This window comes from Dendropsophus ebraccatus, chromosome 14 (genome assembly GCF_027789765.1).
Source record: "Dendropsophus ebraccatus isolate aDenEbr1 chromosome 14, aDenEbr1.pat, whole genome shotgun sequence".
In the NCBI taxonomy this organism is placed as follows: Eukaryota; Metazoa; Chordata; class Amphibia; order Anura; family Hylidae; genus Dendropsophus; species Dendropsophus ebraccatus.
In genome coordinates this window covers 68,463,090-68,605,132 of record NC_091467.1, presented here as the reverse complement: position 1 = coordinate 68,605,132, position 142,043 = coordinate 68,463,090, and the positions used below count along the sequence as shown (strand labels likewise).

Here is a 142,043-nt window from a genome sequence, read left to right as displayed (position 1 = left end):
CTTTCCTTACAGATTTCTATCCTTATTTCTTCTATTATTACTTGGACCTTACTGTTCACTGTATATGATGCTCAGTGCTGCAGGGCTGATAGGGCAGTGAAATAAATGATACCGGTCACTTAGCCGATAGCTGTTTGCAAACATATGAAATCATGTATTTCTTTTAAGTTCAAGTGCCATAGAGGTTGTGCTGAGCTGCAGCATGCATGCCTCCTCCCTCCCCCACTTCTACCTGTCCTGCATTGTCTAAGTACTGGAAGCCTTGTACATGGGTCATACAGGACAGGTAGGGGTGGGGAAAGGAGGAGGCGTGCATGCTGCTGCTCAGCCCAGCCTCTATGACACTGGAGCTTGGAAGGAAAACATGACTATATAACTTTGCAAACATATATATTATCTCCCTCAGCTATCCCATACCTGCAAAAAACAAGCCTCTATATGAGTCTATATTACTATAGACTCTTAGAGGGGGGGGGAATATATGAAAAATGTTTCCAGTTATGAAAGGGTTAACCTGTATTGCACACAGAGGGTGAGTGTCTGATGGTTTGCCCTCAGACCTCTGCTCTACTTCCTTGTATTATATTCCAGTGCTGGCGGTAACACAAAGGAGACTGGTACTTCCTGTTGGCAGAGCTGAGGGTTCGTCACAGCAGTCACTGACAGCACTGCTCACCTGTGGGAACCGATAATTATAGTGAAGCAATAGAGGGGGGGGAGGGGGAGGCCTGACTGAAGCCAAAGCCGGATGACTAACACAGTCCGAGGGAGGGAGGAAGCCGATAGACAACCCCAGTAATAGTGGCTGCCGCACCGTTCTCATACACAGAACCGATACTTCTCAGAGCTGATGGTTTGTTACAACTGTTTCCAGCCAATCATATCCAGAACAAGTTTCTTTCCCATCTTTATATCTTGCTACATTGTATCACTGCAGGTAACACTGGATCCTACAGCTTTCCAGCCAGACCAGCATGTGTCCATTCACTGACAGCAAGCAGGGATTACTCAAATGAAACTTTCAATCAAATCAACTGGTGTCAGAAAGTTATATAGATTTGTAATTAACTTCTATTTAAAAATCCCCAGTCTTCCAGTACTTATCAGCTGCTGTATGCCCTGCAGGAAGTGGTGTATTCTTTCCAGTCTGAGGCTATGTTCACACAGCGTAAGTTCCGCGGTAATCACGACCATTGATACAACAGCCATGATTTCTGCTGTACTTTCGTTGTGCTGCAGGCTGAGGGAATCCCAGACAGAGTGTAAACACATGGTATACTCTCCGGCCGGGATACCTAGCGGCGCAGCGAAAAACAGAAATATGGCCGGGGGAGAGGGGGGGCTTTGGCTGAACCCCGAGCACCAGGGCCCATGCTCCATAGTCTCAACTATTCTCAACTTTTTCTCCTCCATTACTTTCCTCAGTGACGTGTAGTGAAGAAGGTAAATCTGGTTCTCTATCACGTCACATGGTGATCGCCCCAGGTCAGGCTCTCTCTGTACTGGATTTCCTGGTTCTAAATCCAATAAGGAAGTTTTACCTACGATAGTAAGAGGAAATTTTTGTCTTGGCTAATCCATAGAAGCTGATGAAATAGATGGCGTAATTCTATGGCAGTCCTCTGCAGATACACAAACAATGTCTCCATGCAAGGTACACTGAATTACACAACCTATTACAGCCTTTTATCATGGGAGACCAACAAAATTATATATACACACAGGGTGGTCCAAAAATAGGGGGACAGTATGTTTAATAGGGTTATAAAGGGAGATCTATCAAACATGGTGTAAAGTGAGACTGGCTCAGATACCCCTAGCAACCAATCAGATTCTACCTTTCATTTTCCAAAGAGTCTGTGAGGAATGAGAGGTGGAATCTGATTGGTTGCTAGGGGTATCTGAGCCAGTCTCACTTTATACCATGTTTGATAAATCTTCCTTTATAACCCTATTAAACATACTGTCCACCTACTTTTGGACCACCGTGTGTGTGTGTGTGTGTGTGTGTGTGTGTGTGTGTATGTATATATATATATATATATATATATATATATACTAGAAAATGTACCCGGCGCTGCCCGGGTATAAAGTGTCAGTATGTTAATTAGATTTGTTCTAAGGTGCCCAGGAGGCCAAGCTAAAGGTATTTTTTCATCTGAGTTAATCAGTGGAATTAGTGTATACCTGTAGTGCATAGTTGGAGGGGTTCTGTATACCCACAATGTATAGTTTTTAGGGGTCTCGCATATCTGTAGTGCATAGTTGGGGGGGCTGTATACCTATAGTGTATAGTTGAGGGAGGTCCTGTATACCTGCAGTGTATAGTTGGTGAAGGTCCTGTATACCTGTAGTGTATAGTTTGGGGGTCCTGTATACCTGTAGTATATAGTTGATGCTGTACTGTATACCTGTAATATATAGTTGGTGGAGGTCTTGTATACCTGTAGTTTATAGTTTGAGGGTCCTGGATACCTGTAGTGTATAATTGGTGGAGGTCTTGTATACCTGTAGTATATAGTTCGGGGGTCCTATATACCTGTAGTAAATAGTTTGAGGGTCCTGTATAACTATAGTATAGAGTTGGTGGAGGTCCTGTATACCTGTAGTGTATAGTTTGGGGTCCTATATACCTGTAGTATATAGCTGGTGGAGTTCCTGTATACCTGTAATATATTTGGGGTCCTATATACTTGTAGTATAGAGTTGGTGAAGGTGCTGTATACCTGTATTATAGAGTTGGTGTAGGTCCTGTATACCTGTAGTGTATGGTTTTGAGGTCCTGTATACCTGTAGTGTATAGTTTGGGGTCCTATATACCTGTAGTATATAGTTGGTGGAGTTCCTGTATACCTGTAGTGTATAGTTTTGGGGTCCTGTATACCTGTAGTGTATAGTTTGAAGTCCTGTATACCTGTAGTATACAGTTGGTGGAGGTCATGTATACCTGAAGTATATAGTTGGTGGAGGTCCTGTATACCTGTAGTATATAGTTTTGGGGTCCTGTATACCTGTAGTGTAAAGTTTGGGGTCCTGTATACCTGTAGTATATAGTTTTGTGGAGGTCCCGTGCACTTGTAGTGTACAGTTTTGGGGTCCTGTATACCTGTAGTGTCCTGTATACCTGCAGGGTTGTATTTACCCGTATGGCAGTGTTACTCAGTCACAGTGTGTCGGTATTGGTCATGTCTGGTATGGGGGTGTTATCCAGTCACAGTATGGCGGTATTGGTCAGGTCTGGTGTGGCGGTGTTACCCAGTCACAGTATGGCGGTATTGGTCAGGTCTGGTATGGAGGTGTTATCCAGTCACAGTATGGCGGTATTGGTCAGGTCTGGTATGGAGTTGTTATCCAGTCACAGTATGGCAGTATTGGTCTGGTATGGCAGTGTTATCCAGTCACAGTATGGCGGTATTGGTCAGGTCTGGTATGACAGTGTTATCCAGCACAGTATGGCGGTATTGGTCAGGTCTGGTGTAGCAGTGTTACCCAGTCACAGTTTGGTATACCTGTTGTGCCCTGTATATACATGTACTGTATGGATGGAGTAGGGGGTCCTGTATATACATGTACTGTATAGATGGAGTAGGGGGTCCTGTATCTATATGTACTGTATAGATGGAGTAGGGGGTCCTGTATATACATGTACTGTATAGATGGAGTAGGGGGCCCTGTATATACATGTACTCTATAGATGGAGTAGGGGGTCCTGTATATACATGTACTGTATAGATGGAGTAAGGGGTCCTGTATATACATGTACTGTATAGATGGAGTAGGGAGTCCTGTATATACATGTCCTGTATAGATGGAGTAGGGGGTCCTGTATATACATGTACTGTATAGATAGAGTAGGGGCCCTGTATATACATGTACTGTATAGATGGAGTAGGGGGTCCTGTATATACATGTACTGTATGGATGGAGTAGGGGGCCCTGTATACATGTACTGTATAGATGGAGTAGGGGGTCCTGTATATACATGTACTGTACAGTTGGAGTAGGGGGTCCTGTATACATGTACTGTATAGATGAGTAGGGGGTCCTGTATATACATGTACTGTATAGATGGAGTAGGGGGTCCTGTATATACATGTACTGTATAGATGGAGTAGGGGGTCCTGTATACATGTACTGTATAGATGGAGTAGGGGGTCTACCAGTTATTACTGTGGATGTTGTGAGGCAGCTTCCCTAGCAACCATTGCTGCCTGTGAAAATGAAAGCAGTAATCCTATTGGTTGCTAAGGCTCCAACTGCCGTGTCTGCTGCAGCTAATTATATCACCTGTGTTTGCAGTGAGGAGATTTTCCCATTCATCTCTATGGGGCGCCTCTCTTTCCCCTCCCCCTCCCCTCCTGTACATCTGGCGGGGACGGGACCTTCGCAATAACCTTTCCAGGCACCCAATGTATCTGTGGGCCAAATTTGGGGTCAAACGGTTCAGGCGTTTGGAAGTCTATAGAGGACAGACAGACAGACAGACAGACAGAAGGACAGACAGACAGACAGACTTTGATTTTTATGATATACTAGAAAATGTACCCGGCGCTGCCCGGGTATAAAGTGTCAGTGTGTTAATTAGATTTGTTCTAAGGTGCCCAGGAGGCCAAGCTAAAGGTATTGTTTCATCTGAGTTAATCAGTGGAATTAGTGTATACCTGTAGTGCATAGTTGAAGGGGTTCTGTATACTCACAATGTATAGTTTTTAGGGGTCTCGCGTATCTGTAGTGCATAGTTGGGGGGGCTGTATACCTATAGTGTATAGTTGAGGGAGGTCCTGTATACCTGCAGTGTATAGTTGGTGAAGGTCCTGTATACCTGTAGTGTATAGTTTGGGGGTCCTGTATACCTGTAGTATATAGTTGATGCTGTACTGTATACCTGTAATGTATAGTTGGTGGAGGTCTTGTATACCTGTAGTTTATAGTTTGAGGGTCCTGGATACCTGTAGTGTATAATTGGTGGAGGTCTTGTATACCTGTAGTATATAGTTCGGGGGTCCTATATACCTGTAGTAAATAGTTTGAGGGTCCTGTATAACTATAGTATAGAGTTGGTGGAGGTCCTGTATACCTGTAGTGTATAGTTTGGGGTCCTATATACCTGTAGTATATAGCTGGTGGAGTTCCTGTATACCTGTAATATATTTGGGGTCCTATATACTTGTAGTATAGAGTTGGTGAAGGTGCTGTATACCTGTATTATAGAGTTGGTGTAGGTCCTGTATACCTGTAGTGTATGGTTTTGAGGTCCTGTATACCTGTAGTGTATAGTTTGGGGTCCTATATACCTGCAGTATATAGTTGGTGGAGTTCCTGTATACCTGTAGTGTATAGTTTTGGGGTCCTGTATACCTGTAGTGTATAGTTTGAAGTCCTGTATACCTGTAGTATACAGTTGGTGGAGGTCATGTATACCTGAAGTATATAGTTGGTGGAGGTCCTGTATACCTGTAGTATATAGTTTTGGGGTCCTGTATACCTGTAGTGTAAAGTTTGGGGTCCTGTATACCTGTAGTATATAGTTTTGTGGAGGTCCCGTGCACTTGTAGTGTACAGTTTTGGGGTCCTGTATACCTGTAGTGTCCTGTATACCTGCAGGGTTGTATTTACCCGTATGGCAGTGTTACTCAGTCACAGTGTGTCGGTATTGGTCATGTCTGGTATGGGGGTGTTATCCAGTCACAGTATGGCGGTATTGGTCAGGTCTGGTGTGGCGGTGTTACCCAGTCACAGTATGGCGGTATTGGTCAGGTCTGGTATGGAGTTGTTATCCAGTCACAGTATGGCAGTATTGGTCTGGTATGGCAGTGTTATCCAGTCACAGTATGGCGGTATTGGTCAGGTCTGGTATGACAGTGTTATCCAGCACAGTATGGCGGTATTGGTCAGGTCTGGTGTAGCAGTGTTACCCAGTCACAGTTTGGTATACCTGTTGTGCCCTGTATATACATGTACTGTATGGATGGAGTAGGGGGTCCTGTATATACATGTACTGTATAGATGGAGTAGGGGGTCCTGTATCTATATGTACTGTATAGATGGAGTAGGGGGTCCTGTATATACATGTACTGTATAGATGGAGTAGGGGGCCCTGTATATACATGTACTCTATAGATGGAGTAGGGGGTCCTGTATATACATGTACTGTATAGATGGAGTAAGGGGTCCTGTATATACATGTACTGTATAGATGGAGTAGGGAGTCCTGTATATACATGTCCTGTATAGATGGAGTAGGGGGTCCTGTATATACATGTACTGTATAGATAGAGTAGGGGCCCTGTATATACATGTACTGTATAGATGGAGTAGGGGGTCCTGTATATACATGTACTGTATGGATGGAGTAGGGGGCCCTGTATACATGTACTGTATAGATGGAGTAGGGGGTCCTGTATATACATGTACTGTACAGTTGGAGTAGGGGGTCCTGTATACATGTACTGTATAGATGAGTAGGGGGTCCTGTATATACATGTACTGTATAGATGGAGTAGGGGGTCCTGTATATACATGTACTGTATAGATGGAGTAGGGGGTCCTGTATACATGTACTGTATAGATGGAGTAGGGGGTCTACCAGTTATTACTGTGGATGTTGTGAGGCAGCTTCCCTAGCAACCATTGCTGCCTGTGAAAATGAAAGCAGTAATCCTATTGGTTGCTAAGGCTCCAACTGCCGTGTCTGCTGCAGCTAATTATATCACCTGTGTTTGCAGTGAGGAGATTTTCCCATTCATCTCTATGGGGCGCCTCTCTTTCCCCTCCCCCTCCCCTCCTGTACATCTGGCGGGGACGGGACCTTCGCAATAACCTTTCCAGGCACCCAATGTATCTGTGGGCCAAATTTGGGGTCAAACGGTTCAGGCGTTTGGAAGTCTATAGAGGACAGACAGACAGACAGACAGACAGACAGAAGGACAGACAGACAGACAGACTTTGATTTTTATGATATACTAGAAAATGTACCCGGCGCTGCCCGGGTATAAAGTGTCAGTGTGTTAATTAGATTTGTTCTAAGGTGCCCAGGAGGCCAAGCTAAAGGTATTGTTTCATCTGAGTTAATCAGTGGAATTAGTGTATACCTGTAGTGCATAGTTGAAGGGGTTCTGTATACTCACAATGTATAGTTTTTAGGGGTCTCGCGTATCTGTAGTGCATAGTCTGGGGGGCTGTATACCTATAGTGTATAGTTGGGGGGGTCCTGTATACCTGCAGTGTGTAGTTGGGGGGGCTGTATACCTATAGTGAATAGTTAGGGGGGTCCTGTATACCTGCAGTATGTAGTTGGGGGGGCTGTATACCTGTAGTGTATAGTTGAGGGAGGTCCTGTATACCTGCAGTGTACAGTTGGTGAAGGTCCTGTATACCTGTACTGTATAGTTCGGGGGTCCTGTATACCTGTAGTATATAGTTGGTGCTGTATACCTGTAATGTATAGTTGGTGGAGGTCTTGTATACCTGTAGTTTATAGTTTGAGGGTCCTGGATACCTGTAGTGTATAATTGGTGGAGGTCTTGTATACCTGTAGTATATAGTTCGGGGGTCCTATATACCTGTAGTGAATAGTTTCAGGGTCCTGTATAACTATAGTATAGAGTTGGTGAAGGTCCTGTATACCTGTAGTGTATAGTTTGGGGTCCTATATACCTGTAGTATATAGCTGGTGGAGTTCCTGTATACCTGTAGTATATTCGGGGTCCTGTATACTTGTAGTATAGAGTTGGTGAAGGTGCTGTATACCTGTATTATAGAGTTGGTGTAGGTCCTGTATACCTGTAGTGTATAGTTTTGGGGTCCTGTATACCTGTAGTGTATAGTTTGGGGTCCTGTATACCTGTAGTATATAGTTGGTGGAGGTCCTGTATACCTGAAGTATATAGTTGGTGGAGGTCCTGTATACCTGCAGTGTATAATTTTGGGGTAATTATACCTGTAGTTTAAAGTTTGGGGTCCTGTATACCTGTAGTATATAGTTTTGTGGAGGTCCCGTGCACCTGTAGTGTATAGTTTTGGTGTCCTGTATACCTGTAGTGTCCTGTATACCTGCAGGGTTGTATTTACCCGTATGGCAGTGTTATTTAGTCACAGTGTGTCGGTATTGGTCATGTCTGGTATGGCGGTGTTATCCAGTCACAGTATGGCGGTATTGGTCAGGTCTGGTGTAGCGGTGTTATCCAATCACGGTATGGTGGTATTGGTCAGGTCTGGTATAGCGGTGTTATCCAGTCACAGTATGGTGGTATTGGTCAGGTCTGGTATGACAGTGTTATCCAGCACAGTATGGCGGTATTGGTCAGGTCTGGTGTGACAGTATTATCCAGCACAGTATAGCAGTATTGGTCAGGTCTGGTGTGGCGGTGTTATCCATTCACAGTATGGCAGTATTGGTCAGGTCTGGTATGGCGGTGTTATCCAGTCACAGTTTGGCGGTATTGTTCAGGTCTGATATGACAGTGTTATCCAGTCACAGTATGGCGGTATTGGTCAGGTCTGGTATGACAGTGTTATCCAGCACAGTATGGCGGTATTGGTCAGGTCTGGTGTGGCAGTGTTATCCAGCCCAGTATGGCGGTATTGGTCAGTTCTGGTGTGGCAGTGTTACCCAGTCACAGTTTGGTATACCTGTAGTGCCCTGTATATACATGTACTGTATGGATGGAGTAGGGGGCCCTGTATATACATGTACTGTACAGTTGGAGTAAGGGGTCCTGTATATACATGTACTGTATAGATGGAGTAGGGGGTCCTGTATATACATGTACTGTATAGATGGAGTAGTGGGTCCTGTATATATATGTTCTGTATAGATGGAGTAGGGGGTCCGGTATATACATGTACTCTATAGTTGGAGTAGGGGGCCCTGTATATATATGTCCTGTATAGATGGAGTAGGGGGTCCTGTATATACATATACTGTATAGATGGAGTAGGGGGTCCTGTATATACATGTACTGTATAGATGGAGTAGGGGGCCCTGTATATACATGTACTGTATAGATGGAGTAGGGGGTCCTGTATATACATGTACTGTATGGATGGAGTAGGGGGTCCTGTACATACATGTACTGTATAGATGGAGTAGGGGGCCCTGTATATACATGTACTGTATAGATGGAGTACGGGGCCCTGTATATATATGTACTGTATAGATGGAGTAGGGGGTCCTGTATTCATGTACTGTATAGATGGAGTAGGGGGTCCTGTATATACATGTACTGTATAGATGGAGTAGGGGGTCCTGTATATACATGTACTGTATAGATGGAGTAGGGGGTCCTGTATATACATGTACTGTATAGATGGAGTAGGGGATCTACCAGTTATTACTGTGGATGTTGTGAGGCAGCTTCCCTAGCAACCATTGCTCCCTGTGAAAATGAAAGCAGTAATCCTATTGGTTGCTAAGGCTCCAACTGCCGTGTCTGCTGCAGCTAATTATATCACCTGTGTTTGCAGTGTGGAGATTTTCCCATTCATCTCTATGGGGCGCTCTTTCCCCTCCCCCTTCCCTCCTGTACATCTGGCGGGGACGGGACCTTCGCAATAACCTTCCCGGGCACCCAATGTATCTGTGGGCCAAATTTGGGGTCAAACGGTTCAGGCGTTTGGGAGTCTATAGAGGACAGACAGACAGACAGACAGACAGACTTTGATTTTTATGATATAGACTAGAAAATGTACCCGGCGCTGCCCGGGTATAAAGTTTCAGTGTGTTAATTAGATTTGTTCTAAGGTGCCCAGGAGGCCAAGCTAAAGGTATTGTTTCATCTGAGTTAATCAGTGGAATTAGTGTATACCTGTAGTGCATAGTTGGAGGGGTTCTGTATACCCACAATGTATAGTTTTTAGGGGTCTCGCATATCTGTAGTGCATAGTTGGGGGGCTGTATACCTATAGTGTATAGTTGAGGGAGGTCCTGTATACCTGCAGTGTACAGTTGGTGAAGGTCCTGTATACCTATACTGTATAGTTCGGGGGTCCTGTATACCTGTAGTATATAGTTGGTGCTGTATACCTGTAATGTATAGTTGGTGGAGGTCTTGTATACCTGTAGTTTATAGTTTGAGGGTCATGGATACCTGTAGTGTATAATTGGTGGAGGTCTTGTATACCTGTAGTATATAGTTCGGGGGTCCTGTATACCTGTAGTAAATAGTTTGAGAGTCCTGTATAACGATAGTATAGAGTTGGTGGAGGTCCTGTATACCTGTAGTGTATAGTTTGGGGTCCGATATACCTGTAGTATATAGCTGGTGGAGTTCCTGTATACCTATAGTATATTTGGGGTCTTGTATACTTGTGGTATAGAGTTGGTGAAGGTGCTGTATACCTGTATTATAGAGTTAGTGTAGGTCCTGTATACCTGTAGTGTATGGTTTTGAGGTCCTGTATACCTGTAGTGTATAGTTTGGGGTCCTATATACCTGTAGTTTATAGTTGGTGGAGTTCCTGTATACCTGTAGTGTATAGTTTTGGGGTCCTGTATACCTGTAGTGTATAGTTTGGGGTCCTGTACACCTGTAGTATATAGTTGGTGGAGGTCCTGTATACCTGAAGTATATAGTTGGTGGAGGTCCTGTATACCTGTAGTATATAGTCCAACAAGAAAGAAAAAAGTGATGGCACTGCCTGGCTCTCCACTAGATGGCACTATCTCAGGCTGGGTCCGGTATGTGGTGGTGCTCAATCCGAAATAAACATGCTGTATGAACAATGAATAAAGGATAAAAGGAGGCACTCACCAGCAGTGTATTCAGACCATCCGGCTTTTATTGCTGTGCGCAGGGGGAGCGGGGGAGACAAGGTGGGTGACCGCAGTTTCGCGGCTTAGTGCCGCTTTGACGAACCCTCATGTGACTGGTAAGTCACTTCCTTTTATGTGTGCAACTTTATCAAACAATGTGAGTAACAAACAAACAAATATCCATTAAAATAAAGTACAAATTACACTGGCTAGCATATTCGGATATAGGGATTCATGCAATATTCACATCACTACGAGTATTAAGACCCAGGGCGCCAAGCGCATCATATTTAATAATAAGTTCAGTTTCTTTTTGAAGGAGCAACCGCTTTCTATCACCCCCACCTTTTGGGGGAGGGACAATACATAACCCAGCAAAATGTAACTGTGAGGAATCCCCATCATGTTCCTGCTGAATATGTCTGATCATGCGGGGGCTACCTTTCCCTGTCTGCACTGATCTGACATGCTCTGAGAATCTCCTCCACATGGGGCGGATGGTCTTCCCTATATAATATTTGCCACAGTTACAAATCAAAGCATATACCACATACTGGCTTTTGCATGTCATAAAGTCATTAACCACATGTTCATGGCCACCTAATTTAATGTATCTACCATTATTTAATGATCTACAGTAGTGGCAATGGCCACACTTAAAAGGCAGATAAAAAAAGAGTGGTATTCACATTTGATTATTCACCCCTGGAGAGAACCATTAAGAACGCTATTTACAAAAACTGGCACATTGTAGAACAGGACGAACACCTAAGAGGACACATTGCTGAGCGCCCCACAGTGACATTTAGACGCACTCAGAACATTAAAGATCTACTAGTCCATGGGAGACTTGACAAACAGAATCCACAAAAAGAAGGGTCATGGCTTACATCCAGGTCAGCCAAGGGTAATTTTAAGTGTGGCCATTGCCACTACTGTAGATCATTAAATAATGGTAGATACATTAAATTAGGTGGCCATGAACATGTGGTTAATGACTTTATGACATGCAAAAGCCAGTATGTGGTATATGCTTTGATTTGTAACTGTGGCAAATATTATATAGGGAAGACCATCCGCCCCATGTGGAGGAGATTCTCAGAGCATGTCAGATCAGTGCAGACAGGGAAAGGTAGCCCCCGCATGATCAGACATATTCAGCAGGAACATGATGGGGATTCCTCACAGTTACATTTTGCTGGGTTATGTATTGTCCCTCCCCCAAAAGGTGGGGGTGATAGAAAGCGGTTGCTCCTTCAAAAAGAAACTGAACTTATTATTAAATATGATGCGCTTGGCGCCCTGGGTCTTAATACTCGTAGTGATGTGAATATTGCATGAATCCCTATATCCGAATATGCTAGCCAGTGTAATTTGTACTTTATTTCAATGGATATTTGTTTGTTTGTTACTCACATTGTTTGATAAAGTTGCACACATAAAAGGAAGTGACGTACCAGTCACATGAGGGTTCGTCAAAGCGGCACTAAGCCGCGAAACTGCGGTCACCCACCTTGTCTCCCCCGCTCCCCCTGCGCACAGCAATAAAAGCCGGATGGTCTGAATACACTGCTGGTGAGTGCCTCCTTTTATCCTTTATTCATTGTTCCTGTAGTATATAGTTTTGGGGTCCTGTATACCTGTAGTGTAAAGTTTGGGGTCCTGTAGACCTGTAGTATATAGTTTTGTAGAGGTCCCGTGCACTTGTAGTGTATAGTTTTGGGGTCCTGTATACCTGTAGTGTCCTGTATACCTGCAGGGTTGTATTTACCCGTATGGCAGTGTTATTCAGTCAGAGTGTCGGTATTGGTCATGTCTGGTATGGGGGTGTTATCCAGTCACAGTATGGCGGTATTGGTCAGGTCTGGTATGGGGGTGTTATCCAGTCACAGTATGGCGGTATTGGTCAGGTCTGGTGTGGCGGTGTTATCCAGTCACGGTATGGTGGTATTGGTCAGGTCTGGTATAGCGGTGTTATCCAGTCACAGTATGGCAGTATCGGTCAGGTCTGATATGATGGTGTTATCCAGTCACAGTATGGTGGTATTGGTCAGGACTGGTGTGGCGGTGTTACCCAGTCACAGTTTGCCTGTATTGGTCAGGTCTGGTATGGCAGTGTTATCCAGTCACAGTATGGCGGTATTGTTCAGGTCTGGTATGACAGTGTTATCCAGTCACAGTATGGCGTTATTGGTCAGGTCTGGTGTGGCAGTGTTATCCAGTCACAGTATGGCGGTATTGGTCAGGTCTGGTATGACAGTGTTATCCAGCACAGTATGGCGGTATTGGTCAGGTCTGGTATGGCAGTGTTATCCAGTCACAGTATGGTGGTATTGGTCAGGTCTTATATGACAGTGTTATCCAGTCACAGTATGGCGGTATTGGTCAGGTCTGGTATGACAGTGTTATCCAGTCACAGTATGGCGGTATTGGTCAGGTCTGGTGTGGCAGTGTTATCCAGTCACAGTATGGCGGTATTGGTCAGGTCTGGTGTGGCAGTGTTATCCAGTCACAGTATGGCGGTATTGGTCAGGTCTGGTGTGGCGATATTATTCAGTCACAGTATAGCGGTATTGGTCAGGTCTGGCAGTGTTATCCAGTCACAGTGTGGCGGTATTGGTCAGGTCTGGTATGACAGTGTTATCCAGCACAGTATGGCGGTATTGGTCAGGTCTGGTGTAGCAGTGTTACCCAGTCACAGTTTGGTATATATGTTGTGCCCTGTATATACATGTAATGTATGGATGGAGTAGGGGGCCCTGTATATACATGTACTGTATAGATGGAGTAGGGGGCCCTGTATATACATGTCCTGTATAGATGGAGTAGGGGGCCCTGTATATACATGTACTGTATAGATGGAGTAGGGGGCCCTGTATATACATGTCCTGTATAGATGGAGTAGGGGGTCCTGTATATACATGTACTGTATAGATGGAGTAGGGGGTCCTGTATATACATGTCCTGTATAGATGGAGTAGGGGGTCCTGTATATACATGTACTGTATAGATGGAGTAGGGGGCCCTGTATACATGTACTGTATAGATGGAGTAGGGGGTCCTGTATATACATGTACTGTATAGATGGAGTAGGGGGCCCTGTATATACATGTACTGTATAGATGGAGTAGGGGGCCCTGTATATACATGTACTGTATAGATGGAGTAGGGGGCCCTGTATATACATGTACTGTATAGATGGAGTAGGGGGCCCTGTATACATGTACTGTATAGATGGAGTAGGGGGTCCTGTATATACATGTACTGTATAGATGGAGTAGGGGGTCCTGTATATACATGTACTGTATAGATGGAGTAGGGGGTCCTGTATATACATGTACTGTATAGATGGAGTAGGGAGTCCTGTATATACATGTACTGTATAGTTGGAGTAGGGGGTCCTGTATACATGTACTGTATAGATGGAGTAGGGGGTCCTGTATATACATGTCCTGTATAGATGGAGTAGGGGTCCTGTATACATGTACTGTATAGATGGAGTAGGGGGTCCTGTATATACATGTCCTGTATAGATGGAGTAGGGGGTCTACCAGTTATTACTGTGGATGTTGTGAGGCAGCTTCCCTAGCAACCATTGCTCCCTGTGAAAATGAAAGCAGTAATCCTATTGGTTGCTAAGGCTCCAACTGCCATGTCTGCTGCAGCTAATTATATCACCTGTGTTTGCAGTGTGGAGATTTTCCCATTCATCTCTATGGGGCGCCTCTCTTTCCCCTCCCCCTTCCCTCCTGTACATCTCGCGGGGACGGGACCTTCGCAATAACCTTCCCGGGCACCCAATGTATCTGTGGGCCAAATTTGGGGTCAAACGGTTCAGGCGTTTGGAAGTCTATACGGGACAGACAGACAGACAGACAGAAGGACAGACAGACAGACAGACTTTGATTTTTATGATATAGATATATATATATATATATAGAAAATATTGCTGTGCAGTAAATTTTTAACCCCTTAAGGACCCATGATGTACCTGTACACCAGGGGGTCCAGCAGCGCTATGAAGTGAGCTCAGGATCCAGGTCCTCACTGTTAATGAAGGGCCTGCAGTGGCGCAATCAGCTGCAGCTCCCGCGGGGGTTCCGATCGCTCTATCTGACTGCCGGAGGTCCCTTACCTTCCTCCCTGCAGTCAGATTGGTGATTGATGTCTACAGTCTGCCACAGGCAGGCTCTATGCATGTATTGCAGATTACACCGATCAATGCTATGCTATGATCAGTTTTAGAAATCAATTGTAAAAATGTTAAAGTCCTCCAAGGGGACATAAAAAGTGTAAAGTAAAAAAAAATTAAGTTTTTAAAAACACACCATGGCCCCTCACCCAATAAAAAATTAAATCACCCCCCTTTCCCATAAAAAAAAAAAATACACATAATATATACCGCATATACTTGCATAATCGTCCGATGTATTAAAATAAAACAATATTGTTCTCGCACGGTGAACGCCATAAACAAAAAGCTGTAAAAAAATTCCAAGATTGATGATTTTTATAACATTTTATTTTAAAAAACTTTTATAAAAATTGATCAGTACATCCAGTCTACAGAAATATGGTATTAATAAAAACTAGAGATCATGGCGCAAAAAATTACACCCCATACGCGCTCCCTCCCCCTCCCCTACAGACCTCACTGATCTCCTCCAAGCTGCCGGCGCCTCCTCCCCTACAGACCTCACTGATCTCCTCCAAGCTGCCGGCGCCTCCTCCCCTACAGACCTCACTGATCTCCTCCAAGCTGCCGGCGCCTCCTCCCCTACAGACCTCAATGATCTCCTCCAAGCTGCCGGCGCCTCCTCCCCTACAGACCTCACTGATCTCCTCCAAGCTGCCGGCGCCTCCTCCCCTACAGACCTCACTGATGATCTCCTGTAAGCTGCCGGCCCCAGCCCCCTCTCCCTCTGCACGGATCTCAATGGCATCTCTCTCAGACAGATCCTCCAGCAGGCCAGTGATGACGTCATCGGGCCTGCTGGAGGATCCGTGCGTCAGCTGACATGCTGGAGAGGAGAGGAGAGAAGAGAGGAAGACCAGGGCCAGGATTAGGTGAGTATATTGGTTTGTTTTGTTTTCTTGTGTTGAGGCAGTGCAGGTCTCTTACTATGGGGGTAATGCAGGGTGTCCCCCATACTGTGCTCCTGTCCCCATTTTCTATACTATACCCAGAGAGATATGTGTGTTAAATGTGGTGTTAAATAGGACTGCAGGCCACATCTATTACATTACCTGTACTCAGAGATATCACTGTGTTATCTGTGCTGTTACATAGGACTTCAGGTGACTACTACATTATCTGTACTGAGAGATACCACTGTGGTTTTACATAGGACTGCAGGCCACATCTATTACATTATCTGTACTCAGAGATATCACTTTGTTATCTGTGGTGTTACATAGGACTGCAGATATATCACTGTTATCTGTGGTGTTACATAGGACTGCAGGGACATCTACTAGATTATCTTTATTTAGAGATATCACTGTGTTATCTGTGCTGTTACATGGGACTGCAGGTCTCAGGGAGTTGAGCTCTGCTACATCTGCCACCCTGTAGTATATATCTATCTCCTGATACTGTGGAGCGGCTTGTGCACAGATGTGACCCAGGGCCGTTTCTAGGGCCGGGCTGTTGGGGTAGTGTGTCTGTTGGGATGGTGGCCAAGTGGGGTAGTGTGAGGAGGGGAGGGGTCAGGTGGGATAGTGTGTATAGGGGGGGAGGTCAGGTGGGATAGTATGTGTAGGGGGGGGAGGTCAGGTGGGATAGTATGTGTAGGGGGGGAGGTCAGGTGGGATAGTGTGTGTAGGAGGGGAGGTTAGGTGGGATAGTGTGTGTGTACGGGGGAGGTCAGGTGGGATAGTGTGTGTAGGGGGGGAGGTCAGGTGGGATAGTATGTGTAGGGGGGGGAGGTCAGGTGGGATAGTGTGTGTAGGGGGGGAGGTCAGGTGGGACAGTGTGTGTAGAGGGGGAGGTCAGGTGGGATAGTGTGTGTGTAGGGGGAGGTCAGGTGGGATAGTGTGTGTGTAGGGGGGGAGGTCAGGTGGGATAGTGTGTGTAGGGGGGGAGGTCAGGTGGGATAGTGTGTGTAGGGGGGAGGTCAGGTGGGATAGTGTGTGTAGGGGGGGAGGTCAGGTGGGATAGTATGTGTAGGGGGGGGAGGTCAGGTGGGATAGTGTGTGTAGGGGGGGGAGGTCAGGTGGGATAGTATGTGTAGGGGGGAGGTCAGGTGGGATAGTATGTGTAGGGGGGAGGTCAGGTGGGATAGTGTATGTGTAGGGGGGGAGGTCAGGTGGGATAGTGTGTGTGTAGGGGGGAGGTCAGGTGGGATAGTGTGTGTGTAGGGGGGGAGGTCAGGTGGGATAGTGTGTGTAGGGGGGAGGTCAGGTGGGATAGTGTGTGTAGGGGGGAGGTCAGGTGGGATAGTGTGTGTAGGGAGGACAGGTGGGATAGTGTGTGTAGGGGGGAGGTCAGGTGGGATAGTGTGTGTAGGGGGAGGTCAGGTGGGATAGTGTGTGTAGGGGGGGAGGTTAGGTGGTATAGTGTGTGTAGGGGGGGAGGTCAGGTGGGATAGTATGTGTAGGGGGGGGAGGTCAGGTGGGATAGTGTGTGTAGGGGGGGAGGTCAGGTGGGATAGTATGTGTAGGGGGGGAGGTCAGGTGGGATAGTATGTGTAGGGGGGGAGGTCAGGTGGGATAGTATGTGTAGGGGGGAGGTCAGGTGGGATAGTATGTGTAGGGGGGAGGTCAGGTGGGATAGTGTGTGTGTAGGGGGGGAGGTCAGGTGGGATAGTGTGTGTAGGGGGGAGGTCAGGTGGGATAGTGTGTGTAGGGGGGGAGGTCAGGTGGGATAGTGTGTGTAGGGGGGAGGTCAGGTGGGATAGTGTGTGTAGGGGGGGAGGTCAGGTGGGATAGTGTGTATAGGGGGGGAGGTCAGGTGGGATAGTATGTGTAGGGGGGGAGGTCAGGTGGGATAGTATGTGTAGGGGGGAGATCAGGTGGGATAGTGTGTGTGTAGGGGGGGAGGTCAGGTGGGATAGTATGTGTAGGGGGGAGGTCAGGTGGGATAGTGTGTGTAGGGGGGAGGTCAGGTGGGATAGTGTGTGTAGGGGGGAGGTCAGGTGGGATAGTGTGTGTAGGGGGGGAGGTCAGGTGGGATAGTGTGTGTAGGGGGGAGGTCAGGTGGGATAGTATGTGTAGGGGGGGAGGTCAGGTGGGATAGTGTGTGTAGGGGGGAGGTCAGGTGGGATAGTGTGTGTAGGGGGGAGGTCAGGTGGGATAGTGTGTGTGTAGGGGGGAGGTCAGGTGGGATAGTGTGTGTGTAGGGGGGGAGGTCAGGTGGGATAGTGTGTGTAGGGGGGGAGGTCAGGTGGGATAGTGTGTGTAGGGGGGAGGTCAGGTGGGATAGTATGTGTAGGGGGGGAGGTCAGGTGGGATAGTGTGTGTAGGGGGGAGGTCAGGTGGGATAGTGTGTGTAGGGGGGAGGTCAGGTGGGATAGTATGTGTAGGGAGGAGGTCAGGTGGGATAGTGTGTGTAGGGGGGGAGGTCAGGTGGGATAGTGTGTGTAGGGGGGGAGGTCAGGTGGGGTAGTGTGTGTAGGGGGGAGGTCAGGTAGGATAGTGTGTGTAGGGGGGAGGTCAGGTGGGATATGTGTGTAGGGGTGGAGGTCAGGTGGGATAGTGTGTGTAGGGGGGGAGGTCAGGTGGGATAGTGTGTGTAGGGGGGGAGGTCAGGTGGGATATGTGTGTAGGGGGGGAGGTCAGGTGAGAACCCGCGCTTTTATCAATATTTGCCCTGTTGTCAAAATGACCTAGAAACTGCCCTGACTGTAATCACACCTAGTTGCAAAGAAAAAGTTTTGCTGTTAATAAAAACAGTAAAACATTAGAAAAGCTGTAACCTGCATATCGCTGTATTCAGATTGACCTATAGAACAAAGATATCCTGTCAGTTTTACCAGAAAGTTATGTAAACACGGACCCCCCAAAAAAGTTTGCAGAATTGTGTTTTGTTACCTAATTTCACTCCATAAATGATATTTTGGGGGTTCTGTCATAAATGTTATGGTAGATTGAAAGACGCAATTACAAAGTACACCTATTCCTTAAAAAAACCAAGCCCTTAGATGGCCCTGTAGCTGGAAAAATAAAAGAGTTATACCTCTTAAAGGCGAGGAGGAAAAAAACAAAACACAAACTGTAAATTGGCCCAGTCCTTAAAGGAGTTCTGTCAGCCGGGTCAGCTCTGCCAAACCCACTCCACCCCTGGACAGGGTACGGCATACATACCGGCTCCTGCGCCTCCTGCTCCCGATCCCGCCGCGGAAATATGGCCGTCGGCTCATCAGCGCGCTCAATATGCAGATGTGCTGAGATGAGTCTGATGTCCATAGGAAACCACTGCTCCGCTGATTTCCTATGGCCATCAGACTCCTCTCAGCTCATCTGCATATTGAGCGCGCTGATGAGCCGACCTATTTCCGCGGCAGGAAAGGGAGCGGGAAGTGCAGGAGCCGATGCCGTGCCCTGTCCGGGGGTGGGGTGGGTTCGGGGGGACTGACCCAGCTGACAGGTCTCCTTTAAGGCTACTTTGGGCTCTTTCCTTAAAGGGTTAAAATGTGGGCTATTACCAGATAGAATTACCTGCTACAACCTGCCCCCATAGCACCAATAACCTAAAGCAATAATTATTTGGTTATGATCACTTAGACTACGTTTTTGGAATCCATTTTTGCAAAAAAAAAAACTGATGGAAAAACGTAGTGTGAACCCAGCCTTAGCGTATAAAAATGTGCGTCCCTGTGGTATCTATCTGGCCCAATGTGGTTTGGTGTGCCAGGCCTTGTCAGCTGGATGATGGTATGGTAACATGTGGATCGGTGCCAATGATATCATCCCAAAGCCGATCATCAATAAAAAAAATGACAGTCTGAGAGGGTGGTAACAGGCTGGTATTATTAAACTGCAAATAGGGAGGAGCGAATTTTCAGTAGGAACAAAGCAAAGCTCTTCATTAGGATCGGCCGGCAGCTTGTCACGCTAAGGGCTTTTGAAATCTGTGCCGCTCGGGTGCCAGGAAAAGCTGGATCCAGTCCTAGGAAATTTCTCCCAGAACTGGATCCAGCTTTTCCTGGCAGCCAGAGCGAAACGGCACAGACTTCAAAGTCAGCGGCATGACAAGCTGCCAGTTGATTCTAACAAAGAGCTTTGATTTGTTCCTACTGTAAATTCATTCATCCCTAACTGTAAATGTCGTCCAAAGTTAATGGCCCTTGCCATTCTGGGAATGCCAGGCTGCTACTGCTTGGTTTTGTATCTGGCTGCCTATAGAAGACAGGGGAGACTCAACATATTTTTTCCATAAATAAATAAAAATATTTTAAAAAATTTAGCCCCCTCCCCCTATTTGCCATAACCAGTCAGATATAAAACCAAGCCTTAGTAGCTTGGCATTACCAAGGTGGCGAGGGCCATTTATTTGGGCTGTTACCAGCATAATAACACCAGCCTGCTGCATTCCCAGTCATGTCATACAGACATGGCAAGAGTTTGGATCGGTTGGCGTCTGGGTGTTTAAATGCTGAACAGTCATTAAAGTGGTTGTCCCATTAAGATAACTAGAGCTACAGTGATGCAATATGTAAAATTAAACACACAAGTATTTCTGAAAATGTCCTTTATGAGAGATATAGACTTACTAGTCCGCCATGTGCCTGCATTGTTTTGATAACCTGTTGCCCTCAGTTACGACCAGCTAAAGAAATGGTCAGGCATGCTCAGTTTAACTGCAGTCTCCAGAAAATACTGGCATGTGGTCTCTACTGAGCCTATAAGCTAGGGGGATTGTGGGAAAGTGTCTGCAGTGTTGCAAGGTCACAGTTCAGGGAGGAAACCAGGAAGAGATTAGAGCCATGAAGGGGGAACCAGTGCATGGATATAAGTTATTCTACTAAAAACAGCACATTTGCACTCATTCACATGTAAGGTATGTATCTGCCTCAAAAGTTATCAGCGCAGAAAGTTTCTTTGTGTTCAGCACCACGGACAGCACATTGAACATGCCAAATAGCTGTTTTTAAATGTTTTTAAATTGACTGGTGTCAAAAAAAATCTACAGATTTGTAATTTACTTCTATTAAAAAAAAAAAAAAAAAAACTCAAACCTTCCAGTACTTATCAGCTGGTGTATGTCCTGCAGGAAGTGGTGTATTCTTTCCAGCCTGATACAGTGCTCTCTGCTGCCCCCCTCTGTCCATGTCAGGAACTGTCCAGAGTCCACCTTACATAAGGAATCCAAGGTCAAAACTTTTTTTTTTTTAACTTTGGAATCCCTTTTCAAATTGTGCCGGCTAGTATCCCACAGAAACTACAGAATACATTCCAACTAGAGATGAGCGAACCTGCCGGATTTCTGGTTCGTACGAACCAGAAATCTCGGCATCTGACTCCTGCTGTCTGCCGGCTCCGTGCAGCGGGTGGATACAGCCTAAGGAACGCCTGGAAAAATGGGATACAGCCTATGCCATAGGCTGTATCCCAATTTTCTAGGCGTTCCTTACGCTGCACGGAGTCGGCAGACAGCAGGAGTCAGATGCCGAGATTTCTGGTTCATATAAACCAGAAATCCGGCAGGTTCGCTCATCTCTCGTTCCAACACACCACTTGGTACTTGGAACCGTCGATTTCTTCTAATCCCCCTACTTAATTTGAGTTGATTGATGTTTAACTACTCCTACTTGCTGTCCTCTTCTCTTGTTGTCACCCTCTTGGAGGTCGGAGGTTACTAGTTTACACTGGTTCATGTTTGCTTTTCCAGGTGGGGCAGAGAAACTGTCACAGCGGACTACTCCCAAAAAATTACTGTGTTACTATAGTTCCATATACTTCTTATAATGTCTGAGGACTGGATTGCGTCTCTCACATTGTACCACTGATAATTAATAATAACTAAGCACTGCAAAACCATGTTGTTGGTTGATGTACCTAATTTTAGGCGATCTTTGCCTCACTCCCCCGTCTAGACCTCCACATCTACCCATTCCCCCTCACCCTTCTTCCTCCCCTACCCCATTGATTATTATGGGTTGTTTTTTGTTTGTTAAAACTTAATAAAAACATAGGAGAGGTTTTCTATGGGGATTTGCTGCTGCTTTGGACAGTTCCTGGCATGGACAGAGGTGGCAGCAGAGAGCATTGTGTCAGACTGGAGAGAATTCACCACTTCCTGCAGGACATGCAGCAGCTAATAAGTACTGGAAGACATAATATTTTTTTTAATTGAAATAACTTAAAGGAGAAGTCCGGCGAATATTTTTATTAAAGTATTGTATTGCCCCCCAAAAGTTATACAAATCCCCAATATACACTTATTATGGGAAATGCTTATAAAGTGTTTTTTTTTTTCCCTGCACTTACTACTGCATCAAGGCTTCACTTCCTGGATAACATGGTGATGTCACTTCCTGGATAACATGGTGATGTCACTTCCTGGATAACATGGTGATGTCACTTCCTGGATAACATGGTGATGTCACTTCCTGAATAACATGGTGATATCACTTCCTGGATAACATGTTGATGTCACTTCCTGGATAACATGGTGATGTCACTTCCTGGATAACATGGTGATGTCTTTTCCTGGATAACATGGTGATGTCATGACCCAACTCCCAGAGCTGTGCGGGCTGTGGCTGCTGGAGAGGATGATGGCAGGGGGATGCTCAGTGTCCTTCCAGTGCCCTGTGTCCCTCAGTGTTCCCCTGCCATCATCCTCTCCAGCAGCCACAGCCTGCACAGCTCTGGGAGTTGGGTCGTGACATCACCATGTTATCCAGGAAGTGACATCACCATTTTTATCCAGGAAGTGACATCACCATGTTATCCAGGAAGTGACATCCTTTCCTTACCTTGAACTCTACTTCATCAACCTGCTTCACCAGGCACACTACTGACATCCTGTGGCCAAACACAATATTGCAAAGGCCATACACATACATTGACAACCCTCTGGAGTTAGCTGGAGCCATCTAGTGTTATCATCTGGTAGAGCAGAGCAGATGTTCTTTTGTCATCTGTCAAGAGATACATTTGCTATATTTGCACGCTTATCCAGTGTTCTATTATAAACTCTAGTGATATCAAATTGTTTTTCCTGTTATGGTTTTGAGGCCAGACATACATGATTTATACACATGCACATTATTATGCTGCAAGTCCTGTTGAGATCAGTTCATATGTACATGTATCTCTGTATTTGGTACTCAGTTGGTTGTGTCATTTATTGAATTTTACTTTGTTCTTGTTCTCTTTTTACCCCGGCAAGTCATCTGGGTCCTTAGGTGTCCTGCCCTGGTCTTAACTTTGACCTCTCAGTTGATTTACATGTGTATATGGCAGCGTTTCCTAACCGGGGTGCCGCGGACACTGGGGAGTCGGGAGAACCTGCCAGGCGTGCCGCGGGATCCCGGTGGGAAATGTGGACTGTCTCTTTAAGCATCCCTAAAAGCTGCATAGTGTAGGGACCCATGTGTATCAGATACCTGCATGTGGTACATGGGGCAGTGTGGCTTGATCAATTCACATACAGAATTCTGATGTTTTTTATGCAGCCGAGAGGTACTAGTATCAGCCATAGGTGTGAGGTGCAGCACTCCTTTTCTTCCCTGAACCGTATTTTGTTTCTCTCTTTTCTCCGTGTTTTGCACTCCTCCTGGTGAGACCCACATGACCACAATTAGCAGGAGACACCTGAGTGCTCATGGTTTTAATCCCTCCTGTCTGTCCCATTCTATCTTTGATAGCTATGGTGAGTGCAATACCTTATCCAGACTTGTGCTGTTTGGGGGCAGCTTCCTCCGCCGGTGGTGCTGGCTGGGTTTTGGTGTGGCAATTTTGGGTCTGGTCCTGTGGCATGGGGGTTGCAGGGCCTCCCTTCCCTGACTGTGAATGCCTGCGGGGGTGGTGGTCGCTGACTGGCACAGTGTGGACTTAGTATAGGGACCCATGTGTATCAGATACCTGCACGAGGTACATGGGGCAGTGTGGCTTGATCAATTCACATACAGAATTCTGATGTTTTTTATGCAGCCTAGGGGCACTAGTATTAGCCATAGGTGTGAGGTGCAGCACTCTTTTTCTTCCCTGAACAACCAAGACTGCGCTTTTGGCCATAACTTTACCCAGTCTGAACTCTGTCTTATGCCTTTTGTTCTGCTAATTGTTTTCCCTGCCCCACCCATGTCTGTTCTGCTAAGTTTCTTCTGGTCAGGTAATGGTTAACCTGGTTTTGCCTCAGTGATTGACAACTGGTCCCTGGCCTTACATTTAAGTTCTCTGTGTCTGCATTACCTGGCCGGTTATTGAGCTTGCCTCTGCCTGCTTCTGACTCTGCTATTCTGTGTTTATTCTGACCCTTCTGCTTTGTATTTCTGACCATCCCTCCCTGCTGCCTGCCCCTGACCATATTGCCTGTTTTTTGACTACGCCTATTGGATCCTGATTTTGTACTTTTGCTGTTTGACCATTGTGACCTGGATTGCTGATTATTCTTATTGTGTTTGTTCGTCTTGTCTTGTCTTTTTGTTTCACGTATCCAGACTAGAGACTTCCGCCCAGTTGCCCACTGCCACTTTAGGACAGATATCGGCAAGTAGGCAGGGACAGTGGACAGGACTGAGCTTAGGGTACACTGCCCGTGTCTCTCCTGCATCCCTCTGTGACAAATTCCTTGAGCTGGTTACTTGAGTTAATCTCTGCTTAGTGCAGGTATACTGTAGTATAAACTTAAGGAAATAAAAATAGATAAAGAGTACCTACACCAATGGGTATGAACTTCTGCTTAATGCTGTTAATGGGCACAGAGTGACATAGAACCAGGAACGTAGGCGTCACTTTGTAGAGCAAGAGTAGTGGAGTTTTTGGCTATCTGCGCTTACTTAGCCACGGACTAAAGATCCTGTATTAGTTATTAGGATAAGGAGAGAGAGTAGCTGCCCAGCATAGGTAGAGTTATCCCTTTTTTGGCCCCTTTTCACCTCAGCTTTACTCTCTGTTGGCTCCTAGCCAGACATAGCCAAGATGGGGCTTCTTGAGAAGATATAAAAAAGAAGTCTTTTGATGCAAAGTACCGCAAAGGGGACCAAGCTTCAGTCAGGCCCTGGAAAAAAAATCAAAGAAGGAGCTCCGTCTGGTGCACATCTTCCTCAGAGAAATCCTGACTGAAACTCACTAGACTAGTTTTCCCTCAGAGTATATAATACCCTGTGATTGGACAAAATACAAACTGGAAGGTCCTCACTCTGGTCTGTGATTGGTTGAATAGTGTGAGATATCCAGCTAAAGGATGCAACCTCAGTCTCAGTGCATTTGACATACAGTACATACAGTATATATTTACTGAGCAGCAGTGACACACCACTGCATTACTCTAGAGTTCTTGTATGGGAGTCGGTCAAGTCACAGAAAGAGGCCTCTGAATCCAATCCACTGAAGTCTTCAGTACCTGTAAGACAGTAAAGCCCAAAGTGAAGAGAAGATTTTACCTACTGGAGCCCCTGAACTTGAGATTTTTAAACAGAAGTCATTTACAAATCTGTATAACTTTTGGTACCAGTTGGTTTTTATTTTTTGCTGGAGTACCCCTTTAATACTTGGTTTTCACGTCACATCTATCTTTTTGCATATAAATTTCAGGTGGTATTGTGCCCCAACTTTAAAGGTAAGTAAAGTCTTCTTCAGTAGACTACACCACAGTTCACAAATTCTGTGGAAATTGTCTCCAGGAGAGTCCGAGTGCAATGGACTGTGCCACTGGTCTAGGAGTGAACATCACCAACACTAAGCTACACACTCTCACAAACATGAGAACCTGGATAGCCTAACCTGACCTGGATCACCAATAGCACGTCAAACTCCCTGACTCCCATGTAGTGATGCTCTTTGAGTCCTGTATAAATGTAGCAGTCTCTGGAATAAAATAATCCAGGAGGGAAATTACTTGCGACACTCACCAAAATTAAATTTTGCCAACATTTATTGCATTTAAAAGGTCATACGACATGGACGCAGATGATGGATGTTTCGCTGCACTCTGCACTTCCTCTAGGCTTTACCTGTGGGGTAACAGGAGGAATCATGTGCAATGAAATAGCTGTCGCCAGTGTCCGTGCCTTATGACCTCTTAAATGCAATAAACGTTGACAAAAGTGGAATTTTGGTGAGTGCCGCAAGTCATTTCGCTTCTGGATTATTTTACTAAGCTGTATACTACACCAGCAACACTAACAGCTCCCAGTATCTCAGCATCATTGACCTCACTGAATATGACATTACAATAAACTGCAATCACCCCTGAAGTCCTAGAGTTTTAGGTGTAGTTATACTGTGGGAATATGGAAAAATCATAAAATTAGTAAAAGACTCATTACTCACCTAATAAATTCTTCACTGTTCCAGAACCATCCTGTTAGGATCTAAAACGACCCTCGTATTGGGAGATAGACTGGAGAACAGATACAGGGCTGCCTGGGAAATTATCCTCAAATCACAGTGACATTACGCCCTGTGATTTCTGAGTAAAGCGGTAAAGGACTGGCAGATGATGGGACTGACGGATGATGGGACTGGCGGATGATGGGATTGGCACAGCGTCTATTTACTGTACCATCACCGGCTCCTACTGGTGTAACTGACTGTTTCATCATCCTACAGAACAAAATTCCCCGAACTTCCTTATTGGATAGAAAACCAGGAAATTCATCACAGAGAGAAGCTGGCATAGGGTGATCGCCTACAGGAGACATCATGTAACAAGATGAAGGATCACCTTTACCTGTAATGAACCTTCACTACACTTTATGAATGTGTACCTGCCGCCATGATGGAGCGAATACAAACAGAACATGGCAACTGGGAGGAAATCTAATTTCCATCAGTACGAAGGTAATGTATGAAAACATAAAAAGTAGTGGAGAAGCCCATAATGACCATTGTAACACTTCACTATCTACAATATTGCTGGCTCTGTTGGAGACACAGTCTTAGAGTCTGACAGAATTACCTATGGACCAACATAGTCAGTAGTAGAAAATGTTTGACCCGCCGAAACAAATGGGCAAGACTTAGGCCAGTAGGCCAACATGTATAGCAAGGGTTTGGCCTGTTCTACAGGAAAGAAGAAGCAAGAGGCATAGGATACAAGATAGCAGAGGATCGGTAAGGCGGCAATGGCATGGAGGAGACAAAGCACTGCAGGAACTCACTGAGGGGAAGAGACAGGGAAGAGACACATGGTGGAGATGACACTGTGGAGACCAGAATGGGTACGGGAAGGAGACACAGCATATCCTGGGCTAAACTCATGCAGATTGTGAGGGGAGCAACACTGTCCACATGTCAAGGAATGCAAGCATCGGGAGCAAGAGGTGTTGACGCTCATCAGGCTGGAAAAAGTTACAGAAACATTTGGAGTTTGGACTCCACCAATTTACAGTCAGACAGATTGTTTATAAATTCAAGTTCAAGACCAGATGTGGTCACATTGTATCTGCCCCTTCAGAAACCCGTGTTGTCCTCTTTCGTGTACAGCGACTGACATAGTAGCATACGCACAGTAAGACTATAGTAACCCTATAGTCTTATTGTGCATGTGCAGAGTGTGGTCTTCTAAAGAGTAGTAAGGGGCTATCGCCAAAGGCCCAATTTCTTATAGAAGACGACCATTGTCAAAGTCCTGACCTTAATCCAATAGAAATGTTTTAGAAGGACCATAAATAAGTAGTACATGGGAGGAAAACACCAAAGTAACAGAAGTTAAGAAGTTTGGTCCAGAGATATGGGATAAAATCCTTCCAAACCGATCTGCAGGATTGATCAGCAATCATTCACCATACACTTTTCATAGCGGGTTCTGATATTAAACGGCCTGATATTTTGGATAAGTTAGCGCTGATCTAGCAAATTTTGTTTACAGAACTTATTAGGCAGCTTGATAATCGTGCAGCAAGGGCTGCACAGACATTATTAGTGATGTCTGTGTAGCCCTTGCTGTAAATAGTAAATTATAAAGCTATTAGTTACCTGATCATATTCCCCGGTGTCCTCAGGCCTTGTCCATGTTATACCCTGATCAGCGCAGCTGCAGTGCTAACTTCTGGTCCCATCTCTAAAGTGACCGGCCAAACAGTGGCTTAGACAGGACAGCACCGCGGCCAGTTATGGGCTGAGTGGCCTGTTACTTCAGAGACGGGACCAGAAGTGAGAACTTCAGCTGCGCTGACTGGGGTATCGCATGGAGAAGGCCTGAGGACACCGGGGAACGTTATCAGGTAAGTAAAAGCTTTATTATTTGTACACAAAATCATCAGCCATTGGCCGCTTTACCTATTACATATAGCAATGCGTAGCCGGCAGCAGATGATTTTTAAACTTGTCAAAAGACAACGATCATCCGATGAATGGCTCTTCAGCTGATCGTTGTCTTTATTACACGGAGCGGTACTGGCCTGATTCGGACAATTATCAGTCCGTGTATTGGGGCCCTTAGTCACAGTCAGTCAGCTCAGAAGGTTACATGCTAGGATTGCTGCTAGTGTTGTAAAAGACTCACACACAAAAATGTGTTATTTGCTTTGTTTTAGAAAAAAAAATATTGTTATATCAGGGCCAGATATTACCTCCATACTGTTACTGAAGAAAACACGCACATGTTAAGACCAATAATATCATCACTGCATGACCACCACATAATGACCCTATATACACTATATACAGACCAATTTTACCGCCATAGAGTGACAACCACATAATCACTCTATATACACACTATATACAGACCAATATTACCGCCATAGACTGACCACTGCATAATGACTCTATATACACTATATACAGACCAATATTACCGCCATACTGTTATTGAAGAAAACACGCACATGTAAAGACCAATAATAAGACTACTGCATGACCACCACATAATGACTCTATACACACTATATACAGACCAATATTACCGCCAGAGACTGCCACATAATGACTCTATACACACACTATATACAGACCAATATTACCGCCATACTGTTACTGAAGAAAACGCACACATGTAAAGACTAATAATATTTCTGCATGACCACCGCATAATGACCCAAAAACACACTCTATACAGACCAATATTACCGCCATAGAGTGACTGCCATATAATGACTCTATATAAGCACCATATACAGACCAATATTACCGCCATAGAGTGACTGCCATATAATGACTCTATATAAGCACCATATACAGACCAATATTACCGCCATAGAGTGACTGCCATATGACTCTATATAAGCACCATATACAGACCAATATTACCGCCATAGAGTGACTGCCATATAATGACTCTATATAAGCACCATATACAGACCAATATTACCGCCATAGAGTGACTGCCATATAATGACTCTATATAAGCACCATATACAGACCAATATTACCGCCATAGCATGACCACCGCATAATGTCTTTATATACAGACCAATATTACTGCCATAGAGTGACCACCACATAATAGCTGAATATACAGACCAATATTTCTGCCATAGACTGACCGCCACATAATGACTCAACACACTCAGTCTATACAGACTAACATTACCGCCGAAGAGTGACCACCACATAAGGACAGAATACCACCCTATTTTTCCTGAATAAAATACACTGTACTGCCTTAGTGACATCATCATACACTATACATAGGAGCTGCAGCCAATCACCGGCCTCAGTCACATGCAGCAATGTCATTGGACGGATGAATGGCTGCAGCTCCTATACACAGTACATGGTGACTTTACCCCAACACTTCTGCTGGGGTCAGTGGAATATATATATAAACACACATTATACACACACACATTATACACACACACACACAAACACATTATACACACACACATTATACACACACACATTATACACACACACACACACACACACACACACATTATACACACACACACACACACAAACACATTATACACACACACACAAACACATTATACACACACACATTATACACACACACATTATACACACACACACACACACACACACATTATACACACACACATTATACACACACACACACACACAAACACATTATACACACACACACAAACACATTATACACACACACACACAAACACATTATACAGACAGATCCAAACCATCCAGGCCATACAGTACACATGACATGTAACACAGACTATATTCATCCATCATACACCTACATTCATACACATTACACACTACACACTACATACACAGTATACTTACTCCATCTGGCAGCATGCTGTGTGTAGTGGTGAATCCCCCTCATGTACATGGCAGCAGGAGCATGCTGGGTGTAATGGTGCATCCTCACATGTTCCTTGCAGCAGCAGGCTGTCATTCTCATACGGCAGCCCTCTCCTCCATCGTCCCGACTGAACATCACACGAGTCATAGCAGAAGGAGGGAGGGGGAGGGGAGCTACACTTCGGAGCCCAGCGTCCTGCAGCCTCTGTGTGACCCCTGATAGCAGCCATCAGCTGCAGCCAGGGATCACTGCCAGAGGCTGCAGGACACTGTCTGTGAGCTCCTGCCTGTGACACACACTGCCACTGCAGTAGGGGGCCCCAGGAGACGGGGGCCCTAGGCAATTGCCCTTTTTGCCCCCCCCTAACGCCGGCCCTGCCTACAGGTTGGAGTCAACATGGGGGATACTATCTACTGGGGTGGGAATACCTACAAGACTACCTAAGGGGGTGTAGGTACATGTGGGATATCAGCTACTGTGGGTGTACCTGCACAGAGAAGCCTAACTACTATATTGAAGCAGAACCTACTATATAGGGGCACAGAGTAGCCAAACATTAATATTGATACACTGAGGGGGTCCTAACTACTATATGGGGACACAGGGGGTCCTAACTACTATATGGGGACACAGAGGGTCCTAATACCGTAATAGGAACACAGAGAGAGCTTAACAATATGGGGACACAGAGGGTCCTAATCATGGCCGTTTCTAGAGGCGGGCGGGCGTTAGCCCGCCCGCCCCATCACCTGCTCCGACCCCTGTACCGCCCGCTGGACTGCAGCTCCGCCCCCCCGAACAGCGTTTGGCCGAGCCGAACGCTCATCACCCAGCTGGCTGCTGCCGCCCCCTCCTCTGGGTCCTGGCCTGACCTCCCCATCACCTGCTCAGACCCCTGTACCGCCCGCCGGACCGCAGCTCCGCCCCCCGGACAGCACTTGACCGAGCCGAGCGCTCATTACCCGGCTGGCTGCTGCCGCCCCCTCACACATCGTCTCCCTCCAGCATATGACGTCATCTGACTGTGCTGGAGGGAGAAGATGTGTGCAGGGGCGGCGGCGGCGGCCTGCTTGCTCCTCGCAGGCCGGAGGAGAAGAACAGGCAGGGACCCGCTCTATCTATTGAGGTGAGTATAATGTTGTTTTTTGTGTGTGTGTGTGTGTTTTGGGGGGTGGGGTGCAGAGCACAGGGGGAGATTATTTATATGAGGACAGCATGGGGGGATTTTTTACTATGGGGGGCAGAGCACAGGGGGGGGATTCATAATATGAGGACAGCATTGAGGGGATTATTAATATGAGGACAGCACAGGGGGATTATTAATATGCGGACAGCATTGGGGGGGATTATTAATATGAGGACAGCACAGGGGGATTATTAATATCAGGACAGCATTGGGGGGATTATTAATATGAGGACAGCATTGGGGTGGATTATTAATATGAAGACAGCATTGGGGGGGATTATTAATATGAGGACAGCATGGGGGGGATTATTAATATGAGGACAGCATTGGGGGGGATTATTAATATGAGGACAGCATTGGGGGGGATTATTAATATCAGGACAGCATGGGGGGGATTATTAATATCAGGACAGCATTGGGGGGGATTATTAATATGAGGATAGCATTGGGGGGGATTATTAATATGAGGACAGCATGGGGGGGATTATTAATATGAGGACAGCATGGGGGGATTATTAATATCAGGACAGCATTGGGGGGGATTATTAATATGAGGACAGCATTGGGGGATTATTAATATCAGGACAGCATGGGGGGATTATTAATATCAGGACAGCATTGGGGGGATTATTAATATCAGGACAGCATTGGGGGGATTATTAATATGGGGACAGCATTGGGGGGATTATTAATATCAGGACAGCATGGGGGGGATTATTAATATGGGGACAGCATTGGGGGGATTATTAATATGAGGACAGCACAGGGGGATTATTAATATGAAGACAGCATGGGGGGGATTATTAATATGAGGACAGCATTGGGGGGATTATTAATATCAGGACAGCATGGGGGGGATTATTAATATGAGGACAGCATGGGGGGGATTATTAATATCAGGACAGCATTGGGGGGGATTATTAATATGAGGACAGCATTGGGGGATTATTAATATCAGGACAGCATGGGGGGGATTATTAATATGAGGACAGCATGGGGGGGATTATTAATATCAGGACAGCATTGGGGGGGATTATTAATATGAGGACAGCATTGGGGGATTATTAATATCAGGACAGCATTGGGGCAGATTATTAATATGAAGACAGCATTGGGGGGATTATTAATATCAGGACAGCATGGGGGGGATTATTAATATGAGGACAGCATGGGGGGGATTATTAATATCAGGACAGCATTGGGGGGGATTATTAATATCAGGACAGCATGGGGGGATTATTAATATCAGGACAGCATTGGGGGGATTATTAATATCAGGACAGCATGGGGGGGATTATTAATATGGGGACAGCATTGGGGGGATTATTAATATCAGGACAGCATTGGGGGGGATTATTAATATCAGGACAGCATTGGGGGGGATTATTAATATGAGGACAGCATTGGGGCAGATTATTAATATCAGGACAGCATTGGGGGGATTATTAATATCAGGACAGCATTGGGGGATTATTAATATCAGGACAGCATTGGGGGATTATTAATATCAGGACAGCATTGGGGGGATTATTAATATCAGGACAGCATTGGGGGATTATTAATATCAGGACAGCATTGGGGGATTATTAATATCAGGACAGCATTGGGGGATTATTAATATGAGGACAGCATTGGGGGGGATTATTAATATCAGGACAGCATTGGGGGATTATTAATATGGGGACAGCATTGGGGGGGATTATTAATATGAGGACAGCACAGGGGGATTATTACTATGGGGACAGCACGGGGGGGGGATTATTACTAATTTGGATGCAGCACGGCGATTTATTACTATGGGGACAGCACAGGTGGCATTATTACTATATGGGGGCACAGCAGGGGATGCTACATACAGGGGGCAACCCACATACCTACTCACTTTACTGCACATGACACAAAAAAGTGGAAATTATAAAAGTGCGGAGCCTAAAAATGTTTGTCCGGCAGGTTCACAAAAGATCATCATGGTGGTCCGGGCCAGAAGGGGAGGAAAAGGGAACAAAGAAGACGTCACCTGTGAGTCACTGAATGATTTTTTTTTGCTTTGCCCCACGTAGAAAAGGGTTGAATAACACTGCTGTATGCCATGATACACACACTGCTTCCCCCTAGTAACACCCGCACCCCCCTCCACATATCACTTTCGGGGGGGGGGGGGGGGGCACTTTCAGCAAGATTCGCCCTGTAGTTCAAATTACCTAGAAACTGCCCTGGTCCTAATACCGTAATAGGGACACAGAGAGGGCTTAACTGGGGACACAGAGGGTCCTAACTACAATATGTGACCTAAACACTATGTGGGGGCACAGAGGGCCTAACAACTGATACATAGTCCATGTCAGCAGATTAGAGTCTTGTAGTTTATCTTTAAGACACTGTCAGTATTTTCTGAAGTGAACCCCCAACCCCACTCCCTATATTTCTGCTTCTAAGGCCAGCAGGATATTGATACGATCGAATTCGAACGATAATCGTACGTGTAAACGCTGCGAACGATCAAACGACGAACGAGAAATCGTTCATTTTGATCTTACAACATGTTCCAAAATCGTTGTTCGTCGTTCGCAAAAAATTCGCAGATCGTTCCAAGTAAACAGTCGTTCGCCGATTTAACCAATGTGTGAGATAGGCTTAAGTGATCGCAAAACGATCGCAGAACGAATTTCCGTACAATATATCGTAACGTCTAAACGTTGACCGTTATGGAAAAAAATTGTTACTCCGACATCGTTAATCGTACGATTGGGCGAATTATCGTTCCGTGTAAACGCATCACTATTGTGCTAAATTTTGTGCCTAAAGCACAGGAAAGTTTCTTACCATGTAATGTCTACATACAGTATACTGCACCTCCTGCTGGACACTATAGACCAGGTCGTGACATCACACTTTTTTTTTAGAGAAATTAAAGCCTGCCTGAACTACTAAATTGAGGGAAATAGCACTATATTCCCATAATAAGTGTACATAAAGAAATTTGTCTAACTTTGCTTAGGAAATAACATTTTAAAAAATAGATTTTGGCCGGAGTTGTCCTTTAACATAACACCATTCTTTTCCAATAAAGTGACAAATAGTCTAATTTTTAAAAGCCCCATCTCCGAGATTCCTAGATTCTAAAAATTCTAAAAAGTCCCCAACTTAATTTTAGGCATTGTGAAGTGCCATGCAACAAAATATAATCTTAAAGTGTCCCTGTCGTTATAACTTTTAAGATATAAATCAACAATAGATGTGATATGAAGCAAGTTTGCAATATACATTCATGGTTTTTTTTTTTTATTGATATCATGCTGCAAAACAAAGCTGAACTTGCTGCGCTATCACAGCTGCCTGTCATTATCTCCAGCCCCGGCTACACTGATGTGTGGGGGGCGGCTCACACTGCAGCGGTCCCACACACATCAAAAGTCACTCACTGTCAGGAACGTATGTATACGTATTGGGGACGTGAAGGGGAGAACATTACCTCAAAATCTTGCCTGCATATAAAAGAAATTTATTTCTACTTCTCTCAAAGCCCAAAATCTTGTATTCCATTTGTTGTCTAGCCCATGTGTGGTGAACCAGGGGTACTAGATGTAACTTGCAAGGACAGGTGTAGTGGTACCGCTGCGGCATTTGTCACAGGTATGTGCCCTCCCTGGATCCCAACAATTTCACTTCAATTATTCCATTTGTCCAGGAGGACCCCAACAGATATTTATTATTAAAACATAACATTTATTGGTATGCAGTAATTGTGCGCAAGAAAATTATTTAAAAATGTGGCATTTATATATACTTCCAATTTATATGTATTTATCATGAAAAAGACCTTGCAGGAAAAAAAAAACTGTCTGTTGTATATAGATGGTTTACAAGCTGTACTTCCCCAGTTCTGCTGGTAGGTGTCAGTATAATTCTGCACTTTCTCACAATAAGCGATGAAAACTTAGATCAGTGCGATAGACTGCTGAGTGTGCCGGCACAGCCCGGGGCGTACAGCAGCTCTACTAGTGCTCGAAGAAGTACTCTATGTATCGCTTTAAGTATCTATGTTCCCCATATTACCATCAACCACCCCATCTCCCCGATGTTTCACTGCCCCACGGTGGCTTTTTCAAGGGAGCTAGACACAGGAGTGGGTGCTACGTGTAGTCGCCGGTTATTTATGAGGTAGGATGATGATGTCATTGTTATGTCAGATTGGGTTTAGCCTTAATAGAAAAGTTTGTAACTCCTATCAATGTCTATCTAGAGTGGCAGCCATCATTAGATGAATGTGATTGGATACACGACTATTACGTCAAAATAGCGTGAGACCTATGAAGTCCCACGATCTTAATGACTTTCTCTAATGAGTTTCTCTCAGCAGAACATTCTCTACTGCGCTTGATTCTTAACTTGCAGGAGTCACAGTGTTGTCCTATCAGTGCGCAAGTGTTAGGATAAGGAACAAGATGACAAAGGACAGGTGAGGTGAAGCCCTGATGCTGGCACCCGCCCCGCTGTTCCTATCTATTTGCTTCAATAGCCCTAGGCGGCATCGGACAACTGGTCGACCGTCCCTAAACCTGTATAGGTGAACACAGAACGAAGACAAAACAGACACAATACAATAGAGATTAATCAGATGTCCAAGTCAGCAACAAACGAGCGGCGCAGTACAAAACGAAATCCAATAGAGAAGTCAAAGTCCAAAAGCCAAACAAGTCAGAACACAAGAATAGAATGCAGGGAGTCGCTGGGTGAAGACACACTAGTAAACTTTCCTCTATCGCAGGAAGAGAACAGGGGTAAGATGAGGATACTTATGAGGCCTGAAGTCCCAGCCCCAGGTGAGATTGGGGCTAAGACACCAGCCCCAGGGCACATACTGACTTCTGACTGACGATGCTGACCGCCAGTCAGATGATTAAACTTAAAACACCTAATGCCGATTGGGCAAAGGTGGTAAAGCCCCGGCCGTGGCTACATCATAAGAAGAGCGCCACCCCGCATAGCAGTGATCAGTGTATGAAATCTAATGTGATTGTGTAATAGTCCCCTGGGGGGACTAAAAAAATGTAAAAAAATAAATAAATGTTTTACAAAATGCCCCATAGCCCCTCCCCCAATAAAAGTCTAAATCACCCCCCTTCTATTTTATAAATAAAACACATACAAATAATGAAATAAACATATGATACGTCATAACGTGCATAATCGTCTGCTCTATTAAAATAAAATAATATAATTCCCGCACGCTCAACGACGTGAACAAAAAGCGGTTAAAAAAACGCCAGGATCACAGATTTTTTTATTACATTTAATATATATAAAAAAATTAATAAAAAGTGATAAATACATCTGATCTACACAAATATGGAACTAATAACAACTAGAGATTGTGGCGCCATTTTAAATATACCTATTTCCAGAAAAAAAAAAACAACAATAGTAAAACATTAGAAAAGCTATATGAACATGCATATCACTGTATTCAGACTGAACTATAGAATAGTTCGAGTTTTCTATGCGGCTGGTAGTTTTCCTTCAAAAATTTTACTTACGCTGTAAGTATAATGTGAATTTATCCCCAGTCATCCCCCAACCCAACCCTTCTCCACATATTGTTTGCTCAGATCACTTTGATGAATGGTTTTCAGATGGGAACAATGCTGGCTTCATTTTATGGAAATTTGTAAGGAAATTGGAATCTTCTTATATCTTTGTCTTACCAGTCAGCGTCCTCTTTGTATCTGGTACAAGGCAGCAATATAGAATCCATATACAGCCACGTCAGACCTGTGTTGTAGTTACCTGCAGGGCCGTATTAACAGCTGCTGCTGCCCTAGGCGCTAAACCTGAAGACGCCCCATCTTGGGGAGCGTAGGGGGCAGTGGTTTCTGAATCGCGTTTTTCATGTTTTTTTTAACGGCTTAAAACATAAACAAATTTCCATATTGAATCAATGATGAGAGCCGTCTGCATATTGTCTGTGGGAATTCTTACCACAGGATTGGTAGATTGGTAGGTAATAGCTCCAGACCTGAACTATTTCACCATATCCCCCCCTCGAAAAGACACCAGATTTAGGGGCAAGTCTGAAAGGGAGGTAGGAGAATAAAACAGTAAAAAAAAATATTTTTAAGTTTCCCCCTGTTCCCTGCTGCTGCCCCCTGCAAGGTGCTGCCCTAGGCACAGGACTACGGCTGCCTAGTCGTAAATACGGCCCTGGATACCTGCACTCATATTCAGGAAATGTAATAGGTTTACATACTTACAGCGGAATTTTCATCCCGTAAAGCGCCACCCCCCTTAACCCACGGCCCTGTGAATATTTTACCGGTCTGCGCTTCTGTGGCTCCCGGCATCGTGACGTCCCACCCAGCCAATCAGTGGGTGTGGCAGGACAGCGCATTAATTGGTTGAGCAGGACCTCAGGATGCCGGGAGCCACAGAAGGAGGCCGGAACGTGGACCGGTAAAGTGCTCACCAGGCCGCCGTGGGTTAAGGGGGATGACCCTTTACATATTTGCAGCGGAATGATAATTCCTTGATCAAAAACTGCTGTATAGTACTAACCCTAAAGGGGTATTCCAGGGATTAAAGGGGTATTCCAGGAAAAATCCACTTTTCCCCTATCCACAAGATAAAGGAGAAGTAGGAGACTGCGGAGCGGGGGGGGGGGGGGGGGCGGCTAACCTCAGTACCCCACGCCAATCTATGTATTGGGCCCTGGGCTTCTGTTTTATAAATAGAGCCTCTGGTACGGGTCTGTGGAGCGATGGAAAGAGCCGAGTATGCCGGAAGTGCAATGTACTATATGCCACTGTCCCTCCACCCCCATGCCTACTTATATTGTATATATAAAAGAAAAACTGCAGACACACCATCATGTGTCTCGACATCAGTGAACTAGCCAGACCTTCTTCTGGGAAAGAACAACCAAGCCAAGGAATGCCAGTTAAGGAAACCATCAGAGCAAGGTATCCATCCACAGACAGCTGTTTGGAGGTATTTGCCACTTATTAGTGATGGTGTCTCTGCAGTGTCTTGGTTGATCTCCCTGAGGTCAACCAGCATCCTTTTGCATGCACTTAACAGGCATTGCTCCCACTAGCCAGAATCCTACTCCACACTGATGAGGGGCAAATACCCCAAAACAGCTGTCTGTGTAGACATTGCTTGGCTTGGCTTGCTCCTTCCCGAAGGAAGGTCTGGCTAGTTCACTGATGTCAAGACACGTGATGATGTCTCTGCAGTGTTTTTTTGCGTAATTGATTTCCTAGGGGGCAATGTCCTAGAATACAATGACGTCGAGACACGTGATGGTGTCTCTGCAGTGTTTTGGTTGATCTCCCTGATGTCAAACAGCGTCCTTTTACTTATATTGTACATACTTAAATAGATTATTTGGAAATAACTGCCAAGCCACAGATGAGTGTGCTGTGCTCGGCAGCTAGTACTGGGGTGGTTTTACAAAAAAACTGCAATGTGACAGGTTCCTTTTAAACTATCAACCGGATATAAGAATCTACCAAAACACAAAAAAAACACCTGGGTGAGACAGGTGGAGTGCACGACCAAGTAAAGGCAGCCACTCCCCCAACTCCCCGAAGAATCTAACCGGCTGATATGGGCTAATAGGGCAGGGGACACTGGTCAGCAACGTACCTTAATATTCTCTCTCTCTCCGCTGATTGTTATTATTATGGTAATGGAGGTTATTGATGCACTGGTGGTGGTACATTACCCCTCAGTACACCGATAACCCCCCAGTGATGTAAGGGCCCTATTACACGGAACGATAATCGGCAAAATCAGCCTGATTCAGCTGATTATCGCTCCGTGTAATAGGGACAATGATCAGCCAATGAAGCGATCATCAGCCGATGGCTGACGATTGCCCAAAAATTTAATACTTCACCTGTCCACGCTCCCGGTCTTCTCCTGCACTCAGTTTGCATCCCGGCTACAGAGCGGCCTGTCTCAGCGAGTGATTGGCTGAGCGGCCTGCCAGCTCAGACAGGCCGCTTGGAAGCTGCAGGGTGCATGGACAGGTAAAGTATTAACTGTTTGGGCAAGGGCTGCACAGACATCGCTAACGATGTTCATGGAGCCTTTGCTAAACGATTATTGGGCCGTGTAATAGGCCCAGTAAACTAGCGCTGATCTACCAAACGGCAATCAATTACAATATTGATCGGGCCTTTATCGGCCCATGTAATAGGACCTTAACTCTAAGCTGCTTGTCAATCCTGACAGACGTGTCCCCTGTCCCATTTGCCCATATCAGCAGGTTAGAGGTTATCGTTTGCATAATCGTTAACGATTAACGATCTCAAACGACCGCTATTGCGAAAGACCTGAAAACGTTCACTCATTTCCATGGAACGATAATTGTTACTTATGATCGTAATTGCGATCGTTTTTCCTTCGCTACTTATTCGTATCTATTGCGAACGACCGAACGATGTCTTATTCAATGCGAACGATTTGCGAACGTTGTGCGAACGAGCAACGATAAAAATGGATCCAGGTCTTATAAAGCGATCAACGATTTCTCGTTCGGTCGTTAATCGTTAACTGCATTTCAACCGAACGATTATCATTTAGATTCGAACGATTTAACGATAATCTGAACGATAATCGTACGGTTGAATAGGGCCCTAAGGAAAGCTGAAAAACGACCACCTTTGAACAAGAAACATTAGATAAAATATCAAGACTGGGCCAAGAAATATCTTAATGGTGCGTTCACACCTACAGGATCTGCAGCTGATTTTCTGCAGCAGATTTCAGTTAAATAACTGAACACAGCATCAAATCTGATGCTGTGTTCAGTTATTTAACTGAAATCTGCTGCAGAAAATCAGCTGCAGATCCTGTAGGTGTGAACGCACCCTAAGACTGATTTTTCTAAGGTTTTATGGACTGATGAAATGAGAGAGACTCTTGATGGGCCAGATGGATGGGCCCAAGGCTGGATCAGTAAAGGCCAGAGTAATCCACTGCCAGCAAGATGGAGGTGGGGTACTGGTATGCGCTGCTATCATCAAAGATGAACTTGTGGGACCTTTTCAAGTTAAGAATGGAGTGAAGATCAACTCCCAGACCTACTGCCAGTTTATGGAGGACACCTTCTTCAAGCAATGGTACAGGAAGAAGTCGGTATTGTTCAAGTAAAACATGATTTTCATGCAGGACAAAGCGTGGCTGGCCAATAAAGGTTCATCTTTTGGCCCTTGTTCACCTGATCTGAACCCCATAGAGAACCTGTGGTCCCTCATAAGATGCGAGATCTACACAGTCCACCTCTCTGAGCAGTGTCCGGGAGGCTGTGATGGCTGCTGCACGCAATTCTGATCCCAAACAGATCAGTAACTGACACAATCTATGGATGTGAGGCCTATGAGTGTCATCGTAAGGAAGAAAGGGGGTAGATTGGTCACTGATTTGTTTTTGTTTTTGAATGTCACAAAGGTTTATTTCTAAATGTTCTGTTCTTATATTGGTTTACCTGCTAAAAATAAACAAATAAACTTCAAAAAATATTAACCCCTTAACGACATCGGGCATAAACTTACGCCCTCGCGCCCTGGTACTTGGCGCATCAGGGCGTAAATTTACGCCCGATGTTTCCCCGATCGCTGCGTGTTCGCACACAGCGATCGGGGAAGATGGCCTGCTATAAATCATAGCAGGCCATCTTAGCTTCTCGGCACGGGGGGTGGTTAACACCCCCCGTGCTTACGATCGCCGCTATAGGCTGATCAATTCAGATCAGCCAATAGCGGCGATCGGAACCTTTCCGGGTCATCGGTGACCCGATGACCCGGAAAAAAATGGCGGTCGGTGCTGTCCGAGGACGGCACCGACCGCCATTACTGTAAAAAGTAATGGTGGTCACCGTGCCACCGGCCCGATCGCCGGTGGCACGGCGATCAGAGTCCCACAAAATAATAAATACCTGCCCTGGACCCCTCAGCTAGGTAGCGGAGGGGTCCAGAGCAGGTATTTGTACATTACTCACCTGTCCCGGGCTCCTGATCGGCGTCTTCCGGGTTCGCGGCGTCCTCCATCTTTCCGTTCGGTCTTCGGATCTTTCCGGCGGTCCCCGTCGTCTTCTCTCGGCTATTTTCGGCTCCAGCCTCGTCATTTTCCGGAATTTGCGCTCTGCTGCCCTCTAGCGGCTGATATGTGTAATACACGTATCAACCACTATAGGGATGTTCAGAATGTAGAAAAAGTTGTTTTTTTTTTTCCAAATTTTTTTTTTTCTATTTTCCGCACCCTATCGCCGCTGAGTGTTGATCAGCATCGCACGAAAGTGCGCTGCTAATCAGCAACTCCTCCTTTTTGGCGTAGGGTGGTTTTTTTCTATATTCTACTGCCACGGTCTGCTGATAAGTGCCGCACATAAGTGCGGCATTTATCAGCAACTCCTTTGTTGGCGTAGGTTTTTTTTTATACTTACTGTAAAAAAAACACGTAAAAAACACTACATTACACCACACTACATTGAATAAAGTTTGACACTACACCACTACATACCCCATATACCAATCCCCGTATAAAGATGGCCCCCAGGGTGTTTTCGGCGTCAGAGGGATATGTTATTATTGCCTCCGACACCGAAACAGCCAGTGAGGATGAATGGGGGGATCCTTCTTTCCTCCATTCATCCTCATCCTCATCATCCAGTGACGTGTCTGGGGGTAGCGTAGCGTACGCTGCCCCCCAGACACGTCTTTTCCGCCAGTACCGCCCCAATAAGAGATGACGGTATGGCGTGAAATTCTCCAAACTCTGTAAGTACCTCAGGGTACACTTACAGATTTAGGGTACGTGCACACTGCGGAATGGCGAAGGATAACCCTTTGTGCATTCCGCAGCTGGCACCCGCCGGCGGACTGATGCGGGCGCATGTCTCCACCCGTGTCATAGACTCCATGTTGTGCACAGGCGGATTCCGTCGTCCATCCAAAGAATGAATACGTTGGACGGAGAGCGGAATCCGCCCGTGCATAGAATGGAGTCTATGACACGGATGGAGACGTGCGCCTGCATCAGTCTGCCGGCGGGTGCCAGCTGCGGAATGCACGAAGGGTTATCTGTCGCGATTCCGCAGTGTGCACGTACCCTTAGAGTGTATGTAGGAAGGGACACCCGAATGCAGCCCCCAGATGCCCCTTCCCCCCCCCCCCCCCCATCCTCGGAACAAGTGGGAAGATCGTCCGGGAACTGATCTTCCCACTGCTGGATAAAGGTCACCACCCGTACGGGGATAACTTTTATACCAGCACCCCCTCTTCTGGTCCCTCGCTGCCCGAGCTACTGTAGCTTGCGGCACGATACGAAAATATCAGAAGTAGTAATAGAGCCCTAATATTTAGCAGCCATGGAGCGGACCCAGCGCTTCTGGATATGAAGGACCCCGTATCGCACCAGGACAACATTTTCCAGGTGACGTCCCCCACACTGGAAAACAGGAGACCCCAGAAGAAGTGCAGAGTGTGGCGTAACAGGGAGATCAGGAAGGACGCCATTTTCCAGTGTGACACCTGTCCTGATCCCCCCGACCTCTGCATACTGGATCGCTCCAAGGCGCACCACACGTCACTGGGGTTCTACATTATCTAAATTCTGTCCCTTATTCCTATTTCAGGGGTCACGTTGATCCAGGGATTATTCTGATCGCCATTATGGAGTCAGGAAGGAATTTTTCCCCTGTGATGAGGCTACTGTCGTCTGCCTCACGAGGGTTTTTTGCCTTCCTCTGGATCAACACAGGTTGAATTTGATGGACACCTGTCATTTTCAACCTTATAAAGTAATAATTGGCCTAATACCCCCAAATAAATTAGAATTGTCCCTTTTCCCCAGCTAAGTAGGTATGGCCGCCATTCCCATTAGAGGATGCCATGATGCAATTACAAAGCCTCTGTGCGGCCAGGACAGTAGAAACCCCCCACAAGTGACCCCATTCTGAAAACTACACCCCATAAGGAATCTAACAAGGGGGGCAGCGGGGATATGGCCCCCTGGTGACGGCCACATTTGGGACGTGAAAATGAAAAAAAATGGTATTTTTTATTTTCTCGGCACATGTTCTACGTAAGTGACTGTCACCAGTGGGGTCTATATCCTCACTGCACCCCTTATTAGATTCCTTATGGGGTGTAGTTTCCAGAATGGGGTCACTTGTCGGGGGTTTCTACTGACCTGGCAGCACAGGAGCTTTGTAATTGCGACATGGCCTCCATCCTCCATTCCAGCCTCTAAATGGCGCTCTGTCCCTTTGGTGGCTTGCCCTGTGCCCATATGGCACATTATGCCCACATATGGGGTATTTTCGTACTTAGGGGAAACTACCCTACACGTTTTGTGTTCATTTTTTTTTTAACCCCTTGTGGAAATGGAAAAAATCAAGGCTAGACCAACATTTAGTGTAATTTTTGTAAAGTTTTTACTCTAAATCATTAATCTTGTCATGATTTTTTCATTTTCACAAGGGGCTAAAAGATAAAAAAAAAACAATAAATGTGTAGAGCAATTTCCCCTGAGTACGGAAATACCCCACATGTGGACATAAAGCACCATGCGGGTGCAGGGTAAGCCTCCAAAGGGAAGAAGCGCCATTTGGTTTTTGAAGGCTGGATTTGAATGGAATGGATTTCGAGGGGCCATGTTGCATTTAAAAGGCCCCTGTGTTGCCAAGACAGTTGAAACCCCCCACAAGTGACCCCATTATAGAAACTGCACCCCTCAGGGAATGTAACAAGGGGTGTAGTGAGCATATGGACCCCACTGGTGACTGGCACAAATATGGAACAATGTGGCGTGAAAATGAAATATTACATTTTTTACACTATAATGTTGGTTTAGCCTTGAATTTATCATTTTCACAAGGGGTTAAAAGAGAAAAAAACACACAATATGTGTAGAGCAATTTCCCCCGAGTCTGTAAATACCCCACATGTGGACATAAAGCGCCATGTGGGTGCAGGGCAAGCCTCCGAAGGGAAGGAGCGCCATTTGGATTTTGGAGGTTGGATTTGGCTAGAATGGATGATGAACGCCATGTCGCATTTACAGAGCCCTCGTGCTGCCAAAACACTGGAAACCCCCCACAAGTGACCCCATTCTGGAAACTGCACCCCTCAGGGAATCTAACAAGGGGTGCAGTGAGGATATGGACCCCTTGATGACGGGCACATTTGTGCCATGAAAGTGAAAAAATAAAATTTTTTACTTTTACGTCACATTGTTCCACATTTGTGCCCGTCACCAGTGGGGTCCATATGCTCACTGCCCCCCTTGTTAGATTCCTTGAGGGGTGTAGTTTCCAGAATGGGGTCACTTGTGGGGGGTTTCCAGTGTCTTGGCAGCACGAGGGCTCTGTAAATGCGACATGGCCCTTGAAATCCTTTCCAGTGAAATTCAGCTTCCAAAAGCCAATTGGCGCTCCTTCCCTTTGGAGGCTCGTCCTGCGCCCCCTTGGCACTTTATCGCCACATGTGGGGTATTTCCGTACTCGGGAGAAACTGCGCTACACATTTTGTGTCTTTTTTTTCCTCTTATCCCTTTAAGAAAATGAAAAATTGAAGGCTAGAACAACATTTTAGTGTAAAAAAATTTTTTTTCTTTTTTCACGCCATATTGTTGGGAAAATCTGTGAAGCACCTGTGGGGTCCAGATGCTCACCGCACCCCTTGTTACATTCCTTGAGGGGTGTAGTTTTCTAAATGGTGTCCCTTTAGGGGTGTTTTTTAGGTTTTGGCACCCCAGAGCCTCTGCCAACCTGAAGTGGTACAGTCAGAAATGACCAAATATAACGGAGGCATTGAAATTCACTAGGCGCTCCTTTGTATCTGAGGCTTGTGGTTGCGTCAAATAGCGCAATAGGGTCACATATGGGGTATTTCTATAAACTGCAGAAACGGGGCAATAATTATTGGGGTGCATTTCTCTGGTAATAGGTTTATAATTATGAAAAATATTGGATTACAATAAAATCTCTGCACAGAAAATTAACATTTTCAAATTTCTTACACACTTAGCTTTTATTTCTGTGACTCCCCTAAAGGGTTAAAACACTTTCTGGATGTGCTTTTGCAGAGTGTGGGGGGTGCAGTTTCTGAAATGGGGTGCTTTGTGGGGCTTTCCAACATACAGGCCCCTCAAATACACTTTACACCTGAACAGGTCCCTAAAAATATCTGATTTTGAAATTTTACTGAAAATTTGGAAATTTGCTGCTAATGTTTTAAGCTTCGTATCGTCTTAAAAAAATGAAAGATCGTTTAATAAATGCCGCCAACATAAAGTAGACATGTTGCTAATGCTATTTAATATATAATTTATGTGGTATAGCCAATTTCTGTATACGCAAAAAAGTTTCAAAGTTGGAAAAATGCAGTTTTTCACATTTTTTCACATTATTTGGGGTTTTTTCATAAAGATTCATTATGAGTATCGACTCCAATTTACCAGAAATGTAAAGTACAATATGTCACGAGAAAACAATCTCAGAATCAGCCGGATAGGTATAAACATCCCGAAGTTATTAATGAATAAAGTGACACAGGTCATATTCATAAAATTTGTCTCTGTCATTAAGGCCATTTCAAGCTCTGTCCTTAAGGGGTTAAGCTTTGATAATTATTGATAGTTGTACAGATGTATTGAGGTCGTGTCAGATTACAAAAAAAACCCTCACTAGCGCTGCACTGTTGTGCTGCCGAACGTCAAAATGAACACCCGTAAGTTCACTAAAGTGTGATAATATAAAGAAAATACAGAGGAGACGTTCAGCGCAAAGATATTTTGCCCGATGTATAATGCTGACAATAGTGACGTGAACATATGGGTATTATAAAAATTGGGTATGATGCTGAATAATACTAAATACATATAAACCGTAAAAGGAGTTGATAGACTCTGTTACCTGTTCATTGGCAGTGATTATTCTTGTTTGTAGCGCGAAGTTGATGAATCCAATCCTTTGAGGTGTATTTGAATACTTGGATATGGATATACGATGAGGCTGAGATGTAGCTCCCGCTGGAGGTGCCCTGGCCGGTGGACCAGCTCCGCAGTGGACTACGCTGACAGTTCAGTTCAAATTTTCCCGGGAGATTCAGTGACGTCACTCTTGGTAGGGGTGCTTGGTGAAGCCAAAATAATCAACGCGTTTCAGCAACAGTTGCGGTTGCCCTCGTCAGGATTATGGCGCGGCCCCGTATTCCTCCCTTATTTGTAGGTTGTTTGAACTGCTGGTTTGTCAGGTGCAAGCTAATTGGATGTTTCCTATGACTCGTATAAGTTGTATGGCATGATCAGAGTTGTTTTCATTCATTTAAATGCCAAATAATGCGATACCCATATGTTCACATCACTATTGTCAGCATTATACATTGGGCAACCTATCTTTGAGCTGAATTATTGATAGTTGTTGATCAATAATAAAAAAGAATCCTCTCAAATACAACTTGCCTAAAAATTCTCCACACACTGTATATTCTGAATTGACCCCCAGTCATCTCCCCACCCAACCCCACTCCCCATATTGTTTGCATAGTTCACTTTGATGAATAGGAACAATGCTGGCAGTGCCTGTGAGTCCCATTGATATAAAGAGCTATCAACTCTGCCAACAGATCCAGGTCACCCACATGACTAATGGCTTCATTTTATGGAAATTTTTTAAGGAAATTGGAATCTTCTTACATTTTTGTCTTACCAGCCAGCGTCCTCATTGTATCTGGTACAAGGAAATGTAGTTACGGTCATCTTAATATGCTACGGAGAGGTTGGGGCACGTGGGATGTCAACCATCATGATGGTAAATAATTCATTGAAGAAGGCTGGGACCCTTTTTGACAATTTTTATATTTGTTTCTTCTCCTAAAAGGACCAGCAATATAGAATCCATGTACAGTCACGGCAGCCCTGTATCTTTGTATCTCTTATACAGTGCAGCCATACACCTCATATGTGATATAACTCCTATACACTGGGCAGTTGCATACACTCAATACAACTGCTTTACCCATACAGAATACTCCACATTTCTGTACAGGAGCTCAGGGGATGGTGGAACGTGTGGGCACAGCAACCCAAAGAGGGGGCCAGGTGTTATGTGGCCGGGCTAGCTGTAGAAGCACCACGGGGGCACTTGTCATGGTGGCCAGGAGTGATAGAACTTAACCCATCCCTGGATACACTGACACAGCACTCTGAGATAGTAGGAGTTGGAGTTGTAAGCAATGTGAGCTGTACGCTATTGAAGACAGAGTCCAGGCACTTAAACAGTTAAAGTCTTTACTGAAAAACTTTATAGTGCGGTACAGAGGTATATACGTATATAAAGTAGATATACTGTATATATAGCTTTGCACACATTCCCATTAGGGCAATAAACAAGTCTTCCCCAGTTTAAGAAATCTCAGTCGTACAATAAACTTTTGTGCTAGTGCTGATATAGAAGGCACAGCTGGGACACTGGTTGGGGAGAGTAGATACGGTTAAGGGTCCTCTTACATGGGCCAATGAAGGCCCGATCAATATTGTAAACGAGTGCTGATCTATTAGATGGGCGCTCGTTTACTGAGCCTATTACACGGTATGATAATCATTTAGCAAGGGCTGCACAGACATCATTAGCGACATCTGTGCAGCCCTTGCCCAGACAGTTAATGTTATCTGTCCACGCTCCTGGTCTTCTCCTGCACTCTGTATGCATCCCAGCACTGGGAGCTGCAGCTTCAGGGCAGCCTGTCTGAGCGGCAGCCCCGGCCAGTAATTGGCTAAGTGACCTGCCGCTCTGAAGCTGCAGCCGCATTACAGGGACGCATACGGAGCACAGGAGAATACTGGGAGCATTGGCAGGTAAAGTATTAACTGTTTTGGGCAATCGTCAGCTGTTGGCCGCTTATCGCTATTAGACGTAGCGATGCAAGGTCGGTGCCCAATGATTTTAGGTCTGGGGCTAAAGGAACGAGCAGCCGATCATTTCATCAGCTGTTGGGTGTCTTTATTAAACTGAGTGGTAATAAGCCGAATCGGTTCGTTTAATAGCGGCCTAACACAACTTGGAAGCTAGGAATACACAGATGAGCTTGAGACAAATAACCTTGAAGCGATTAGTTAGTCTGTGGTTGTGACTGGGGATGAGTGAACTGGCTGGGGTTCGGGTTCGTACAGTATGAACCTGAAATATCGGCTTCTAATTCCCGCTGTCTGCCTGCTCTATGAAGAGGGTGGATACAGCCTGAGGACCGCCTAGAAAACTGGGATACAGCCTATGGCTATGGCTGTGTCCCAGTTTTGCAGGCGGTCCTCAAGGTTGTATCCACCCTCTCCACGGAGCGGGCAGACAGCGGGAATCAGAAGCCGATAGTTCAGTTCATACGAACCCTAACCTCGGCCGGTTCGCTCATCCCTAATTGTGACTTGGGAACCTATCCAAACAATTGTGTTGCTTAGCTCGCGCTGTAAGAGAAAGCCCTGTATTCACAGGAATGAACATCTGCCACAATGAGGGATTACAGGCCCACCTAGTGGGATAGCTAGCCCATAGGGGTACTCCATAGGACCTAGCGTGTTGCAGGAGAATCCTGTTAACAGAGGAATCGACCCCAGTAGGACAAAGCTACCAGTATTGAAAAGGTCTACGTATTCTACTGCGCAGTGCAGGTCGACTGGGAAAACTCTGACACCTTGCTACACCTAAATAACCGATGACTGACGCTTGTGCTATCCACCTGGAACGGGTTCTACGATACCAGGGGCAGAAGGCGGTCAGACATAGGTCAAAATGGGAGTAAGAGTATCACTTCACTACCTATTTATCTACACTACAGTTCTGTCAGAGTACAGAATCTACACTGGGCAAGGGCTGCTCTGGCAAACTCCTCTCCTTTTCTCTCTACAAGAGAAACAGATGGCTGATCTCAGGGAGACCAGTTAAACGACAACACCACCGTCTGCTAGTGAAAGCGCTCAAAGCAGTGAAGTCCTAGATGTATTGCCCCCTGGGAAACATGAATATGCAAAATAAGAGCCCATGGAGCCTCATCAAAGAGTCTCGAAACACAGGACTAGCCAGATATCCCTCCGGGAAGGACCCAGCCAAAGGGGTGGCTCTTGTAAGGAAACCACAAAAACCAACATGTTAAGTGGCCCTATAAGTCAATGCAATGACAAGGGAAAAACCTGGCCTGGTTTTGGTGGTTTCCTTACAGAAGGCACCCCTTGGCCGGGTCCTTCCCGGAGGGATATCTGGCTAGTCCTGTGTTTCGAAACTCTTTGATGAGGCTCCACAGGCTCTTCTTTTGCATCTTCTCTCTACAAAGCACCACTACTACTTCTATCAAAGCCTTTACTCTTTCCAAGCACCTACTTCTAAAGCACTTAAGTCTGTGTCAAGATTTGCTCTACTTCCAAAGCGTGTACTGTTTACCTGCAACATAATCCAGTAAATTGCTATACTTTTATACAGACGCACAGGACTCTGTCTCTGTCCGCACCTGCACTCATAAACACCACCGTACACCTTGCCTTATTTTTCCGCTTTCTGTGGGTGGTGGTACCGACAACCCTGTGTCAACTACCACTCCAGGTTACCACTCCAGGTTGCAGTAACAAGTGCCCAAGTGACAGAGGTTACTGACCATTTGGGTACCTAAACCGGCCATATACAAAACAGGTAGCAACATCACACCTGTGTGCTATCATAGTAATGGTGTCACGACAAGTAACATGGGTGCATGGGTCTAGTCAATATGAATCCATGCCTGGTACTTGGTGTCAGACAGCTACTGTCTAGTCCAGCTCAGTGTCAAATCGGGGTTGGGGGTGGAACAAGTCAGCTTTATTCATAGTGCAAGAAAACCAAGCTACACCTCTGGGCAAAGGAAGGGGTAATGTATATTAAACACCTGTACCGAGTCATCTGCAAGTAAGAATGTGGGTCACCTCAATCACAACTAGATGATGTTACCTCTGACATTGTAAGTAGTAGAAAGAACCCGGCACTCACCAAGTAGTTCTGCTAATTTATTTAGTACAGTAGACATCAGGTGAAGGCCATGCTTGGCCTTGTCATGTCAAAGGCACAGGTCAAAAGTTTTTGATTGAGTCAGGGTCTGATCTCCATCATGGAAGCTCCACATTAAATTTATGGGGCCACGTGGGTGCAGATGATTGATTCTTTTCTAAACTTGTTGCAGTCAGTATCCTTCAGGATGAACAGTGACTATTTGAGATCATAATTTTACCCAAAAACACTGATGCCCTAGATCAGGGATGGGGAACCTTCGACCAGTAGCGGATTAGAATAGGTCTGTTTCGGGCGGCAGCCCGGGGCCCTGAGCTCCCGAGGGGCCTTTGGCCCCCCAAATAGACTTATGTTCAGTCATGATTTGCAAAAAAAATCGCTACTTTTTGCCGCAATTTTGCACAAATCAGGGCAAAACTGCAGCCAGGAGACAATGCAGTAACATTAAAGAATATATTGAAGGACCTTATCATGTGACAATGATGTCACCACAGGTCCTTTACAGGATGCATTATGGAGGAAAAAGACTTAAGCTAGTGTTGCCATAGTTACAGTGGGTTGGGGGGGGCCCAAGCTTGGTAAACAGCCCATGGTAAAGTTAATCCGCCCCTGCCTTCAGCCCTCCAGCTGTTGCAAAACTACAATTCCCATTATGCTTGGACAGCCAAAGCTTCGCTGTCCAGGCTGTCCAGGCATGATGGGAATTGTAGTTTTGCAACAGCTGGAGGGCCAAAGGTTCCCCATCCCTGCCCTAGAAAGATCCTCGAGTAACTAGAGGAGCCCAGCAATGACAGATGGGAAATAAGATTGTTCTATATCTATGGAGACACATCATCAACCATCATCATCCACATCATCAACCATCATCATCCACATCATCAACCATTTCCTCTTATTATAGTCACTAACAATGTCTACCTTCTATTTCCCGTTAAAGGTTTAAATTGCCAAAAATCCGGTATATTTGTAAATGAGATAACACAAGATCATTTACATACCTAGAACTAACACAATCATCAGAAGAGGAAAATTGTCCCAAGACAATATAAAGCAAACAACATGAAGGTGTGAATTTATGAGAAGGACATTATCTTTTTGCCAACTCCCCAACCTCCATTGTATCCTGGCTGTATATATATACAGCGGCATCACCCGGTGCAGGGTATGTGCGGCTGAGCTGAGGTTATATCCACTCATCTCCACCATGAAGGCCATCACCGTTCTCATCCTCGTGGTCTTGGCCACTTTCTTTGGTAAGTGTCTCCATTATTGCTGTGAGCCCCTTCTCCTGCCAGTCATTCAGCTTTCCCAGGCTCCAGAACAGCCTCGTTATCCAATGTCTCTTGCTTCCATATAGCTGTATTTTAGGTTAATACACCATTATGGTTTATAAGAAAGCTACACTAATATATCGAAGTCATATTAGTTTATATGACTATAAAATGTAAAATGAAATTATATATACTATAATGACCTCTGCTTTATTTTCTGCTTACAGTTGCTGCTTACGGAAGCCCCATCGACCCTGTAAGTCCACACTGTACACATACATATGCAGTTAGCTCCCCCTAGTGGTGGTTCCATATAGATAACATTTTATCATGTATCTCCATCATTGAGTAACAGGTAGAGGAAGAATGGAGTCCTGTCCCTATGGGTCCTATTACACGAGCCGACTATCATGTTAGTAAATAAGTGCAACATGCTTATTTACTGGACCTATTAGACAGCCCGATAATCGGGCAGTAAGGGCTGCATGGACATTGTAAGCAATGTCCATGCAGCCCCTGTCCAAACACCTAATACCTTACCTCTCCCCGCTCCTGTTCTTCTGTTTTCCCCCAATCCCTGTAGCAGCGGCGTCTGAGCATCCTGTTAGCTGACAGGCCGCTCAGCCAATTACAGGTCCTGTCATGTGATTGGCTGAGCGGCCAACTGACAGGCTGCTCAGGCGCTGCAGCTGCCGGGACTGGGAAGCTACGGAGCACAGGAGAGTAGACCGGGATCAGGGAGAGGTAAGGTGTTAGGTGCTTGGGCAATCATCAGCACCCAATAATTTTAGGTCCAACTCTAAATCAACGATCAAGCAATGATCGTTGTCATTGGCTGATATTTGTCTCTATTACACAGAGCAATAATTGGCCAAATTCGGCCGATTATCGCTTCGTCTGATAGGGCCCTATGAGTAGTATGGTGCAATAGGAACCTCATTCTACATTCAGAACCAACATGAGATAAATTGGCCCTAGTATATAGCTGTTGTCCTTCTCTCTATTGTATCCTAGAATGTGTGTGATGACAAATTCAGCCTTGGTACCTCAACACAACTACTTTGTATATAGTGCAGTGTAATGCCCGGAGTAGTGGATCCACTGGACCGGCACCAGCGATGGCACAAACCTCACCAGGGAGCGGAGTCTAAGGGGCCGCTGGTTTTCACCAGAGCCCGCCGCAAGGCGGGATGGACTTGCTGCGGCAGGCGACCCCCAGGTCGCTACCCCTGGCTTGGTTGCTGGTGTCGGCAGGCGAGGCGTGGCAGGAGATGGCACAGGCAATAGTCTGCAGATGAGAGAGCACGTGACAGGCTGGACACGGGAACAGGTGGCGTGACAGGGAAACAGGAACCAGGAACGGGGACTTGGGACCAGGTAACGGACAGGACTCAGGAACAGGGACTTGGGACCAGGTAACGGACAGGACACAGGAACAACAGGGAGCTGGGCCAAACGCTATGGGAAGCATGTAGAGGCTCCAACACTAAGGACAGGGCATGCTGGGATTTATAGGGGAGTGATTGGTGACACTAACCAATTAGGAGCGCACTGCCCCTTTAAATCTGAGACAGCCGGCGCGCGCGCCCCCGAGGAGGCGGGGGCGCGCGCGCCGGCCGGCACAGACCGCGACATGCACGGGGGAGAGGTGAGGCGCCCCAGGGGCCGAAGCAGCAGCAGCGCCGGGTCCCTACACAAGGACCCCGGCGGCTGCACGGGACAGGAGGCGGTCGCGGCGGCAACCCGGAACGCGGGAAGCCGCCGCGGCCGTGACAGTACCCCCCCCCCCTTTGGCCTCCCCCTCTTTCTTGCCTGCAAATGGCACAGGAAGCCACAAAGTCTTTGACATCTTGGGATAGGCTGGGCCACCAGTAGTGGCGAGAGATCCGTTGGCCGGTCTTACGGACTCCAGGGTGCCCGGCCTCCAACGAGGAATGTCCCCACTTCAAAATACCTCTTCGAAGCGCAGGGTGAACATGAGTCTTTCCGGGGGGTACTCTCTGAAGAGTGGAGGTGACGACTGGTACTAGGCGATCAGGCGGTATAACGTGGCAAGGGACTGTGGGTCTGTGGACGAGGACCTTCTGTAAGTTCTTCCGGTGGTGAGAGGACACGACCTTAGTCTTGGGTACGGGGAGAGGGTACACCTCGGCAGAGAAGGCATCCGCCGAGTCTTGGTCTTCTGCCGGTAGGCCGGATAGAGGCTTGGCCGGGACAGGAAATGACATAGTACACTTGGTCTGAGGTGACTTGAGACACTGGTGGGAACAGTCCTGACCCCAACTGAGAATCTCCCCGGTTCTCCAGTCCAGCTGAGGGGCATGTCCTTGTAGCCACGGGAGTCCCAGGAGGACCGCGGGGGAAGAATGGGGCAGGACGTAGAAGGATATCTCTTCTTGATGTAAAGGACCCACCTGGAGGACTAAAGATGCGGTCTGGTAGTACACACGGTCGGTAAGAATTTCGCCCGTGACCGAGGAGATAGTCAGGGGCCTGGCTAGTCGGGTCACGGGTAGCCGCCATCTTTGGACCAATGTTGCCGCAATAAAACTGCCTGCTGAGCCAGAATCGAGGAAGGCAGTAGTCTGATGATTTCGTCCTGAGGGAGTCCGGATGGAAACTGGCATAGACAGACTTGGAATGGTGGCATTCGCACCTAGGGACACCTGTCCCACCGGACCTAGGTGCGAGCATCCTCCGGATGTTTGGGGACGTAGGGGACATCCCAGCCGGAAGTGATCGGTACCACCGCAATAGAGACAGAGATTCTGCTCCAGGCGCCGGATTCTTTCATCAGGCGTCAGGTGAGCCCGTTCCACCTGCATAGGAATCTCAGGAGAGGGTTGGGACATCGAAAGGTCAGGATTCTGGAAAACCGGCGCCAGCTGGGGATGGCGACGGGAACGGGTTAGTAAATGTTCATGCCGAACCTCCTCCTCCCTCTCCGAAAAACGAGTATCAACTCGGGTGGCCAGTAGAATGAGTTCGTTCAGGGAGGTAGGCAGGTCTCGGGCAGCGAGCACGTCTCTCACTCGACTAGACAGGCCCTTCTTGAAGGTGGCCAATAGGGCGGCCTCGTTCCAGTCCAATTCAGCTGCCAGGGTGCGGAACTGGATGGCGTAGTCACCAACAGAGGAGCTGCCTTGAGAGAGGTTGAGGAGAGCAGTCTCGGCTGAAGAAGCACGGGCAGGTTCCTCAAAGACGGAGCGAAACTCGAATAGGAAGGCCCGGAGATTGGCAGCAACAGGATCATCACGGTCCCACAGTGGCGTGGCCCAGGCCAGGGCTCTACCTTCTAATAGGCTGATGATGAAAGCCACTTTAGAGCGCTCGGTGGAAAACTGACTACTCAAAAGTTCAATGTGCATGGTGCACTGAGTCAGGAATCCTCTGCACAACTTAGAGTCCCCAGAGTACTTGCTTGGGAGGGCCAGTCGGAGTGAAGAAGCAGCGTCAGGAGGTGGTGTGCGCTGGGCAGTAGTCTGCTGCTGTAAGGCGGCAGTGAGTTGCTGGATCTGCTGAGACTGTTTCTGGATTTGTTGAGCCTGTTGCGCGACCACTCTGGCGACGTCACGGAGATCAGGCACCTCGCCGGGATCCATGGTTGGAGCCTACTGTAATGCCCGGAGTAGTGGATCCACTGGACCGGCACCAGCGATGGCACAAACCTCACCAGGGAGCGGAGTCTAAGGGGCCGCTGGTTTTCACCAGAGCCCGCCGCAAGGCGGGATGGACTTGCTGCGGCAGGCGACCCCCAGGTCGCTACCCCTGGCTTGGTTGCTGGTGTCGGCAGGCGAGGCGTGGCAGGAGATGGCACAGGCAATAGTCTGCAGATGAGAGAGCACGTGACAGGCTGGACACGGGAACAGGTGGCGTGACAGGGAAACAGGAACCAGGAACGGGGACTTGGGACCAGGTAACGGACAGGACTCAGGAACAGGGACTTGGGACCAGGTAACGGACAGGACACAGGAACAACAGGGAGCTGGGCCAAACGCTATGGGAAGCATGTAGAGGCTCCAACACTAAGGACAGGGCATGCTGGGATTTATAGGGGAGTGATTGGTGACACTAACCAATTAGGAGCGCACTGCCCCTTTAAATCTGAGACGGCGGGGACGCGCGCGCCGGCCGGCACAGACCGCGACATGCACGGAGGAGAGGTGAGGCGCCCCAGGGGCCGAAGCAGCAGCAGCGCCGGGTCCCTACACAAGGACCCCGGCGGCTGCACGGGACAGGAGGCGGTCGCGGCGGCAACCCGGAACGCGGGAAGCCGCCGCGGCCGTGACATGCAGCAACAGGAGATATTGTTTGTATATACAGCCATCCACAAAAAGAGCTAGAACATGGCGCTCACTTGTGGATGGCTGGATGCTGTACGCTGAGCATTTCTTTAGCTAATGTCTATACTCTATGGTTGGCCTCTCTGCACCAAGTACCCCTTAGCAGGTAATGCAAGATTTTCTATATTTCTTTGTTTCCAATATTTTGCTTCTATTTAAATATAGGAGAAACACGAAAACGACCTACCCATCCCTGAAATCGATGACGTCAATAAAATACTTGCTAAAAATCTCAGTCCAATCCAGACCCGAAGCGTTTGGTCTGGAATGGTAGAAATTTTTTCATCTATTTTTGGCTAATTTCTCTCCAGGTAGGATCTAAATATATTTTCTTTTCGATTTTTCTTTTTTTTATTTGCCTTTAGGAACATAGATAAAAAAAAAAAATCATTCAGAGATCACTAAACAAAGAGGAAAATCTCCGAACAGAGTAGGGGAAGAAGTGGCAGCAGGACACAGTAGGATGGGATACAATGCAAGGATTTCACCACCTAGACCGGACGTATAGATAACATAGTAGCACTAAGTATTATATTATTAGGTATTATTAAGTATTATATATGATGGGGGGGGGGGGCTGGCGCTGATGTGGTGGAGACCTGCTCCTAAAAGGGTCCAATATTCCTGTATCGTATACAATATACTTATACTAATACTAGTAGAGCCCCTCCAACATGTAGAGGGTTTGGAGTTCTTAAGGCTATTGAGAAGCTTTGGCATTTTGTGCCAATGTGTTGTAGTATGAGGCATGTCTTCCTTTGTGCCACCATGTAGTGGTTAGGTCTTCCTTTGAGCCACAATGTAATAGTTAATTCCCCTTTGTGCCACCATGTAGTAGCTAGGTCCCTCTTTGTGCCACCATGTAGTAGCTAGGTCCCTCTTTGTGCCACCATGTAGTAGTTAGGTAGTTAGTTCTCCCTTTGTGCCACCATGTAGTAGTTAGTTCTCCCTTAGTGCCACCATGTAGTAGTTAGGTCCCTCTTTCTGCCACCATGTAGTAGTTAGTTCTTCCTTTGTGCCACCATATGCAGTGGGTAGGTGTTCCTTTAAAGTAGTTAGACCCAAATTGTGCCAATGTGTCGTAGTTAGGTTTCTTTTTTATGAGGCATGTCTTCCTTTGTGCCACTATATAGTAGTTAGGTTCATTTTGTAGTTGTAAGGTCCTCCTTGTTGTAGGTACGTTCCTCTTGTAAATAAATTGCCCTTTTAAATAAATAGAGCTCCCTTATTGTGGTCTCTTGTAGCAGGTAGATCGCCAAAGGTGAACCCCCCCCCCCCCCATCTTAGATATTTAGGTCCTGCTGGTGCCCCAGAGTGTTACAGTGATACTGAGCTGCCTGAGGCAGGAAGCTGAGGTTCTCTACTGCCCTAAAGAGGAAATAAGACAACACAAATGCCTCTCTGTTCTGTCATACTTAATAACTCTGTATACTTTATAACTCTCCTCCCAATGACACTGTGGAGGCCAGTCCTGTTGCTGAGAAATCAATACCGCTCATCTTTGCATTCATCATGCTAATGAGCAGAGAGGAGTCTGATGTCCTATTGATGGTGGACGGATCAGCATAATGGGCGGGAAGACAAGTGGCAACAATTTCTCGGCAACGGGATCGGCATCTGAAGCGTCACCAGGAGTATCCAAAGCTTTATTAAGAGGTAGGGAGGTTTCTGGGGGTCAATTTTTATTTAGGGTGTGATGAAGGGGCCAGGGCTACCCAAACTAACATTCTATCTATATTTTTGTCCTCCAGCCCAACAATGGATTTGGATAAGGACAGTCCTCAGGATGGATTTCCCCTCTGATGATTTGCTTCCTCTTCTCTCCTGACCCATCATATTCTCTCTCCAGGATTTCCCTTCCCTCCATGTCTCACAACCAATAAAGTAGAAGAGATCAGCACATTGTGTTCTGTGGTCACTTGGTTTATGGCTGTGATGGAAATGTCTGTGTTATATCGGTTTTCTAGAATTAGGTAAATATGGCTGCTTCCTGCCAGTAACAGCGCTGCAATAGTCTACAGGTTGTGTGTGGTATTACAGCACATCTCCATATAAAATATATTATTAACAGTTTCAACTACAGATCCCCCATAACAGTGTCATCTACACATCCCCCATAACAGTGTCATCTACAGATCCCCCATAAGTGTCATCTACACATCCTCCATAACAGTGTCATCTACACATCCTCCATAACAGTGTCATCTACAGATCCCCCATAACAGTGTCATCTACAGATCCCCCATAACAGTGTTATCTACACATCCTCCATAACAGTGTCATCTACACATCCTCCATAACAGTGTCATCTACACATCCTCCATAACAGTGTCATCTACAGATCCCCCATAACAGTGTCATCTACACATCCTCCATAACAGTGTCATCTACACATCCCCCATAACAGTGTCATCTACAGATCCCCCATAACAGTGTCATCTACAGATCCCCCATAACAGTGTCATCTACACATCCCCCATAACAGTGTCATCTACACATCCCCCATAACATTGTCATCTACACATCCCCCATAACATTGTCATCTACACATCCCCCATAACATTGTCATCTACAGATCCCCCATAACAGTGTCATCTACAGATCCCCCCATAACACAGTGTCATCTACACATCCCCCCATAACAGTGTCATCTACACATCCCCCATAACAGTATCATCTACACATCCCCCATAACAGTGTCATCTACACATCCCCCATAACAGTGTCATCTACACATCCCCCATAACAGTGTCATCTACACATCCCCCATAACAGTATCATCTACACATCCCCCATAACAGTGTCATCTACACATCCCCCATAACAGTGTCATCTACACATCCCCCATAACAGTGTCATCTACAGATCCTCCATAACAGTGTGTCTAAATCTAAAGTCTAAATCACCCCTCTTCCTATTTTATAAATAAAACACACATAAATAATAAAAAATAAATAAACATATAATGTACATATATATAATATTACATGCCGTAATGTGCGTAATTGTCTGATCTATTAAAATAAATCAAAATTATTCAAGCACGGTAAATGGCGTGAACAAAAAGCACTAAAAAGCACCAAGTTTGCTGTTTTTTTTTTTTATTACATTATATATATAAAAAAAATTTATAAAAAGTGATCAATACGTCCGATCTACATAAATGTAATGTTGAAAAAAACTAGAGGATGTGGCGCAAAAAACAACACCCCATACAGCCCTGTGGGAGAAAAAATAAAAGCGTTATAAGAGTCACAATAGGACCATTGTAATCATACTTATTTGGAAAATATTTTTTACTGTTAATAAAAAATAGTAAAAGATTAGAAAAGTTAGATATCCTGCATATCACTGTTTTCAGACTGACCTATAGAATAAAGATATCACGTCAGTTTTATCGTAAAGTGCACTATGTAAACACGGAACCACCCCAAATTTGGGGGAATTGCATTTTTTTTTACCCCAAATTGACCCCATAAATGATATTTTGGGGGTTCCATCATACATGGTACGGTAGATTGAAAGAACCCATTACAAAGTACAACTACTCCTGTAAAAATCAAGACCTCACATGGCTCAGTAGCTGGAAAAATAAAAGAGTTATAGCTCTTAGAAGGCGAGGAGGAAAAAAAGAAACCGCAAAAATGAGAATTGGTGCCTGGTCCTTAAGGGGTTAAAGATTTAAATTGCCAACAATCCTGACATTTCTCTTTGCTCTGAAGCTGCGGAGCAGTATATACAGTATACATGTAATCTGGAGATGATAGAACGTGACATCATTTACATAACACAAACATCATACGAGGAAAATTGTACAACAACAATATAATGCCACCTCCCCAACCTGCGCTGTATCCTGGCTGTATATATACGGCGGCATCACCCGGTGCAGGGTATGTGCGGCTGAGCTGAGTTATATCCACTCATCTCCGCCATGAAGGCCATCACCGTTCTCCTCCTTGGGGTCTTCTCCAGCTTCTTTGGTAAGTGTCTCCATTATTGTTGGGAGCCCCTTCTCCTGCCAGTCACCCAGCTTTCCCAGGCTCCAGAACAACCTAGTTATCCTCTTGCCTCCATATAGCTGGATGGTTAGGCTGATAGGCTACTGTGGTTTATAAGTCATATTAGCTGTAACCCAGCTTTCCCAAAGACAGGTAAAACTGTAAACTGATAAAGAGCTGTCAGGATATTATATACATTAGATATTATATATACTATAATGACCACTGCTTTATTTTCTGCTTTACAGTTGCAGCTCAGGAAAAACCCCGCGACCATCTAGGACGTACGCTACCCAACCCCACCACCCCTCTCCCTGTAAGTATACATGTCTGCACTGTATACATACATATGCAGTTAGCTCCCCCTAGTGGTGGCTCCATTTAGATAACATTTCATCATGTATCTCTATTGCTGGGTAACAGGTAAAGAAAGAATGGAGCCCTGTCCCTATGAGTGGGATGGTGCAGTAGGAACCCCATTCTACATTCTGTTTTCCTTGTGTATAACTGTTGTCCTTCTCTCTCTCCAATCCTGGAATGGGCTGGATAACAAACTCAGCCTTGGTACCTGAAGACAACTACTTTGTATATATAGTGCAGCATCTGTCACAGTAGATATTGTTTGTATATAGAGCCATCCACAAGAGAAATCAGAACATAGAGCTCACTCATTGCGGATTTTTGGACTGGGCAGTTTCTGTACACTAAGTTGCTCCTTTGCACCATTGACCCCATAGCAGGTAGTACAAGACTTTCTAAAGTTTCAAAAGCTTTAGGACACCCTTTTATTTAAGAAACAAAAGAGAAAATGCCATATGTGAACACGCCAGCAATTAATGGGGGAAGGGGCCTATCTATAAGGCTATGTCTGGAACAGGGCCGCCACTTTGAAAGCTGCCATACTGGATCAAGAGAAAGTTCTTCTCCCATTGGGAAGGTGGTCATGTAAAAGAAGACACAATCAGACTTGCAATATTTAAATGATATTTAAAAATTATCAATACAGAAACAACCAGGAACGTTCCCTGTGATGCATAGCTATTGGACGTGTTAATGTGTTGTCCGTGGTGCTGAACACAAAGCAGCTTTCTGCATTGAACTTTTCTGCCGTACATCTGATTGTGGCGATTGACACCTTCCCAGTAAAAACTGTGCTTGATCCATTATGGCGGCTTTCATGATGGTGGACATGTTCCAGCCTAAAAGACGGGTCCCTTCGTCCACTACTTGTTGGGTATCTGGATATGTCGTCATTTTACCTTCTGTTTCTGAAATAAGATGGTGTCCCTAGATGTTTAACTCGGACAGACTATTTCTCTTTTGCGGATAACATTTTATTTCCATTTAAATATAGGACGAACACGAACTTAGATTTGATTACTTCAGTGATTTATTCGACACACAACCTGTAAAGAAAATTTTTCGCTGACTTCTCTTACAAAGGTGGGTAGAATTTGGATATATTGGGAAAGATTTATCAAACATGGTGTAAAGTGAAACTGGCTCAGTCGCCCCTAGCAACCAATCAGATTCCACCTTTCATTCCTCACAGACTCTTACTAAAATGAAAGGTGGAATCTGATTGGTTGCTAGGGGCAACTGAGCCAGTTTCACTTTACACCATATTTAATAAATCTCCCCCATTGTCTTTTCATTTTTTCTTTTTATATTAGTTTTTACCAGGGCAGAAGTGGCTGCAGGACACTAGGATTGTGTGAGAGTGCAAGGATTTCACCATCTAGACCGGCTGTAGCAATAAGTAAATGAAACATGATTTGGGGTAGTGTCGGGCTGGGGCACCTTGGACCCATCAGGGAATTTGATTCTAGGGGCCCACCCTACAAACACCAGTTATAACCGGCACCAAATCTTTCACATTACTATAGCGACTTTGCACAAGGCTGTGTATGTGACCGGCAATGCTAGCTTATGGCTAGTAACTTGATAGCAGGTCTACATATAGGAAGGGGAGTGCACATAACTCACAGGCATGTGCAGGGGGATTATATGTCATCCTGGCCCACTAAGGGGTAGGGCCTACCGGAGGATTCCCCTGTTCCCCCGTGGGGCAGTCTAAACCTGTTTGGGGGTCAGTGGGAGGACATCGATGTGGCGGAGACCTAGTCCTAAAAGGGTCCAATATTCCTGTATCATACACAATACTAGCTGAGCCCCTCCAACATGTAGAGGGAATAGAGTTCTCTAGGCTATTGAGAAGCGCTGGCATTTTGTTGGCAGCTTATAGGCTTATATCTCACATTATACAAATAAACGCACTGAATTTATAGATTAATACAATTTCAGGAGTGTCCGATTGTATCAAGTATCATTGTATCATTTTCCCAAAATGAAATATATGGCAGTGGTAACTCACAGTAGGCACCTTCTCTTATTGAAGTCATTCACTTTGTAGTCCCCCATGTAGCAGTTAGGTCTCCATTTGTGCCACAATGTAGTAATTAATTCTTCCTTTCTGCCACCATGTAGTAGTTAGGTCTCCCTTTGTGCCACCATGTAGTAGTTAGGTCTCCCTTTGTGCCACCATGTAGTAGTTAGTTCTCCTTTTGTGACACCATGTAATAGTTAGTTCTCTCTTTGTGTCACCTTGAAACTGCCTGAGATTTGTAATTTACTTCTATTCAAAAACCTCAAGTCTTCCAGTACTTATCAGCTGCTGTATGTCCTGCCGGAAGTGGTGTATTTTTTTCAGTCTGGAGAGCAGGAAAGGTTTTCTACGGGGCTTTGCTGCTGCTCTGGACAGTTCCTGATATGGACAGAGGTGGCAGCAGAAGGCACTGTGTCATCCTGGAAAGAATACACCACTTCCTGAAGGACATACAGCAGCTGATAAGTACTGGAAGATGATTTTTTTTATAAAAGTAAATTACAAATCTCTGGCACTTTCAGACAGTAGTTGATTTAAAAGATTTTTTTTTTTTTTTTTTTTTTGCTGAACCACCCCTTTAAGGGTGCACACTCGGTTAAAACCACAGGCAGCTATAGCTACAGAGACACTATGCAGTGCTAAGCAACTAAAGGAGGACAAGTCAGAGATTACCCCAGCCCACGCCGAGAACCTCTCTTAACAATGCAGGGTGGTATCCTAGGACAGGGGAACTGACCCAGATAGAGCAAAGCAACCATCTAAAGGTCTACGTACTTTATCTCGCAGCGCAGGTGAAACCGGGACACCCTTATACACTTAGCTTTGCCCAGGTAACAAAGTCTGGGGCTTATGTCACCCTCATAGGACGGGTAACCCAACACTGCAGGGCAGAAGGTGGTATAGTGACAGTAAGGCCGTAACACGGGTACATTACTACAGCACATTACTACATTAATTGGGACTCTCCCGACAAACTCCTCTTAACTAATCAAAACTCCTCTACTCTTCTCAGCACTAAACCAGTACTGCTACTCTACCTCAGCACTTTAACATCTCACAGCACAGATTAAGTGAGTTCAAGTCTGTATCTCAGAAGTCACTGTTTGAAAAGCTATCCTGTATTGTAAGAGACTTTCAGTAAAACCACTTTATTTGTTCTACTGGGACTCAGTGATCATTGTATCAGCACTTACACATACTGACTACACCATCCTTGGGTAATTTTGCCCTTTCTGTGGGTGGCGATACCGACAGTCCAGGTGGGTCCTCTCCCCACTCTAGACCACCGTGATAAGAGCCTATGGGACCCATCACAACCCAGCAGGTCACCGACCATTGGGGATCAATATAGCCAGCCACTAAACAAAGCAGGTGTACCATCACACCTGTGTGCTAAGTTAGCACTGGTGTCACAACTGTACCATCACTGGCTGAGCTATATTCCAACCACTGACCTAACATCACCCCGGCGGTTGGGCACGGAATACGACCACCACACACTGGGAGTGTATAACCACACACTGGGGGGGGTGTATAACTTTAGGCTACAAACCCACTTGGCGGGTCTGCAGCGAGTCCCCTCACTGCGTATTCGCAGCGAGACTCGCTGCAGATCCCGGCCCTATACTTTTAATGGCAGACAAACATGCAGCAGGGATGTACATCCCTGCTGCGAGTTTGTCTGCAGCCCATCCCATTAACCCCCTCGGCCGCCGGAGCTGATACTTCTCCTGATCCTGGCTCCGGCGGTTCCCGATGTCTTCAGCAAGCCGGAGCGGGGACCAGGTGAAGTATATGCTCCAGCCAGCCGCCCGCAGCCCCGGCCGCCCAATCGCCCCCCCCCGCAGCACCGATTGCACGCCCCCCCAATCGCCCCCCCGCAGCACCGGGGGGTGCGATTGGGGTGGGCGTGCAAGCGATCGGTGCTGCGGTGGGGGGGGGTTGCGATCGGTGCTGCGGGGGGGGCGTGCGATCGGTGCTGCGGGGGGGCGATCGGGCGGCCGGGGCTGTGGGCGGCTGGCTGGAGCATATACTTCAACTGGTCCCCGCTCCGGCTTGCTGAAGACATCGGGAACATCGGGCGGGGTTAATGGGGTGGGCTGCAGACAAACTCGCAGCAGGGATGTACATCCCTGCTGCGTGTTTGTCTACCATTAAAAGTATAGGGCCGGGATCTGCAGCGAGTCTCGCTGCAAATACGCAGCGAGGGGACTCGCTGCAGACCCGCCAAGTGGGTTTGTAGCCTAAAGGTCTAATGTATATATAACTTTTTAGGATCTAGTCTGGGATCTATGCTAAGTCAGAGCTTTGCTCCGGTTCTGTTTTTAGGTTACGTTGTAATGAAGAAATCAATGTTAAAATATTAATAGCTAATAAGTAACCTTTTATCCCTATTTTTGCCTTCCAGTCCCGCTATGGATGCTATGTCACGCTAAAAGATGGAGTGAAGGGGGCGTGGCCTAGCGATGGAGGAGTGAGGACGCAGAGCTGCAGTGCTCCCGCCGCGAGGCTCCGTTACACCGCTCCATCCCTCCTGCAACTCGCTCTTCTGGTGGCCACATGAGCAGGAACGGGCGGCAGACACAAGCAGGCACCCGGTGTCTCCGTTCGGCGCCCCGACAGAGCAGCCTGGACACCTTTATTCAGGCCGGAGCGCGGCCGCGGGCTCCCCCGCCGGAAGTGAGGGGCGGTCGGGCGGACGTGCAGGAAGCGCCCCGGGGCAAGCAAAAGGGCCCAAGGTCAGCTACGGGCAGTGCGGTGGCAGCGGCGAACTCCGGGATTGATCCGGCGAGGGTGAGTGGCGGGGAGACTCCTCCAAGAGCTTCCCCTGTGGTGGAGGCAGTCAGCAGCAGCACGCTGTCTGTGGCGGCGGCGCCATTTTCCCCAGAGCACATGGCGTCTCCTTCCCTCCCTGCTCATGGTGGCCTCACAGCACCAGGGTCTACCCCAGCCCTCACCCAGTCTCCCTCACAGACATCCCCGCCATGGGACTGGCAGGAGTACATGAAATCACTGCCCACACGGCAGGAGCTGGAACATTTTGTGCAGCGGCTTGAAAACTCCTATAAACAAGAGCTCACATCTATTAGAACAGCCATCCAAACCACTGATGCTAAGGTGGAGGAGTTAGCTGCAGACCATGCTGCTGTTTCTGTGCAATTAGAGGAGGCTGTGACCCGTGTGGATGCGCATGATTATCACATTGCTCAGCTGTATCGCCTGCACGATGACAACGAAAATAGGAGCAGGCGCAACAATATTAGGATACGGGGTCTGCCCGAGGCGACTAAAACAGTGGACTTAATCCCTACCCTGCAAGGGGTGTTCAGCTCTATCCTCAAACGCCCGGTATCTAAGGAATTGGAAATCGACAGAGCCCATAGAGCCTTGGGCCCGGTCAGCTCTGATCCTAACAGACCACGTGATGTCATATGTCGACTCCACTATTATTCCATAAAAGAGGAGATCATGCGGGCAGCTAGGGGGGAAGGATCCATTGACTTTGATGGTGCCTCTTTAACCCTGCTACAGGATCTTTCCCGGCATACTTTGTCTCAGCGCCGTGCACTGCGTCCTGTGCTGGAGATGCTGCGTGACCGAGAGATACCCTACATGTGGGGGTTCCCGTTCCAGCTGGTGGTCAGGCAAGGTGGCAAGCGCCACATCCTCAAAGATCCTGCAGATGTTCCTCATTTCCTACAGGCCCTGGGATTACCTGAAGTGCGACTACCAGAGTGGTCTCTGGTCCCGGCCATGCCTGATGCAGGATATGCTAACCTGCCACCGACCAATAATTTGGGGGCTGAAGGTTGAGAAGGATGTGTGGCCACTACTTTACCTCGCTGTCACGTTATACGATTACAGCTTGAGTTTGTTGTATTCTCTTGTTCTCAATATGATGCATATGTGATATACATTTTTTTTATTTTTTTTTTCCTCTCTCTTTTGCGGCCCCTGGCTGTAGAATCTTAGTGCTGGGTGCCCGTTACATAGTCTTTATATGACCCGTTTGTTCTGTCTTTTGTGGTCACTATCTGTACTTATTTTCTTGTTCATTGGGGGGATGGATATGGTAATCAGTTTACTCACTAATGTTTACCTCGCGGCGGGAGCCGCTCTTGTCAGTGCTAGTCAGGTTCCATTTATAGGTTAGCGCGTTGAGCGCTGGTTGGTAATTACCTCTTTCTTTCTGTAGAGTCTAGATCTCTACAGTTACAGGGTTTCTTCTGTGAAGCCCTTGTTTCTATGGTGTTTTGTTCGTATTTGTTTCTCGGTGTCCTTGTCTGTCTGTGTGTCCCCCTCCTCTCCCCTGTGTTCCTGTCCTCCCCCCTGGTCTTTGGACCTCATGCCAGTATGGCTCCGGTGTCACTCAAAGTGGCCTCATTCAATGTACGTGGCCTTAATGAGCCTGCGAAGCGATCTCACATAACATATTCTATGCATAAACAACATGTTCAAATTCTTTTACTACAGGAGACTCATTTCCGTGCGGACCATGTACCTCGGCTGCAGAATCGACATTACACCTACTGGCTACATAGCACCAACCCGGAGGCAAAGTCTAAGGGGGTATCTATAGCCATCCACAGATCACTTCCGCACGACCTTCTGGATACATTCGTGGACAAAAATGGTCGGTACGCTTTTGCTAAAATACGTATAGCTTCCACCTTATACACGGTGGGTTCTATTTACCTCCCTAATTCGGGCCAGGGCAGGGTTCTCAGTGACATACTTTTAGAGGTTGACACGTTCCTAGAGGGTATATTGATCCTGGGGGGCGACTGTAACTTGACCCTAGACCCACTCTTGGACACTTCGACGGGGAGGTCGGTCGTCCCTAAATCGGTTGTGACCTCGGTGGCAAATACCCTCCGTACTTATAGATTAGTGGATGTATGGAGGATTCTGCACCCGACGGACAGAGACTATTCCTACTATTCCCCCGCCCATGCTTCCCACAGTCGGATAGACATGCTGTTCCTCTCTCATAATGCTCTGGTTCATTCTCCGAGCGCATCCATAGGCACAGCACTCTGGTCGGATCACTGTCCTGTGTTTCTTTCTGTGGCTGTGCCGGGCGGCGTTCCTACTGAATGGACATGGCGACTCAATGAGTCGCTGCTGAAGGACCTGGTTTGTAAGTCAGAGATAGAGAAAGCTATAGCGGAATTTCTAAGAGTTCATGAGCATGATTTGACCCCCCTCCCTCTGCAGTGGGAGGCACTAAAATGTGTGGTAAGGGGAATCTGTATTCAGCAGGGCTCCCGGCTGAAAAGGGAACGCACAGCTAAGATTAGGGCGTTGCTTAGTACTCTAGACAACCTGTCAAAACACCATAAGCGAACATCAGATCCACTATTGTTGCAACAGCTGGCAGAGGTTAGGACACAACTTAAAACCTGCATCACCACTATTGATAATAATCAGAAGAGTAGGTACCAGGGCTATCTTTATGCCAACGCTAACAAATGTGGTAGGGCCTTGGCCCGATATCTACATCCTTGCACGGGTCCTACGTATGTCCCTTTCCTTAGAGACCGCGCGGGAGCACAAGTTCATGATCCCCGGCTGATTGCCGCTGAATTTAGAAACTATTACAGCTCCCTCTATGCCCTGGTTGGGCGTTATTCTGATCTCCCCGCGCGCACTCTGGAAGGGAAGATACGGGACTACGTTGAGGCCACGGCTTTGCCGAGGGTGAATCAGGAGGCTAAGGACGATTTGGATTCTCCCTTTGGTGAGGGGGAATTAGGGGCAGCTATCACGGCGCTGAAAAATGGAAAGAGCCTGGGCCCGGATGGGTATACGGCGGGGTTTTTTAAAATGTTTAAGGAGCGGCTGCTCCCCTTTATGACACGGGTATTCAACTCCATCTCGGCGGTTAATGGGTTCCCGAAGCAAGCCCTGGAGGCGCACATTGTGGTTTTACCTAAGGCAGGGAAGGATCCGTCTCAGTGTAGTAGCTACAGACCGATTTCGCTCATCAATTGTGATATTAAGTTGTACTCAAAGGTCCTGGCTACTAGACTGAATACGATTATCCCCCAGACCATAAATTATGATCAAGTCGGTTTTGTCCCGGGGAGGGAGGGGCGGGATAACACATTGCGCACTATCACGCTGATAGCTCATGCTGCCGCTACCTCCACCGGGTCTTGTCTTCTCTCGGTTGATGCAGAGAAGGCCTTCGACAGGGTCCGTTGGCAGTTCTTGGTTGCATCCCTGACCCAGATGGGTCTGGGGTCCGACTTCATCACCAGAGTTATGGCCCTGTACTCTTCCCCTTCGGCCAGGGTCAGGACTAATGGATCCCTGTCGGAGGCCTTCCTAATTAAAAATGGCACGAGACAGGGGTGCCCTTTATCACCGTTGCTCTACATCATCACGATGGAACATCTTGCTGTAGCGCTACGCAATAATCCCGACGTGACAGGCATAGAGGTAAGGGGTGATCATCATAAACTGGCGCTCTATGCCGATGACCTGCTCTTATATGTTACTCGCCCACACATAACTCTCCCGGCAGTCCTCAAGGAGTTTGAGCGGTTTGGCGGACTCAGCAACTTTAGGGTGAACCTTTCCAAAACCGAGGGTCTCAACATCTCACTGACCCCTCATGAGCTTTCGCTGCTGCAGGAGAATTTTTCCTTCAAGTGGCAGAAGGAGAGTATTACCTACTTGGGAATTCAGATCCCCTCACGCTTGGAGTTGCTGTTTCCGCTGAACTATCTCCCACTGCAGAGTAAGACATTACACATGCTCCAATCATACCACCGTACCTTCCTTTCTTGGTTTGGTCGGATGAACGTCATTAAAATGGATGTATTACCGCGCTTTCTCTATGTCTTTCAGACAGTACCAATTCATGTCCCGGTTTCTTACTTTAGACAGCTTCAACGTGCTTTTGCCAGATACGTGTGGGGCAATACTAGGGCACGGTTGAGTGCCAAGCTCCTTACTAAGCATAAATCGCGGGGGGGGGGACGGGACTACCGGACCTCCGCCTGTATCATGCTGCGGCCGTTATGTCCAGGATAATTGACTGGTCCCATAACTCGACCACAAAACGATGGGTGACTCTCGAGGAGACCTTAGCACCTCTGACTTTGGCCACTTCGCCCTGGCTCATACAGACGGATCGGGACTGTGTTCAGGGTTGGCCATACCTGGCTAAGCATGTATTTTGTGTGTGGGACCTGTGGGTGGCTCGGCATGCAATTTCTTATCGCCCAGGACCGATGACCCCCTTGTTTGCTAATCCGGCTTTCGGGCCCGGTATGACACATTCTACATTTCTGGTTTGGCGGGTAGGCGACTCTCCTAGGTTACATCAACTCCTGATAGCCTCTAAGATTCCAACTCTACCTGACTTGCAGGCACAATGTCCCGATAGAACCTTGTCCTGGTTTGCTTACAATCAGCTCTGTTCCTTTCTCCATGCTTCCTCGGTGGGTCTTCCTACGAGCCCGGAACTCACGGAACTGGATGATTGGATTCTGTCCTCGGGGGGTGAGTCGGGCACACTGTCCAGATTGTATGCTCTTCTTCTTGCCCTGAGCAACACTGATAGACCGCCCTTTTTCTCCGCCTGGGAGAGGGACCTATGTGTCACCTTTACTCCGGAGGACGAACTAAAAATATGCTCCTTCTCACATGGGCTGTCCCTCGACTCACACTCCAAGGAAAAGAATTATAAAATTCTATCTCGTTGGTATCGGTGTCCGACTTTGTTGCATCGCATGTATCCAGAGGTGTCCGATAGGTGCTGGAGATGTCATAGTGGGGAGGGCTCCCTTCTCCATATTTGGTGGGAGTGTCCCCTGCTTCAACGCTTTTGGGAAGGAGTCTTTACCATCTATGAAAAGTACGCAGGCAAAACGATTCCACACACCCCACAGATTGCTCTCCTCTCCCTACTACCTGGCACCCTTGCCTCACAGAAAAAGAGCATGCTCCGACACATACTAGCTGCAGCTAAGTCTGTCATTCCACGCCACTGGAAAACGGTAGTGGTTCCTTCGCTGTCTGAGTGGCATAAAGAGTTACGGGCCATACAGAGGGCGGAGGAATTGGTAGCCGAGGTGCAGGATCGCATGGAACACGCATCTAAGCTATGGACCCCATGGATCCTCTTTGAGAGCTCACCCGACTTTCTTTCTCTCCTGCAATGAGGGCTCTGTGGTCACACCTTGTATGTTTAATGACGATAGAGGCCTCTCATTCCTGAAGTGCCTGTCCTTTTCTGTGTACATCACTTGACTCTGTCTGTTCCCTTTTGTATTACCCCCTGTGTTTGTTGTCTGTGTTAGTCTAGTTTGTCCACCCTTTTCTTTCTACCTCAGTTTCTATATGGTTGCCATGTATTATTTTCTGGTTTTCTGGTATTATGCTGAGAATATATGTATATATGTTTTTGCAGTAGTTTGAGCATTTCATTTGGAACTCCTGAGTTATGCATACACGGCAGCAGAGCCCTATGGACGCTATCCGGTTCCCACAGCTCAGGGCTCTCCATTGGACTGTTGGTCCCTTTAATTCATTGTATGCTTTGAGTGCTCTCATAATGTTTCTGCTGATATGTCTGTAACCCTTATTTCTGCAAAACCAAAAACTTAATAAAATAAGAGTTAAAATAAAAGATGGAGTGAAGGCCCCTCCCTGATGATTCTAATGAAAACTTATTCTCACTTTATTATGAAATTCTCTCTCCAGGATTTCCCTTCCCTCCATGTCTCCCAACCAATAAAGTAGAAGAGATCAGCACATTGTGTTCTGTGGTCACTTGGACAAAAGGTGTCACCTAAATGTCCATGATGAAAAGGTTTTTTAACATTTAATGAATATGGCCACATCCTGCCAGTAACATCACATAACAGTCCACAGGTTGTTTCATATTTCATCCCATTACTAAATAATAGATAGCATTTGTATATTATACAATACGTATAACAGTGTCATCTACACATCCTCCATAACAGTGTCACCTACAGATCCCCTATAACAGTGTCACCTACAGATCCCATATAACAGTGTCACCTACAGATCCCCCATAACAGTGTCACCTACAGATGCCCTATAACAGTGTCACCTACAGATCCCCCATAACAGTGTCACCTACAGATCCCCCATAACAGTGTCACCTACAGATCCCGCATAACAGTGTCATCTACACATCCCCCATAACAGTGTCATCTACAGATCCCCATAACAGTGTCATCTACACATCCCCCATAACAGTGTCATCTACACATCCCCCATAACAGTGTCATCTACAGATCCCCATAACAGTGTCATCTACACATCCCCCATAACAGTGCCATCTACAGGTCTCCCATAACAGTGTCATCTACAGATCCCCATAACAGTGTCATCTACACATCCCCCATAACAGTGCCATTTACACATCCCCCATAACAGTGTCATATACAGATCCCCCATAACAGTGTCATCTACACATCCCCCATAACAGTGTCATCTACACATCCCCCATAACAGTGTCATCTATACATCCCCCATAACAGTGTCATCTACAGATTCCCCATAACAGTGTCATCTACAGATCCCCCATAACAGTGTCATCTACAGATTCCCCATAACAGTGTCATCTACAGATCCCCCATAACAGTGTCATCTACAGATCCCCCATAAGTGTCATCTACAGATCCCCCATAACAGTGCCATCTACACATCCCCCATAACAGTGCCATCTACACCCCCCCATAACAGTGTCATCTACACATCCCCCATAACAGTATCATCTACACATCCCCCATAACAGTGTCATCTACACATCCCCCATAACAGTGTATTATCTACAGTTCCCCCATAACAGTGTATTATCCATCCACCATAGAGCATTACCAGACCTTTGAAATTATGTACAGTAATTTGTTGGACTCTCTAAGGAGACACATTAACACATCATGCTTAATCATTATGAGCAGGTATTCCCCTGCTGGCGGTGAGTGTGGCTTCTATGCATTGTGCAGATGGAGAGGGGGCTAAAAAATCATTGCAGTGCCACCAAAGACTGGTGATGACCAAGATGTGCACATTACACTAGAGGAAGATGTGAGGGAGAGAAAGCAGGAAGAGCACACAGAGCCTGAGGACTGGCTGTGTTACACAGAGCTTATAGAAATAGTACAGGAAACTACACAACCAGTTATACACAACCATTGCAGGTATACACAGCAACTGCAGACATATGCAGCCTTCTTCTGTGTAACAGATTGCAGTTGTACCATTCAATATCATAGCCAATCAGTATTATTTTGCAGTAACATTTTAGCGCCTGTTTGATTGGTTTTCTTTGCCCATTGCATCAGACACACATGTACACTAGGATTCATGGAAGCTGTCACTATGTGGCAATTTAAACCATGTAGTGTATTGCTCCAAGCACTGGGAAATTATCTTTTTAACATCAGTGCCAATATATTATTATTATTATTATTATTATTATTATTATTATTATTAGTAGTAGTAGTAGTAGTAGTAGTAGTAGTAGTAGTAGTATAGTGAAGTATTAAACCATTCACAGACCCACTGGGGATTTTTTTTAAATGCTTCTATAGCCATAGCTGAAGGGGAATTCAAAATCAGTTTGTATAAACTAATAACAGTTAATCCCATATATGACACCTAACCTCCTTAATGACTGAATGGACCACACTGACTTTGCCATTAGTGGATACAAAATATCTCAAATTAAGTATATAGTGGTTTTCAGTATCATTTCGTCTCTCGTCTTACACTGGGTATAGGGTCAAACTTTCACCTAGTAATTTTGTGAATGGTGGATAAGTGGAAATCCTTATATCAGCAGGTCTTCATGGCAGCATGTGGGTAATGTATTTTGGCATAGCTCCAAGTGGATTGGTCAAGCTGGTCACCTTATGGTACTACATGTCCAGCTAGGCCAAAATACCCTTTTTGGGGGTAAAGCTGTAGTAGGTTTAACCATGTTTGGCCATAAAAATATATAACTTCACTCTTCAAATGGTCTATAAGGCCAGTGGTTTAGGTAGATGGGGGACTACTAATTGAAGAGCTACAAGAAACGTCCATATTGATGCTTTGAAGAACATCCACCGCCACCTCAGCAATTCACTCAAAAAGACTCCTTTATCTACCATTTTTACTGATAACTCTGGACAAAGGACATAAAACTCAGATGTTTGTAAGATTTCACACTTGAACTTTCTCCTGCATTACTGCTTCATTACCTTATATTGCTCATGTACTTTTTGTACCTATTTTTGTGATAACTCGTCATAGTTTTGCTTGTCGACAATGGATTGGAATATTTTCTCTAAGTAACTTGACATTTTCCTCCAAGATGACACTTCATGCTGACCCAAGGGAGGGAACGAGTGCAAACAGTCTTTCTCATTATAACAAGGTTTTTTTTGTTTGTTTTTGTTTTTCTGTAGTTCAGTGACAAACCATTTACACTACAAGTGGCAATATAAAACATACTTATATTGCTATGTTCAGTGTGAATTTCTTAAAGTGGAACTCCGGCGAAAATCTTTTTCTTCCAAATCAACTGGTTTCAAAAAGTTATATAGATTTGTAATTTACTTCTATTTAAAAATCTCCAGTCTTTCAGTACTTACAAGCTGCTGTATGTCCTGCAGGAAGTGGTGTATTCTTACCATTGTGACACAGTGCTCTCTGCTGCCACCTCTGTCCATGTCAGGAACTGTCCAGAGCAGCAGCAAATCTCCATAGAAAACCTCTCCTGCTCTGGACAGTTCCTGACATGGACAGCAGAGAGCACTGTGTCAGACTGGAGAGAATACACCACTTCCTGCAGGACATACAGCAGCTGACAAGTATGGGAAGACTTGAGATTTTAAATAGAAGTTAATTACAAATCTATATAACTTTCTGAAACCAAACTTTCTGAAAAAAATAAAAAGAAAGAAAATGCTGGTACCATTAGTCTGCTCATCTGAAGTTCTTCCTGGTCATCCATTCAACAATTTGTCTTGGTTTGCCTAAAAAACTATCCTTGTCCCACAACAGTCAATCAGTCAATGAGGTGTGGCCTAGGGCGTCCATGCTACGCCTCTCCTTCCTTCTTCTCCACCCCCCTCCTCTCTGTCACACGCCCGGCAAGTAGGTTGTGCCATCACTGTTGTCATCAGCAGACTGTGCATACGTTGTCTCATCTGGAGTAGTGCCGTGCACTGATGCGGTCAAGCCTCTTCTAGGCTACTATGTCAGTGCGTTATGGGTCTACAGCCAGCACCCGGGATTTCTTTTTTATGCAGCGCAAGCGCTGTGAGAGGGGCTGCCACGTGGAGTCCATATCTCTCACAGCGCTTGCCCCCCATAAATAATAAATATATGCATTTACTTTAGTTGATGGGTAAGTTAGTGTATTATGGTTGTTTTATATTACTGTGTTTCCACGAAAATAGGACATCCACCTATAAGAAGACACCCCCACTATCCTATCAACTAGCCTAAAATAAGGAATTCCCCCGAAAATAAGGCACCCCCTAAAAGTAAGGCACCACCAAAAGTAAGGCCGCTAACCACCCACCTGACCCAGCCCCCCCCCCACTCACCTAATCCCCTCGTGGATCTTGTCAGCAGACACACTGTTCCATGGCCCCACGTCCGCACCGCATTGATGCACAGACGAAGATCCCCTCGCACCGACACACATCCTGACACAAATCCCAACACACCGACGTCCCGCTGCACATCCCGATGTCCTGCGGTCTCACTGCACCACGTCCTGGTGTCTTGTAAATATGCTGGCCGGGTGGCCAGGGGGGGGAAAGAGAGCCAAGGGGGGAGTCCGGAGGGGAGAGAGTGAGGGGGGGGGAATAAGGAGAAGGGGAGAGAGATACAAGGGGGGGAGGCCAGGGAGAGATAGTGGGGGGGGGGGGGGTAGACAAGGGGAAAGTCCGGAAGAGGAGAGAGAGCCAAGGGGGGAGGCCGGAGGGAGAGAGCGAGGAGGGGGGGGGGGGGAAGAGAGCCAAGGGTAAAGGACGGGAGAGTAGAGAGAGCCAAAGGGGGAGGCCGGGGGGAGAGAGTGAGGAGTGGGGGAGAGAACGAGAGAGAGAGCCAAGGGGGGAGGCCGGGGGAGAGAGTGAGGAGGGGGGGGGGGGGGAGAGCCAAGGGTAAAGGACGGGAGAGGAGAGAGAGCCAAAGGGGGAGGCCGGGGGGAGAGAGTGAGGAGGGGGGAAGAGAAAGAGAGAGAGAGCCAAGGGGGAGAGAGTGAGGAGGGGGGAAGAGAAAGAGAGAGAGAGCCAAGGGGGAGAGATTGAGGAGGGGGGAAGAGAAAGAGAGAGAGAGACAAGGGGAAAGTCCGGAAGAGGAGAGAGCCAAGGGGGGGAGGCCGGGGGGAGAGAGTGAGGGGGGGGGGAGAAAGAGACAATGGGAAAGCCCGTAAGAGGAGAGAGAGCCAAGGGGGGAGGCCGGGGGGAGAGAGCGAGGAGGGGGGGAGAGAGACAAGGGTAAAGAACGGGAGAGGAGAGAGAGCCAAAGGGGGAGGCCGGGGGGAAGAGAAAGAGAGCCAAGGGGGAAGAGAGTGAGGAGGGGGAAAGAGAAAGATAGAGAGCGAAGGGGGGAGGCCGGGGGGAAAGGAAGAGAGATGAGGGGGGAGGCCGGGGAAAAGTAATAACAGTGTAGGTATTGATATATTAAAGGGGTTATCTGGTAAGGTAAAATATATGTGGAATCATCCCCTCTTATATCAGCCGTCTGAGATAGGAGGGGGGAGAAGGGGGTGAGAGCGGAGAGGGACTCAGCAGCACAGACACAGAGAGCAGCAGCTCAAAACTGAGGGAAGGAGATAGAAAAGATAATGACATGTATAGAAGGAATTGTTATTCTCCAGGAGGGGGGGGGGTGATTCAATATATTATTGATTTTTTTTATTTATTTTAAAAAAAAATTATTTTCCAAGCCCAAAAATCCATTCGCTAAAATTACCAGGGACACAGCCCATCATCAAAAGAAATATAATAGCATTAACAGAAATATTTAATATTATACAGAAATACACTACTAAAAATGTAAGGAAGTTTTATGGAAAATGTAAAAAGTTCCTGCTCCAGTGATATTATATCATGGAGCATTTAAGTAGAAGCCGCATGGCTTCCCATTTCTCTTGGAGGGGCGACCCTTTGGTCATTGAGGTTCTGGGCTGCAGAATTAACCTATTTACCGGCATATAAGACGACTCGGCATTTAAGAAGACTTTCAGGGGTTCGTCTTATACACCGGAAAATGTTACCCCTGCCTGACCGCAGAAGGGTTTACCACCTGCAACCAGTCACCCACTCCTAAATTATATTCTATACAGACTATACTTCAGAAGTGGCTGACTAGCTGCAGCTGGGGTGCCCTGTTGTGGTCAGGCAGGGGTTAAAGGGGTAGTGCGGCGCTAAAAAATTATTCACAGAATAACACACATTACAAAGTTATACACCTTTGTAATGTATGTTATGTCTGTAAATCGGCCCCTTCCCGTGTCCCACCACCCCCACCAGTGTACCCGGAAGTGTGTGGTGCATTATACATTACCTGATCCGTGTCGAGGGCCGTCCGCCATTTTGTGCCAAACGTCATCTTCGGACGGACGGGCGAATCGTTGCCACCGCCCCCCCTCTGCCGCGTCATCAGCCGCTCAGCCGCGATTGGCTGAGCATAACTGTGCTCAGCCAATCGCGGCTGAACACAGTTGTGACGTGGCGGAGGGGGGACGGTGGCAGTGAATCGCCCGTCCGTCCGAAGATGACGTTTGGCACAAAATGGCGGACGGCCCTCGACACGGATCAGGTAATGTATAATGCACCACACACTTCCGGGTACACGGGTGGGGGTGGTGGGACACGGGGAAGGGGGCGATTCACAGACATAACATACATTACAAAGGTGTATAACTTTGTAATGTGTGTTATTCTGTGAATAATTTTTTAGCGCCGCACTACCCCTTTAACTGAACCAGGAGGCGGTGGTGCAGGGGTCTTGGGAGAGCCTGTAGTGTAGTCCCCAGAACCCCTCCACCGCCCGACTCCCCCTGTAAAAAAACAAACGATCCTAGAAGTCACCCATTCCTGGCAGCTCCTCTCTCAGCCCCGCGTCTCCTGTCATGTTCCAGGCAGAGACACTGACTGCGCCGGAAGTTCCCGAAGCCTCTGTCATTCTCCCACGTGGCTGCCGGGAGAGAGGAGCTGCCAGGAACCCCCCACCGTATGCGGCTACCATACCTGGCGTATAAGACAACCCCCGACTTCTGAGATTTTTTGGGGTTACAAAGTCATCTTGCTGAAAAATACGGTACCAGCCTCTACACAACCACTAAGCTGATCCTATAGGTTTTCTATGGATTAATGTCTGATGAGCTCCCCCAGTCTCCAGCAACTCCAGTCTCACATCCCTAATGATGCTGCGACCTCCATGAGCCGGAACATTGTTAGGCCCACGATGTTCATGCAGAGGGACAATAACTGGATTACTAAAGTTATACAAGTAGTATGGGCTTGTCCAGTATCATTCAGGGCAATTATATACAGACTAGACGCACCTGCCCTATACAATGTAACATCACCACCACTAGACACACCTGCCCTGTACACTGTAACACCACCACCACTAGACACACCTGCCCTGTACACTGTAACACCACCACTAGACACATCTGCCCTGTACACTAACACCACCACCACCACTAGACACACCTGCCCTGTACACTGTAACACCACCACTAGACACATCTGCCCTGTACACTAACACCACCACCACCACTAGACACACCTGCCCAGTACACTGTAACACCATCACTAGACACACCTGCCCTGTACACTGTAACACCACCACTAGACACACCTGCCCAGTACACTGTAACACCACCACTAGACACACCTGCCCTATACACTGTAACACCACCACTAGACACACCTGCCCTGTACACTGTAACACCACCACCACTAGACACACCTGCCCTGTACACTGTAACACCACCACTAGACACACCTGCCCTATACAATGTAACACCACCACCACCACTAGACACACCTGCCCTGTACACTGTAACACCACCACCACTAGACACACCTGCCCTGTACACTGTAACACCACCACTAGACACACCTGCCCAGTACACTGTAACACCACCACTAGACACATCTGCCCTGTACACTGTAACACCACCACCACCACCACTAGACACACCTGCCCTGTACACTATAACACCACCACTAGACACACCTGCCCTGTATACTGTAACACCACCACTAGACACACCTGCCCTGTACACTATAACACCACCACTAGACACACCTGCCCTGTACACTGTAACACCACCACTAGACACACCTGCCCAGTACACTGTAACACCACCACTAGACACACCTGCCCTATACAATGTAACACCACCACTAGACACACCTGCCCTGTACACTGTAACACCACCACTAGACACACCTGCCAAAAAAGAAGAACTAAGTGAACACAATGTGCTGATCTCTGCTACTTTATTGGTTGTGAGACATGGAGGGAAGGGAAATCATGGAGAGAGAATATGATGGGTCAGGAGAGAAGAGGAAACACATCATCAGAGGGGAAATCCATCCTGAGGACTCGGCCTGTCCTGGTCAGGAATCCATTGTGGGGGCTGGAAGACAACAAAAAGATCCACAGGTCACCTATTTGCTACAACGAAATTTTTAGCAAATATATGGGTCCCATTGTGGGCGTCGTATATATGGGTGTGGTTTATATGGGTGTGGCTAATGACAGAACGTCATAAGGGATCGTTTTTATGGCAGTCACTACTAAGGCCGCTACCTTTAGTATGCCGGCAGCCTAGCAGCTTTACATGAGTCTACTTTGCCAGGAGTTCGGCTGTCGGTATGACAGCTGGGTCCCCAAACTAACTTTCAAAACCGTAGAAAGAGGGACATAAAACAATATATAAAGACATATAACAACATATAAAGACATATGACATATATAGAATTAAAAAGTAAACATATTTGGTTTTGCCATATAAAACTGTTAAAAAGCCCTCAGCGGTGACAGGTGAGCTAAGTATTTTTCATTTCAGAGTGCGTTCACACCTACAGGATCCGCAGCAGATCTGCAGCCGATTTTATGGTCTAGATTTGATGCTGGGTTCAGTTATTTAAATGAAATCTGCCGCGGATCTGCTGCGGATGCGCAGCAGAAAATCAGCTGCGGATCCGGTAAGTGTGAACGTACCCTCAATCAAATTTGTCGTTTTTAAGAAATTTAAGTTTAAAGACCCCTAATTTTCCATAGGAAGTAATGGCCAAGCTACACAGCAGAGCACCAACAGCCAATCACAGCACATATGCAAATAGCTGAAATAAATAGAAACTCGAGGGTCTTGTCAGTCAATGCCTCACAACATCCACTCAGTCACATGTCCTATACTAGCCAATAGAAGATGAAGAAGATGGAAGGTCCTTAACAATTTTGCCTCACTGACATAAATATAGATTTCCACATGATTTTCATATTAACCGAGCAATTTTCTTTAAGATAATAAGGCTGCTGTGGATGTCACTGTTAAAGGGGTACTACGGTGCTGATAAAAAAAAACAATCAATCAATCATAAACATAGTTTTTACATTTACCATGCCTCTGGATTCTGTCTCCGTTTGAATTTCCCGCTGTTTGCCGGTCTATGAAGCTCCAGTTGGTGTCTTCATTTTTTCTTCACTTCCTGGTTTGGGCTTTCCCATGATGCACTTTGTCTCCTGTGATGTCGAACTGACTCTGTAAAACTATTAGATGGCTTACAGCTTGCTCAGCCAATCAGAGCTGAGCAACCTGTCTCATCTGAGAAAAGGAGGCTGGCCTAACAGGGCTTAGACCCGCCTCCCTCTTGATGATGTAATTGTCGCAAAATGGCTGCCACAGAGCAGCCTGGGTTCAACAGTAATTAGGTAAGACTGAGTTTACTTCACTTCCTGGTGGGGGGGTGAGGGGGAAAAGATAGGGAAGGGGGGCAGATAGGTAATTGAAGCATATTACAAAGTTATATAACTTTGTAATATGTTTATATTACTGGGAAAAAGCTTTTCGCTGGAGCACCCCTTTAAGGAGTTGGTATCAAGGTAGCTCTTAAAGCGAATGTACTGAATGACCTCAGACCAGACTCCATAAACTAATACAAACCCCAGACCAGACTCCGAAAACTAATACAGACCCTCGACCTATAAACTAATACAGATCCGAGAACAGACCGACTGACTTTTTAAGCTGCTTCTTTATATCCTCTTAATAAGAATCTTTGGATGATGCATTTTGAAAGGTGGACAACCTACTTCCTCAGATCCTATCGTCTAAAGAAGAAGGTTGTCCACCTTTGAAACAGCTCATCCAAACGAAGATTCTTATAGATTGCTTCTAAAGTCACCTATCTGTATGTTTATGGTGTGGGAGAAAACAGGAGTACCTGGAGGAAACCCATGCAAACACAGAGAGAACATACAAACTCTTTGCAGATATTGCCCTTGGTGGGATCCTGTTCTGGACCTTCGGTTGGTGGTGTCTCCCTTCTGGATCCTTTAAAAAGTACTATGGGGGAGATTTATCAAAATGGTGTAAAGTAGAACTGGCTCAGTTGCCGCTAGCAACCAATCAGATTCCACCTCTCATTCCTCACAGACTCTTTGGAAAGTGAAAGGTGGAATCTGATTGGTTGCTAGGGGTGACTGAGCCAATTCTACTTTACACCATGTTTGATAAATCTCCCCCAATGTGTATTAAGATAACGGCACACGCATGGTGGTATCTCCAAATAAAAATTCTGATCTTACCTGGATTTGTAGAACACGTCGTCATATTAAATTAACCATTTTTAGCTATTAATTTAGGTGATTCAAGATAAAAAACTGGAGGCATCGGCTGCAGGATAACAATGTCATCTAGAGGGGAGTCATGAACTGGTCCATCCTGTATAGATACATATAATATCCACCATCACTGATAGTCACTATACACAATGTCCTTACATCCAGGTAACAATGCTGAGTCTGTCATTTAGCAGAATATATGAGGAGATTAAACCGTCCTCCCATCACCAGTGGTGTATAAGGTGCCGGGTACAGGAGCTCCCAGTTTAGTCACCCCAGGACTGGAGGAAGAGCAGGGGGACAGCTTTATACTGGGGTCACGTCTTGTTAAGAGAGGGAGATGGGTTGCAGGTGTAGCTAGGACAGGAAGGGGATAAGGCAGAACTAGAGAAAGGCGGGGCATATCGAGGGGGAAAGTGCACAAAGAGGAGGAGTCAAAGAGAAAGAAGCAGCAAGGAGTGGCATGGCATCTGCAGAGGCCGGCCCGCCCTGAGATTGTTTTAAATAAAAAAAACAACGGAGGGAAGGGGATAGGATAGTTAAGCGGCATGGGAGGGATGTAACAGACTTTGCTATTGAAGTCTTTCCTGTCACATCGGCTAAAGTGGGAGGAGTTTTTGATGGTTTTTGCAAGAACACAATTATATTTGGTGGCAGAGGAATCATGTCTTCTCTCTAGTTACACCCCTTTATGGTACAGAAGTGGTTCAGGGCTGAGGTGGTTGGTAATTATAAGATACAGTATTCTGTATAAAGTATAAAGACTTACATTTACAGGGTTGGAGGGTTCTCCAGAGATGATGCTTTCTCCACCCGGAAGGGGTCAACCCTGAGCAACATCTGCAAAATGAAGAATAAAGCACCAGAAATCTAAGGCCATGACTACGTGGTGCCCCACTACTGGGTTCACTAACTTCTAACCACATGTTAGAATATAATTCTCCCAGGTGTCAAGGGCTGGCAGCTGTGCTTTCCACTCCAGACACTAGGTGTCTCACTTCCCCCTAGGCACAGCTACAGTCCTACAAAGGTTTAGCTATGTTTAACCAATCAGAGAAGCAAGACACTCTCCACACCTCTACACTCTCTCACCCAGATTTCCTGTGACAGCCCTAGGCAGGATAGGGGTTTCCTGTGGCGATTTAGTTGTGGTCTAGCTAGGGAAGAGATAAGACCTGTTTCCAGAGAGACTGATACCTGCACTATACAGTGCTAAGCCCTAGAGGTGGGATAACCAGAACATTAGGACCACCATTGCCTACGCTGAGGATTCTTTCAGTCAGGACAGTAACCCCCTAAGGAAAGGCAGAGGGACTGATCCCCAGTGAGGCAAAGTTGCTACGGGCCGAAGTGCCTTACTGACGTATGCTCGTCCACTTGGGGAAATCTTTAGTGGTAGCTTCATCCAGAGACAGAGACCTGGGACTCGTACTACTCGTCAGATGAACAGATATCTAAACGTGAATTTGAGGATTCTTCTTCAAGTACCTATTCTACACACATGCTGGCAGAATTCTTCTACTAATTAGGCAAGGGCTCCTACCTGGCCCCTGCACTTCCCTTGCACACAATCTTCTTCTATCTACCTCAAGTCTCTACTGTATTGTCGTTGTCCTCTTTTTGCACTAGCACCTGGGAGCAGTTGTTTGTTGTATTGTGTATTGCACTGAAGTAAACCTTAACTTCTGGTTAAGCCTTGGACCTTGCATCTCTTGTGGTGAACCTGCATCCTCACATCTCACTGTTGCTCTACCAAAGGACCGGTGCCCGAGTATCCAGGGGTGAGTACTGCCACTCCTGGCCACCGTGACAAAACCAGCCTAAACACTAGAAGCCACAACATCTGCACACAGTGCCCGGGCCACGGCAATATCATATGTAGAATCCTGTAGAATCTGTCTCTGGGAAAGCTGGGTGACTGGCAGAAGAAGGATCTCCAAAAAATAATGTAGACACTTACCAAAGAAGCTGGAGAAGACCCCAAGGAGGAGAACGGTGATGGCCTTCATGGTGGAGATGAGTGGATATAACCTCAGCTCAGCCGCACATACAGCCAGGATACAGCGTAGGTTGTTGACCTAGCAAACAATAAAGGACACCAAGCTCATAACCTGAAGAAGCCTTCAAGGTGTTTGCTGCGTATATTAGATGATCTTAATCTTTAGGGACAATATTCTTCATATGATGTTTAAACGAACTGCACAAAAACAGCTAAACAATTACAACTACTATAGTGGGACTATTGGGGCTTGTTTTGCAGTGTAAAGAGCATACAAAACACATATTTTTTCAATAGGTAAAGCGGCTTTTGGGAACGTTTTAACTTCTACTCCCCCCCCCCCCCCCCAAAAAAAAAAAAAAGTATTAAAGGCTGCTATACAGCAATAGAAAGCTCAGGCCCTGTGTTACCATGCCTGGGTTGCTGCTTCTCACTCACTGTGTTTCCTCCACAATTTGAAGATGAAACCTCAGAAAATATGGTGGTGACAGGTTGGCAGCATGGTGCAGGTGCTCTTCATGGTGTGGGCTACTTACCTGGAGTCCGGCCGTCCACAAGTGCTTATGGAGTGGCCTGAAGAGGAAATGGAGTATCGGCATATGGTGTCCTTGTCACCACCATCTAGCTTCTAGGAGTAGTGAGTGCCTCCCCTTCCATGTAGGCAATGTCCCCCATGTCGGTTACCCTTAAGTAGTGAGCATCCTCCTCCTTAAGTTATTCTATAAAAAAACAACATACTAACCTGCTCTGACTTCTATTCAGTCCTTGGGCATCTCCCCCTGCTCTCCGCTCTACAGCGCACAAATGACCTGCAGGTGTAATGTCACTTATGTATTGGAGCTTAGGGGATGAGAGTGGCCTCTTGTGGCCACAGGCAGTGTTAGTTAGCCAGCGATAACACTGATTGCTTCAATTAGAGCAATGCATTTAACTGTAAGCCAGTGGCGTAGCTACCATAGAGGCAGGGAAGGCGGTTGCTATGGGGCCCATAGAGGGAGGGGGCCCAGGGAAGATAAGAGTCTCCTGTGTCCTTTTGCTTAACCCTTTAGGTACTTCAGTGTGTAAATGACCCAGTGTTCTCTTACATGCTGCAACACAAAAAAGGGTTAACAATTAGCTCTCTGCCTCACTACTCTGATAACCTCTGACCTCCGTTCTCTGAGCTCCTGCAGAGGTCAGGGGTTATCAGTGCAGGAATAGTGAAGGAGAGAGCTAATTGTCTTCTCTATTAACCCTTTGTGTTACAGCATGTAAGAGAACACTGGGTCACTTACACACTGCAGTAAATAATGGGTTAAGCAAAAGGTAGTCTGCTCCTGCACCTATGTATATACCCATGAGGCTCCTAATACACTGTTATAGTTAAATACAGTGGATGGACAGAACAAGCAGACATTGGCTTTCTCCTCTGCCAGTCACTGTTGTGGCTACACGCAGGATTCTGCCTCTGGCCACGAGAGATTTTTTTTCTTTTGCCACATCACCGAATATATATATATATATATATATATATATATATATATATATATATATATATATTATAGTATGTAGGGGGACCCCATACAATTTTTTGCTATGGGGCCCCATGAATCCTAGCTACGCCCCTGCTGTAAGCTATTGTTAAGAGGGGTCGGTGCAGCACTTGTCAGCAAACTGGGCCCCCCAGGACCAGGGGGGCCCCAGCCGAGTTCACCAGGTGCTGACGCCAACCCTGCCCCTTCTACCTGTAAGCTTGGCCCTGTGACATTGAACTATATGGCGATCTTGATATTTGGTTAATAGATAAGACAAAAGGAGAAAGGGAATTATCCAGAGAAAGAGATTATGGGATAAAGGTGGCCAGGAGCCCTGCAGCAACCCTAGGACCCTTTCAAGCCAGGCCGAAAAAGTTTATGGTTATCTGAGCCCTGCCTTGAGACGTCACGTCTGCCATTCAGCGGCCGAGGCGGGACCCTGCTACGGCCGCTGATTGGCATAGCTGCCTTGAGACATCACGTCTCATGTGGCAGCTCTGACCAGGAAGTAGCCGCGGGACGGGAGTACCGGGCGGCGCGATCCGGGCACCAGCGCTGGAACGGGGGAGGTAAGTGTCCTCCGGCTTCAATTTCCACCCCCTCCCTGGCGATCCTCAAAAATACCCCCTGGCCGGGAGAACCTCTTTAAGGGGGCTATTTATATACAATTGGGACCAATAATACACCTAATAAGTATTTAAGATACCTGTCCATGTGATATATATATATATATATATACAAGCCACACCACAGACCCGTAAGAACACGCACTGGACACCTGCCGGAGCATGCGCCGACCTGCACCTAAATCCCAAACAGCAATACAAGAAAAAGGTAAGTATAGAATACAGTATATAAATGCGGCACTAACTCGAGTATGATCATTTGGGCCTTTGAGCTTTTATCCCACGACTGTATGTGATGGAATAAAAATTTTAAGCTGAGGACCATAGTCGGGAACGAGTCGTGATACAAGACAGCAGCCATCTCTGGACGCTTTGTTGTTATGAAACTTTACACCTGAGTAGTAGTGTCGTAGTATATTCTTGCCTTGGATTATATGTGCAACAAGGTAAGTATACCCAAATCCCCCTAAATTATAACACTTAGTAAATAATCGCACACACTGTCTGTCCACAACCTGGAGTCTGACCAGAAACCTTCAAGGGCTCTGATATCCGAGCCGAGAACATCCACGCCATCTAGTGACACAAAAACCCTAATGACAGACAAATAAGCCAAACGGTGATAGAAATCACAACAAAAAATAGGTAAAAATATGAAAATAACCAGAAGGTCAGTGAAAAAAATGACATCACAAAATGTTGAGGTTGAACTGTAAAAAAAGTGAAAAAAAAAAAAAGCAAGTACAATAACAAGTAAGTAAGTACTAAAATATGTATGATAAAAAATGGAAATAAAGTGATGGTATGTTGAAACAACGGCCGTATTTCATAACAACGGCCGTAGTTGTGCAAACAATAGCTGTTATTTGTGAAATAAAGGCAGTTGTTATGAAATACAACCGTTGTTTTTACATAGTGTGAACCTGGCCTTATCCTGTTATCCATTCCTCACACCAGGATAGATGGAAGGCAGCCCCATTGCCCAAGATGTACCATAAAATGGGTATAAAACACTAGTGAGGGGGCTATTAATTTGTGGGGTAAAAAGAGGGGGCTAATAGTATTTGAGGGGGCAATGAAAGGGGCATTGTGGGTAGCAGCATTTGGGTTAGTGTGCAGAGAACAGGGGTGGCTGGGGGAAGTCTTCATGACGGTCTGGGCTGGAAGGAGGAAACACTGAAGATGAAGATGTCTCCGATGGTCAAGGGATGTAAGTACGTAAAGAAGATCCAGAAGTATCAGCAGGGCATATCCACCAGAGACCGAGCACATGGATCAATACCCTGGGTGGCTGAGGCTGTATAAAACATGTCTTATTTAAAAAAAATAAATTAAAAAAAAAAATATATATATATATATATATATATATATATATATATATATATATATACATACAGTAGCGGTCTTTGGCACCAAGCACCCCAAGCGATCGCTTGGGGCCCCCACGTCCTGCTCTTGTGCTCAAGACTGCTGGACAGGGCCGCTGCCCCGCTTGCTGCTGCGATCTGAACTGTAACTATGAGCACTCGTAATGAGCGCTCATAGTTACATGCAGCAGCACTGACAGGGCGGGAGACATTGGCCCCCTTCCTTTCAGTCACTCTTGTGGCCACAGAAAGTGTTTTCCCTGCGGTCACAAGTGGCAGCTTTGTCTTTGTGGTGCCGGTGCTCCAGTGACATCACTGGAGCATCAGCGCCAGAACAAGGGGAGTGCAGCCTCTTGTGATCGCAGGGAAAACCCTTCCTGCGGCCACAAGAGTGAAGAGAAGAGGAGATGCCCGGACCAAGGTGAGTATAAGTGTTTGTTTTATTGTGTTATATACTATATGGAAGGGGGAGCACACAGGGGTCTGTTTAACTGGGGGAGAGCACATCAGGGGTCTTTATAAATGGGGGGAGCACACAGGGGGGGTCTATATAAATGGGGGAGCACACAGGGGGGTCTATATAACAGGGGGAGCACACAGGGGGGCTATATATAACTGGGGGAGCACACAGGGGGGCTATAAACTACTGGGGCTTCACAGAGGGGTCTATATACTACTGGGGGCAGCACACAGGGGGTCTATATACTACTTGGGGCAGCAAAATGGGGTCTATATACAACTGGGGGAGCACACAGAAGGTCTATATTCAAGTGGGGGAGCACACAGGGGGGGCTATATACTACTGGGGGAGCACACAGGGGGTCTATATACTACTGGGGGAGCACACAGGGGTCTATATACTACTGGGGGAATATACAGGGGGTCTATATACTACTGGTGAGGCACACAGGGGGTCTATATACTGCTGGAGGAGCACACAGGAGTCTATATACTACTGGGAGAGCACACAGGAGTATATAATACTGGTGGGGCACACAGGGGGTCTATATAATACTGGGGGGAACTACACAGGGGGTTTATATACTACTGGAGGAGCACACAGGGGTCTATATCCAAGTGGGGGAGCACACAGGAGGTCTATATACAAGTGGGGGAGCACACAGGGGGACTAAATACCACTGAGGGAGCACACAGGGGGACTATATACTAGTGGGGGAGCACACAGGGGGTATATACAACTGGGGCAGCACACAGTGGGTATATACAACTGGGGGAAGCACACAGGGGGTTTATATACAACTGGGGCAGCACACAGGAGGTCTATATACTTCTGGGGGAGCACATGGGGGGCTATATATAACTGGGGGAACACACAGGGGTCTATATACTACTGGGGGAAGCACACAAGGGGTATGCAATACTGGGGGCAGGACACAAGGGGTATATACTATTGGGGGCAGCACACAAGGGGTATATACTACTAGCGGTAGCGCACAAGGGGTATATACTACTGGGGGCAACACACAGCGGTCTATTGTTGTGAAGCACATGTCGAGGGGGGGGGGGCAGACATAACTTTCCTTGGGGCCCCAGAAATGCCAAGACCGCCCATATATATATATATATATATATGCAGTGTATATCTGATATCAGTGTATATTACACCCAGGTATATAGAGATATAGGAGCAGTGTATATAAACACAGGTATATATGCAGATATATAGGCAGCGTATATATAGATATATGAGCAGTGTATATACAGATATATGAGCAGTGTATATAGATATATGAGCAGTGTATATAGATATATAAGCAGCGTATATACAGATATATGAGCAGTGTATATAGACATAGGAGCAGTGTATATATAGATATATGAGCAGTGTATATAAATGTATGAGCAGTATATATACAGATGTATGAGCAGTGTATATAGATGTATGAGCAGTGTGTATATATATATATATATATATATATATATATATATATATATATATGAGCAGTGTATATAGATATATGAGCAGTGTATATACAGATGTATGAGCAGTGTATATAGATATATGAGCAGTGTATATAAATGTATGAGCAGTGTATATACAGATATATGAGCAGTGTATATACAGATATATGAGCAGTGTATATAGATATATGAGCAGTGTATATAGATATATGAGCAGTGTATATACAGACATAGGAGCAGTGTATATACAGACATAGGAGCAGTGTATATACAGACATAGGAGCAGTGTATATACAGATATATGAGCAGTGTATATAGATATATGAGCAGTGTATATAGATATATGAGCAGTGTATATACAGACATAGGAGCAGTGTATATACAGATATATGAGCAGTGTATATAGATATATGAGCAGTGTATATAGATATATGAGCAGTGTATATAGATATATGAGCAGTGTATATAGATATATGAGCAGTGTATATACAGACATAGGAGCAGTGTATATACAGATATATGAGCAGTGTATATAGATATATGAGCAGTGTATATAGATATATGAGCAGTGTATATAGATATATGAGCAGTGTATACAGATATATGAGCAGTGTATATAGATATATGAGCAGTGTATATACAGATATATGAGCAGTGTATATACAGATATAGGAGCAGTGTATATAGATGTATGAGCAGTGTGTATATATATGAGCAGTGTATACAGATATATGAGCAGTGTATATAGATGTATAAGCGGTGTATGTATATGAGCAGTGTATATTCTGTATACAGACCCATCTATACCGGCTGTGGGGTTCATTACATCCTGTGTCCTGTAGAGGTCGCTGTTCTCAGACTGTACATTGTATATTGCTCTGCAGGTGGCAGCATGGTGAGTTGGGGGAGTCTGGGGGGCTGTATAATATATAGGGTGTATATAGGGCTGTATAGTATATAGGGTGTATATAGGGCTGTATAGTATATAGGGTGTATATAGGGCTGTATAGTATATAAGGTGTATATAGGGCTGTATAGTATATAGGGTGTATATAGGACTGTATAGTATATAGGGTGTATATAGGGCTGTATAGTATATAGGGTGTATATAGGGCTGTATAGTATATAGGGTGTATATAGGGCTGTATAGTATATAGGGTGTATATAGGGCTGTACAGTATATAGGGTGTATATAGGGCTGTACAGTATATAGGGTGTATATAGGGTGTATATAGGGCTGTACAGTATATAGGGTGTATATAGGGTGTATATAGGGCTGTATAGTATATAGGGGGTTATCTGTGCCCCATGATGACTTGGTATCTGACTAGAGGAAACTACTACAGTATATAAGGCCAGAGCCCTGCAGAGCCCCAGGGGATACAGTGTATACAGTGCAGGTATATGACCTCTAGGCCTACACTGAGGGTTCCCCAAACTCTGTGGCAACTACAACTCCCAGCATGCACTGCCAGCCTATGGTATTGTACAGTAGGTGTGCCATACAGCTGGAGAGCCCCAGGATGGGAACATTGTTATATAGAATCCAGAAGCTGCATAACTACAATGCCCTGGGCTGTCAGTGCATGCTGGGAGTTGTAGTACTGCAAAAGCTGGGGCTCCCCAGAGGTTGGGGAACACTCACTGTATATGTTTGTGTGTTTTCTGTAGGGACAATTACATCCCCAAATGCAGCTGTAATTAGACCATGACAAGGTGGCCCTGACATGGCGTCTGTGCACAGAGATCACTTATATCTACCAAATAGTCAGGATTGTTCTGTGATATAAAAGGTCTCCTTCATCAGGGACCACTGAGCCCAGAGACCCACCGGTGTCCAAGGGAGAGATGGAGAGAGATGCAGATGGAGGAGGCTCAGCAGCAGGGACCGGACACTAGGCCTCAATGCTCCCCTGAGGATACCGTTTTAGGTTGAAATGCGTTGGACCACCTCAGTCTCATGTTTTTTTTCTATTTGTCAGTCTGGATAATGATTTATTATGATGATTTTGTGACCTTATGTCTGATATTGGACTGGACATTTTCGTTGTTCCTTACAGTGGTTGTGGTACAGTATATATATATATATATATATATATATATATTGAGTTCTGTTGAATCAAATAGTAAAATGGCTCCTTATCCAGTTCCATACAAAGGATTAGTGCAGTAGCGTTTGGGTGTATACCATGGGTTGCTCTATTGGGCATGCGTGGTTGCTGCATTTTCTCTGTCTCTTAAATGAAAACACACAAACCTTCTGACACCTGTAGCTGGTCAGGTGGTGACTCCGATGCTGCTCCTCTTATTTCTGTCTGCTGCGCCATTTTGCAGTAATTTAATAAATGAAATGCAAATAAGCCCCTTTGGTGCACTCAGGGTGCGTTCACACCTACAGGATCCGCAGCGTATTTACTGCTGCGGATCCGCAGCAGATTTCATTTAAATAACTTAACACAGCATCTGCTGCCGATCCTGTAGGTGTGAACGCACCCTCAAGTGTTCTTCTTTGGCCCCTCAGTGCACCATCCCGTCCGCTGCTCCGTATGTCCCCATAAGTAGTGACACTTCTCCAGAGACTAGCTGCACGAGATCTGGAAAAAACAGATAGACCTCACTAGTTAGGAGGGCGTACAAGGTGGAAGTAGGGTGGAGGTTTTTTTTGTTTTTGTTTTAAATCAACTGGTGCCAGAGATTTGTAATTTACTTCTAATAAAAAATCTCAAAAATCTTCCAATACTTATCAGCTGCTGTTTGTCCTGCAGGGAGTGGTGTATTCTCTCCAGTCATGAGAGCAGGAGAGGTTTTCTATGGGGATTTGCTGCTGCTCTGGACAGTTCCTGACATGGACAGAGGTGGCAGCAGAGAGCACAGTGTCAGACTGGAAAGAATACATCACATCATGCAGGGCATACAGCAGCTGATATGTACTGAAATACTTTTTTTTTTTTATTACAAATCTCTGACACTGGGACCAGTTGATTTGAAAGACATTTTCTTATGAACTACCCCTTTAAAGGAGAAGTTTATACAAATGACCAATATACACTTATTACGGGAAATGCTTGTAATGTGCTTTTTTCCCTGCACTTACTACTGCATCAAGGCTTCACTTCCTGGATAACATGGTGATGTCACTTCCTGGATAACCTGGTGATGTCACGTCCTGGATAAAATGGTGATGTCACTTCCTGGATAACATAGTGATGTCACTTCCTGGATAATATGGTGATGTCACTTCCTGGATAACATGGCGATGTCACAACCGGACTCCCAGAGCTGTGCGGGCTGTGGCTGCTGGAGAGGATGATGGCAGGGGGATGCTCAGTGTCCCTCCAGTGCCCTGTCTCCCTCAGTGTCCCCCTGCCATTATCCTCTCCAGCAGCCACAGCCCGCACAGCTCTGGGAGCCAGGTCGTGACATCACCATGTTATGCAAGAAGTGACATCACCAAGTTATCCAGGAAGTGACATCACCATGTTATCCAAGAAGTGGGGGAATGCAGGGAAAAAAACACTTCATAAGCATTTCCCGTAATAAGTGTATATTGGTCATTTGTATAACTTTTGGGGGGCAATAGAATACTTTAATAAAAAATGTCGCTGGACTTCTCCTTTAAGCCTCTAAACACAGTGTGAACATAGCCTAAGGGTCTATAATTACAGTCGGTGTCTGGGATTCATTATGATTTCTGGAGCTCCGGAACAGTTTAAATCTTTGCGCCTGACTATGAAGCTGCGGCCTGTCTCTTTTCACCATTCTGGCCGGTGGTACAAAAAAACATTTGGGGCCTTATAGTTATTGTGGCAGAACATGGTGAGAGCCGCGGACAGAGACCATCTGTAGCCATTAATGTTGTTCTTGACTTTTCTTCTGTAAAGGCACAAAAGGAACCCGAGTATGTTAATACCCCGACTTACGTCAACGTCCATCCTGGGACAAGTGAGGTCAACTACAGCACGGCCCCCAGTCACCTGCAGACCAGGCCCAGATATGTCAACGTTAAGCAGATTCCGAAAGGCTTTTTGGATGTGGACATCCTGCTACCGAACGGCATCCACCTCACCATTACAGTGCCGCTCAGCTCCACCATGGCCAACCTGAAGAAGGTATGGTAGGCCGGTACTCTGGTGCCGAATGTAATAATACTGATGTGGATTCGGCAATAACTCTTCTTCTCCATAGATTGTGTGGCACCGAGCGTACAAAGAGCCGCTCTTCAGCCTCCTCCATCACCCGTCCTGCTACATCTTCATGTGTATGGATTCTGAATCCCACCACCAGATCCTCGAAGACCACCAGCACCTGTGTGACCTCGACTTCTTCTTCCCCATCTTTAAAATAGTTACCAAAGAGAACAAACAGCCTAAGAGGTTTCCCAGTAATGAAATGAAGCTGCTGCTGGGCCGAGGTGCATGGTGACAACTTACCACCCGGGATTTATCTGCCGGACGTTCACACCTAGGTCTTATGGGGACACTCTGAGTGTTGTGTCGGGATCCTTACATGAGAGAACTTGTGTTCTCTTTATCTGTATCTGTAGTATATTTCCATTTTGCCTTCTGAGCTTTACAGAGCCTCCATGTTGTGGGAAGGAAAAGTTCTCTGGTGACCTGTAGCGCCCCTATAGGACCCTGCTAAAATAACACCCAGATCCTATTACTAGAGATGAGTGATTCAGGGGAGATACAATTGGTTCTGTCCCAAAAGCCATGTTCCATACTGTACTACTACTACTACTACCACCCCTATACGGCCGCACATCTACTGCTTGTCTATTATGTTCTATACTGTACTACTACTACTACTACCACCCCTATACGGCGGCACATCTACTGCTTGTCTATTATGTTCTATACTGTACTACTACTACTACTACACAGCTACACATCTCCTGCCTTGTCTATTATGTACCATACTGTACTACTACTACCACAACTATTACTACTACTACTACCACAACTATTACTACTTCTACTACCACAACTATTACTACTACTACTACCACAACTATTACTACTTCTACTACCACAACTATTACTACTACTACTACTACCACAACTATTACTACAACTACTACCACAACTATTACTACTACTACCACAACTATTACTACAACTACTACCACAACTATTACTACTACCACAACTATTCCTACAACTACTACCACAACTATTACTACTACTACTACTACTACCACAAGTATTACTACAACTACTACCACAACTATTACTACAACTACTACCACAACTATTACTACTACTACCACAACTATTACTACTACTACCACAACTATTACTACTTCTACTACCACAACTATTACTACTACTACTACCACAACTATTACTACAACTACTACCACAACTATTACTACTACTACCACAACTATTACTACAACTACTACCACAACTATTACTACAACTACTACCACAACTATTACTACTACTACCACAACTATTACTACTACTACTACCACAACTATTACTACAACTACTACCACAACTATTACTACTACTACCACAACTATTACTACAACTACTACCACAACTATTACTACAACTACTACCACAACTATTACTACTACTACTACCACAACTATTACTACAACTACTACCACAACTATTACTACTACTACCACAACTATTACTACAACTACTACCACAACTATTACTACTACTACTACTACTACCACAACTATTACTACAACTACTACCACAACTATTACTACAACTACTACCACAACTATTACTACTACTACTACTCCTATATGGCTGCACTTCTCCTGCTTGTCTATTATGTTCTATACTGTACTACTACTACCACAACTATTACTACTACTACTACTACCACAACTATTACTACAACTACTACCACAACTATTACTACTACTACTACCACAACTATTACTATTACTACTACCACAACTATTACTACTACTACTACTACCACAACTATTACTACAACTACTACCACAACTATTACTACTACTACCACAACTATTACTACTACTACTACCACAACTATTACTACTACTACTACCACAACTATTACTACTACTACTACCACAACTATTACTACTACTACCACAACTATTACTACTACTACTACCACAACTATTACTACTACTACCACAACTATTACTACTACTACCACAACTATTACTACTACTACTACCATAACTATTACTACTACCACAACTATTATTACTACTACTACCACAACTATTACTACTACTACCACAACTATTACTACTACTACCACAACTATTACTACTACTACTACTACCACCACAACTATTACTACTACTACCCCTACCCAGCTGCACATCTCCTGCTTGTCTATTATGTTCCATACTGTACTACTACTACCACAACTATTACTACTATTACTCCTTCTACCACAACTATTACTATTACTACTACTACCACAACTATTACTACAACTACTACCACAACTATTACTACTACTACTACCACAACTATTACTACAACTACTACCACAACTATTACTACTACTACTACCACAACTATTACTACTACTACTACCACAACTATTACTACTACTACTACTTCCACAACTATTACTATTACTACTCCTATACGGCTGCACTTCTCCTGCTTGTCTATTATGTTCTATACTGTACTACTAACACAACTATTACTATTACTACTCCTATACGGCTGCACTTCTCCTGCTTGTCTATTATGTTCTATACTGTACTACTAACACAACTATTACTATTACTACTCCTATACGGCTGCACTTCTGCTGCTTGTCTATTATGTTCTATACTGTACTACTACTACCACAACTACTACTACTACTACAACTATTACTACTACTACCCCTACCCAGCTGCACATCTCCTGCTTGTCTATTATGTTCTATACTGTACTACTACTACCACAACTATTACTACTACTACCCCTACCCAGCTGCACATCTCCTGCTTGTCTGTTATGTTCCATACTGTACTACTACTACCACAACTATTACTACTACTACCACCACTATTACTATTACTACTCCTTCTACCACAACTATTACTACTATTACTACTACACAGGCGCACATCTTCTGCCTTCTCGATTATGTTCTACACTGTACTACTACTACTAATTCTACTACTACCACCACTATTACTACTAGTTCTACACACCGCACATTTCCTGTTTCTTTATTATGTTCTATGCTGTACTACTACTACCACCACTATCACTACTACTTTTACTATCACCCCTACACAGCCTCACATCTCCTGCTTTTTTATTGTCTTTTATACTGTAGTACTAAGACTACTTTTACTACTACTACCACCAATATTACTATGACTACCACCACTATTACTACTACTATCACCACTATTACTACTATCACCACTATTACTACTACTACCACCATTATTACTACCACTACCACCACTATTACTACTACTATCACCACTATTACTACTACTACCACCACTATTATTACTACTACTACCACCAATATTACTACTACTACCACCACTATTACTACTACTATCACCACTATTACTACTACTACCACCACTATTATTACTACTACTACCACCAATATTACTACTACTACCACCACTATTACTACTACTATCACCACTATTACTACTACTACCACCACTATTACTACTACTATCACCACTATTACTACTACCACCACTATTACTACTACTATCACCACTATTACTACTACTACCACCACTATTATTACTACTACTACCACCAATATTACTACTACTACCACCACTATTACTACTACTATCACCACTATTACTACTATCACCACTATTACTACTACTACCACCATTATTACTACTACCCTTACATAGCCGCACATCTCCTGTTTTGCCCTAAATTTTCAGTACTGTACTACTACCACCACTACTTGCCTTGTCCATTATATTCTACACCATACTACTACCACTTCTAATCCTAACTCTACACAGCTGCACATCTCCTATCTTGTTCACCATCTTAGATATTATATACTACTACTACCCCTTCACATCTCCTGCCTCGTCGATCATGTCCCATATTGTACCACCACTAGTACTACTACTCTACTACCCCTACACAGCCGCACATCTCCTGCCTCGTCGATCCTGTCCCATACTGTACCACCACTACTACTACCCCTACCCCATACTGTACCACCACTACTACTACCCCTACCCCATACTGTACCACCACTACTACTACTCCTACCCCATACTGTACCACCACTACTACTACCCCTACTCCATACTGTACCACCACTACTACTACCCCTACCCCATACTGTACCACCACTACTACTACTCCTACCCCATACTGTACCACCACTACTACTACCCCTACCCCATACTGTACCACCACTACTACTACCCCTACCCCATACTATACCACCACTACTACTACCCCTACCCCATACTGTACCACCACTACTATTACCCCTACCCCATACTGTACCACCACTCCTACTCCTACCCCATACTGTACCACCACTACTACTACTACCCCTACCCCATACTGTACCACCACTACTACTACTCCTACCTTATACTCTACCACCACTACAACTACCCCTACCCCATACTCTACCACCACTACTACTACTACCACCACTACCCCATACTGTACCACCACTACTACTACCACTACCACCACTACCCTATACTGTACCACCACTACTACCCATACTGTACTACCACCACTACTACTACCACCCCTACCCCATACTGTACTACCACTAGTACTACTACTCCCCCTACCCCATACTGTACCACTACTACTACTACTACCACCCCTACCCCATACTGTACCACCACTACTACTACTACCACCCCTACCCCATACTGTACCACCACCACTAGTACTACCCCCACCTTGTTCACCATCTTACACATTGTACTGCTGATGCTGGGAACACTGCACAGAATAAAGTAAAAGAAAAGCCTTTTCATGGCTGTACGGACACTTTTTAACGCAACCCGAATTAATTTACTCTGATTTGATTCCTAGAGCTGATTCCGTTTCAACAAATTAGTCTCCAAAAACAATTCTGGACATTGAGAAGTGTCAGATTGTCGGAATTACCTGAGGATATAAGAAGGGACCTCCCGAGGGAACTGGACGGCACAGATCAGGCAGTTAATCCAAGATAGGATAAAGCAGGATTTATTGGATTTCTCATAGAAACAACGCGTTTCAGGTTCATGAGTTAAAAGGAGGTCTCTGTCACCTGACAAAGGGTTATGAACCCCAAAACGCTTAGTTTCTATGAGACCATTAAATCCTGCTTTATCCTATCCTGGATTTGCTGTGTGATCTGTGCCGTCCAGCTCCCTCGGAAGGTCCCTTCTTATACACTTGGGTAACTCCGACAATCTGACACTTCTCAGCGGCCATTCCTCTTTGCTCTCCTGGCTTGGGATCCCGAACACCCCAGGGACCAGCAGCTGCGGCATCCAGCTTTCACTGAGAGCGTATATAGTGTCGTAGGTGAGCAAGTTTCCTCTTTTTTCTGAATTTAGGTATCACCAATATGGCAGCTTTTCAATGTTTTTAGCCTATTGATCAAAAATTTTTGGGATTTCCCTCATCTCTACTCATCACCCTTGGCTCATAGCGTTCCTATAGTCTCTTCTATGCTCTTTAATAAGCCAGCTTCTCACGTGACCAGAGCTTGTGTCTTACGTCCATAGATCGGCAGGTTCTTAACAACCCAGAGGTGGACGTGTTCTGGTACCGAATAAGGCAACTGTATGAGGCCACCTTGGAAAGCCAGCAAGCGTTGTCCGAAAAGGAATGGCTGAACGTCCATTACCCTCCCCAACTGGATCGCTTTGCCAATGCCGAAAGAGGTCTCAAGGTTCTAGTGAATATACAAGGGTCCGAGGTACAACAGCGCTAACATCCTGATGTGTCTACGTGCACGTTTATGTGTTGGGGTGGGGGGTACTTTAAAAAAAAATTAAGTTATGGCTCCTAGCAGGTGGGAAGGAAACATGGAAATTGCATAAATGAGACTTGGCCGCATCCTTTAGGGGTTGAAGGGCTTAAGCCCTGGAGGCCGCACAGTAGACAAGAGCGCATACGTTATGATGACCGATTAAACGGAGCACTCAGTGTTGTCAGAGTCCACCAGGATAATAACTACTACTCTTATCACTTTCTTGTTTTTCCATCTTAGGAAATCCAGGCTATAGATTTTGATCCCACAAAATACCCCATTGACCTGATCAGGAGGGCGCTACATGGCCGAGCCAGCATCTCCAGAGACTTCACTAAGATGCGGCCAGACACTTTTGCGTTGAGAGTGACGGGTATGGATGAGTACCTGCACGGGGAGCACTCACTCTTCGAATTTAAGGTGATGAAGTGTTTAACATGATATTTGGTATCTGGTAAGATGTGTGCGAAGCCGGGTAATAAGGTTTCTTCTGGTTTGCAGTATATCAGCGAGTGCATGAGGTACGGAACCACCCCACATCTAACCGTTACCCCAATGGTCTTTGTGTTCGGGCGAGAGACAACACTTGCTCCAGACTCTGACCTTATTCTTCCTTCCATACATCCCAACCTGGAGGTAAGAACCTATTCTGGATTATCTCAATGAGAACAAGTGTATAATATGGAGCAGCATTGGTTTATAAGGGTCTTGTCCTGTCAACCATATCAGATTATATGGAGAGATAAGATGTAGACCGGACCGGGGGGGGTTGTTGGATTGTTATATGGATGTTTCCACTGCCAAACACATGGTGGTAGCAGGACATTGAGAAAGGCCTTCACATCCACTGATGTCACTTCATTGGGAGCTGAGCTGCAGTAACCTAGAACGGCCACTACACAGTGTATGGAGCTGTCTGCTTCTGGGGACCACATGGTTGATTGGTGGAGAGATAAGTGTCGGACTTCCACCTACTAGATATGGACCTATACTGAGGATAGACCATCAATATAAAAGTGTATATTGTGTGTGCAGTGTAAACTGAAGATGGTCGGAGTTGGATAGGCCAGTGCAGAATACAACAGTGGAGCCTATAGGAGGTGTAATAAGTGTATGGCTGTATCTATGTTTCCCCGGGGACTCCCTAAGGTGGTTACAAGTTACAAGTCTCACAACAATTGGCTAGCCAGATATCCCTCCAGGGAGAAGCCTACCAATAGGATGGTTCCTGTACAGAGCCATTCCTTAGCTAAGTCCTTCCCTGGAGAGATATCTGGCTAGTCCCTACCCGTAACTGAGGCTCCGCGGACCTTTACGCATTTTGATATTTCCCATGGGACAATGCACCTAGGGTTTCACTGTATTGAGCGCTTTAACCAGCACCTGGCAGTGTCTCCTTTGGCTGGCCTCCCTGAGATCAGTGATCTGTTTGCCTTATAAAGCTATGTGCACACTACAGAATCGGTAGGTTAGTTCTATGGACAAAAGGCGGAATACACCCGTGCATAGAATGGAGTCTATGGCACGGGCGAAAATGCGCACAACTGCCTGTGTCCACGAACGGGTGCAAGCTGCGGAATCCACGACGGGTTTTCCATCACTATTCCGTAGTGTGCACGTACCCTAAGTCTGTGAACTGACACCCTGGAAGACTATACCTATATACCATCCTAATTATAGAGAAACCGACAACTTTTATGTTTTGTTATATTAGAATTGTACAACTAAGCCTAAAGCCTGAAGACTAAACCATTGCTGTATACCCTGGCTGTAATATTTTGGTGCAGCCTGACTAGCGGCCGTTGTTACTCGGAGACCCAGCGGTGTGGGTGATGATGGCGGCACACCATTCCCCAATCCTGGTGTTGTCATCCTGCCCTTTCTCCTCATCTGACCCTCTCATCTGTCCCTTTCCTTTCCTCAGGGATTGGCATGTACGGGGCAGATATCTCTGTGGGACATGAAGCAGCCGTTTACCATACAGATTATACAAGGCTCCAATGTGACATTTGCCGCAGGCTGTAAGGTGCGACGTCCGGACGTGTCAGTATGAGTGGTTTCCATTGGCCGCACACAGATGTGTAGAAACCCCATTGTAATAGGAGATTTGCCCAATATAACCATGTTCACACATAAAGGACGTTTTACCTTCTTGTTTAGCTGGTGGTCCGGGCCGGTCTCTTCCATGGTCACGAGCCCCTCTGCCAGGAGGTGGAAACCACAGAGGTGAACGCGGTGGCTCATCCAGTATGGCACCAGATGATGGTGTTTGACATAGAAGTGTGTGACCTCCCCCGCATGACGCGGCTCTGCCTGACCCTGTGCACCGCACATCCCGACCATAGAGTCTTTGTGACCAGGAGGAAGGTCGGTGTCCATCCTCTCAGGTTAGGCTGTCTCCTCCCGGATAGGTGATCTTCTCTCCATGCTGTACCTGTACAGGTGGCCCCTGTAGCCTGGGTGAACATGATGGTGTTCGATCACAGCGACTTGCTCAATAGCGGCCATCACTGCCTGACCCTGTGGTCTCCGTTTCCAGGTATGAATTGGTGTCATGGAGGGATGTGGATGCACTTTATATGGGGGATGTGGATGCACTTTATATGGGGGATGTGGATGCACTTTATATGGGGGATGTGGATGCACTTTATATGGGGGATGTGGATGCACTTTATATGGGGATGTGGATGCACTTTATATGGGGGATGTGGATGCACTTTATATGGGGGATGTGGATGCACTTTATATGGGGGATGTGGATGCACTTTATATGGGGGATGTGGATGCACTTTATATGGGGGATGTGGATGCACTTTATATGGGGGATGTGGATGCACTTTATATGGGGGATGTGGATGCACTTTATATGGGGGATGTGGATGCACTTTATATGGGGGATGTGGATGCACTTTATATGGGGGATGTGGATGCACTTTATATGGGGGATGTGGATGCACTTTATATGGGGGATGTGGATGCACTTTATATGGGGGATGTGGATGCACTTTATATGGGGGATGTGGATGCACTTTATATGGGGATGTGGATGCACTTTATATGGGGGATGTGGATGCACTTTATATGGGGGATGTGGATGCACTTTATATGGGGGATGTGGATGCACTTTATATGGGGGATGTGGATGCACTTTATATGGGGGATGTGGATGCACTTTATATGGGGATGTGGATGCACTTTATATGGGGATGTGGATGCACTTTATATGGGGGTTATAGATGCAATCTATATATGGATGTGGCTTCATTGTATATGGGGGATGTGGTTTCATTGTATATGGCGGATGTAGTTTTGTTGTATATGGCGGATGTGGATCCAGTTTATATGGGGGGATGTAACTAGATCCATGCATGGAGTGTGCCACTGGCTCTATAAGTGGGGGCATATGACTGGTGCTGTATGAGAAGCTGCAGTTTATTAAGTTCTGGTGGTTCTGGCCTCTTTATCATCAATAACATATTATAAGACTTGTATTTTACTTCTCTCATGTTTACCACCTATATGGAGGCTACATAGATGGGAGCGGTATCCGTTGCTTCATGCTGTACAATGTCTTGTAGGTCTTTGGGAAGGTTGTGGGGTGTGTAGGTAGGTACAGGTATAGGTGTTGTTGTGTCAGCTCAACCAAAGATGGTAGTGTCGTGTCGAGAGTGCTTGTCCATCACATAGGTGTGAAGTTGGTACCTGCTTTGTTATGGGGCTGGCTGTGGTTCCCAAATGGTCGGTGACCTGCCGGGTTATGATGGGTCCCTTGGGCTCTTGTCATGGTAGTCCTGAGTAAAAACTGACCCAGCCGGACTATTGGTACCGCCATCCACAGAAAGGGGAAAAATAACCTAAGGTGTGCAATTGGTGTGTATGGGTGCTGGGGCCGAAGTATGACCCAGTGTTGTAAAAATAGAACAGCTTTACTATATAGTTCTTCAGTAGTACAATACACTTTTGCAGAAAAGATAAATCTTTGACACAGACTTTTAGTGCTTAAACTCGTTGTGCTTAAGGAGATGCTTGTAGTTGAAGCAGGTGGTTGGAAAGTTGAGTAGAGGAAAAGAGTTTGTCGAAGGAGCCCCAACCCAGTGTAGCTGTGTAGTCTGACGGAACTTGAAGAGAGACTTTATAGTGAAATACTTGTAGTTGTGTTGAGACTGTGTCTGACCACCTTGTGCCCTACATTGTCAAGTGACCTGTCCTGTCAGGTACTACAAGCCCCAGCCATGGTTATCTTGGCGTAGCTAAGTGTCTGGGAATGTCCCAGATACCTGCACTGCGACATAGGATACGTAGAACTTCTTTACGGTAGCTTTGTCCTATCCAGGCTAGTTCTCTTTGTGTTCAGGATACTTCATGTTTTTAGACATGTTTTTTCGGCATGGGTCATGGTGTTCCTGGACTCTTCTCCCTTTAAAGTGCTTAGCAGTGCATAGTAGATATAGTAGAACAACTGTTGGTCACTAGCTGCATCTATACACTCTTGTGTCTAGACTAGACTGACTTTTGTCCCTCTCAGCGGTCCTGGCAACAGCCAGGCCTTGGCTTAACTATAGCAGGAACAGTAGGTTTTGCTTCTTCCCTCTCTAAAAACCACCTGTGGTGGGACACCACAGTTGTATGTGAGACCCATGTAACATGATGAGAAACCACTGACCCAGACCGCAGGAACTCACAGTGATGGCTGCCAATGTATGGAGGGAATATATTGTGACAAGCCAGGGCCGATTCAAGGGTTTCTGCCGCCTGAGGCAAACCTCAGGCGGCCGCCCCGAGTGATAGCCGGCATCCCCCCCGGAGCAACACCCCCCCCCGCCGCCGCCGCCGCCGCAGCCATCTACTCACCGGTCCCACACCGCAGCCGGCCCGCGATCTCTGCTGTCTCCACATCCCGTCAGGTCCCGCGATGTCACCCTGCAGCTGTCACGGACCTCCAGGCTGTGGTGAGTGAGTGGGGTGATCGGGTCGCGCGGGGCGGTCCCGCGCGACCCGATCACCCCAGCGCGTCCCCACCGACCCCGGGCACTCACCACAGCCTGGAGGTCCGTGACAGCTGCAGGGTGACATCGCGGGACCTGACGGGATGTGGAGAGCGCGGGCGACGGGACAGGTGAGCGGCCGCTGTCATTTTTGTTAAGTGATACTTAACAAAAATGACAGCAGGGGGGACATAATGCCGCCCCCTGCCGGACCGCAAATTCTGCCGCCTGAGGCGGAAGGCTCATTCCGCCTCATGGCAGAAGCGGGCCTGTGACAAGCTATTGGTCCTCCTCGGGGGGATCGGCTACAGGTTATCACAGTCTTATCCGGTGATATCTAATATATATTTTTATTTTATTTTTTCTCCAGATAATGTAAAAGACTTGCTGCATCCCTCCGGATGTGTAGGCTGTAATCCTGAGGCAAATAGCATGACGCTAGAAGTCAGTATTCCCTATATGTCTCCTGATCCTGTGCAATACCCCTCTATAACAGAGGTAAGAAGTGTCTATATGGGGATGGGATTTACTAGGCATTGCCCCCACCTAGCCAGAATCCTGCTCCGCACTGATGAGGGGCAACACCCTGAAACAGCTGTCTGTGGATTTATACCTGGCCTTGGTTTTTCCCTTGTCATTACATAGACTTATAGGGCCACTTAATATGGTGGTTTTAGTGGTTTCCCTACTGGAGCCACTCCTTGGCTGGGTCCTTCCTGGAGGGATATCTGGCTAGTCCTGTGTTTTGAGACTCTTAATTGAGGCTCCACTGGCTCTTCTTTTGCATATTCATGTTTCCCAGGGAGCAATGCACCTAGGATGTCACTGCATTGAGCGCTTTAACTGGCAGCCAGCAGTGGTATCGTTTGGCTGGTCTCCCTGAGATCAGCAATCTGTTTTTCTTATATGGGGATGTGGATTTCTATCTATCTTGTTGTTTTTGTCTTGTAGATAATGAGGTTGGGGAAACACAGTGCAGCAACTAGTATGTCACCTGATGAGGTAGGAGCATCATTATATATGTACTGTGGCCATTCTCATATGAGCTGCCAGCTAAACGCTCCTTGGACCAACAGCTCTCTCCCAATCCCTCCATACTTATTGATCATAAGTAAAATAAAAGCTCTTGGAAGGGGGGAAAGAAAAACTAAAACACTTACATGAGAAATAGTTGTATCCTAAATGCAGAACTCCAGAAATGTTTTCTCTTTCAAACCAACTGGTGCCAGAAAGTTACTGTTAAAAAATATTCAGTTCTCCAGTACTTATCAGCTGATGGATGTCCTGCAGGAAGTTATACATTCTTTCCAGTCTGACACAGTGCTCTCTGCTGCCACCTCTGTCCATGTCAGGAAATCTCCAGAGCAGGAGAGGTTTTTTTATGGGGATTTGCTGCTGCTCTGGACAGTTCCTGACATGGACAGAGGTGGCAGCAGAGAGCCCTGTGTCAGACTGGAAAGAATACACCACTTCCTGCAGTACAAACAGCAGCTGATAAGTACTGGAAGACTTGAGTTTTAGGTAAATGACAAATCTATATACCTTTCTGATACCAGTGGATTTCAAAACAATTCCCTTTCACCAGAGTACACCTTTAAGGGCTTGGAAGGATTGGAATATGATCTGGCTTTGTTTGTTTTATTTTTTTTTTGTCTGTCAGATCGGGGAGTTGGGGAAACACAGCACAACCTGCAGCTTGTCCCCTGAAGAGGTAAGACCTGCACCACAGTAATATAAGGAAGAGTTAGCATATGTACCCTATGCCTATTACAATATGTACCCTATGCTTCGCCATTCAGCTACCATTTACTTTGCTAGGTGTAGAGCTGGGCCAAGTACAGAATATCTGTCCCTGCTCCTGTACAGTACACTGAGCACCCATACACATTCCCTTATCTGGTTGCAGAACACCTGTCCCTGCTCCCATACATGACACTGAGAAGCTATACACATTCCCTTGGCTTGGTGCAGAACACCTGTCCCTGCTCCTGTACAGTGCACTGAGCACCCATACACATCCCCTTGGCCGGGTGCAGAACACCTGTCCCTGCTCCTGTACAGTGCACTGAGCACCCATACACATTCCCTTGACCGGGTGCAGAACACATGTCCCTGCTACTGTACAGTGCACTGAGCACCCATACACATCCCCTTGGCCGGGTGCAGAACACATGTCCCTGCTACTGTACAGTGCACTGAGCACCCATACACATTCCTCTGACCGGGTGCAGAACACCTGTCCCCGCTCCTGTACAGTGCACTGAGCACCCATACACATTCTCTTGGCTGGGTGCAGAACACCTGTTCCTGCTCCTGTACAGTGCACTGAGCACCCATACACATTCTCTTGGCTGGGTGCAGAATACCTGTTCCTGCTCCTGTACAGTGCACTGAGCACCCATACACATCCCCTTGGCCGGGTGCAGAACACCTGTCCCCGCTCCTGTACAGTGCACTGAGCACCCATACACATTCTCTTGGCTGGGTGCAGAACACCTGTTCCTGCTCCTGTACAGTGCACTGAGCACCCATACACATTCTCTTGGCTGGGTGCAGAATACCTGTTCCTGCTCCTGTACAGTGCACTGAGCACCCATACACATTCTCTTGGCTGGGTGTAGAATACCTGTTCTTGCTCCTGTACAGTGCACTGAGCACCCATACACATTCCCTTGGCTGGGTGCAGAATACCTGTCCCTGCTCCGGTACAGTGCACTGAGCACCCATACACATTCTCTTGGCTGGGTGCAGAATTCATGTCCCTGCTCCTGTACAGTGCACTGAGCACCCATACACAATACCTTATCTGGTTGCAGAACACCTGTCCCCGCTCCTTTACAGTGCACTAAGCAGCCATACACATTCCCTTGGCTGGGTGCAGAACACCTGTCCCTGCTCCGGTACATGACACTGAGCAGCCATTCACATTCCCTTGGCCGGGTGCAGAATACCTGTCCCTGCTCTTGTACAGAGCACTAAGCACCCATACACATTCCCTTGGCTTGGTGCAGAACACCTGTCCCTGCTCCTGTACAGTGCACTGAGCACCCATACACATCCCCTTGGCTGGGTGCAGAATTCATGTCCCTGCTCCTGTACAGTGCACTGAGCACCCATACACATTCCCTCGGCTGGGTGCAGAACACCTGTCCCTGCTCCTGTACAGTTCACTGAGCAGCCATACACATTCCCTTGGCCGGATGCAGAACACCTGTCCCTGCTCCGGTACATGACACTGAGCAGCAATTCACATTCCATTGGCCGGGTGCAGAATACCTGTCCCTGCTCCTGTACAGAGCACTAAGCAGCCATACACATTCCTGTGGCTGGGTGCAGAACACCTGTCCCCGCTCCTGTACAAGAAATTTTGCCATAACTAATTCCAAAGCGTTAGTATGTGTAATGGTGGTTCTGAAATGAGATCCTCTTCTCCTGTCTCCCAGCAGCAGCTCCAGGCCATCCTGTACCAGAAACAGCAGGACGAGCTTAATGAACACGACAAGGTCCTATTGTGGAAATTCCGCCATGAGATCTGTAGATGGCATCCTGAATGGCTGGCCAAACTTCTACTCACCACCAAGTGGAAATGTCACGTGCATGTGGCCCAGGTGATGGCTGGAAAACTACACAGATAGAACGGGTTTATCTAGTTATGTAAAATATATATTGAATCATCCCCCCTCCTGAGACTAATAATTTATTTCATACATGTTGTTACCTTTTCAGTCTCCTTCCCCCAGTTCTGAGCTGCTGCTTTCTGCTGAAGACACAAAAATCTGTGTGTGAGCTTTTCTCTCTATCTTCCCCAACTCCCCCCTCCCTTCTGATAGACCTGATCTAAACAAGTCCCTATCTGCAACTTAGTAATGCTAGGGGTTAATCTGAGGTCAGGTTTCTGATGAACTCACTGCTATTATTCTTCCCGCAGTTGCTACAAAGTTGCAGATAGGGTTTTGTTTACATCAGCTGTCCCAGAAGGAAGGGGGAATAAGAGATAAAGAGCAGAGACGGACTAAACAGCTCAGATACAATTTTATGTGTCTTCAGCAGAAAGCAGCAGCTCAAAACGGAGAGAAGAGAGAGAAAAGGTAAAGACATGTATGGAATGAATTTTTGGTTTTCAGAAAGGGGGGGGTCAACATATATTTGACCTAACTGGAACACCCCTTTAAGGGTGAAAAAAAATCATCTTCCTACTTGCACATTGCAGAAATATTTTGGTTGTGCTTCTTAGATACAATTTATTGTCCAATGACCCATCTCACTGTGACGTCCTGGATGGAAACCGCGGGTTTACGGATATGGGATGTTCACACTGGTGGATTTTCAGCCTATTACAGTAGCAGCAACCTGGATGAGATCTGTAGAAGCCTCATAGACGCTGCAACCAAAAATTTGCACAAAACCTGCATGTAACCTGATCCGTGGTGCTGTGGATTTACTGCTCTGTGTGAACATACCCTTAAAGCTCAAGTCTTTCTTTATCCTCAACAGATGATTTGCTTGTTACAGTCTTGTTCAGAGATCTCTGTTTCTTCCGCCCTGGAATTGCTAGGTAGTAGGTTTCCTGACCCTTACGTAGAAATGTTTGCAGTGAGATGTCTACAGAGGTTGACGTGAGTACTGCATACTTAAAACGGGGGAGGATGATCAGTGGAGAGGAAGGGTCTGATCACCATTTCTCTTTCTTTGTAGGGATGAAAACCTTTCCAGTTTGCTCCTACAACTTGTACAAGTGCTAAAAACCAAGCCTTATCTGTACAATGAAGTGAGTGCCTTCCTCCTTGAGAGAGCCTTTAGGAGCCGCAGGATCGGACATCAGCTTTTCTGGCTCTTGCGGTATTAGTCCATGATACAACAAGCTGCCTTGTAAACCTACGTAATTCCTATACTTATGTGCTGGGAATGGTTAAAGGGGTTATCCCAAGATGGCGGAAGTTTGGTCCTCACGAAAGATGACCTAGTTTTCTACAGGAACATGGACGCCTCTCTTTTGACAGATGCTCCTGCTCCTGTTTACTGAGCAGCAAGGCATAAAATATAATCCTCACCACTCAGTTAACATTCTCTGAACGCAAAGCAAGCGAATATAGTGTACAGTAGTTCATGCCACTTTGTGTAGGTACTGGGGGACAATGTTATTGGAGTAGTGTGCCACAGAGATCATATACAAGAGCAGGGACTCTTGTCAAAGCAGGGAGGGGTTTAACATATGCCTTAATACTTGAAGGGCACGGATTAAGTCACAATGCACATATGCAATATCTCCTCCTCCATATGGAAGAAAGCCTCTCCTCTGGTGCCACGTTTCCTGAAAATAAGACATCCCCTGAAAAAAGACCTCGTATAGGTTTTGCTGAATTGTTAAATATAAGGCCTTACTCAAAAGTAAGACCTGGCAAAGTTTTTGTTTAGAAACATGCCCACCAAACAACACCATATCATAGGCTGTCCCTGCTGTGCTGTACGAGTGCTCTGTGGTGAGCTCCCCCTGGTGACCAGAAGCAGCCATACCATACGCTCTGTCCCTGTTGTGCATGTGAATTCTTCTTCATGGAAAAATAAGACATCCCCTGAAAATAAGACGTCGTGCATCTTTGGGAGCATTAGACACTGTCTTATTTTCCAGAAAAGCAATGCTTGGCCCCTTTAAAGAGCGTTGAAACATCATTGTTGGCCAGGCCCGCATCTTCTCCAGAAGGAATAGTTATCCATCTGTTTTGGACTCTTTCCAATTGTAGCATGGCCTATAAGACACCCCAACAGCTTTTGGCGCTCTTCTCAAAGAGAGACATTATCCCTTTAGACACCGGACAAATGCCTGTCCCCAAACCAGCCTGCACCCTGCTCTGTACAGATGAGAGGTACACATATTCATGTGTATGCAGATAGGGGTCTCTTCCTTCTGGAGGATTGTGGCTTGACTTGTAATACCCAGCCATGTTTCCAGGCTCTTAAAGCCTTGCTGGGACAGATAGCACCAGGTACTTTTTTTTGTCCTAAGTTCTATACCGTATTGTATACAGTACTGTAACAAGGTAAAAGGATTATATCTGTTCATGTGGTTTTCCCAACCACTTTATCTGTCCGCCATGTTCTTCCATTACAGGTCAGAGATGAATGAACCTCTGGTGGCTCTTCACTTCTCGATTATCCTAGAAGTATATTGCTCCACCAACATATCTCATAATGCAGATCTTGTAAAGCAGGTATGGAGTCCCATCTGGTGGAAACACCCAAGAGCTAGAGATGAGCAAATTGATTCTCGACTCATCGGTTTGCTGTGAATTTTCCCCCATCTAAATTTTTGGGGAATTAGTTTTGGACAAATTGTGTATAAGAGAACCAGGTAAAGTTACATTTGCTGGACCAGACACTCTATGTGTTCCTTACTAGAGATGAGCAAACTTGCCGTAGGCTAGTAGACCCGAACGATCAGCACTTGAATCCCACTGACTTCTTCAGGCAGAAGGATTGAAATATCGATCATTCGGGTTCGCGTGAGTACAAACTTACGGAAAGTTTGCTCATCTCTATTCTTTTCTACTTGGTGTACATTAGCGGAGATCCAAGGCACAAATCCCTGCTCCTGTACACTGAGCGGCAAGCCATAACACACAGAGTGCCCATCCCGATGACTGTGTGCAGCCGCCAAACACATCATCAATTCCAAATCAACTCTGATGGCCGATATGGAAAAAGTGCCCTGAATGTCGGGAGACTCTCTCATCTCTAGTAAGAACAAATGAAGATGGTGCCTATGGCATGTGGACAATGTTTTTATCCTAGTTTGGTACCATTTGTCTAATTTTATCTTTCTGGAAGCTTCCTGAGACGTCTCAATCACTTTTTTGGGTTCTGATGTTTTGTCAGTCTTTGAGATGACTAGAAGTGCTGCGTCCCTTGCTCCCGTGGATTTTGTGGCTGTTAGAAGACGGCAAGGGTTATGTTTCTGTTTCCTGCCTTTATAGGGCCAGTGATTAGAGATGAGCGAACCTCGAGCATGCTTGAGTCCATCCAAACCCGAATTTTCGGGATTTGATTAGCGGTGGCTGTTGAACTTGGATAAAGCCCTAAGGCTATGTGGAAAACATGGATATAGTCATTGGCTTTATCCAAGTTCAGCAGCCCCAGCTAATCAAATGCTGAACGTTTGGGTTCGGATCGACTCGAACCCGAACCCGGTTCACTCATCTCTACCAGTGATACTTACTGGTGTCTTCTATAATCCCTGTCATGTAACCACCTAGATGCTGTGGTCGCTATTGACCACAGCATCTAGGGGGTAAATGACTAGAGATGATCAAACATCAGGATTTTGCAGGTTCAATCGAACTCGAACGTCTCGAACCTGCAGCATTTGATTCCCGATGCCTTCCCGGTCTGTAGGGAAGGAGGAGATTTCCGGAGTACCACCTGGAATTCCGGGATTCAACCTAGGTAAAAGGCTGTATCCCGGAATTCCAGGCAGTACTCGGGCTGTCTCCTCCTTCCCCACGGACTGGGAAGGCATCGGGAATCTAATGCGACAGGTTCAAGAACGTTCGAGTTCGATCGAACCTGCAAAATCCCGATGTTCGATCATCTCTATAAATGACCAGCTTCTCTGATGCCAGACAAAGACAGCAGATAGCAGACAGCCCTTGCTTCCAGTCTTAGATTTGTGTGATCTAGCAAGAGACTTGAAAAAGTCCCTATTGGGATGAACCCAACCAGAACGTGGACCACCAAATACAGAGCCCTGGACATGCCACTAGCCACCAAGTAATGGACACTGAACACCTCTGACCACCAAGTACCAGGACATTAATATACCATGGGCTGCAAAATACTGGCCGCAGATACCATCACTGACCACCGAGTTTAATCTATTGGACCCCAAGACGCAAGCACCGGATACACCAGTGAGGCTTGGTAAGTAGTGGATGTCCCGTCAGCTTGGAGCATGTGACCTGTGCTGCCATTGGCTTGTGAATATGGAGGGCACCTGAAGAAGAGATAGAGGATCACAGGGCACTAGAACTCCCTGTCGGCCCATAGACAGACACCCTTGATGTGTGACTGCTCCACATAGAGATGGCAGAGATATGAACACCCTGTTGAGGCCTATGTCTACCTCTAAGACTCTGTTCACATACAGTTATATGGGGTGCATGTCCACTATATCCTTTTTGGGGCTTATTATAAACGTGCCACAATGACCGTGTTCCCACATTTTCGTTTACCGCATGCAGCCACAACTGGTTACCAAAAGCCGTGGTCTGTGTACGTAATAGTTTAGATGAGTGGAGTTGCCTAGAAAGAAGGGCTGTCTGTTGCCCTTAGCAACCAATCACAGCGCAGCTTTCACTTTACAAGAGCTGATTTTGAAATGAAAGCTGCGCTGTGATTGGTTGTTATGGGCAACAGATATGTATGTGTCCAAAATGGCCCCCCTCAGCAATATCACAATAAGACGGACATTTCAAAGCAATGATAGACAGAGCTAGGAGGCGCCATCAGTGCTGTAGATTATAGCATCTAGGTGGCGCTTTTTTTTACCCCATGGCGGGTAGGTTGCCCACTTTCAGCTGTGACTTCTCCTCTGATCTTTCCATTAGGTCCGAGCTGTGAACAGAATGAAAGTTCTCAATGACTTTGTGCACTCCGGCAACATCGGAAGACAGGGAATGAAAGCGACCCTGCAGGAACGTCTGAGGGAGGAAACCCCTGCCGGCAGCCTGTGCCACCTCTGCTGCCCCCTGGACTCTAAGCTGGTCCTCAAGGACTTGTGGTGAGGGGGTCCTATAGCTCAGACTATGGGGGTCAACAGCTACCATTGGGTCAAGTACCCACATGTGCTGAGGCAAGATGGTCTTCAGCTGTTAAAGAGTTACACCGGTGAAAAAAAAACCTCTAGTTTTCGAAACAACTGGTATCAGAAAGTTATACAGATTTGTAGTTTACTTCTATTTAAAAATCTCCAGTCTTTCAGTACTTATCAGCTTCTGTATGTCCTGCAGGAAGTGATGTATTCTTTCCAGTCTGACACAGTGCTCTCTGCTGCCATCTCTGTCTATGTAAGGAACTGTCCAGAGCAGCAGCAAATCCCCATAGAATTAATGCATGTAGTTATAACAAAAAACCTTTAATAAAATATCTTTAAAAGAAAAAGAAAACCTCTCCTGCTCTGGACAGTTCCTGACATGGACAGAGGTGGCAGCAGAGAGCACTGTGTCAGACTGGAGAGAATACACCACTTCCTACAGGACATACAGCAGCTGATAAGTACTGGAAGACTGGAGATATTAAAATAGAATTAAATTACAAATCTACATAACTTTCATAACTGGAGCTTTTTAAAAAGAAGTTATTGACAAATCTACAGTATATAACTTCATGACACCAGTTGATTTGAAGGATTTTTTTTTCCTCTGAAGCCCCCCTTTAAAACCATCTCCTGGTGTGGTGTTCAGGCCATTCTGCGAGTTGTAGTTTCCGTACAGTTTTATTTTATGACTGTAACATTATGGCTGTTTGAGGCCAATCATTAACATCTTTTAGGTGTTAAATTTTTTAGTACAATAAACGCAAACTTCAGTCCTTTTGTTCTTGGCAACGTTTAAGTAAGGTGCCTGTGTGGATACCTGTTCCTTGGGTCTCTTTGTTTATCGGCAGTGTGGAACGATGTACCTTTATGCAGTCCAAAAGGAAGCCCCTTCTGTTGGTTTACAACACCGACCTGCACGGCGGGAGCGAATTTGGGGTCATGTATAAAAGTGGTGATGGTAAGAAAGACACAAGTTACAGAAAAACGCTATTTCGTTAAGATTTTGTGGATTGGGACAGTACAGGAGCAGGGACTCCAGCCTCGGTGTCCCCGTTCCTGTTCATACTGTCAAATCAGCATGTGAATCGGACCTGGAAATAATTTTGTGACATTCACCCATCTGTATAATTCTGTTTCCCAGACCTACGTCAGGATATGCTGGTACTGAACCTGATTAAGACCATGGACCGTTTGTGGAAGGAGGAAGGCCTGGACCTACGGTGAGAAGAGATGTGATCCTTTCATGTGTTACATTAGATGACGCAACTTGTCACATGGCAAATTTGGCCTCAGTCGGTTCACTTACCTTAGGGCCCTATTATTATCGTTCGCATAATCGTTAACGATAAAAGATCCAAACGACCGCTTTTGCGAAAGACCTGAAATCGTTCACCCATTTACATGGAACGATAATCGTTACTTATGATCGACATCTTATTCAATGCGAACGATTTGCGAACGAGCAACGATAAAAATAGGTCCAGGTCTTATTAAAGGATCAACACTTTCTCGTTCGGACGTTAATCGTTAACTGCTTTTTAAACGAACGATTATCGCTTAGATTCAAACGATTTAACGATAATCGTCCCTCAGTGTGACCCATATTATGGCCAACATAGCCCTAGTTTTCAATGCTCCATAGTAGGACATGGCATCTAGCTGTTATCACATGACTCTAGTGACCACAAAGGGGAAGAAAGAGCCACAATGATAGATAAAACATCATAAGTGCGCCATTTTTAAAAACTTTACACGTGTCTTGAAAGTTTAGACCGCACCAGGTCCCATCTGACTCATTACAGAGTTGGACTCTATTATAAGACTATGGAGCCCAAGTCCACTAATACATTGGCCTCTAATACATCTGACGCTTTTGGTTCCTATACATTGCATGGACAAACACATCTCTATCATCGTTCTTGATCAACTTGTGGCCCACCAGCTGTTACCAAACTACAACTCCCATTATGCCCACACAACTGATGAGATTTCCCCCACTAACTGCCGTTGTCTATCCCCAGAATGACCCCATACGGCTGTGTGTCCACCGAGGCGCGGACGGGCCTTATTGAAGCTGTCATGCCATCGGAGACCATCGCCAACATCCATCTCATGAGCGGCAGGGGAGCAATGACCGCAGCTTTTAATAAGGAAGCCATATTGAACTGGTTAAGGAGCAAAAACCCTGGGTAGGTAGCTTATGGCTTCAGCATGAGGGTGCTGTACCTTGATGTTGTCTGTAACCTTATTTGTATCCGGCAGGGAGTCTCTACAAAACGCCCTGGAGGAGTTCACCCTGTCCTGCGCCGGGTATTGTGTGGCAACCTACGTCCTCGGCATTGCCGATCGTCACAGTGACAACATTATGGTTCGAGAGACGGGACAGGTGGCGACCAGACTCAATCTTTTATCCACTAACATTCTGCTCTGAGTTTCCTAAAAAAACTGAATTTGTCCAATTCTGAATTTTTTTGTAATTTGTTTTGCGCAAATCACATATAGGAGCCAGGATCTTCTGAGCGGCAAATATACATTGTACACCCGCTGCACAGTTAAGGGGATATTCCGGCAAAAATGTATTTTTTTCAGAAAGTTATGTAGATTTGTAATTTAATTCTATTTTAATATCTCCAGTCTTCCAGTACTTATCAGCTGCTGTATGTCCTGTAGGAAGTGGTGTATTCTTTCCAGTCTGACACAGTGCGCTCTGCTGCCACCTCTGTCCATGTCAGGAACTGTCCAGAGCAGCAGCAAATCCCCATAGAAAACCTCTCCTGCTCTGGACAGTTCCTGACATGGACAGAGGTGGCAGCAGAGAGCACTGTGTCAGACTGAATACAGTACCAATTTGAGAAAATCACCTAGAAACTTATTCCAAGGGATCTGCTTATCTGTATTTAAAGTGGTACTCTGGTATTTTTTTCCTTTTAAATCAATTGTCAGGAAGTTAGCAGAAAGTTAGTAGGAAGTTATACATTTTACATAATTTACTTCTATTTAAAAATCTAAAATCTTCGAGTACTTATCAGCTGCTGTATGTCTTGCAGGAAGTGATTTATTCTTTCCTTTCTATGTTTCTATCCACTCTCAGAACTATCAGGCTATGTTCACACTACGTTAAAGTACGTTCTTTGTGCGGGGTGGAACAATGCCTCTACTTCATCTTCAATGGGATCCCGGCTGGAGCGTATACACATCATATACGCTCTGGCCGGGATCCCATGCGGACCCGCAAATAACTGACATGTCAGTTTTCTGCAGCCGCAATTCACTGAGTAGCGGCCGCAGAAAGACCTGTCAGTTCCGACAATGAAGCGAGCAGCTCCGGCCGCTTGTTTCATTGTGTGCTATGTGAAGTTCTGATGCAGGCACCCGCATCAGAACCCTGCTGCCAGAAAGATCATCCGGCCGGTACTTAAGTACTGGCCGGGATGATCCGTGACCCGGCCTCTTATACGTAGTGTGAACATAGCCTTATGGTGCATCCACTTATCCTCCCCATATAGATAATGAACAGTTTCTTTATGTTAATCATTTATGTGTCCATTGTAAGGGATTAAACAGTACCAGGCATTGGAACAGCTCAGGTATCCCTTGGAGCATAGCTTAAATTGTCACTGTCGTTTGAATTTTTTATTTTTTTTGCAGAAATCAATAGTACAGGCAATTTTAAGAAACTTTGAAATTGGGTTTATTAGCCGAAAAATGCATTTTTATCATGAAAAAGGAGTTTGAAGCTCTCCCCCCATGGAGAGGGGAGGGGTGGAGGGAGATGAGGCACCAAAACAGGACAACAAAGAGTTAATTTACAGCTTCATCACCGGGCTATCACCTCTGAAGTCAGCACTGACCTCTCTGACCTCTGAATACCAGCTTTTACACAGCTCCCACTGTGTAATCCTTTGTTCTCTGCTCTCTGCTCTCCTCCCCCTCCCCTTTCCATAAATTACACAGGATCTGACTGATGTAAAAGAGTCCAGATTTCCTGATAATGAGCAGTGGATGAGAGAGAGGAGGGAGGGGGGACCTGGGGAAAGGCTTTTTGAATGCAGATAATGGCATATTTGCCTAATAAACCCAATTACAAAGTTTCTTAAAATCGCCTGGACTATTGATTTCTGCCCAAAAAACCCCCCACAAAAATACGACAGTGACCCTTTAATATATATATATACAATAATATATACAGTACTATGAGGACAAAAGTATTGGTCCCCTCCACATTTCGCCTCCAGGAGCTTTAGGACATCCATAGGCAATAATATGGAATATATGAATATGGGATCAGGTATAGCAGCTTTTGCTCTTTTGGGAAGATTTTGGAATGGATTTTTCCATTCATCCAGAAGACCCTGATGTTGGGGTGGGGGCCTGACTCCATCTCCATTCCAGTTCATCCCAAAGGTGTTGTATAGTATTGAGTCTCAGGTTCCTCCACACCAGACTCCCCCTGTCTCCAGAGTCCAATGGTGGCAGCTTTACATCTCTCCATCTGACACTTGGCATTGTAGATGGTGATGTAAGGCTTGCATGCAGCAGCTCAGCCAAGGAAATCCACAGTGACAGCATTGTTATGGCCATTAGTATATGGGCTAATATTTCATACCATGTATTTTGCGTCATTCCTAACCCTCTGGCTTTCTGCTGGCTATTGAGTTTTATTCCTTTCCTTCTCCAGCTTTTCCATGTAGATTTTGGACACATTTTCGGAAAATTCAAAACCAAGTTTGGCTTCAGACGGGAGCGCACCCCGTTCATCCTGACGTCTGATTTCCTGCATGTAATACAGCACGGGAGAAACCACGATGAGTTCAAGTTTAGTAGGTGAGGTTATTCTTCTAGAGAAGGCCGCAGTCTTAAAGGGGAATGACACTTGTAGGAAGTTATAGAATACGTCCACCTGGAGGCAGGGTCTCGGGGGTCCACTAGCCCGGTGGACTTCTTATACAATAACCATGATACCGTATGTAACAGTGTGTCTCATCCGCAGGTTCAGATGTCTGTGTGATAAGGCCTATAGTGTCGTGAGGGAGAACAGAGCCTTGATTCTCAATATGGTCAGTCTGATGGAAGGTTCCGGACTGTCAGAACATGACTCCTCCCTGGTCATCCAGTACATGAAGGTATGCTTTCCTTTACACTTAGGTGACAGTAATATTTGCAGCAGAAATATGGGCAGTCCTGAATGTCTGTGCTGCTCTGCCAGTCCTATACAGTAAGTTGATTGCACCCAAGATGGCTGAAGGCTCCCGCATATACCAACAGTACAAAAGACCCCCGCCATAGCATATACCACCTACTTGTTTTCAGCTCGCACAAGCCTCCTGTATAACAGTGCTGCAGCACCTTCATGACTCAGCACAAGTCACAGGGTTACAGCAGGAGTACCACCATTTTAGCGCTGTAAATTACAGTTCCTCGAACAGCAACAACTTTGCATCTCTGCTACAGTCTCTGGTGGAGATACAGCTTCCTATTGGTCAGTCACCTAGAGACGCCTCCCTTGTCTGCCAGTAACAGCATATGCACTCTGTCAGTCGGGGTCTCTCTTTGACCTTAAGGCAGGGTTCACACACAGTATATTTCAGGCAGTATTTGGTCCTCATAGCAACCAAAACCAGGAGTGGATTGAAAGCACAGAAAGGCTCTGTTCACATAATGTTGTAATTGAGTGGATGGCCGTCATTTAATGGCAAATATTGCTGTTATCTTAAAACAACGTCTGTTGTATTGAAATAATGGCAGTTATTTACCGTTATATGGCGGCCATCCACTCAGTTTCAACAGTGTGTGAACAGAGCCTTTCTGTGCTTTCAATCCACTCCTGGTTTTGGTTGCTATGAGGACCTGACATGAGGACCAAATACTGCCTGAAATATACTGTGTGTGAACCCAGCCTAATATGTATGGTCTCTCCCGTGTGCTCTCTCCTGCACACCTTCTTGTGGGCTCTCTCTCCCGCAAACCTTCTCATGAACTTTCTCTCCTGCACACCTTCTTGTCGTCTCTCTCTTTCTCTCGCACACCTTCTTGTGGTCTCTCTCATGTGCAACTTCTCATGGGCTCTCTCCTGTGCACCTTCTCATGGGCTCTCTCTCACACAACTTCTCATGGGCTCTCTCTCCCGCACACCTTATAGGCACTCTCGCACACCTTCTTGTGGGCTTTCTCTCTCGTACACCTTCTCGTGGTCTCTCTTACACACCTTCCCATGGTCTCTCTTCCGCACACTTTCTCATGGTCTCTCTCCTGCACACCTTCTCATGGTCTCTCCCGAACACCACCTCATGGTCTCTCTCCTGCACACCTTCCCGTGGTCTCTCTCTCTCCTGCACACCTTCTCATGGTCTCTCTCCTGCACCCCTTCTCATGGTCTCTCTCCTGCACACCTTCTCATGGTCTCTCTCCTGCACCCCTTCTCATGGTCTCTCTCCTGCACCCCTTCTCATGGTCTCTCTCCTGCACACCTTCTCATGGTCTCTCTCCTGCACACCTTCCCGTGGTCTCTCTCTCTCCTGCACACCTTCTCATGGTCTCTCTCTCTCCTGCACACCTTCTCATGGTCTCTCTCCTGCACCCCTTCTCATGGTCTCTCTCCTGCACACCTTCTCATGGTCTCTCTCCTGCACCCCTTCTCATGGTCTCTCTCCTGCACACCTTCTCATGGTCTCTCTCTCTCTCCTGCACACCTTCTCATGGTCTCTTTCCTGCACACCACCTTATGGTCTCTTTCCTGCACACCACCTCATGGTCTCTCTCCTGCACCCCTTCCTGTGGTCTCTCTCCTGCACACCTTCTCATGGTCTCTCTCCTGCACACCTTCTCATGGTCTCTCTCCTGCACACCTTCTCATGGGCTCTCTCCTGCACCCCTTCCTGTGGTCTCTCTCTCCTGCACACCTTCTCATGGTCTCTCTCCCGCACACCTTCTCATGGTCTCTCTCCTGCACACCTTCTCATGGTCTCTCTCTCCTGCACCCCTTCCTGTGGTCTCTCTCTCCTGCACACCTTCTCATGGTCTCTCTCCTGCACACCTTCCCGTGGTCTCTCTCTCTCCCGCACACCTTCTCATGGTCTCTCTCTCTCTCCTGCACACCTTCTCATGGTCTCTCTCTCCTGCACACCACCTCATGGTCTCTCTCTCCTGCACACCTTCTAATGGGCTCTCTCTCTCTCTCTCCTGCACACCTTCCCGTGGTCTCTCTCTCTCCCGCACACCTTCTCATGGTCTCTCTCCCGCACACCTTCTCATGGTCTCTCTCCTGCACCCCTTTCTGTGGTCTCTCTCTCCTGCACCCCTTCCCGTGGTCTCTCTCCTGCACCCCTTCCCGTGGTCTCTCTCTCCTGCACACCACCTCATGGTCTCTCTCTCCCGCACACCTTCCCGTGGTCTCTCTCCTGCACCCCTTCCCGTGGTCTGTCTCCCACACACCTTCTCATGGTCTCTCTCCTGCACCCCTTCCTGTGGTCTCTCTCTCCTGCACACCACCTCATGGTCTCTCTCTCCCGCACACCTTCCCGTGGTCTCTCTCTCTCCTGCACACCTTCTTATGGTCTCTCTCCCGCACACCTTCTCATGGTCTCTCTCCTGCACCCCTTCCCGTGGTCTCTCTCCTGCACCCCTTCCCGTGGTCTCTCTCCCGCACACCTTCCCGTGATCTCTCTCCCACACACCTTCTCATGGTCTCTCTCCTGCACACCTTGTAGTCTCTCTCCCACCCCCTTTCCCATGGTCTCTCTCCTGCACACCTTCTCGTGGTCTCTCTCCTGCACACCACCTCATGGTCTCTCTTCCGCACACCTTCTCATGGTCTCTCTCCTGCACACCACCTCATGGTCTCTTTCCCGCACACCACCTCATGGTCTCTCTCCTGCACACCTTCCCGTGGTCTCTCTCTCTCCCGCACACCTTCTCATGGTCTCTCTCTCTCTCCTGCACACCTTCTCATGGTTTCTCTCTCCTGCACACCTTCTCATGGTCTCTCTCCTGCACCCCTTCCTGTGGTCTCTCTTTCTCTCCCGCACACCTTCTCATGGTCTCTCTCTCTCTCCTGCACCCCTTCTCATGGTCTCTCTCTCTCTCCTGCACCCCTTCTCATGGTCTCTCTCTTGCACACCTTCTCATGGTCTCTCTCTTGCACACCTTCTCATGGTCTCTCTTTCTCTCCTGCACACCTTCTCATGATCTCTCTCTCTCTCCTGCACACCTTCTTATGGTCTCTTTCCTGCACACCACCTCATGGTCTCTCTCCTGCACCCCTTCCTGTGGTCTCTCTCTCTCCCGCACACCACCTCATGGTCTCTCTCCTGCACACCTTCTTATGGTCTCTCTCCTGCACACCTTCTCATGGGCTCTCTCTCTCTCCCGCACACCTTCTTATGGTCTCTCTCTCTCCTGCACACCTTCTCATGGGCTCTCTCCTGCACACCTTCTCATGGGCTCTCTCTCCCGCACACCTTCTCATGGTCTCTCTCCTGCACCCCTTCCTGTGGTCTCTCTCTCCTGCACACCTTCTCATGGTCTCTTTCTCCTGCACACCTTCTAATGGGCTCTCTCTCTCTCTCCTGCACACCTTTCCGTGGTCTCTCTCTCTCCCGCACACCTTCTCATGGTCTCTTTCCTGCACACCTTCTCATGGTCTCTCTCTCTCCTGCACACCTTCTCATGGTCTCTTTCCTGCACACCTTCTCATGGTCTCTCTCCTGCACACCTTCTCATGGTCTCTCTCTCTCCTGCACACCTTCTCATGGTCTCTTTCCTGCACACCTTCTCATGGTCTCTCTCCCGCACACCTTCTCATGGTCTCTCTCCTGCACCCCTTTCTGTGGTCTCTCTCTCCTGCACACCTTCTCATGGTCTCTTTCTCCTGCACACCTTCTAATGGGCTCTCTCTCTCTCTCTCCTGCACACCTTCTCATGGTCTCTTTCCTGCACACCTTCTCATGGTCTCTCTCTCTTTCCTGCACACCTTCCCGTGGTCTCTTTCCTGCACACCTTCTCATGGTCTCTCTCCCGCACACCTTCTCATGGTCTCTCTCCTGCACCCCTTTCTGTGGTCTCTCTCTCCTGCACCCCTTCCCGTGGTCTCTCTCCTGCACCCCTTCCCGTGGTCTGTCTCCCGCACACCTTCCCGTGGTCTCTCTCTCCTGCACCCCTTCCCGTGGTCTCTTTCCTGCACCCCTTCCTGTGGTCTCTCTCTCTCCCGCACACCTTCTCATGGTCTCTCTCTCTCTCCCGCACACCTTCTCATGGTCTCTCTCTCTTTCCTGCACACCTTCTCATGGTCTCTCTCCTGCACCCCTTCCTGTGGTCTCTCTCTCCTGCACCCCTTCCTGTGGTCTCTCTCTCCTGCACACCTTCTCATGGTCTCTCTCCTGCACCCCTTTCTGCGGTCTCTCTCTCCTGCACACCTTCTCATGGTCTCTCCTGCACCCCTTCCCGTGGTCTGTCTCCCGCACACCTTCCCGTGATCTCTCTCCCACACACCTTCTCATGTAATGTCAATGATGTGCTCTCTTACATTCCCTGTAGGACTCCCTGGGTTCTCGGCTGAGCGATGAGGAAGCTCTAAATAATTTTCGACTGAAGTTTGACGCGGCCATTCGCGACAGCTGGAAAGCAAAACTGAATTGGTGGGTGCACAACTTATCTACGGACAACCGCTAGAGCTTGTGGCAGCTTCAGACGGATCAGCTCTGTGTAGTACAACCACTTCTCATTGTTTTATATGTCAGGTCTTGTTACCTCCTGGGACTTCATTGCTCTTCCTTCGTTTTCTGCTTTTTTTCACTTTTCACACTTGGAAATTCTGTATAAACAGAACAGTTGTAATGTTCTAATTTTATAAATGAATAAAGTTTTATAAAGTTTTTGAAACTGGGCTCTTTAGGTTCTCTCTTTATCAATGTCCAGCCAGTGACTACTGCAGGTGGAGAGGTGGGGAGAATGGGTTACACTATGTATGAGCACAACATTATAAGATCCACGCAAGCATAATATGGATTTATTTCTGTGTCTGTATAATCCCAGCCTGACTATGGCGTCATACATATGTCCATAGACCGCTAGCGATGGCATAAACTGCACCAGGGAGCAGAGTCTAAGGGGTCGCTGGTCTTAACCAGTGCCCGCCACAAAGTGGGTTGGATTTGCTGCCGCCAGCGACCCCCAGATCACTACCCCAGCTTGGCTTGATAGTGGTGGCGGGCAAAGTGCAGCCGGAAACACGTAGGCAGGAACACAGCAGGAATCTCAGGCAGGACTCACGGACAGGAACCCGTAGCCATGGGCAGGAGAGCTGGGACCACAGTGCTAAGGGTAGCAATGCAGAGGCAACAGGGAGGTCAGGGCAGGCACGGGCATTTATAGGGGAGTGTTAGGTACGTAGTGCCCCTTTAAATTTTACAGAGCCAGCCTGCCAGGCCCTCAGTCAGTTGAACATCAAGTATCATACATAATAGTGAACCTGAAAAAATAATTCACAGTTAACGCTTTAATAGAAATGTCCTCAAAAAACAGATAACTGGCACAGACTCTATAGACTGTACCATAACCAGGATGTACTGACGCGGGGGACTGTGTTTTATCTTCGTACAAATTATTCTGGAAAAAATCCCTTCTTACCACCAGGGACTCAACTTCCTTATTGGATACAGTACCTGGCATAGGGCGATCGCCTACGGGAGATGTCACGTGGATTCGTTTTACCTCTATTGAACCTTCACTACACTTTGTTAGGGAATGAACCCTTTAAGGAAGTTTCCCCCAGTGGCTACTTACACAGATCACTATAACTAATGGTTCTGTGTATATACATATTGCTGGTAGTGCCAGGAATTGCCCGGGGTATAAGGAAGCTTCAGCTCTACCAACAGCGGCACATCAAAGAAATCCATCATGTGTTTAATCTGTTATATGTTCTTGATGCTAGAGATGTATTAGTCAACTAGCTAAGCGGGCATTTTCTTGGGCTGAAAAGGGCTAGAGATTGGTTCATCAGTCCTGATGCTATAGATAGAATAGAACCCCTGGAGGGCTAAGTGAATGGGGGTCTGTAGGTCTGCCATGGAAAGCCATGGCAAAATGGTGGTGGATGGCAGCTGTAATAAAAGAAACAAAAAAACGCACATGGCCAGGACTTTTGTGGCCAGCGGAAATGCAAATTAGTCAGAGGGGTGGGTGAGTCCTAATCAGGAGACACATAAGCAGTAGCCGGTTAGGAGGCACATAGGGGGTTGGAGATCAGTGAGCAATTCAATCACATCATAGGGGTTAGTCAATCATGAGGTACTTTGAAGAGTATTGTCTGTATATAAGCTGGTGGCCATCTTGGCAGTGACAATTTCCACCTTGGAAACCTAATTAAAGGGGTTATCCAGCGCTACAAAAACATGGCCACTTTCCCCCTACTGTTGTCTCCAGTTTGGGTGGGGTTTTGAAACTCAGTTCCATTGAAGTAAATGGAGCTTAATTACAAACCGCACCTGAACTGGAGACAACAGTAGGGGGAAAAGTGGCCATGTTTTTGTAGCGCTGGATAACCCCTTTAAGAGAGCACCACAATTACAGTGTGCAGTATTATTAAAGGCAATCTGTCAGTACCCGGCGCCACCACTGGTAGTGAGCATGGTACCTTTTTGTAATGTCTCGATGCTGTGCATTATGTACAATCTCGGGTCTCCTACTGTAATGAAGAGTCAAAGAGGAGTTGTGGCTCAGCATTTGTGCTCCTTCCTCCTCCTTCTCCTTTATAAATAATCAATGCTCCCGACCTTCTGCACGCTCAGCTGTCAGTCAGTATCTGCTAACAGAGGACTGATCTGCAAACAGATATAGTTGAATCTAGTAAACTGTATTGGGATAAGTCACATGTCTAGAAACCAGCAGCAGCTCTTCTTTGGTTTGTTTCTCCTGAAATGAAATATAATTATTAAATTTTTCTCATTATTGCGTTATTTTTAAACGTGCAAGTAACTATTTAATTTTTTTATTTTTCACATCATTGTATTAAAAAATGAATTTTAAAACTAATTTGGACATGATTGGGCCTCTAGAAAGGTGATTTACCCCTAGAACACAGCTTCAACACATTTGGGCTCAGAGATTCAACGATATCTGAGTGTTTCTTTCAGACATAAACTACCTACAGAGGACTGATCTGCAATCAGAGACACTGGCTGACAGCTGAGTGATCAGGAGGCCGGGCAGCATTGATTGTTCATGAAGAAGAGGGAGGAGGACAGAGCCACAAATGCTGAGCCACAACTCCTACTGAAGGGCAAATTTGCGCCATGCAAGGATAATGCTTCCTATTGCCTTAACACAGAATATTGGTTCTGTTGTCTGCATCCACATTGCCAAGGGTGAGATGGCTTGAGAAAAGCCATAGAAATATTTCTTTCCACATGCAAGACATCAATTCTTCTCAAGTGTGGCTTCTGGTGTCCAGGCTTTCAAAATGCAGTACCGCATAAGAACTTCTCACTTTACAGCGCTGGAAAGGGGAAGAAGGTACAGCGTGCCTTAGCAGAAACATGATTTCAGTGGAGGAGGATATGTGCCTGGTGTCCAATCTCAAAGAGGTGGTAGTGAAAGACTCAGTACATTTTCAGCCTGTCTGCTTGTGGTCGGGCAGGAATAAGCAGCGGGCGGTGGGTCAGTTGGGGGGGGGGGGGCAGTTTTGTAACCAATCTTCTTCCAATTGTTGCTGATTGTTTTCTCCTGATGGCCCCAGCATTTAATAGCATAGGAAGCGTGGCCCAGTTGCAGTCTGCCACTTAGGGCAATACATTAAATAGACAGGGATAGAAGGCCGGGCTCAATTAGGGCTTACTGTACCTCCCTCTACAGTTAGGGCTTACTGTACAACCCCTCTGCATCGATAACTGGTAGTCCCTTGGTAGTCTCACTAATCGATTCTATCGGGACATGGTCGGCTTTGGAACTCTTTGTGTATATAAAACGAACTACTTCACTCTCTGGAACCTACAGTAACTCCAATCTTTTCTAAACTGGCTTCACTACAGCTCTTATACCCCTAGAAAGCTTTAGGATTGGAAGAAACAGCTTGTGACACACAATAAGGGTTTTGGTAGGCTGGGAGTGAGGGGGGGGGCCCTGCGTGAGGTAACTTCAACAGGGATTGGATCTCAGTTAGCTTACAGATCACTAATATAATAGGATAACATATTAAATCAATCTGGAAAACAGTTAACCCTTCTTCCCTTCATCTGTGTACAGTGGTGTTCTAGAAGAGTGAGAGCGCGAATTACACACTTCAGCCCCAGAGCATATAGACACACCAAAAACAGACTACTATAAAGCAGTGGACACCTGCTCTGGGACACTGCATAATAGTTTGGGGTATAAGGTGGTCTGGTGACTGGGAACCTTTTGGAAGTACTTGCTTTTCTTGGTGAAAACATAACACATTCCCTGAAAATAGGATCAAAACATGATAAAATACCCTATTTTATTTGCAGGGAAAAGACAGCATCATTATCCTAACCAACCTTATCGGACAGACAGGACATATTGTTTGTGGCCCACTGGGTTGATGCTTTGCACAGCAGCAGCAATGATACATGTAGTGGTTAGGCCCCTCTGAGCCCCTAAATGGTAGTGAGGTCCCCTCTACGCCCCAATAGATTAGAAAGTCCCCCATCTGTGCACCCACAATAGTAGTTAGGCCCCTTTGTGCCCCCATATAGCAGTTAGCTGCCATTTTTTCCATAAATAATAAAAGATAATAGGTGCCCTCTCTGTGTACCGAGATGATAGTTAAGCTCCTTCTGTGCATTTTTACAGTAGGTAGGCTCCCAATCGGTAGTATCCCCCAGTAAAAGTTAATCCCCCTGTAGATAGTTGGCCCAATGGGCCCTTGTGGTCAGCTTCCACCATTAATTGCAGCATTCTCCATGTTGTTGCACCTTCGTAGGTAACACTGCCTGCAGCCACAGCAGTGACTGACAGAGCGGGGAGCTAATGGCTCCTAGCTCTGTTAGTGCACCATATTTAACTATTAACTTACATTATCAGGGCTCTTAGTTAAAGTGCTAGGCACTTGCTCTGCAGCATCTAATGAAGCACGGTGCATAAAACCTGAATGAAATCTGAGTCATAACAAGGTGCAGTGATACCCTATACAAGTATATGGGCTATATAGTCATACTATGGAAAAGGCAAATCTAACTTGTTATGCAGTAGTGCAAAAGAAGCAGTAGAATCTGAGGATTTCTCTTCAGAATAATGCCCGGGAGGCTACTTACACAGATCACTATAACTAATGACTTAAACACAATGCTGGCAGTGCCAGGTATGAGGAGGCATCAGCTCTGCCAACAACTTCACATCAAAGGCATTATTACTGTGTTCCATCAGCCATGTTATTCTAAACCAAAGAGGTCACATGGATTAGTCACCCAGCATTTCTAATGCCCAGGATGTCGTTGTCCCAGATTTGCCACTATGATCCTTGGGTCAGTGGGGGAACCTGCTCAGAGCCTTGCCACCCAGTAACAAAAGAGGAACAAAAGCAGAACCTGCTCTCCCTAAGGATAGAATTCCAGCTGCTGGTTGGTCAGTATAATATCTACAGCCATGGTACAGAACAATAACACAATCAAATATGGTAACCCAGGGGTTTCTAGGCGGCATTTGGGAGGGCAGGTTTTGCTTTACCACTGCAGCAATTGTCATGGGGCCTGAGTGGTATATGCCCTTCCTGGATCCCAGCACACACCCAACTGAGTTGTCCACCATGGGTGTTTTGTCTTTCACACCTGTCGCAAAAGCTCTTTCTTTAAAGCTAAGTGGTGATGAAGGTATTTTGTAATTTCACCACTAGATGTCAGTGTTTTATGTATATGTTTTTATGGATTGCACAGCTGAAGCTAACAAAGGGTTACAGTTTATCTTCTTTGCACAAATCCTTTTCCACCACTCACAGGGTCTTTACATAGAAGTAGTCCTTAGGTGGGAGAAAGTGTAGCTTCAGTCTTATCCAGTTCCTCGTGGAAGAAGGAAACACAAAGCAGACATCTCTGCTGTAGCCAAGCCAGGGCCTGGCTCTGCCAGGACTCCAGTCTGAGACCGTCTAGTTCAGTATGTGTTCAGTGAAGTAGTGAGACACACGTGTATGGAGCAACCAGAGACACTCCAGTCTATCTACTATTTCCAAGATGCAATGCTACAAGAGGAAGAAGAGTCAGGGATAAACCCAACCCACGCCAAGAACCACTCTACAAAGTGCAGGGCAGCATCCTAATATACAGAGGAACTAGCCTGTATAGAACAAAGGTACCAGACAGTCTATGTATTCTATCTCGCAGTGCAGGTGAAACCAAGACATCCTCGGAAAGTTAGCTTCATTCAGGTAGCCACAGCTGGGGCTTGTATCACCCTATTAGGATGGGAAGCTCTACACTGTAGGGGGTAAGGTGGTCAGACACTAGTCTAAACACGGGTACAAGTATCACTCTCACGTATTTCTCTCGAGTTTCAGCAGAGCACAGTACTACTTTGAGTTGGGACTGCCTTGACAACTCCTCTCCTCTACGCTGCTCCACTCTACTCTAAACTCTACAAGCACCGCTACAACTACCTCTACTATATTTAACACTTCCAGGTATCGCCGCAGCACAAACCGAGTTAAATACTTAAGTCTGTACAAAGATTATCTATTTGCTGCCAAAGTGTTTTATATTATTCAGAGACTGCACAGTAAAGCTGTTCTATTTTTATCACTGGGACTCAGTCATCTTTTCATCCGCACCAGCACCTATACACATTAGTCACACCCCTTGGGTCATTTCTTCCCCGGGTCATTTGTCTGTGGGTGGCGGTACCGATAGTCCGGGTGGGTCAATTACAACTCAGGACTACTCTGATAAGAGCCCAAGGGACCTATCACAGCCTGGCAGGTCACCAACCATTTGGGGGAGGTACAGCCAGCCACAACATTAAAAGCAGGTACCAACACCATGCCTGTGTGTTTGATTAGCACTGGCGTCACGACAATACCATCCCTGGCTGAGCTGTACGACATAACCGACCAACCACCAGAGAAGTGGCGTCACCAGTAACACCACAGCACGTCACCGGACGAGTACTGTTTTTTAGGACAATAACTGCATCACCTGTGGAAAGGACCCCAGGACAGATCTTGGATTAAAAGCAGCTATTTGATGGTACAAGCAGTTTTGGGGGGCACTTACCTCCCTGGTTCCAGCGCCGGGTGCCGGATCGCGCCGCCCCGTTCTTCCATCCCGCGGACGCTTCCTGGTCTGAGCTGCGGCTTGAGATGTGACGTCTCCTAGTTATCTTATAACTGCATTATCTCTCTCACTCATTAGTTACTCTAATGTATTGACTTGGTGGACTACTTGTTGTTTTGTACTATTTGTATTATTTACACTACTTTGTACTATTTGTACTATTGTGTCCTGGTTTACCTGTTTACCCTGATTACCTGTTTTATCGATTAAGCTGTCGTTACTAGTTCTGTTTAATCCTTTTCCGAACCTGTACACCTGTATCTACAGGCACGGACTTTACTTAGATATCACCGAGACTATTATATACCATATTTAGAACAATGCTATGTTTTATCACTATATACCTACTAATTTCACTGTTCAAATATGACACTTTGTAGAAATTTAAAAATGTTAATAAAAACATTGAAACAGAGATGTGACGTCTCAAGGCAGCTCAGCTACCCAGCGGCCGTTGCGGGACTCCGCTACGACCGCTGAATGGCTGAGCTGCCTTAAGACGTCACGTCTCAAGCCGCAGGTCAGACCAGAAAGTGGGACGGAAGAACGGGGAGCGTTGGAACCGGGGAGGTAAGTGATTGATGGCCTCTATTTCCACCCCTTCCCCCGCCATATCCTAAACATAACCCCAGCCCGGAGTACCCCTTTAAATGAACCGGACTAAAACAGCTAAACTATTACAGCTACAATAGTGGGATTATATGGGCAAATGTATAAAAATCCAGTCAGGCCGTCCACCAATGCTTTGGCCAGGACCTAAGCTGCGATGAGTAAGCAGTTCTACACGATCTACCACAATCATACTTACACTACTACCCTACTTACACTTTCTTGTTTCTGTGCCTTGTATCTAATCAACCTTCTCTAAACCTCTCTAACCCTGCCTATCCCTATCTCTCTCCAGCCAGTATAAATCTATTCATTCATTTCCCTGTACAGGGACTTGCTCTAGTATATATACAGTGAAGGAGAAAGTGTGACATTGGGGGTGGTGGTTATTGGGTTGATAACCACTATCACCCAGGCTTTTGATGTAGTGTAATGTACAATGTGCAGCCATCATTTTGGACCGGGTTTGTACAAGCTTTTCCAAAAATTCAGTTCATTCGCAAGCCAAACTTTTTGCAAAGTTCCCAAAGAATCTCAGTTCGGAAAGTTTGGTTTGCTCATCTCTGCTTTAACGGCTTCAGGAATAGGTCAAATTTTACCCTAAAGGGGTATACCCATTTAAGACACTTATAGCTTATACACAGCCCCCTAGATACAGGTTTCTTCACTGGCACCATCACCTATCTTTAGAACAAGGGTTTCCAGCCCTCTGTAGTCTGTTTGTGGCCATTGGAGGTGGTCGGGAATCTAAAAATTGGACTTGCGTGGGAGAGTTATACAGTCAATATGGTCTGTATAGGCTTCTTATTTCATGTAGACATGTCAAAGGTTTTGATGTTTTGATCAGTTAGTGTCTCAGTGTAGATCTGTAGATCTGTAGATACACTAGGAAGAAGCTTGTGGTTGTCACTCCCTAGCTTGGCACTAGGTCCCTCTCATTGCAGGATACAGGTTCTATAGACTTATAAATGACTTCATAGATTCAGTACCCAAATATTGAGGGGTGAATTTGTCCACACAAAATGATCATGACTGGCACCCTTCAGGTATACCTCCAAGATGTGTAGAGGGTGGAAGTGATCACCAGGAAGCCAAACAAATAAGACCTCTTCTGCTCCCCTTTAAGTCCTTCATTGTGCAATGTTAGAATCTAAGAGTTTTGCATTGTTGGAGAGGAGACTGGAGGTTTAGGCGTTTTATTAGTAAACTTTCTACCTGTGGACCCATGTGTATTGTGAACAGACAGGGAGAGGTCGACATGGATTAAGATCTCTTTATCTTTTTGGCAACATGTATATATATACCTTTAATTATTCTTCAGATTAGACAAGATTTTTAGATTCAAATTTAAAGGGCTAATCAGTTTTTTGAATGGGGAGCTGTGTGCTACGTCCCCTTCACTGTTTACCTGGACGTCTTGTGCACTAGATAGTGGCTATATTGCAGCTTGTCCCATTCACTTAAACAGGATGCCCCTTCATCTACTGTCTTGTCCCCTCACCTTGAAGATTGTAAACCCTCACAGGCAGAGTACTCTATCTCTACTGTATCTACCTGTTAGGGCTCGGCCGTGCGCCGCTCCCCACACTTCAGCACTGTGCCGCCAGCTCTCTGTCACCGCCGCTCTGTCACCGATGTTGTCTCTGATAACCAGCCAGTTGTTATGGGCACACCGGCAGTGTCCTCAGTTGTTGCCGCGGCTGGGGCTTCACCGCACCTAGTTTATTAGTGTATCTTGACCGAGCGTTTGTTCCTGCATTGTGTATTGGTATTCTGACTTCTGGCTTTTTGGACTTTTGACTATTCTCTCGGATCACATTTTGTACTGCGCCGCTCTCTTGTTGCTGACTTAGACCTCTGACCCTCCTTTATTGTGTTGCGTTTGTCATGTCTTTGTTCCGTGTTCACACTTAGATAGGATTAGGGACCGTCAACCAGTTGTCCACTGCCGTCAGGGCTGTTGAGGCAGTTCTGGTCCCATATCCTGACGCTACCGGTCTGTTATTTACTTTATTCATGTAATTTGTTATTTGCACAAATCATCCAGGGATACAGGACTCCCACAATTAAATGTTTCTACATATAATAGTTACCAACAACACCAACTCTGTATTTCCCATTAACGTAATGTACAGAAATTTTATTATGAAAAACCTGGCATTTCTTATTGTCCTGAAGCTTCCAAAGAAGTATATACAGTATATATGTAGATTACATAACGGGTGATCATTTACAAAACCGGCACCTAAACAAACATCATGCAAGGAACATTGTCCCTAGAGATTAAGATCATCTGATAAATTTCAGCAAACGCCTTGAAGCTTCAGGTTAGGATCTTGGCTTCTTTAGTTCTTTGCCAAGTCACCAACCTGCGCTGTATCCTGGCTGTATATATATACGGCGGCATCACCCGGTGCAGGGTATGTGCGGCTGAGCTGAGGTTATATCCACTCATCTCCACCATGAAGGCCATCACCATTCTCCTCCTTGTGGTCTTCTCCAGTTTCTTTGGTAAGTGTCTTCATTATTGTTGGTGGCTCCTTCTCCTGCCAGTCACCCATCCAGTACGCTATATTGTCATCAGGATTCTACATATGATATCATGGCCTTAGAATTCTGCTGCTTTATTTTCTATTTTGCAGTTGTTGCTCGGGGAAGCCAAATTGCCTGGGACCCCTCTGTTCCCGCAGTACCTATCGACCCTATTGACCCTATCGACCCAGTAAGTATAAATGTCTATATTGTACACACTAGGTCGGGGTGGACTGATAATGACAGCTGAGGTCGGTGTGTAGCAGACCTAAGGCAATGCCACTAGATATAGGAGAACAGAACCTGCAGGGAGGCTCAGCCTAGTAGTACCACATGCAGCCCCTGTAAGGCAGTTGAGGGAGGTCCCATATTCCCACATTGTAAATCTCTGGTGCCGTCGCAGTTCCAACATATAGACAGTGGTTGACCAGAGTATGGGAGTTCAAACATACAAGCAAAGCCAGCTCACCATGTGCAGGAGTCATACGGGTTCCGTTAGTGTGGAGCACAGTAGACATTAAACAGCCAGGCCGATCCCCGGTGACTGCAAGCAGCTGTGTAGAAGAGAAGTCTCCACTTCCAAAATGTAAATATCTTCAAACTTTATTCCATCATATAAAAAAAGGATATCGATACCCAATAAAATATGTTTTAAAAGATACTCATTGGCCGATGATGCGGAGGAAGAGGAGGAGCTGAGGTGAAGCTCTCCTGCCCACCTAGCATGCTGGAGTAATGAATGCCGAAGCTGTCCACTGAGTTCCCCTGATTACTAGTCTGCCCCGCTGTATACTGATAGTGTGCGGGAGGAGCTGCGGAGAGACTAAGCTGTTCGGACGGATATCGGAGGGGGAGCTCGGGTGAGAGACGAGAACCCTTACTTCAAGCCGGGAGGAGACGGAGCTGATCCGGAAGCAGTACCCCGCTGGTGACGTCAGGGCCGAGTGGAGCCGAACGCCGGGAGCCGAAGCAGACGCTCGGAAAGGGATCGGGTGAGAGCCGGGCCGGCCGGGCGGAAGCAGAGGCCGAGTTCCAGGTATCACGGGAGTCTGGGTGAGAGACGGATCCCGGACGAGGTGACTACAAGACAACGGGCGGCTGTGCTGGCCTACCATAGCTACGTTGAGTCCGCACAGAGTAAGGAGGACAACCCCAAAACCTGGTGAGAGAGGTCGGGGTTTGCCTAGCCACGTGGAGGACAGAGTTGTCTGGAATATAGGCCACGGAAGACATCGGATGGTGAGATCAGCCCTTTTTGTTTTCTTTGGCCTATACTGTGTGTAATACAGTGGGGGTCTAGTGAAGGGGCCTCACTTTGTACGAACAGCGGAACAGAATTGACATTTAAGTCACTGAGTGACTACCAATATATTGGAGTACTGAGTAACGGCACATGGATAAGTACTGAATAAAAATACATGGTGTACTGTAACAACTTGCGCAAGGCGCAGAGAGACACTGCAACACTGAGTATCATAAAAACTTGGTAACGGGACAATTAAAGGACATTGCATAGGCGCATAAAGATTTGGCACATATAAACCAGTGTGCACCCTGTTAAGCGTTATTGAGTGGAAACTGCAGAGTGGACTGCCGAATAAAAAAAAAAAAAAAGGGGGGTCAGCCGCTTAATTGGGAGATTGAAGGGCCCTGTTTGTGTTACTTTAATTGGCGGTGTATCTTGTGATAAGGACATTCAGAGCATTTGTAACTGTAAGCACGCTGTAACTCTGCCACCCGGTATGTGAACTTGTTTTTACCCTTGTGTGGGAGAGAGGGGAACAATCTGTGGACAGCTGGTGGGGGAGGGGTAAAAACTCTGAGAGTGTTTAATGATGAGAAAAAAAAAAAACCACTAAAGAAGGAAGGGAGACGAAGCAGGGGGGAAAGATGGAAAAATATTTATCCCCTTCGCAAGCAGCAAATAAAGCTAGATTAGTCAACGGGGGGGGGGGGGGGGGGGGGGGGAACCCGGGTGGAATAGGACGTAAAAAGCAAAACCTTTTCTATCTTTCGTGGAGTTGTTATCATTTCGCTCTCTTCTCTGTTTCTCTCGTTAGTCTTCGGCCAGTAGGGAGGGAAGGATGCCTGATAAGTGAGGGATGAGTACAAAAATTGTGGTTTGGAATGTAAGGGGTTTAAATGATAGGTTAAAAAGATACGCAGTATTTGGGGTGATTAAGAATTATTTGCCAGGAATTATATGTTTAATTGAAACACACTTCACAAAATCCACAGTCACTTTGTTAAATAGGCCTTGGTGGTCTTCTCAATATCACACGACATTTTCTGAATATTCTAGAGGTTTATCAGTATTAGTGCACAGAACAATTGTTTAGGAATTAGAGGGAAAATATATAATATTGAAATGTAGAATAGGGTTTTTGAGGTGTATTTTGGTTTTTGTATATATACCGCCACCGTACTCATCCGTCACTTTGAATAAGGTATATGGGGCAATTAATGGGTGGGAAGAGTTACCAGTTATGATTTTGGGAGATATGAATTGTGTGATGAATGAGGAGAAGGACAGGCTGAGAATGAAAAGAGTGAAAAATATTTCTAAAGTAACCCCATTGAGTAAAGCTAGTGTGGAAATGGGTTTGAGGGATATTTGGAGAGAGAGGAACCCGGAGGCATTAGTCTATTCCTGTTTTAATAAGACCTGTCAGACAAGTTCACGAATTGATCTAGCCCTGGTGAATGACTTATTTGTTCGTTATGTAAAGGAAATAAGGTATAAAACGCGTGCAGTATCTGATCAGGCCCCCTTATGTGTAGATATACTGTCAGGGGAGAAGCAGATATTGATGAGATGGAGAGTAAACGCACACTGGTTTAAGATGATGAACAAGGACAACCAGATTAAGAGAGAATTAGAGGAGATGTTAAATAGCAACTGGGGGACAGCACCGGATGGGGTTGTATGGGATGCTATGAAGGCCTTCCTTCGGGGAGTACTCAAAAAAAATATTGAGAGTAAGAAGAGGGAGTTTAGAAGGGAAGGAATCGAGTTGGAGAGTAGGGTGGTGAGAGCGGAGAAAAAATATCAGGAGGACCCCTGTGAGGAAAAGAAGAGGGAGCGGTTACAGGTGCAGGATGAGTATAACAAAATGTTAGAAGAAAAAGGGGTTGAGGGGTTGTATGGATCAGAGAATAGGACAACATCAGAGGAGATGGAGAGGTACCTGAAGGCGGTAGAAATGCCAGTAATATCTGAAGATCAGAGAGAAGAATTGGGGGCCCCACTGCAGATTTGGGAATTTGAGAACGCTCTGAAGGAAGTGAAGGGGAATATCTCCCCAGGAGGAGATGGGTTACCTTTCGAGGTGTATAGGAGGTATGGAGAGGTTATGATACCGGCGCTATGTAGGGTAATGAGAGGGGCGTTGGAAATGGGCCAATTGCCTGAATCCATGAGAGAGGCGAGTATAACACTCATACCCAAAGAAGGTAAAGATCTACAGGAGGCCGGAGCATATAGGCCAATATCGCTTTTGAACGTTGATGTCGCTTCTTGAAGAAGAAGAAGACAGCCATGTTTTTAAGCCTGAATAATTCCTTTAATTCTATTGCTTTGTGAAGGGGAGTAGAAAAAAAGAGTCATGTCTCCATAAAGATTAACAGTATAATGCAGTTTCTGGGGAAACAAAAACCTTCTCTCCCCAAATTTCTCATTATCTCCCAACACAATGATTTGCCAATGACATTGTGTCTATAGCGCATTTGCCCATAGGGATGGTTGCCCCTTTGTTCACCAATGGTTAAAACTAGTCCATGGCGGCCTTCAGGAATAGGGGCACATTGTAATGTCTCAGAAAGTTCTGCCCAAAACAAACTCAACTCTGCTGCCTGAATAAAATGACATTGTATGTGGGGAAATATCTTAGACAGTGGATATTGTTTCTACAGGAGTCACAGATTCCTGGACTTCAAACTCCTATCCAGTCCCGAAGCTTTGGAGATGTTCTTGATGAGGTTTTCATAACAGCAGGAGAAGCACTCTAAACAGCTGGCGGCTGATTTCACTTCCAAATCCAGGTAAAATTCAGATAATTTATTCACAGTTATTATCTAATACAACGCTTACACATGTTCAGCATGGTGGGGCAGGGGGCAGCACTGGTCACTAGTACGGTAACCCGGGGACACATCTACATGGAGGCTACAAATTTAAATTTCGACACCTGACTCTATCATTAATTTCCCGGTAGTCTTCATGTATTCATTCTCCATTGTAACCAAACTTCTCAATACTCCCAGAAGGTCAATTCCAAAAGACTGTTGGAAAGAGGGCAAATCCCCCGAAACAGCAGAAAAATCTGAGAGGTGCCAAGAACCTTAAACTATTTGTATAATTATTTTATTTCAGCATTATATGGTACACCACTAGAGGGAATGGCATCAATAAGTGAAAACAAAGAAATGCTGGTGGCAGGTGGCAGGTGGCAGGGTCTTAGGGCACTCTTGCTGAATCATCAGATGACAAGTCAAGATCAGAAGGTGCAGGAAGAGATGTGGTTTGGGCAATTTACTTATATGGCCACTGTCACCAAAGAAAAAGAAAAAATGTTGATATGCCATAGAGACATAAGAAAAGTTTATATTGATCAGTGTTGGCAGGAGGTAAGAGAACTAATTGAGAGAAGTCTACACTTTCTCTCCCGACTCCATGTGACCTAAACATAATTAAAGTCTATGGGTCAGTCTTGTTTACACAGGAACAGCTTGGGAGGAGAAAGGCAGGTTGCACCATGTGTCTCTCTCTACTCATTCCAGGATGTGAACAGTTGAATGTAGACAGGTAAAAAATTTTGACACATCTCAGTGACATCAAAGAAGAAGTGATCCAACAGCATCCATAGATACCAATCCTCGAAAAGGTTTATTCAATAAGCTGAGGACATAAGTGCAACTTCTTGACCCATCAGGGTCTTTATCAAACATACATACCTAATGCAATGGTGAACGAATTCTATGGATGCCGTTGGATTATTTCCTCTTCGATGCTAAGGATGTCAGCTGGGATTGGTGGCCTTCTGGCGTGCAGCCACAGTTTACCTCCACCATATTGGACTCTTGCATATGAGGTGGTGTCTTTGTGGTGACATGTCAAAAGTTGTTTTTGTAGACGGCCATGCTGTATACTAGTCAGTTGTTTCCATCACCCGAGGCTTATTTAGGTGTTAAGGCCAGATCTGCTGGAGATTATGGATCCACACTGGGGTATTCTACCATCACCAGGGCAGAAGGATCGACCCTTCTTCTTTCTTTAGCTCATGATAATTCTTTAAAGTGTCACTGTCATTATAATAAACTGACAAAAGTTTTGAACGATCCAGGTCTTAGCGTTCAGACCCGTAGTGATCAGTGCTCTGTGTGAGAAGAAAAGAGTCAGGCTCCCTAGACTTACACTATGAGTATTACACTATTAAATTACACTATTAAATCCAACCCAAAATTCGTGAACCTCGTGAAATGAATTGTCAGCTGCTTCACTCATCTCTTGAAGGCGCCAGAAATATATGGTGGTGACCAGAAGTGTAGTAGGATTCTTGGGGCCCCATAGCACGAAGGGTACTGGTGTGAGCTGCTGTCTGGAGGTGGGGGAGGTGGGGGTTGGTTGCTGCCAGTGCTGTAGCTAGTATGCTGGAGGCACACCACACTTCGTTGGGCCCCCCTGCCGCAGGGGCCCCATAGCAGTTGTGTGGCCGGCCTCCATGGTAACTTTGCCATTGGTGGTGACTGGTCTAGCCTCTTCTCCCTAAACCTAAAGTGGTTTTCTATTTCTGCCCATGGGTTTTGTCTAGTATTACAGCTCTGCTCCATTGTAGTGAATAGGAATAGGCTGAAATACCACCTGCAAACTGAATCCCAGTGTGGTGCTTTTACAAGTAGAAAGTAGCCATGTTTATCTAATCCTCGAAAAACCCTTTAACACACACATTTACAACACAGCCATAAACCAAGTGACCACATAACACAATGTGCTGATCTCTTCTACTTTATTGGTTGTGAGACATGGAGGGAAGGGAAATCATGGAGAGCGAATATGATGGGTCAGGAAAGAAGAGGAAATAAATCATCAGATTGGAGATCCATCCTGAGGACTCGGCCTGTCCTGGTCAGGAATCATGTGGAGCCTGGAAGACAAAACGAAAATTCAGAGATGTCACTTATTTACTATTAAAAATTAGAAAAGCTGTTTGGGTCACATTGTGGGTGTGGTTTATGTAGTTGTGGGTCATGTAGGTGTGGTTTATATGGGCGTGGCTCATGTAGGTGTGGATATGGGGGTGGTCTATGTAGGTGTGCATATGGGCGTGGTCATAATCACCTGACTGGAAGGGCACTCACACCCCAGTGAGCAGAGGAAGGAGGTTGCACGTGTTGTTGTTGTCACTTTTATAGCCTGAACAGCACAACAGGCTTCACTAGAGAACTGAGACCTACAGGTACAGTGGGACTAGTATCCCCAATAGTGATGCTCAAGGAGTGTGGCCCATAAGTTTTTGGATTAAAGTGTACCTGTCGTTATAAAAAAAAACTTTTCACATGTGACAGAGACATGGCAAAAGTTTTGATCAGTCGGGCTTATAGTGTAAGTTTATGGAGCCCAAATTGCACTGTGGTCCTTTCCCACTCGTTCTCCCAATCGGTACAGGTCTGAACGCTCAAACCCAGACCGTTCAAAACTTTTGGCATATCCCTGTGACATGTCAAAAAACTTTTATAATGACAGTGACACTTTAAAGAATTAAAGCATGAGCTCAAGAAAGAAGAAGGGTCGACCCTACTGCCCTGGTGATGGTAGAATACCCCAGTGTGGATCCATAAGCTCCAGCAGATCTGGCCTTAATACCTAAATGAGCCTCGGGTGATGGCAACAACTGACTAGTATACAGCATGGCCGTCTACAAAAAACAACAAATACAACTCAAACACATCACCTGAAATGCAAGAGTCCAATATGGTAAAATGTGGCTGCACGCCAGAAGGCCCCCAATCTCAGTTGACATCCTTATAGCATCGAAGAGGAAATATTCCAAAGGCATCCATAGATAGTACAAGGTCTTTATCTAGCAGACATAATGGGTTCAGCATTGCACTAGGTATGTATGTTTGATAAAGACCCTAATGGGTCAAGAAATTGCAATTATGTACTCAGCTTGTTGAATAAACCTTCCCGAGGATTGGTATCTATGGATGCTATTGGATCATTTTTTATTTGATGTCACTGAGAAATTTCAAAAGTTGTTACCTGTCTATGTTGCATTGTTCACATCCTGGAATGAGCACTGCGAGACGCTTGGTGCAATGTGCCTTTCTCTCCCCGCTCTGTGTCTGTGCGAGTGAGACTGCCCCATAGACTTTAATTGTTTAGGTCACATGGCACATGAGTCGGGAGAGGATGCGCTAAGTGTAGACTTCTCTCGATTCATACTCCTCACCTGTTGCAGTCTGAACACTCCCGACAAGACCCTGATCAATATAAACTTTCTTTTTCTTTGGTGACACTGGCCATATAAGTAAATTGCCAAAACTACATCTCTTCCTGCACCTTCTGATCTTGACTTGTCATCTGGTTTAAGGTACTTGGCACCTCACACATTTTTCTGCTGTTTCGGGGGATTTGCCCTCTTCCCAAGAGCCTTTTGGAATGGATATTCTGGGAGCATTGAGAAGTTTGGTTACAATGGAGAATGAATACATGAAGACTACTGGGAAATCTATGAAAGAGTCAGGTGTCGAAACGTAAATTTGTAGCCTCCATGTAGAGGTGTCCCCGGGTTACACTACTAGTGACCAGCGCTGCCCCCTGCCCCACCATGCTGCCTGTATATTCTCAACAGGTTTTACTGGTATTAATACCGAATATGTATAATGGTTGTATTGGATAATAACTGTGGGAAAATAATCAGAATTTTTACCTTGATTTGGAAACTAAACCAGATGTTTGGAGTGCTTCTCCTGCTGGTGAAACAACCTTGCTAGAAGCTTTTCCTATACTTCGGATAAGAATTATTGTTCCAAGTTCAGCAATATGTTTGTCCTGTAGAAACAATATCCACCATGCGTTGTTTTATTCAGGTAGCAGAGTTGAGTTTGTTATCGGCAGAACTTTCTGAGACATTACAATGTGCCCCCATTCCTGGAGGCTGCCATGTACTAGTTTTAACCACTGGTGAACAAAGGGGCAACCATTCCTATGGGCAAATGAACTATAGACACAAAGTCATTCATGGTGGCCTAGTTGGCCGATCAGAGTGGTGGGAGATGATGAGAAATTTGGGGAAGAAACTTCAGTAGGCCATGTTCCCACGTAGTAAGACACCGGCTGTTCCGTGACCCGGAATGGCCAGTCTGAGAAGACCATCCTGGCCGGTACTGCAGTACCGGATGGATTATCTTCACTGCTGCTGAATTCGGATGTGGGTGCATCAGTGTGCACCCACATCCGAATTCCCCACTGCTCACAATGGAGCATGCGGACAGAGCCGCTCACCATTGTGTGAACTGACAGGTTTTCTGCGGCTGTTATTCAATGAATAGCGGCCGCAGAAAACTGACATGTCAGTTTTTTGCGGCACTGCTAGGGATCTCAGTCGGAGTATATACTATGTGTAAAATTCCGGCCTGGATCCCATAGACGCCAGCACTATGTTAGTATCGCAGGAATCACGGCTGTTGTTGCAAATCAGCAACAACGGCTGTGATTACTACGAAACTTACGTAGTGAGAACATGGCCTTATACTGTAAATGATTCTGCTAACCTTCACAGAGCAATAGAATTAAAGGAATTATCCAGGCTTAAAAACATGTCTGTCTTCTTCTGCTACAAACAGCACTACTCCATTGAAGTGAATGGAGCTGAATTGTAATACAACGGACAACCTGGGGGCAGGATGGAAGAAGGTAGCTATGTTTTTCTAATCTTGTATCACCCTTTTAAAGTGAATGTACCGCTAGGTAGATCGCTTTGTGTTTTTTATATGAACAGGACAGTGCTGGCGCGGTCCTATTTTCTGCTGTTCCTGCGCGCGGAGCTGGTCTATTCCCGAGCACCGGATGGCACCCAGTGTGATGAAAGTGAATACATTTTGGCTTCTTGTAGCCACCACAAGGAGGAGCTAACTAGTGTCTCACTGTGTGTTATCTGTTTTGCCCTATGTTTGTCAGTTGTGTTACCCTGTGATTTGCACCTTTATGTAATATACTTAATTCATGTAATAATTAGCAGTGATAATGTATGACTAATGTCCTTATGTGCTGAGAATGTTGCTGCCATTGGGTTAATATTCAGATCAAGTGAGCTACGTCCTTCACTAGCTGGAAGCTTACAATGGGAGAAAACACTAGAATCTAGGAGATCTTTTGCTTTCTCCCCCGAGGGCGCTTGGAGCTACAATCCCTGAGAGGTATTTGCCCAGGACTACCATTGCCCAGGAAGAAGAAAAAGAGAGAGAGAGTCATCTGGCCATTGGGGTTGGCTGAACAACATGCCCCATTGCATTCTAGGACCTACAGGGTATCTGTCACGAGTGGCTGGGGGAAGATAAGACACAAGACAGTGGGCCCTAAATCTGACCCCACCCACTGTCACCTGCCTACTTGCCTCAGTCGACCCTAGGCGGTCGCTAACAACCACGAAGACAATCCCTATACTGGATACGTGCAGAACATAAAACGCAGACAGACAGACAAACAAAATGCGGAGAGTCAACTAGCCGAGTCAGGAACCAAACGAGCAACGCAGTACAAAATCAGAACCGAGCGGAGAGTCAGGGGACAGGCAAAAGGTCAGAATCCAGACAAGACAAAATGGAGAAGGATAGGACAGAATACAAGGGACTGGGGAGCTGGGATCAGGACAACTAATAGCCAGCGATAACCTGCTGGCTACACTGAAACTTTATACTGGACCAGGAGCCCGGACCAAAGGCTGATTGGTCCGGCCTCCTGAGTCCAGCCTCACTGCAGCTGTTGCACTGCAGGCTGAGCGGCCGGGCGACCTGTCACTCAGCCTGAGTGCAAAACACATCAGCTGCGTGCCGGCCGGCCAGCTGACGGTCACGTGACCCCACGGCGTCCCCGATTGCTAGGGACGCCGCCGGGTCTCCGTGACGTCACTCGGCTCCGGCGGGCGGAGCAGCGGCGCGCTCCCGAGCCGACAGCCGGAGCCGAGCTGGAAGGAGACGCCGCTGGAGCCGGACAAGGTAAGTTCCTTACAGTATCAGTCCGGGCCTAGCTATTACACTAACTCGGAAAGATATGAGCAT

The 142,043-nt window shown here is 46.0% G+C and overlaps 1 protein-coding gene and 1 long non-coding RNA gene across 2 annotated transcripts; both read left to right on the top strand.

The window, feature by feature from the left end:
• The first annotated feature begins 51,291 nt into the window (after positions 1-51,291).
• LOC138772847 (uncharacterized) lies at positions 51,292-57,828 on the top strand. The gene is made up of 4 exons (XR_011359835.1): positions 51,292-51,573; positions 51,819-51,847; positions 56,100-56,245; positions 57,686-57,828. It is a non-coding gene; the product is annotated as an uncharacterized lncRNA (long non-coding RNA).
• Positions 57,829-66,674: 8,846 nt separating this feature from the next.
• Positions 66,675-122,145, top strand: LOC138771915 (phosphatidylinositol 4,5-bisphosphate 3-kinase catalytic subunit delta isoform-like). Its single transcript, XM_069951917.1, has 25 exons — positions 66,675-69,066; positions 82,935-82,957; positions 92,487-92,714; positions 92,791-93,016; positions 98,306-98,499; positions 98,794-98,973; positions 99,055-99,189; positions 100,478-100,579; positions 100,714-100,920; positions 100,996-101,092; positions 103,909-104,036; positions 104,490-104,540; positions 105,199-105,249; positions 106,982-107,146; positions 108,033-108,154; positions 108,234-108,377; positions 109,648-109,747; positions 112,139-112,311; positions 113,196-113,305; positions 113,489-113,567; positions 114,369-114,536; positions 114,610-114,733; positions 117,026-117,171; positions 117,338-117,470; positions 121,879-122,145. The coding sequence occupies exons 1-25, from the start codon at positions 66,675-66,677 to the stop codon at positions 122,011-122,013; spliced, it is 5,613 nt and encodes a 1,870-aa protein (XP_069808018.1). The 3' UTR covers positions 122,014-122,145.
• The last annotated feature ends 19,898 nt before the right edge of the window (positions 122,146-142,043 follow it).

Coding starts and splice junctions, on each gene's coding strand:
- LOC138771915 (XM_069951917.1), top strand. CDS start 66,675: ATGGCTCCGGTGTCACTCAAAGTGGCCTCATTCAATGTACGTGGCCTT. Junction 104,541..105,198: donor CTAGTATGTCACCTGATGAG/GTAGGAGCATCA, acceptor TTTGTCTGTCAG/ATCGGGGAGTTGGGGAAACA. Junction 109,748..112,138: donor ATGCAGATCTTGTAAAGCAG/GTATGGAGTCCC, acceptor TCTTTCCATTAG/GTCCGAGCTGTGAACAGAAT.